Source organism: Girardinichthys multiradiatus, chromosome Y (assembly GCF_021462225.1).
Source record: "Girardinichthys multiradiatus isolate DD_20200921_A chromosome Y, DD_fGirMul_XY1, whole genome shotgun sequence".
NCBI lineage: Eukaryota > Metazoa > Chordata > Actinopteri > Cyprinodontiformes > Goodeidae > Girardinichthys > Girardinichthys multiradiatus.
In genome coordinates this window covers 28,933,704-29,077,882 of record NC_061818.1, presented here as the reverse complement: position 1 = coordinate 29,077,882, position 144,179 = coordinate 28,933,704, and the positions used below count along the sequence as shown (strand labels likewise).

The 144,179-nt window shown below is 39.1% G+C and overlaps 5 protein-coding genes across 9 annotated transcripts; 3 read left to right on the top strand and 2 right to left on the bottom strand.

Annotated features, from left to right (window-relative positions):
• Positions 1 to 20,537: 20,537 nt before the first annotated feature.
• Positions 20,538 to 30,367, top strand: LOC124863836 (probable G-protein coupled receptor 146). Of its 2 annotated transcripts, none has more exons than XM_047358349.1 (2): positions 20,538 to 20,898; positions 27,577 to 30,367. In XM_047358349.1, the coding sequence occupies exon 2, from the start codon at positions 27,618 to 27,620 to the stop codon at positions 28,617 to 28,619; it is 1,002 nt and encodes a 333-aa protein (XP_047214305.1). In that variant the 5' UTR covers positions 20,538 to 20,898; positions 27,577 to 27,617; the 3' UTR covers positions 28,620 to 30,367. The 2 variants fall into 2 exon arrangements, with proteins under 2 accessions (XP_047214305.1, XP_047214304.1); XM_047358348.1 differs by lacking the exon at positions 20,538 to 20,898 and adding an exon at positions 21,252 to 21,508.
• A 10,615-nt stretch (positions 30,368 to 40,982) lies between these two features.
• LOC124864798 (G-protein coupled estrogen receptor 1) lies at positions 40,983 to 42,847 on the top strand. Its single transcript, XM_047359709.1, has one exon. It carries the CDS (start codon positions 41,238 to 41,240, stop codon positions 42,294 to 42,296), a length of 1,059 nt encoding a protein of 352 aa, XP_047215665.1. The 5' UTR covers positions 40,983 to 41,237; the 3' UTR covers positions 42,297 to 42,847.
• Positions 42,848 to 47,489: 4,642 nt separating this feature from the next.
• On the top strand, positions 47,490 to 137,941 carry LOC124864299 (putative E3 ubiquitin-protein ligase UNKL). 4 transcript variants are annotated; one of them, XR_007037286.1, is made up of 18 exons: positions 47,490 to 47,643; positions 48,290 to 48,499; positions 51,057 to 51,233; positions 51,454 to 51,587; positions 51,725 to 51,860; positions 51,940 to 52,057; positions 52,264 to 52,348; positions 53,260 to 53,426; positions 53,693 to 53,881; positions 54,420 to 54,470; positions 54,563 to 54,740; positions 54,834 to 54,923; positions 55,004 to 55,240; positions 55,375 to 55,562; positions 55,645 to 55,902; positions 66,485 to 66,593; positions 67,441 to 67,532; positions 137,714 to 137,941. XR_007037286.1 is itself a non-coding variant. In XM_047359031.1 (16 exons), exons 1-16 carry the CDS (start codon positions 47,579 to 47,581, stop codon positions 66,530 to 66,532), a joined length of 2,331 nt encoding a protein of 776 aa, XP_047214987.1. In that variant the 5' UTR covers positions 47,490 to 47,578; the 3' UTR covers positions 66,533 to 66,609. The 4 variants fall into 4 exon arrangements, 3 of the variants coding, with proteins under 3 accessions (XP_047214987.1, XP_047214986.1, XP_047214988.1); XM_047359031.1 differs by lacking the exons at positions 67,441 to 67,532; positions 137,714 to 137,941 and having other exon boundaries at positions 66,485 to 66,609; XM_047359030.1 differs by lacking the exons at positions 66,485 to 66,593; positions 67,441 to 67,532; positions 137,714 to 137,941 and adding an exon at positions 56,078 to 57,736.
• LOC124864300 (insulin-like growth factor-binding protein complex acid labile subunit) lies at positions 69,531 to 71,746 on the bottom strand. The gene is made up of 2 exons (XM_047359033.1): positions 71,695 to 71,746; positions 69,531 to 71,568 (listed from the first exon to the last, which is right to left on the bottom strand). The coding sequence occupies exon 2, from the start codon at positions 71,561 to 71,563 to the stop codon at positions 69,830 to 69,832; it is 1,734 nt and encodes a 577-aa protein (XP_047214989.1). The 5' UTR covers positions 71,564 to 71,568; positions 71,695 to 71,746; the 3' UTR covers positions 69,531 to 69,829.
• Positions 80,610 to 104,851, bottom strand: LOC124864301 (protein shisa-9B-like). Its single transcript, XM_047359034.1, has 4 exons — positions 104,062 to 104,851; positions 101,519 to 101,625; positions 83,712 to 83,852; positions 80,610 to 81,654 (listed from the first exon to the last, which is right to left on the bottom strand). The coding sequence occupies exons 1-4, from the start codon at positions 104,565 to 104,567 to the stop codon at positions 81,272 to 81,274; spliced, it is 1,137 nt and encodes a 378-aa protein (XP_047214990.1). The 5' UTR covers positions 104,568 to 104,851; the 3' UTR covers positions 80,610 to 81,271.
• Positions 137,942 to 144,179: the final 6,238 nt, after the last annotated feature.

Genomic DNA, 144,179 nt, shown 5'->3' with positions numbered 1-144,179 from the left:
AAATGTTATAAAGATTAGCAGTGAAAGTGCACCTTGAAATAACGGTTTTATATGGTAAATAAATGGAGTCTGCACACAAGGAAAGACCTCAAACAAAGCATTAAACAGCAGAACAATAGATTAGAAGATCTCTGGAGAAGAAGGGGGCCCAGAGTGGGGCAGGTCAAGACCCAGAGTGTAGCTGCACAAAGAGAGGAAAGGCCCTGTACACCACCCAGCCAGAAACTTACTCAAAAAAACAGGTCAGTAAAATGTGTTGTACAGCAAGTTCTCACTTGCTGATAGATCTGTCAGATCTATCAGTTATTCAGACAAATTTTATCAACATGGTCTACATAGTTCACCACTGTGTAAAAATATGATCAAAAGTTTTATTTGTGTCTTATTTCAAATGATTGGAATTTAGGTTCCCAGTTCTGTCCCGAACATGTTTCACATATACTGGTAATATTATATTCCTTTAAGTCCTGTCCTCCAGCATTTTACTTGTTCATAGAGGTTATGTTTATGATTAAGACTGTCAGGGAATGCTTCCTAAACAGTACCACATGTCTTGCTCTCTCCCCTTTGTGTCCTTATTTGTACTGAGAGACTCTTCCACAGCTGTATCAGTTCCAGTGAGATCTGAACATTCCTGTTAGCAACCATGGAGTAAACTGTTAACTGTAACATTAACAAACATTTTTTAATGTTGTCTAGAAATCAGAACTCAGCCTCAAGATTACAAATAAAACTTTAGGTTGAAGCAGAAAAGGAATTCGGTAACTTGAGACAAAACATGGTTATTTACAATGGCTTGCAAAAGCATTCCTTGAACTTTTCACATTTTGTCACAGTAGAAAGTTGAATTTCAAGGTGTGTTATTGAGATCTTTTGTAACAGACCAACATTATGCAGTGCATAATTGTAAAGTAGAAGGAAAATTATACTTGGTTTTCAAACATCAATTGAACATCAATTTGCAAGCCTGTTTTTATCTGGATGTCTGGAAATTGAATCTCCTCTGAGCCAGTTTTCAAGTCTAGAGTCAAGAGTGTGAAAGAGAACACCTACAGTTAGTCACAGTAGAAGCTCAGCCACTAGCTATGTCAACGAGAGAAACAGGATTACACACTGAAAGACAGGGCCAAGTATATCATCTGTAGAAGGTGAGTATTAAGTTGTTGGCAGCAGTACACTGCCCCCTCCACATAGCCAGGCCAGATGTAGCTTTCAGGAAGAGAAACAAACAGAGAAAGAACATAAAGTTAAAAGCTGAACAGCAAATAATGGGTAATTGGAGAGTAGTATGAGAATGTAGCAAAGTGAGGGGAGGTGGTCATTATGTCCTCCAGCAGCCTAAGCCTATAGCAGCATAGCTACAGATAGCTCAGGATAACCTAAGTCACTCTAACTATAAGCTTTATCTAAAAGGAAGGTTTTAAGCCTAGTCTTAAAATATAATAATAATAATAATGTCTAAAGAACATAAAAGCACACAAAAAGCACAAATGTAATACTAAACTACAGAAATACAGTAGACAAAACAATAAAATACACTCTCAAGATGGGTTAAAAGCCAATGAAAAGAGGTGGGTTTTAAGAAGAGATTTAAAATGAGAAAGAGAAATGACCTGTTTGACACTGAGTGGCACTGTGCTCCACAGCTTAGGGGGGTTGCAACTCCAAAAGCCATGGCCCCTCTGAGCTTCTGCAGCACGTTTACAGTTTGTCCAGAAAATAATAAATGTTTTAATATAGGTGTAAGTCAAAAAAATCTTTAGAATTATACTTTTAAATCAAGACAACAGGATTTATTCAAGATTGGGAAAAGACTGCTGAGACTACTCTCATGTTGTTTTGCTCACTGACTGCTGGTTTCTGTTGAACAATGGTGTAAAAAGCAGTTGACATGGTCTTGTTAAAAAAAAAACAAGATCTGCCTGTTATCATCTTTAAATTTCAGCATATCATGTCACGTCTTGTTTGTTTTTGCTTGTACAGTAAGTCTTTAATGGTAATAAGTGAAGGAAGTGGAGAATCTTTATAATTATTGTGAAGGCACCAGTCAGGTAAGTTTGGAGTGGAATATTTCCTTCAATATTATTATCTGATGAGAAGGCCCCACAGCCATGTCATTACCCATATGGGTGGTAAACAAAAAGTTGATGTGAGTTGAGGAAGAAAAACAAAAAAAGATGTGGGTGTTCTGCTCCAATTAGATCTGCAGCAGGAAGTATGGATACAAAACTACTGCCAACCTTTCTTCTCCTTAAAGAATACCCACATTTTATTGTAGTATATATGTCTCACCACATGATAATGTGCTCAGGTCAATAACAGGGAGATAACAGAAAGGTCAATACCATTCCTGCAGGAGATCCAGGTACATTAATGCTAATTATACAACACAAAAACATCAAAGTAAGTCATTAAGAATCTGAAAAAGGATATTAGCTCTAAAAATGTTTTTCATTGGTAATATTTTTTGTAAATCAAGTCTAGATTGTTTACTTTAAACTCTGCTTTCTACGTCCTTCAATATCTTTTGGGTTTCAGCCCTCCCTGGACAATAACACAGTGTCATTAAAGCCCTCCGAAGGTCACATACATCTACCAACCTTACGCTATATGTCCTTTTTATTTCCCACAAAGATCATTAGCAATTCCTCCCCTGCCGTCTTCCATTTACTTATACAAACATCCTTACTAATTCAATTCTTCACAATGAAAGAGAAGCTGCATGGCCTGATTCACAGCCAGAGGCACAAACAGACAAGCAGGAATGACAAACTCCATGCACTGATCAAGGGTCAAAAGCACAGAGGTCCATGGGTTCTTTGTTCTGTATCCAAAAAGATTTTGACAGTGTTCCCTTTCTTTCTCTTTCTTCTTGTCAGCCCTTGCTCAGTTCCTGCTTCACTTACTCAAAAAATGGTCTGGCGGGAAAAACATTCTCTAAAAGTAAACACAGAACTTTATTTAATTTTTTTCAGAAAAAATTGATGCTGTAACTAAACCAAAACTCATTCTGGCAAATAATGTTTGTTTATCACTTGCACACATCTTTACAGTTTTTTGATTCAGGAGGATATTGAAAGCAAAACCAAAGATGTTTTTGATAATCTGCATATTTTGTCAGAACAATTACGTTACACTGTGTGTAGTCGTGTCTTAGAGCTATACTGGCTTTCAATTACTAATGATGCAAAATAAGATGAGTTTAACTTGCTGTTTTTCTCTCACCTTGATGTCTACAGGTCCTTCTCAAAATATTAGCATATTGTGATAAAGTTCATTATTTTCCATAATGTCATGATGAAAATTTAACATTCATATATTTTAGATTCATTGCACACTAACTGAAATATTTCAGGTCTTTTATTGTCTTAATACGGATGATTGTGGCATACAGCTCATGAAAACCCAAAATTCCTATCTCACAAAATTAGCATATTTCATCCAACCAATAAAAGAAAAGTGTTTTTAATACAAAAAACGTCAACCTTCAAATAATCATGTACAGTTATGCACTCAATACTTGGTCGGGAATCCTTTTGCAGAAATGACTGCTTCAATGCGGCGTGGCATGGAGGCAATCAGCCTGTGGCACTGCTGAGGTCTTATGGAGGCCCAGGATGCTTCGATAGCAGCCTTTAGTTCATCCAGAGTGTTGGGTCTTGAGTCTCTCAACGTTCTCTTCACAATATCCCACAGATTCTCTATGGGGTTCAGGTCAGGAGAGTTGGCAGGCCAATTGAGCACAGTGATACCATGGTCAGTAAACCATTTACCAGTGGTTTTGGCACTGTGAGCAGGTGCCAGGTCGTTCTGAAAAATGAAATCTTCATCTCCATAAAGTTTTTCAGCAGATGGAAGCATGAAGTGCTCCAAAATCTCCTGATAGCTAGCTGCATTGACCCTGCCCTTGATAAAACACAGTGGACCAACACCAGCAGCTGACACGGCACCCCAGACCATCACTGACTGTGGGTACTTGACACTGGACTTCTGGCATTTTGGCATTTCCTTCTCCCCAGTCTTCCTCCAGTCTCTGGCACCTTGATTTCCGAATGACATGCAGAATTTGCTTTCATCCGAAAAAAGTACTTTGGACCACTGAGCAACAGTCCAGTGCTGCTTCTCTGTAGCCCAGGTCAGGCGCTTCTGCCGCTGTTTCTGGTTCAAAAGTGGCTTGACCTGGGGAATGCGGCACCTGTAGCCCATTTCCTGCACACGCCTGTGCACGGTGGCTCTGGATGTTTCTACTCCAGACTCAGTCCACTGCTTCCGCAGGTCCCCCAAGGTCTGGAATCGGCCCTTCTCCACAATCTTCCTCAGGGTCCGGTCACCTCTTCTCGTTGTGCAGCGTTTTCTGCCACACTTTTTCCTTCCCACAGACTTCCCACTGAGGTGCCTTGATACAGCACTCTGGGAACAGCCTATTCGTTCAGAAATTTCTTTCTGTTTCTTATCCTCTTGCTTGAGGGTGTCAATAGTGGCCTTCTGGACAGCAGTCAGGTCGGCAGTCTTACCCATGATTGGGGTTTTGAGTGATGAACCAGGTTGGGAGTTTTAAAGGCCTCAGGAATCTTTTGCAGGTGTTTAGAGTTAACTCGTTGATTCAGATGATTAGGTTCATAGCTCGTTTAGAGACCCTTTTAATGATATGCTAATTTTGTGAGATAGGAATTTTGAGTTTTCATGAGCTGTATGCCAAAATCATCCGTATTAAGACAATAAAAGACCTGAAATATTTCAGTTAGTGTGCAATGAATCTAAAATATATGAATGTTAAATTTTCATCAGGACATTATGGAAAATAATGAACTTTATCACAATATGCTAATATTTTGAGAAGGACTTGTATATGTGAAAGCACAGTGTGAGATACCTACTTCATGCTCAACACTTAACAGGTTGTTAAAAATAAAAAGACATTTTTCAAACAAAAATAATAAACCTGTGATTGTGGCACATTAAGGTTTTTATTTGACAGAAATTAAGTCAGAAAACGTGAGGTGTCAGTGCTGATAAAAATCTAATAAGAGGAAATTAATTTCATTTAGCATAGATTTCCTGAATATGTGCCTTTTAAATGATTTTTTTAATTTAGTGATCTTAAATCTTGATTACTGAAAGAGGCAAATACTAGTAAAACCTGCTGGTACAGGAAGTGGTGAAAATGATAAGGGTGTTGTCTGGGGGACAGATGAGGACCAGCATGAAATATCCACCTTTTACAGAACTGCAGACATATCTTTCATGTAGTAAACTGTTGCAATACCCTAGATGTAATGATCTAACAAGGATATACTGTGTAGAAATGTTGAAACTAAACTGTTGATGCAATCTCAGGAGATTTCCTGTCTCATCTCCTGAGACAGGAAAGTTGCTTTCTCAGTCTTAACCACAACAGAAGTTCAGGTCGACACATTAAAGCGATCTCGGAGTACTAAAGTAAGAAACATGATTCGCAATTAAAATTTTTGTAAAGAAGAAGCTTAAGAAATAAACAGTTTGATTCTGTTTTCCTCATAGTTGCAGTTTTCTGTTTTAGTAATGAAAAAAAAGATGTCTAGAGCATAAATCTAACTACTCCAATTCTCATTTATGAATGCATTCAAGGCTTTTTTCATTTCTTATTCCTACTCCAATCTATTGTATAAAGGTAGAAACTGTTAACAAGAACATTTATTACAAATGATGGTTCAGAATAGATGAACTAGAGGTTGATTTGTTGTTGGTTGGGAGACAGAGAGCCTTCTGTATGTTACACCTTTAGCTGCAGACTAAACAAGTCTATTTTCCCTGTAGAACATAGATTTACATTACTGGTAGACAGGAAGGACTTCTCTACCTACACACAGACAAATATGCACACACACAAACACACAGACCCCCACAAATACAAGCAGTTGTAGTGGATGGTACACCACAGCAAGAAGGCAGAGAGCCAGTGAGTCCAATTCAGGCCCCAAGTAACCACTTTGAAATGAACACTTTAGAGGACAGCCAAACCACGACATCAAACTAGGCAGACACACACAAAGGAAGAGCAGAGAGACTCTGCAGCCAGAGCATTGTTAGCAATGCTGTGTGTTGACCAAGGCCTTCTAGAAAAAGTTTAGAATAAGAGCAATTTCTTCTGACCGCCTGAATTTGTAGCACACTGGGAAAGTCTTTGAAGAAAATTTGTTTTCGTGAAAACAAAACTGCTTATGTCAAAAACACAACTCTGAATAACAAAAGAACATAGGTCAGCTAACACTGAACTTTTTTCAGAACTAAATGCGTGTAAAATGAATGTGAGTATGTTACTGAGAGGAGAGCCTTCGACGTGCACCTAAATCTGCTCCTGTTTAACAACCAAGGATGCTTCAAGATTCGATCAACAGTTTAGTTTCAACATTTTTATACAGACAGTATATCTATGTTTATAGATGGCATATATTTTGAACATGTTTTAGAGAAAAAAGATCTTGTGCCATGGTCTTCGAAGGTGATTTTGTGGGTTGACATGTTGCATCTATCTTATTCCCATTGCTCCATTGGGTGTGTGTTTTTAGAGATGGTTGCATACATACTTTTCAACCTAACCTTTAAAGAGACAATTCAACCTGAGAAATTAAAAAATGCCTGAAGCAAGTTCCTTTCAGATTAGCCCTCAGCATATTGTTTGAAAAACAGTTTTAGTCTGAAATGGAACAAAATGTCCAAACCGGAAAAAAATTTGTCCAAACCGGAAAAAACATTTGTCTTTGTAAAACTCCGAAAAAAACAGCAACAAATGTCAGTTTTGCCAAAACATTTGACATACAAAGTACTTATAAAGGACTATTAGAATATTTCTTAATAAAGTAACACATGTACAGTCTAATTATTAATTGTAGTTAATTGTAGTTGTAGCAAGATTAAGTATCAACAGAAAAAAATTGACCTTTCACTAGTGAGGTAAAACGTATGCAAAATAATTGTTCTCATACATTTGTTCCACAAATAAAATATGCTTACACTGGGGGTGAGATAAGTGACAGAAAATGAGGCATTTTAATACCGTATTCCCTTTAAAACGTTTTGAAAAGGTTAGATGAACACCTTTCAAACACATTAATACAATACTACAAATGCTTTTTTTTGTCCTGCATAATTTGAGGCTTTACTTTTAAAACTGACAAGTTTTTCACTACTTTTCCACAATGATGTGACGTATTTGGAATATACTGGTTTCCAACACAAGCAAGGCCAGTGATAAATGTGGAACTGTTTAATGTTAAGGATTTCCCCAGCTAGAGCAGGCTTTAAAACTGATTTTTTTCATGAGACATTTATCATCTAATACTTTCCACCAGCTCTTTGTACTATTTGTACAATGACAATTGTTTTCTGTAAATAGAGACTCTCACCAGCAAACGATGGCTGCTATGGGGATGTGAAACATGACTACAGTTACTGGGGGGGCAAAAATATGACTTGGCGTGTTGAGCAGAGAAACAATGATTGGTGCCAGGGGGACTAAAATCCGTCCATGATGGGTTTTTTTCATTAAAAGATCGATCTTTTATGTGCTTTTTTGTTTGCATGTTGCCTGGAACACTTTACTAACACAACATGACTTATAGTGTATGCAGTGATATCCCATTACAAATATTTTAATGTCAAATAATTGACAGTCATGCAAAAAAGTGGAAATCCTCATCTGATGTGGCCCCAAAAGGCAAAGATTGCAGATGACACTTCTCTGTAATTCTTCAAATAGTGTCATATTTCCTTAAAGGCTTTCATGCTGTAACAAATAATTAGGAGATTCTTCAGTTCAAAAACTCTGTGAGATGTTTGGCTAATAGGAGGAAAAGATGGCTTGAGGCTGGAACCAAACACAAAGACAGACCAGAGGCCAGAGTGTTGTAAAACACACAAACATACAGCTGTGAGTGGACAGCCGCCAACTGTTCTTGCAAATCCACCACAACAGCCCATTAATCTTGCTTAGATCTGCTCATCAGAGCCAGACAGTGGGCATCCTGTGCTGCAGCCGCTGCTGCATCTGGGGGACCAAACAACTGAATAATCTGGGCTTTCAAGCACAGCAGAATGCAGCAGGGGGGCCATCACATGATCCCTCACTGATCACTCCACTCATCCTGTTGAGAAACCTAGAAAAAAGGAAAGTTTTCCAAAAATAAATTTCCCACATTTTGTTACACACATAACTGTTACAATACAATACATTACAATTAAAAAGCACAAAACCACACAACAGTAGTGTTTAAACCCTATAGATTCATGAGTAGATTAGGTACATGAGATCTGCTTAGACTTGCCAGCTTTGATGAAAGCACAATAGTTATGACAAATGTTCAATGTTTAATAATATGATGTGATTACATGCCCTCATTAGCTGACTTTATGCTGTTATGCATAAGTATTGGTTTATGTTTCCTTGACATACTTTTTACCCTAACAACCAATCCAATTAAAGTTTTCTTGTCAGACGAAGCGATTGCCAATGTTTGCACTGAAGTTAAAATTTTCAAAAATATATTTAGTTTATGTTGATTTTCACTTGTTTTATTTTATAGTGGCATTTTCAAGACGTGTTTAACAGTAAGCAGCTTTAAAATAATGCATATTACTTCACACAGGGATGATGATAAGCTTGTGGCAAGGACCAGATAGATGCTTATTTTTCAGACAGAGTATAGAACGTGGTGGTTAATCACTCAAATTCCAAATGGAGGTCACAGTGATCTAAATTTTATTTGCACTCGACACTTACTTCAAGCCAACCCGATCTCGACTGAAAAAAAGCCAACAGATGAATTTCCCTCGAGAGCCAAAGATAAACCAAGGAACGTGCCATAAAACTACTGCTAAGGCATATGGCTGAGGTGAATGTTATTGAAAAGGATACATTACAATGCTGACTTGAGGTCAGTGCACATTCTGTCACAAGGGACAACCTAGTGGGAGAGAAATGGGTAGATGAGCAGCTGCCTGCTTTCTTTTCTCTCTGCCTGCAGCTTAGCATCGCCTTGGTTATCCTGCATTGTTTTTTCAAAAACATGCCTACCATTAAAGCATTTGTTCTCTTCATTGACCTTAGTAATGTTATTAGGCCATGTGGGCCTCTTCGTAGCTCAGTCCTCGAGTCTCATGGACATGTTTTAGACAATACGTATAATTTTTAGGAGATGTTAACTTAAAATATTATGTACAATTTTCCAAAAACCAAAATGTGTTGTTATCACAAATGCGTGAATAATGTCCTGTGAAATATTCTTGTCATACATTAGTTTGTTAAACTGTCAATGAGACAGACTTTCTTTTGATTTTATATGCTTTTAAAAGTTACTTCAACAATTAGTTTTTTTTTTAATATTTTGCCTGACTTTTGACAAATGTTTTGTTCACTTTGTACTTGTACTGTTGTTTTTCTACTTTCTGTACAGCACTTTTGGTCAATGTTTCTTTTGTTCTTAAATGTGCTTCTAAATAAACTTGAACTTGAACACTACCTGATCTTGATCACATGTTCTTTTTTGTTGTGAAACCACCTGAAACCTCCAAAACTCAATGAATGAACCAGTGCCTACAAAAAACTTATTTAACCTAAGTTAATAAAATATATCTTTCTCGTGACTTGTAGGACTTTGAGTTTAGTTCTATGTTCAGATTCTTATATCTGTGCTCTGCATTTCCCTGCTGCCATTTTGCTCATTTATTTTTTTGTTTTTTTAGTTACCAGTTGTCTTAAGCGCCGAGTACCTCTCACAGCTGTTCTACATCAGGGTAATCACACTCACCTGTTCCTTGTCCTAGTCTGAATTTATATTTCTTGTTTGCTTTCAGTCCTTGTCAGATCCAGATGTTAAACATCCTCCACTCCATGTCTCTTGCTGGTTTGGTCCGCATTGATCAGTGACTGTATTTTGTTGCTGTTTCCTTTTGGTTTATGTCATTAAATTCATATCCATCACAATCCTGCCTGCCGCCAGTTGTGTTACAATTGTTTGAATCGATCAAAAAAACAAAAAATACCAAATTTTGATACATATTGGTGCCAACAAGTAGACAGTAGATGATTGAGGAGGATGGTACATCACTTATGTCCTGTGTCAGATCTTTTTTCAATTGAATTAGCTTTATCATGGGTTCAAGGTCATCTAATACATTTGAAACAGACAGTGTCAAAATGCTGAAAAGAGCGAATCATGCAAATCATAACAGTCAGTGTTAGGAGTAAAGAAAGGATATAAGCATACATTTCCAACTAGGTTTTATTTTCCATCTCTTATAAACTGCTTAATGTTTCCCTGAAAACAAGTCATGCCTTGCAAGTAAAAAAAGTACAGGCCAATTGGTACTTCTTCTTTCCTCTTTGTGTCATTGAGTTCCTAGTAAAGTAAAGTGAAGTAAAATGAAATGAGCACACAACTGTGTTGGCTGTAATTACCTGGAAACACTACTATGCCTGCAGGTCTACTTCCAGTAGGTATGGATTATTTTCTCCACACGACCTTACAAAATGTGTGTATGAGCATGCAAGCTCTTTCATCAAAGTACCTCTAAACTTCTGCTTTACTATTATGGCTGAATTGTATAGGTTTTTAATAATGATTGATTATTTAGCGTAATTCTTCCACTAGTGCCTGGGGTAAAACAGTTTAGCAGATGCGTTATTTTCTATTCGTGGCCAATTCGTACTTCTCGTTTCAACATAAATATTGTAGAAAGCCAAGACAAATGACAAAAAGTTAACAGATCTTTGGGGGGAAAAACCATCAGACACTGACAGATGGAGGAAGACTCCCAAAAATATAATGAAACAAGAAAAATATACCCAGCATAATTAATCTCCGCAGGAAAACACACTGAGGGACATCAGCCAAATATATTGGTTTATGTCACCAATCCTGAATTTCATTTTCAGCAACACTGTCATAGGTATTCATCTAGAAGTTCCCCTGTTCAAGCATTTTATTACTGTATTCTTAGAGATGTGACACAAAGCACCAATATACACATGTACACACCCATCCATCCTGCTGACAGAAACATATTCTGTCACATGGGAAGGCCATGTCATTGTTACAATGACAAAACAAACAGCTCCAATGTCTACAATATGACATTGTTTTGGATTATCATAAAGGCTTGATGTGTCTAAGCTCCAATTCCTAGATGTACATGTCAGCATTAGGTAAAATGTTCTATTTCTGTGTTTGGAGGGTGCAATATCATGCTATTTTGGAGTATTTCTGGAGTATTTTAGCTTCCTTTCCATCATTAAATAAATCATCTTTTCTATGGGAGTAGTGAGTTATATATTGATGTTGTCTTTTTTTATATATTACTACAAGGTTTCAGCCAGCCATCTGTCTGATTAGAAAATGTCAACTGGGTAGTGAGTCAGAGGAGCTCTTCTGCAATAATCTATCCACTTCCTCCCTGCAATGTGAAAATGATGAGACGCCCAAGCCACTGGATGCTGGTGCCTGGACTGAAACACCATAATCTCCACCACAGACTTAATGAGCTTAATGTGCACTCCCAGGCCACTGAGCTTAGAGGCATGAGCACACTGTGCACTGTGACTCAATGCTGTACAGTTTGCCTCTGTGTGTGAGCATACAAATACCCAACAAGATAAACAAATTATTACTGCTGCTGTGCCTGACCGATTATCAGACGCCGTTCAGTAAACGTCCCAGTAAGGTGGCGGTTATTCGTTAAATATAAACGTATTCCATAAATAACAAGAGCCCATGGAGGCTCTCATTGTTGTTAAACTGGTATTAGATACCTGGTGCCTAAGTGCGCATACAGATGACAGGCATTTAAATCTGAGAAGTACCTTTTGAAAACAAACCAGACATTGTTATGCAGTCTAAAGTCCTCAGGCGACAACAAATGCAGAACAGAGCATTAATGTGGAAATGCAGCTTCCAAGAATAGGACCAGATTTCTGAGCTTGATTGGGGATAAATTCTGATTTCATTCTCACATCAAACACCCGCTCAGTCCCTGGCTCTACCTAACACACGCATTTCTGTCCATGCTGCAGTAAGTGTCTACATCACATATGCCGTCACATGCATTCCAGCATTGATTAGCATTTGTCTCTCTTTAAACCTCTAATTAGGAATTAAAGAAACGTTGATCTGTTAAGAAGACAGGAATCCGTCTAGAATGCATAAAACGGTTTACAAAATAACCATAAAATAAAATAAATTGAAGCATCATCAGCAGGACGGCCAACATATTCGGTTATGTGCAGGCTTATTTCATTAATCTTAGTTGTTTGCTGTGTATTCATTTCACATTATATAACTAAACCTACATTCAGGATTTCATACTGTAGCTTTACAAAGCAATAAAAGGCTGGGAGTGGGATCTAAATTCCTGAGTAAGTTAATAAATCTCCTAAAGTCATTTTTTTATTTTACATCACAATAGCCAGGTCAGAAAACTGTTCATCATGGATCAGTTTGTGATGTCTCAGTCTGTCAAAGTTATATAGATGAAAGGTTACTAGTAAAAGCAGCATAGATTGAAAATAAATTAAAACAGGCCACTTAAAAAGGAAGTATTAAATTTTTTCTGCTCATTTAGAATATAAATGTGTGTTTTTTTTTTTTTACTCAGGCTTCCTAAACTTCCTCTATTATCTTTGCAAGTAAATTATCTTATGTGCAACAGTGGAATGGGACACTGTAACTCTTGGTGCAGAATTTCCCAGGACAAAGAGATCTTTTTATTTGACTGTGTTTGCTTTTCAGAAAAGGCACTCAGAATTTGTCATGTAATGATAGATTACAATTTTATTATTCACAGTGCATCACTTCTTACTGCTTTGGAAAACTGAAAAAATGTTCTTATAACCATAAAACAACTAATTTGGATCTTATTGCCACAAGTTTTTTTCAACTCACTAAACTTGCAGGATAAACATATATAGCCCAAATTCTATGGGGGATTTTTGGGGCTTTTCAAAAGATCAGGCCAAATAAATTTATTCATTCATTTATTCTTTCATCAATCTCACTGCTCATATCTTCAAATACATGTCTTCAACCGATAAACAGCGGTTTTACTGTTGAACAATCAGGCTAATAAGCACCAGGAAGAGAAATGTTGGACTTTGAAGTGATTGTTAAGTTTTTCCAAAGAGCTGATACTTGAAAATAGAAAAGAACTAATTAAAACAAAATATTTTAGGAAACATCTAAACAGCGATAACATTTTTAAAAAGAGAGAAATGGAAATAGTACAAAGAGAAGAACAAACCTTCCCTTAGTTTACATGTGACTTGTCTTATAGGTATTGAAAGCAATGACAGGCATAACTAATTTATTTCCCATTTTGCACCAACAGCAGTGCCTTGAAAAAGTATTGAAATCTTAGTTTTCCTCCATACATCCTCCTCCATTTTGCAAGAACAATGATCCATGAGATGACCAAGGCTTGAAATACTGTTTCACAACATAACTACTTTAAACTACTGAACAACTCTATCCCTGACATGTCGGTGTGCTTTTGTTCAAAGGAGGCTAAATTCAAAATATTCCGAAACTTTTTAGATTTTACTTTGTAAAAAAATGTGAAAACAATGCATTATTTTCCTTCCAGATCACAATCATGTTATAATTGTGTTGGTCTATCAGATAAATTCCCTAAACTTTGAAGTATATGGTTGTAACATGACAAAATGTGAAACATTTAGAAAGGTATGAATATTTTCAACAGACACTGTAGTTTTTTTCCCTAGATATTTCCCACCAGCAATAGAAACAGGCATTTTCAAAGGCTAGTTCCGCAATACGTTTTGTACCATTGACCTTCATGTAGTGCATCCCTGGGTTGAAATACAGTGAAGGACCAGCATTTACATTAATGTGAAAACATGTAAGAGGTCTTGTTTATGTAACAGAGACGCCATCTTTCCAGATTTTACATTTACAGTCCATTAAACACAACATTGAACGAGAGTTTTTTTTAACAACTTTACAACGATCTGTGATAACAAATATGTTTTAAGCTACATAAAATGGCTTTCGTAAAAATATCCATGTTTGTGGGGACAAAATCTCTGGTTACCAATGAAAACAGCATTAGAATTTTTTGACAGTATTTTTCTGGTACTTGACAAAGTGGTCCCTCCCTCATACAACTACAGCAACATTTAACATGGCAAGATGTAGTCATCATTGTTGCGACTAGATTAGTAAAATAATAACTGACAGAATAATAACAGGACAATATGTGGTTTGTATTTGGTTACAGGCAAACAAAGTCCGCCAAGTTATTGCACCAACATGCAGAACATGCAAATAAATCCAAACATGTTATGCTAAATGCATCTTTATAAAAAGGCATATTTGCAACTGTGGTGGTTCTAGACTTACCAGGAGGGCAAGGGTGGGGCCAGTGTTTATTCATGGCTACACAAAACAAAAGAATGAAGCAAAAAACAGGGCAAAACTTCATTGTTTAATATACTAAGTGAGTCACTTGCGGCTCTTGAGCTGCAAGTTGCAGACCTCTAATCTAGCAGATGGACATCCAGTATTATATCTCCAGTACAGGGGCCATAACAGGGGCCAGGACCAGTTCTACAAGGGCACTGGCCCCTGTTGGCCCCTATGTAGAACTGCCCATGATGTCATGTACATTGAAGGACCAATGTATATAATACCACTTTTTCAACTGATGAGGTTTTAAATAATGTATAAAAGGATTAACTTCAGTTTGGCCTATTGATAAAGCACCAACTCACAACAAATGTCATCTAGTGCCACTTTTCAAGACAAACAGGTCCACTCAAATCAAGTCCAAATTTATTCACTTGTGTGGTTTTTTCCTGATGTGCAATTTCTGTAGCTGAATTTAGCTCAATAAATTGATGCCCTTTTAACAGGGAAAATAGTGGAAGGGGAAAATAGTGATAGAGTGAAAATATATTTCCTAAATGTTCATTAAAATATCCACTTTCTTTCCTTTTTATTAGTAAGGACATTCAGCCCTTCACTTCAGTGCTTTGCTGTTGTATCTCTCCTTTCGTTCAGGTAAAGAGCAGGAAATTAGGAAGTATTTTTACACATTGAATAATTAGGATCTCATGTCATCAAACTGCATACATCACTCTTATAACTGGCCAATAGGTGAAGCTCAGAGATATAATTTAAGGCTTTTAGTTGCACCTGCAATGATGTTAAACACATTTACTTATTACATATAACTCTGGAGCAATAAAAAAGTTTAGCTGCTTCTCAACTTTTTATTCATGGCTTTGTTTTTTTTAAATGTACATTTCAGATTGTAAACTTGTGTTACCTATGGCATCGCATACAAGGGGATGATGTCATCTATCATCAGGATAGTCAATGGCATAATTAACTTCTGTTAAGAGAAGGAAGGCATGACCAGATCTCATGCTGTGCAACATGATTTTCTATATCACATTTGTGAGAGGTGCTATTGCAGAAAGACTTTAAATCGTAATCCTTAAGCTTCTTACTTCCTCTGTGTCAAAGCCTCATTAAACAAAGCAGCACCTTTTGGTGTTTCATTTTTTAATAGGCTGTTTATGAAACTAAAACTTTTTTCATTAAACCTTTTACTAAATAGAAAAGTAGAACACTTTATGCACTCTGCTTAATGGTATCTAAAAATGACACAAAATATTCTGTAATTTTACTTGTACTCGTACTCATCGTCTTCCGCTTATCCGGGACCGGGTTGCGGGGGCAGCCGACTCAGCAGAGACGCCCAGACGTCCCTCTCTCCAGACACCTCCTCCAGCTCCTCCAGGGGGAGCCCAAGGCGTTCCTAGGCCAGCCGAGAGACATAGTCCCTCCAGCGTGTCCTGGGCTGTCCCCTGGGCCTCCTCCCGGTGGGACGTGCCTGGAAAACCTCCCGAGGAAGGCGTCCAGGAGGCATCCGGTATAGATGCCCGAGCCACCTCAAATGGCTCCTCTCGATGTGGAGGAGCAGCGGCTCTACTCCGAGCCCCTCCCGGATGGCCGAGCTCCTCACCCTATCTCTAAGGGAGTGCCCGTCCACCCTACGGAGGAAGCTCATTTCAGCCGCTTGTATCCGGGATCTCGTTCTTTCGGTCATGACCCAAAGTTCATGGCCATAGGTGAGGGTAGGAACGTAGACTGACCGGTAAATTGAGACCTTTGCTTTTCGGCTCAGCTCTCTCTTCACCACAACGGACCGGCACAGCGCCCCCATTACTGTGGCAGCCGCACCGATCCGTCTGTTGATCTCCCTCTCCATTCTTCCCTCACTCGTGAACAAGACCCCGAGATACTTAAACTCCTCCATGGCCTCGGACATGGAGGAGCTGATCCTCATCCCAGCCGCTTCACACTCCTTGCACCGCCACCTTAACGTGGTGGAGGGGTTGGAGTGCTCAAATGATCCTAGAGGCTATGTTGTCTGGGGCCTAAATGCCCCTGGTAGGGTCTCCCATGGCAAACAGGCTCTAGGTGATGGGTCAGACAAAGAGTGGTTCAAGAATCCCTCATGAGGACCAACATATCGAGGTACGTGACGTCGCCCGGTACGGCGGAGCCGGGGTCCCACCCTGGTTCCAGGCCTGGGGTCGGGACTCGTCAGAGAGCGCCTGGTGGCCGGGTTGCTCCTCGCGGGACCCGTCCGGGCCAAGCCCGAACGAGAGACGCGAGGCCATCCCCCAGTGGGCCCACCACCTGCAGGGGGAACCGTGAGGGACCGGTGCAAAGAGGATTGGGTGGTGGACGAAGGTGGAGACCTCAGCGGCCCGATCCCCGGATGCTTAGGCTGGCTCTAGGGACGTGGAATGTCACCTCGCTGGGGGGGAAGGAGCCTGAACTTGTGCGGGAGGTCAAGAGATATCGACTAGAAATAGTCGGGTTCGCCTCCACGCACAGCGTGGGCTCTGGAACCCATCTCCTTGAGAGGGGTTGGACTCTCTTCTACTCTGGAGTGGCCCACGGGGAGAGGTGGCGGGCTGGTGTGGGTTTGCTTGTTGCCCCCCAGCTCAGCCGTCTCGTGTTGGGGTTTACCCCAGTGGATGAGAGGGTCGTATCCCTGCGCCTTCAAGTTGGGGAGAGGTCTCTGACTATCATTTCAGCCTACGGGCCGAGTGGTAGTGCAGAGTAGCCGGCCTTCTTGGCGTCCCTGTCGGGAGTGCTGGATAGTGCCCCTCCCAGGGACTCCATTATTCTGCTGGGGGACTTCAACGCCCACGTGGGGAACGACAGTGACAACTGGAGAGGCGTGATCGGGAGGAATGGCCTCCCCGATCTCAATCCGAGCGGTGTTTTGTTATTGGACTTCTGTGCTAGTCACGGATTGTCCATAATGAACACCATGTTCAAACATAAGGGTGTCCATCAGTGCACTTGGCACCAGGACACCCTAGGCAGGAGGTCGATGATCGACTTTGTTGTCGTATCATCAGACCTTCGGCCGCATGTTTTGGACACTTGGGTGAAGAGAGGGGCTGAGCTGTCCACTGATCACCACCTGGTGGTGAGTTGGATCCGCTGGAGGAGGAGAAAGCCGGACAGACTTGGCAGGCCCAAGCGCATAGTGAGGGTCTGCTGGGAACGCCTGGTGGAGGCCTCGGCTAGGGATGTATTGAACTCCCACCTCCGGGAGAGCTTCGACCAGATCCCGGGGGATGTTGGAGACATAGAGTCCGAGTGGACCATGTTCTCCGCATCTATCGTCGATGCTGCTGCCCGTAGCTGCGGCCGTAAGGTCTGCGGTGCCTGTCGCGGCAGCAATCCCAGAACCCAGTGGTGGACACCGGCAGTAAGGGATGCTGTCAAGCTGAAGAAGGAGTCCTATCGGCTGTGGTTGGCTTGTGGGACTCCTGAGGCGGCTGACGGGTACCGTGAGGCCAAGCGTGCTGCGGCCCGGGCTGTGGCAGGGGCAAAAACTCGGGCCTGGGAGGAGTTCGGTGAGGCCATGGAAAAGGACTAACGGTTGGCCTCCAAGCGATTCTGGCAAACCGTCCGGCACCTCAGGAGGGGGAAGCAGCGCTTCGCCAACACTGTTTATATTGGGGGTGGGAGCCTGCTGACCTCAACTGAGGACATTATCGGGCGGTGGAAGGAGTACTTCGAGGATCTCCTCAATCCTGCCATCACGCATTCCGTGGTGGAAACAGAGGCTGGGGACTCGGGGTTGGACTCTTTCATCACCCAGGCTGAAGTCACCGAGGTGGTTAAAAAGGCTTCGGGGGTGGATGAGATCCGCCCTGAGTACTTCAAGTCTCTGTAATTTTTAGAAAACAAAAATTTTGTTTTGTTTGGGTTAAAGAACAGCAGGCATTTACCCTTAGTTTTAAACCAATGATGGTTTCTCCTTCTCCCAAGCATCCTCTTTCCTACTTTAAAAAAAGACAATTTGTTGCTCACACTACAGTATGGCAATGTTTTTATAAGCTCATTTGTTTAACTGATCACATGTTTGTCTCCAGCCAGTTTTCTTTTTTTAAGTAAATAATTATTTATCTTTTAGTCAGTGCTGGAATGAAGAAAACTGTATTTGTTGTCTTTCAAGACAACACAGAACAACAAATACAAATCAATGTTAGTAACCTTTAATATTTGAGTTCGCAAGCTTTTGTCAGTTATTTAGGTTCATTGAAATAAAGAAAAAAAAACAAATAAAATTAACTTTGAGTAACAACTTTATAATTTTATGCTATAAAAAATACAGCTCTGAAACTGCATGCACTCTGCTTCATCCTGTCACCAAGGATATTGTTTTTTTTTTGTATCATGTCACTTAAACGAGACAGACACGAACATTTAGCTATTGTTATTCGAGTAGGGTTAGGATTAGACACAGATGGGAACTGGTTTCTGGCAATTACTCATAATTAAATTTATAGTTATGACTTTGGATTCTTATGACTAAGAAAACAACAGAATTAGGATAAAGAAAACCCTACATTCCCTTTTCTCTGGTTTTGTCTTAAAAAGCATAATTTTCCGCACAAGTTTAAAACAAATGCCAAAAACACAAGGTGTTTCCTATAACATTTTGTTTGTCCATTTAGTTAGTTGTTTTGTCATAAATTCAGTTTAAACCAAGCCAAGTTTCCAGAAAAGAGAGTGTTTGGAAGACATGTTCTTTGCTTATTAAAAGTGTGTGATCTAGTACCAAGTTATGTTTACTGCCACAGCAAATCAACAAATCAGTTTACAAAAGTTTTATAGCTTCTTCAATGAGAATATATGTAGATTTGTTGGTCCAGGCTGCTGAAGCTCATGACTACTTTGAAATGGGCCAAGACCAAAGCGTCATGGCAGTTTACGCAAGCCCTATTTTGTGAACCTTAAAACCAGAAACTGATGATTATTTACATGCCAAATGGGGGTAGCAGGTGTGTTGTTGCTGCTAAGGCAACAGGTAAAGCATTTCTGGTCAAAATAATGATAGAAGTGTTTATATAATAAAAATAACATTCATTTAAATCAATTTAAGATTTTAGCTTATACAACACTTCACTTTTGTTTCGAACACTTGGCACTGCCTCCTATATCCATTTTTCCCTATCGATGATCATCAGCTGCCGAGAAGCTGTGCAATTGTGCCAGGCAAAGAGGATAATAGTTTAAAGGTTTATAATTAATGTTTGCATAAACCTTTATAATGTTTTTGAGATTGGTGTTCCAAGCCAACGGTTAAAAGTCCCTATATGTTTAAGAAATGGGGTGAAAAGTGGTTACATAATGACCAAATTTTACAAATACTTTTGGCAATATATTGTAGATTCGATGCAGAAAAACTTTAGGTAACAATGGAAACCATATGGGACGTAGTAAAAAGTGGGAGCCACATAGGTGGTAGACATGTGCAATTTGAAATTATTTTCTTAACACCCATTCAAAACCAGGCTTAAACCAACATGGGATGCCCAACTGGTAACGCTGATATGGGTTATATTTAGCCCACCCAAGAGGGTTTTATACACTTTGTACCCATCCAGCCTAAGCAAAATCTATACGTAGCCCACATACGTTAGCTGTATTGTTTTGATACATCACATGTTTTCCCCGTTTAGCTTCATCCTCCAGGACTCACTAATCTGGCTTTTTACCTATTAAGACACAAATAGTTATTTATGCAGATAATTTCTTACTTTTTAATATGACCCCACTTAAAAAAAATGTAACCATCCCTATAAGACAGACAGCAACAAAAATACAAACTATACTATATCACTTGTTTTCTATGTGCACAAAAAAGATACTGTATTTACATACTGTATATACATGTATATGTATTCACTGCCATATTTACACAATTTCCCTCATGACATTTGATGTACTTGACTTTGAATGCATAAAAATAAAATATGGTCTATAATGAACGAGCAAAAGAAGGGTGTAGCCAGCTACTGTGCTCATCATTTCTTGGGACACTATACTTTTTATGTTTGTTGTGTAGTGTCCATTGTTAAAGACGTGTGTTTTAGATTTGTTTGTGCACACTGTGTTCCTCTCAAACCCCGCCCCCTCTGGGTTCTGTCCAATCAGAGAAGAGAACAACCGTTGAGCAGCGGCGGCAAAGAACGACAGGCCTAGACAATGGGGGTAGGGGGCTGAGTGTGTGTAAACCGTAGGACTCAGCAGCTGCAGCAACTCTCCAGGCGTAGTAGAGTTTCTAACGGTCGGCCCCCTTTTCTGACCGAAAGCCTGCTACGAAAAGTTGATAAATGACGGGGGACCTAACGAAAATCGGGTGAAGCAGCTCTTGCTCGCTCTGAAATACTCTCGCGGAGGAAAATGAGAGACATTTAATTCGTCCGCTTGTTTTCAAATGAAGCAACCGAGAAATGTCAGTGGAAATGCTACATCCGAATCCAATGCCTCCCTAGGTTTGTCGCCAATCCAAACCCATACGTTTGTGGTAAGTTATCTTCTTTTTTTTATCTCTCACACCCCCGTCTCTTTATACAGAACAAATCGTTTTAAGTGTTTCTCCTCAAAGTAAGTTGAGGTGAATTTAATCAACGAATAAGTTTTAGACGCTTTAGTAATGTCAACATCGAGATGGAGTAAAAAAGTGACACTCATTAATTTACGTAATTTGCGTAATGAAGTTTGGTAACTTGGTTACCACACTTACAGAGTTAGTGTAGTTTAGTTTGTTCGTAAAGCCTTCATAGATTAAAGGACGCGTTTGTATTCAGAAAACAACACCTGGCGATGTTTCCTAGGAGTAATTAGCGCTCAAGTGCGTTAAAACATTCCCCAAGGCCAATAGAGATGTTGTTTATACGAATGCTACACCGAACTCTTGTTGAAATAGCATCTACTGTAGGGTTTGTTGAGCACCATAAAATCAAAACAGCCTTAAAAAAATATTAGTAGATCTGGTACATTTTTGAAAAACAAGGAAGAAAGTTTTCTCCTCTTTCATATTTGTGAATTGTTTTAATGGTAAGCCCTTACCGATAGCATAACCTAAAGAGAACTTGAACAAAATCTGCTTAATAACTCATATTTCATGAATAAAGGTAGGTAAATATCGGTTTTCAAATCATATTTAATGTTTAAGGGATGAACTGTAATTATAATAATGCTAGTGGCAACATTGTGTTACTTTTATTTTGAGTATTACCATTAGGATAGCATATGCAGCTTTTTCTAAATGAAAGTAAATAGCCCTTAAGAATAAGGTTTTGCACTTGTTGATTTCATCTACTTGACCAAAGGGAACATAGGCTTGTAAGAGGGCCCATTTTAGAGGCAGTAAGCCTGCTTTGTGCTGACCGTTGAACTCTCACTCTGTTGATGCCTGTCACAGTCAAACCCATTCCCAGAAAGCACACCAGGGAGGCTGATCATGACCTGTTTTTGACCAGAATTAATTAGTTCCTGATAAGGTAAGCATTGCCTCTGCAAATTGCAGTCTGACGTTGTTCAGCACTCTCTGTGTGGGATAGTACTTCAAAAACACCACAATAGTTTATACGGCTTCAGCTGTTTTTGTGGGTGGGTAGTAACTGGCAAGTTAATAATTGATGTATATCAGTAGCTTTAAGCAAAGTCTGTATCTTGCAGTGAATCAAATGAAGGGTCCTTTCCTAGCTAGAGTCACATATGCAAATGCAAATGTCTCTTACTAAGACCAGGTCATGTTTTCTTATTTTCTGTGTTATGCTTCTTTGGCTGCTCTTCTGCAGGCACAAATAGGAAATCATGTGACATCATGCAGGACTTTCTGTGAATAGGTTGCAAGTTCCTGTAAGCGTATATGAGGGGTGCGGGCTGAGTATGTCACACTGCTCTCATCAGCTTGCGAGATTCTGGCTTCAAAATGCTGAGAAGTCAGGCACACGGGCGTCACTATTAGGAGATCATGTTTTGGTGGGTCCAGCGCATGTTGGAACAGGGCCTCCCCCTCTGGGACTATTTAACTTAAATAATTTTCACATGGAGTCATTTACAAAGTTCAGATGAAGCTAATCCAAGTCTTGTTTGACAGGAACTGAATGGAGACTTTTCAGCAGATGCCTTTAGGGCTTTGTTTTGGTTTGTTCATTTCTGTAAGTGTTGGGTTAAAGACTTAAATCTACACATACCTATGGTAATCTTTATGATAATGCAGCTTTAATAAAAAAAAAAGTAAAGTCATTAAAAAGAAAAACAGGAAAATTCTTGATTGTTCATCTTGTCTTCATGGTTTTTGCTGAGCCCCAGAATAGGCTTGGATAGGAATGATTCTCATGACACCAAATTAAAGCAGACAGCCCATACAGCGTGAACTTGCACCTCACTTGTTTTCCCCCCAGCTTAGTGGAAAACTAGAGCTCTCATTGTCATGGGCTGCTGGTGAAATGTGCATACCTGAAGGGCAATGGCACTGACAACACACTGGTAGACATGGCTCGGATAGAAAATATCAAAACAGTCCAGTACAGCCATGCAACTTGGCAGCAAAAACCTTGTTCAGTGTGCATTTACAATGTATTTTTAGATTTGTTCTGTGATGTAGGCTCAGCTTACTTGAAACAAATTCATGTAGACTAAAGTATTGTGGAATTATTTAACATGCACATTCATGATGTGAATCTCCGTGTTATACCTCATTATAAAGGTGCTCTGTTGGATTGAAATTTGGTAACTGTGTACTATGCATTATGCTGCTTGAAACAGCAATCAGAAGATGGGTACACAGTGGTCATAAGGTGATGGAGATGGTCAGCAACAAAACTCAGGTCGATTGTGGAGTTGAAAGGGTTGTTCAGTACCAAAGAGCATACCAAAGTGTACCAACAGAATATCCCCAAGACTACTACACCGCCACCAATTTGTTGAATTGCTAATAAAAGGTAGGATGGTAAAATGAAGGTAATTTGGGACAAAGTGGTGATGAGTGTTGGTGATTTTGCTCCTTCACTATCCTGTTTTGGTTGCTCTATACCCATACAAACAAAATGTCAAAGTTTAGGTATGAAATGGAGGTTCATAGGGGAAGGAGCTACTGTTTTGTGAGTGCAAAATGAGGGTATGAATTGGCAAATTGGCATTAAAACCTTGATGAAACCAGTTTCTTATGTATTTGGTTTGTTTGTTTTGGCTGCTGGTCATTTCACTCCTTTGCTATTTCACGACTTTTTTTCGACCAGTTTTGGTTCTGTCATACCAGATGTTTTCAAGTATAAAACAATGCAGTCTACTGCAGAACGTTTCGGAACCGACCAGGAGTCGATTTCTACCTACCAGGAGGATGTGTCTTGACCGCTTTCACAACTGACAGTTTAAAATAAGTTTCTATAATCAGGTTATAGTCTAGTCTTGTTTGATCAAAGGTCATAAATTGTAATATATTTTTAGAAGTCAGAAGAGGCGGGTAGGGGCTAGTGCCTAGCTAGCTTTGAGCCTTTTAATGGGCAAAATTCCTGAAAAATACACCCATATGCCATGGTTTTAAGTACATGAGCATTAAATGATTTTACAGGTATTAAGTAGAAGCAGGTAAGTGGTAAAATGCTGAGTAGGTGGGGGTACAAAAGGTCAAATTGACCCAATGAGTTTTTTTTTGTTGTTGTTGTTTTTGTTTGAACCAGTATTGATAGAAAACCATTTTGGCTTAATCAATAAAAATATACAGCCTGATCTTAGTTATCTAAGATTCTGGAAAAGGTTGTATCTATGCAGCTGATAGCCTTCATGGACAAACACAATATCCTTGACAAATATCAGTCTGGTTTTCGTAAGTTTCATTCCACAGAAACAGCTCTTGTTAGAGTTTCTAGCGATATCTTGTTGCGTAGTGATGCAGGAGAGTGTTCTGTTGTGCTGATGTTGGACCTTACTTCTGCCTTCGATACTGTTGACCATCAAATCTTGCTTGATAGGCTGAGACATTGGGTGGGTGTATCTGGTTTTGCTTTAGAGTGGTTCACTTCATATCTATCTGAACGATGCTTCTGTGTGGCTGCCTCTAGGTACAGGTCCTCTCCAGCCTCCCTTTCTTGTGGTGTTCCCCAAGGTTCTGTCCTAGGGCCCTTGTTATTTTTATTGTAATTGCTTCCTTTACAGCATATCCTGAGCACTTTTGAGGGCATTTCTTATCACTGTTATGCTGACGATATTCAGCTGTATATTTCCTTTAAGCCTGAACATGTTTTTAAGTTACAGTTGCTGATTGTATGTTTTCAATCTATCAAAAGTTGGATGGCTGATAACTTTCTCCAACTTAATGATGAAAAAACTGAAGTCCTTGTTTGTGCCCCTGATAGATTTATACCCAGGATAATGGAAGCTCTTGGTCCTCTTGGCAAATTTGCTAAATCTTCCATCAGGAACCTTGGTGTAACCTTTGACTCTGCTTTCTCCTTAGATACCCACATCAAATCTCTGGTTCACTCTTGTTTTTATCATTTACGTAACCTTGCTAAGTTAAGTCCCATTGTGTCACGTTCTGAACTTGAGATTACTATCCATGCATTCATTTCCTCACGTTTGGATTACTGTAATGCTTTATTTACCTGTCTTAGCAAAAACTCCCTGGAACGTCTCCAGGTTGTTCAGAACGCTGCTGCTAGACTTTTGACAAAATCTTCTAAGTATTCCCACTCCACACCGTTACTCATCCAGCTGCACTGGCTCCCCATTAAATTCAGAGCTCAGTTTAAGATTCTGGTCCTGACTTATAGAGGTCTTCATGGTCAAGCCCCAACTTATATCAGTGAACTCTTATATCCGTACAATCCCCCCAGGTCTCTGAGGTCATGCGATAAAGTCCTACTGGCAGTACATCACACAAGGCTGAAAACTAAGGGTGATAGAGCTTTTGCAACAGTAGCTCCCCGACTCTGGAACTCTATCCCCTTGTGTATAAGGACTGCGGATTCGGTGGTGTCTTTTAAAAAACAGCTAAAAACTCATCTTTTTAGGCTTGCGTTTGGTTAGTTTATTTTTGATTTTATCTTCTATTTTACATTTATAAATATATTATTCCAATTGTGCTTTGTATTAGTGTTGTGAAGCACTTTGTGATCTGTGTCTTGAGAGGTGCTATATAAATAAAATTTTACTTACTTACTTACTTACTTAGTTACGGTTGCTACCAGCATGGCTTCCTTACAGTAGACCTTCTCTTAACATCATCTGTTTTTTTTTAGGTCCACATTCTTTGCTCTGTCTGATTTAAATCTTCTCTCTTTTTTAAATAATTTTTGCTTACTTTACTAGAGAAAATAAACCTGACCAACTCTCTTCCGAAAGCTGCATGTGGAACATCTCATCCTCTCTGCTTGTACACTGTGTGCCTCCAGTCTAGTGTGAGATAATGAGGCAATTGTTTTACATATTGTGTGTACATTCATGGAAAACAGGAACCATGTCTTGTCATCTGTGATGTTTAAATGAGTTCATTCAGAACTTATGGAGAAGTTTTTGAAGGACCTGAAAAATGACACCATTTTAGGAGCAGTTTGAAGGAAGTGCATGAGCCAATGTGTTAATAAAAGGCAGTGGCATAAATGTCTTCATAAAGCAGTGCTAATGAATAAGGGCAAGCTGTGGCCCCTCTTTAATAAGCACCAACTTCCAATGAAGTCATCTTTTTCTTGAAGTAATTAAAGAGTATGGAAGAGGTTGAAGGAGCCACTGATAATATGGAACATGTTCAAGGTATAGCTCGTAATCAGTGGTCCTGGATCATCGCTAGATGTGAGCCATTATCAGTCTGTTTTAGTCAATGAGTCACTTAGCTGCTGGAGTCAGAGAGATGTGTTTACAAAAGGGCTGCCCAGTGCTTCTGTGCCTGTGATGAGGGTTTTTTTTTCTTTTCTTTTTTGTAAAGGGTAACTCTACCCTTTCCTCCCCCTGATCCACCTCTAGTTTAACTGAGCTCCAGCCTCCTCTATGGTCTCATTACAGAGCAGGGAGTAGGCCGTAGTGTGCATGTGTGTCTCAGGCTGCAGGCCAGAAACGGCCCCTCTGTAGTGGTGTTATGTAAGTGAACGGAAGAATGTTTCCCTTTTACTGGCATACTTACTCATCGCCCTGAAAACAAAGCTCTCTTCACTGCTCTTTGAGCCAGTGAGAGGTTTCCTGAGAATTCTGTCCAACCCAGCGCACATATTTTTATCGCAAGACATATTTACATGACTTCAGAAACATTCTTTTTAAAAGTGGCTTTTTGGAAGAAGGTATATGTCGTCCAAAGGAAATGAAATTGAGAGGATGCTGGGATCCTGCCATTGCTACCTATGCAGTGTAATTTCTCATGTTCCTTGAGCGAACCTTGTTAAATAATTTATTTTAAATTACTTGAGTGCATTATGAAAGCTTTTTACCTATTTGCAGCCACGTCAAGTTTGAGTCCAGTAGCCGCTGACATGTGCATGCCTTTCTTTTTTTAAGTTTTGTTTTTAACCTTTCCCTGAACTCCAGCCTAAAATGCTTTCGTCCACTGACCCTTCGACTTAGCCTGACTCACATTTCACTTGTTATAAATCCACCCATCGCCACACTCTCAGCCGAGTGAACTTAGCAGTAACCTGAACATCGAAGATGAGTGCGGTAAACTCTGAAAGCAGCACTTCACCTCAGTTCTTGGCCACACGAAAAGTTTGCAAGGTTGTTCCTGCATGTGACTGCTACAGTAGGACAAAGAGACAAGGAGCCAGAGGAGGACAGAAAAAGCTCGCCAAGGTGTCAGAAAAACTGCGGCTTTGTGTTTGTGCACCAGAACAAGGCCTTCATTTGCTCTGGCCAGTAATGGTGAAATAGTGTGAGTTTGGAAGCTGAGCTGCAAACATTGTGAGGCGTTTGTATTCAGCCAGTCAGATGCAGTGAAGTGAAATTAACAGTGTTTCCCGCAGCACAATAGCTGTCTCGTTGCTTTTGTGTCGAGGCCTTGTCTGGTCCTCTTTCCAGCACAGAAAGCAATAACAGAGATGGTTGAAATCTGCTCATTAAGTGACAAAAAAGCAGCTGACTGTATGTTTGACAGAGCAATGTTTGTTCTTATAAATACATCAGTAGTACAAAGCCCAAGCTCACAGCTACTTAGTGTTTATTTCCTCTTATGACTGTAATTCCTTAACTTGTGTCTTCTGTGTTACAGTGGATCTGTTGAGGGTCCTTTGCCAGCATCAGAGCCCAGCGATGTGGATCTGCATGCGTTACAATGAAACGGACACCGTCGTGGACTTCCAGCTCTGCCACGATTTGGGCCTCATCCTGTCGGTCCTCTCCCTCATCTACCTCCTGGTCTGTTTCCCTTTGGGGGTGTGCTATAACGTGCTGCTGGTTGTGGTGAACCTCTCCAACAAAGTCTCCATGACCATGCCAGACGTCTATTTTGTGAACATGGCCATCGCGGGACTTGTCCTCAACCTGGTGGCGCCCGTGGAACTCCTGGGCTCTACGTTCACTCGCTGGCATGCATGGGAGTACAACGACGAGGTCCACATCACTCTGCTTATCCTCTTCAACGTCTCATCCCTGGTCATCATGTATTCCACCACACTGCTTAGCCTTGACTACTACATAGAGCGGGCGCTCCCTCGAACGTACATGTCCAGTGTTTACAACACCAAGCACGTGTGCGGGTTCATTTGGGGCGGCGCGGTGTTGACTAGCTTCTCCTCACTGCTCTTCTATGTGTGCAACCACATCTCCACTAAGATGGTCGAGTGCTCCAAGATGCAGAACAAAGAGGCAGCCGACACCATCATGATGTTCATCGGTTACGCCGTTCCAACCGTGGCCGTGTTTTACGCTTTTGTGTTGATTTTACGCATCAGGAAGGAGTCCACTCCTCTGGATCAGGACTCCGCTCGCTTGGATCCATCTATACACCGGCTGCTGCTGGCCTCGGTCTGTGTGCAGTTTGTCCTGTGGACCCCGTACTACATGACCCTTTTGGTGCACACTATAGCTGGTGCGCTGGGTTATATTAACAACGGGCATTACTTGCCTACCTATAACTTCGTGAGGTGCGTGTCTAAGCTGCTGGCATTCTCCAGCAGCTTTACAATACCTCTCATGTACAGACAGATGAACAAAAACTTCTCTGGCAAGCTTCAGCGGCTGCTCAGGAGGCTGCATTGCAGGGACCGGTCTTGCCCTCATGAACACTCAGCAGTGCAGCAAGTGGTGACGTGAAACTATCCCCACCTCTTGGCCCAGCCAGCACTTATCTCCCCCCTCCCGTGACTGCTCCACCCATGCAGAACCAGTGAGCGACTGAGCTTCCTCAAGAATCTGGACTATATGTGGAGTGTCATTGCTAACTGTGGAATTTCCTGTCCCTTCCTATAACTTGATCTGATCCATCTTTCTCTGCAGCAACAGGACAAATCAAGGAAGTAAAAAAACATTAAGTGCTGCTTTTTTGTCAAAGACTTGTGGTAGTTAAAGGTGTTAAAGTTTATACAATCATTGATCAGTGAAGTTAGAGTTTAACATCAAGTTATAATTGTGAAGCTATCTTCAAGCAGCATATCATAGTGGAGATAGGTTTGTTTCTATGTATCAGTTTGGATAATTGGCTATTTCAAGACGGCCCAAATTCATATGAATCATATATATATATATATATATATATATATATATATATATATAAATAATTTTTTGTAGCATTAAAGCTTTCTTCTTTTCTAACCCTGAAGCTTAACTAATAAGCTACAAACACAGAAATGGAATAATAGAAATGCACCGATCAGGCTTTTCCTGGCCGATATGATTTACGGTTTTATTTGAGGTCTGATTTAGTGATTCCAATTTATTTCTTCCCAGAAATATAACATGTTCTGCAGGTTCTTTGGTAGAGGTTCTAGGTTACAGTATACATCAAAACAAATGGCACTGACTTACATGCGAGTTTCATTAAACTCAAAAAAAAAAGTGCATCAAAAATCAAAACATTCTATCCTGCATTGAAAATATTTGAGTTCATAATCTTGATGTATTTAATGTATTAGAAAAAAAATCTGATTCTTCAGTTCTTGATCTGCCAATGAAAATAATAGTTTGATTTGGGGGCGACTGATTAATGCATCTCTATTAAATCATGTATCTTAGTGCTTCATACAAACGTAACTTTGGCAGTCAATATAGCTGCCCTCTAAACTAAAATCCATCTGAATTAGAGGGAGGCTTATTTTGTTTGGGAATCCTGCACAGTAACACTAAACTGAACCAATCACAATATTAACTTATCTGTACATTTCTTTTAAGGGAAAGAACCATATTCTCTTCTAGAGTTTATCGAATCTGTTTACCAGCAGCAGATCATCCCTGCAGCTATGAGTGCTGGCAAGAAGATACAGTATGTTCTCTTTGACTTTAATTCACAGGCAGAGATTATTCTCACATGTGCCTAGCTCCTCAGCTACTGTAGATTTATTCACTTTCACCACATTAGAATCGCACTTGACAAATAGAAGTGAAGCTTGTATTCAGGGCTCAACATAACCAGCATACCTCTTACTTCTCTGCTGAAACATTATTACCTGTTAGACATAAGCAGCTCGAATGAGCCCATTAACCTGAGCTGGACAGCCCTGTCCCTGACCTTTCGTTTGAGTTGTTTCTCACCTCCGCAGGTATGCAGAGTTTCACACAGGGTCTGTGACGTCCATGCAGAGTCTTGTAAGCAAACACAAGCAGTTTGGAGGTTTTGGCCAGTGGAAACATTCGCACTCTCTGGATCACAGGAGAAAGAAAATCTAGAAATCATGAAAAAAAACGTGCATATCGGACACTTGTTTGTTATGCGAGTTTGACACATGAACCATAATGCTGCTCAGATGCATTTAAGCTACTTTGCTTTTTTGTCTGCCAGTTATTTAAAAGAGTATATATTATTGAGCTCTTTCTATCAAATGCTAAATAAAAAGGTTACAATTGTACAGTGTTTGTTGTGTCTTTATTTACTGTCTTGCTGAGCAGGTGGACCTGTTAAATTGAGAATTCGCTTACTAGATCCCCGTCCCAGACTAAATCGTAAACACTTCAACATTAGTCATGAGAACATTTTTAGATGGCTTCCCAAAAGTGACATAACATACAAACAATAATCAGATTTCTTTCATTTTAGATCATAACTTGGTCTCATGTTCATTCTCCATGTTTTTTCAAACATTTTGTCTACCAGGAATAGTTTGTTTCCAGCTTTTACATAAATCGCTCACAGGCATCTCATTTTTGCAGCATATGAGAAGCACCACCAACCTGAACCATGTGTTTGCAAGCAAAAACATACTGTGGCTCCAAATGCAAACATCTTGCACAAATGGTTACACAGTGGTAGGACTTTGTCCTGTAACCGGTGGGTTTCCGGTTCGAACCCCCGCTCTTTCTGTCTCAGTGGTTTTCACCTTGAGCAAGACACTTCACTCGCCTTGCCTGCTGAAGGTGGTCAGAGGGCCCAGTGTCGCCGATTGTATGGAAGCCGCGCCTCTCAGTCTGCCCCAGGGCAACTGTGGCTACATTGTGGCTTACTACTGTTAGTGTGTGAATGGGTGGATGACTAAATGTACTGTAAAGTGTTTTGGGCTCTCTGGGGACTTGGTAAAGTTCTATACAAGTGCAAGGCCATATACAATTTTACCGTTTTAAAATTTGGCAGTTGTGGCAATTTTTTATTTTTCTCCCCAATCCTGATAATACTCTGCCTGAAATAATAATTAAAAAAGCTATATAAAAGCAATTAAACATGTCTCTGTTGATCAGGTCATGATAAAACCATCATTAGGGAATCAAACTGAAAGGCTGTCATAAAAATTCAGCATGTTTTAAAAAAAACATTTTTTTTAGACGCTTACATTTCATTTTGGATCCTTAGACATATTAAGCATTACAAAGTGACTGTTAATCATGAATTCTTGCTGAATATTGAACTACAATGTTGCAACAAACACATTTGAATATATACTTTATTAAGTGTAATTTGGAGCCATCTTCCTTCCATGCCTGGAGCAGTAATTAGGAATCACCATGTGGGCTTACTGTGTACTCCCTCATAAATGAAAAAGAAACCATGATCAGACCTCAAACTCACTCGGAGGCAAGCCAGCTGCCCAAATATCACAGAGGTTTATTATTCATCTGCACAGATAAATCCAAATCACCTACTTCACCAAAACAGTCGCCTTAAATCTTTCTCTGTGTGATGAACGCATGCAGATGTACGTGTCCTGTTTGGACAGTGAAGCCTCAGCCGTGCAAAACATTCTGCCTTTAAAGTGCTTTAAAAGCAAAAGTAAAGCAATGCTCTTTTTACTGTGTATATGTATAAAATATGCATATTTTGTATGTAAACAGTTTGCAAGAAGATGCCATCTTTTATACAAATTACAGTATTATTTTTTTAAAGAAAAATTAGATTCCTTAAATATTTTCCTGTTAGCTGAGCCAAAGACTGAATAAAAAAATAATTATTAATTATTATGAACATTTGTTTTAACAAATCATGACATAATAATGAAAACATATCGTATGTTAAAATATTTGCAGAGGAAACTGTTTTGCATACTTCACAAGTACAATTTCTGTATAAATTGCGTTTTCATTGAAACTGTCTTTTCTTATTTTAAATTACGTATTAAGTACTGACCTGCTGTTTGGTACAAAGGTGTGCATCAGATCAGAGTAATGTAAGCTCTCTTTCCTTTAACCCTGATCGGGTCATGGCTGTGTCGGTTGTCATTTCCCTCGGACATGCAGCCACAGTGGGTGTCAACATTAATATCACAGTTTATTTAAGGATCCCTTACCCAGAGCAAACAGACTGGTGGAAAATAGACGCATTCCATTTATTGTGGTAATTGTTTTGTCTTTCCTGGGTAAGACAGAAACACCATGGCTGCATCTTGTAAATAGTGCTGCAGACTGAGAGTTGTGCCACTGCCGGGCTGAGAAAAGTGCCGCTACAGGGAGCCTATAGGGTTGAGATGATTAGGTGATCAGGAACACTCAGCAGGAGTCTGAATATAGAATTAAAGGTGTCACACTGAAAGGTGTGGAGATTGAGTTAAGTGCTACACTAAAGGAAAATAAAAGTTAGTGCATTTCCTATGATATCATTGTCAGACTAAACAAATTAACAAGCTTTTGTTGCCTCAGCCTTTTTTGCATTAATAACCTCTTAGGAGCCACAAGAAGATAGTCATAATTGCACCAAATGGAGCATATAGAAGGCTTGAATTGTACATTTTACAATTGAAAATGATATAACAGTTTGAAATATTTCTTTGCATAGGTTTCAGGAGCCAAACATTTTAGTCCAAATTGCATTCAAAGAAAAATAAAAGCAACTGAGCTATTTACATTTGACTTTCTCCATATTATTTCTTTATATTTAATTGTACATCAAAAATACAATTTTCTTATTACTTTCCTCTTGTAAAGGGTGCATCAGAAAAAAATCCCCATGCAAGTTCAGTCTGAAAATGGAGTTATTCTGACAAATCCCACAGTTTTTAATGTGATGCATTAGTCCTAATGTTGTTTTTCCTTCTTAAGAGGTTCAGCTAGACCAAAAATATGATGGTCAAGTTGAACACTGAACAGCATAAGGCCACCGAAGAAGACAGAACATTTGGTCCTCAGCTTTTATGTTTTATTTGGCTGTCAAACACATTTCACACGCAACCTCAAGCCACTGATGTTTTTCTTAATACGGGTGAAATTGGAATGCACAGAGTATGAGGACAAGAACATGACTGGACAGGGCACAGTTAGAATTATAAAGTATGAGAGATGGGAACAAAGAAAGCTATTCAGTGCATAAAATAAACATGTGTGGGGGGTTTAAAAAAGAACAACAAAGCAAGACAAAACATGCACAGACCGTCTGAAGTGATAAATATTTAAAACACGATGATGGGGAAAAGAATAACATATTAAATCCAACAGATTCCTCTTCGAGGAAAAACCTCCTCTGACCCAACACACCACTTCAGCTCAAGAGAAAACAAGTAGATCAGAGCAGATGCTTGAAAAACAATCCACCCTTCCTTTCTTGCTAGTGCTATTGACTGCTTTTCCTCTTAAGACACAAAGCAGAGCATTAAAAAAACTAGATAGGTCACCATTAAAATCCAAGCATCAGCTGAAAAAATTGTCCTGGAAGAAGAGCAAACAGGGCTGGACTTGGCAAAATGTTCCATTCACAGTTTGTGGTTGTAGCTTTTACAGATGCTGCATGGAGCCAGCAGCACACAAGACTGGTAAGTGGAGGCAGATGATAGTGTTTTACCTTCCCTCCTGTAGACCTCCCACTTTGTCCCCTACAACGGTACCCCCCACCCACCCCAAACCACAAACAGTTGAACTCCACTGTTTCCTATCCAAAACACTGTAGATGTCCATTTAAATGGGTGGAGTACTGTTATTGTATGTATATATACAGGGGTTGGACAATGAAACTGAAACACCTGTCATTTTAGTGTGGGAGGTTTCATGGCTAAATTGGACCAGCCTGGTAGCCAGTCTTCATTGACTGCACATTGAACCAGTAAGAGCAGAGTGTGAAGGTTCAATTAGCAGGGTAAGAGCACAGTTTTGCTCAAAATATTGAAATGCACACAACATTATGGGTGACATACCAGAGTTAGGGTGTTCGGGTGCTAACCCGGATTGTATCCAAAAAACATAAAACCACGGCTGCCCAAATCACGGCAGAATTAAATGTGCACCTCAACTCTCCTGTTTCCACCAGAACTGTCCGTCGGGAGCTCCACAGGGTCAATATACACGGCTGGGCTGCTATAGCCAAACCTTTGGTCACTCATGCCAATGCCAAACTTCGGTTTCAATGGTGCAAGGACATGTATTGTTCTCTGATGAGTCCACCTTCACTGTTTTCCCCACATCCGGGAGTTACGGTGTGGAGAAGCCCCAAAGAAGCGTACCACCCAGACTGTTGCATGCCCAGAGTGAAGCATGGGGGTGGATCAGTGATGGTTTGGGCTGCCATATCATGGCATTCTCTTGGCCCAATACTTGTGCTAGATGGGCGCATCACTGCCAAGGACTACCGAACCATTCTTGAGGACCTTGTGCATCCAATGGTTCAAACATTGTATCCTGAAGGCGGTGCCGTGTATCAGGATGACAATGCACCAATACACACAGCAAGACTGGTGAAAGATTGATTTGATGAACATGAAAGTGAAGTTGAACATCTCCCATGGCCTGCACAGTCACCAGATCTAAATATTATTGAGCCACTTTGGGGTGTTTTGGAGGAGCGAGTCAGGAAACGTTTTCCTCCACCAGTATCACGTAGTGACCTGGCCACTATCCTGCAAGAAGAATGGCTTAAAATCCCTCTGACCACTGTGCAGGACTTGTATATGTCATTCCCAAGACGACTTGACGCTGTATTGGTCGCAAAAGGAGGCCCTACACCATACTAATAAATTGTTGTGGTCTAAAACCAGGTGTTTCAGTTTCATTGTCCAACCACTGTATATCTACAACTACCAAAAGATGTCTCAGTCTTCTTGCTGTGCCCAATATTATTTCATATTTTTCACTGTGCTTGTTTGGAAAACATATTTGTATATTTCTGTACTTTATATGGGTGGTTCCAAACAACCAAGGACTCAGGTTCCAGTCGTTTCAGCAAAAATATTCACTTTTTATGCCAGCGAGCCATCTTGTGGACATAAAGAGGCAGTGCAACAATTGCAACAAATAAAAATGTTTTAATTCATGTTAAAGCACAGCGCAAAAGAGCACACCCCCTGTTAAAATACAAGGTTTTTGTGCTTTAAACATGTTTTGCCAATGTCAATTATTTCAAAACTTCTTCTAATCCTGTACAGTTGAATTAAAAAGCAACAAAAACAAATCTGTTATAGTTCAGAGATGTATAAAATTAAAATCTGCAGTTGTCTGATTGCACCAGGTCATGGTGCATATCCTTGAAATAATAGTCTGCTGACGCATCTTCTGATTCTTTTTCAGCAGCCAGCAGTCTTTAGTTCACACCATCAATTATATTGAATATGATTAACCTAAAATAAAGTTCAGCTCTCTTTCCTGACTTTTTCACATCTGCGTCTTTGAGCTAAAGCCATAATTTGCAGAGAGCTCACAAAGGATCAGAGGGAACTAGTTATACAAAGGTACTGGTCCAGAGAAGAGTACAGAAATTCCTCAGCCTTATTTACACGCCATGGCACAATAACGATGGTTACCAATAACTGGGGAAACTGTGGGTCAACAGTGATATTACTAAAACTGGATATTTCTTGAAAATTATTGAAAAAAACAAGAGAGATACTGGCCATGGAGGCTACCAAGAGGCCGACAGCAACACCAAAGAAAAGGGAGGATTTTCCAACAATGACTGGCTGTGTTTTAGGTGTAAAATCTCCTGACCTGGCTAAGATCTCCCAAAACCATGTTGGGATTATGGTATCATCTGATAAAACCAAGCTTAAAGGTTGGGCTATGATTCTAAAAAACGCTGAGCATAACCAAAGGACCATCCTGACCTCAATGAAACATGGTGGTAGCTGCATCATGCTCTGGGTTACTTTTCTTTAGACAAAACTAAAAATCTGGGGGCTTCTGCCAGTAAACTGAGTATGGGTCATTCTTGTGTCTTTTTACTACTTATCTAGGCTTAGCATACAAATGAACACATAAATGATTCACTGACAATATTATGTGTGTAATTAATCTATAAATCAGTTTCACTTTTTGAATTGAATTCCTGAAATAAATAAACGTTTTGATGACATATTAATTATTGAGATGCATCTGTATGTAAGAGATCTGACATGTTCTTAAAAACAACTTTATATGAAGCAATATAGACAAAATTGTCAGTTAGTCTCATAACTTCAAAGAAGAATTGATGTTTCCTTCAGTTCTTTGTCTGGTTCTTCAACATGCTAACACATTGTTTCACTAGAATGAACATTACATCCCCACTTTCTGCGTATCTGTGTGAAGTCATGCAGACTGAATAGCTCTGGATTTAGAAAGAGGGGAAAATGCAAATGTTTCAGACAATTTACACTCCTCACTTTTCAATTTAGCTACAAAAACATATTTAATCCTTGTCTTCTTAGATACCAAATCTTGTCCATTCCCCTGGTAAAAGCTTTAACTTGTTTATCCCATCAGGTGTTTTACTGTGCTGTTATTGTCTAGTTCTGCAGCTTCATATTGTGAGGATTAAAATCTGCCTCTGTAGACAATAGAAAAATAACAAAACAATCTAAATATAGGTGTTGCTGCCACTCCACAAGCTGATCTTGAGGAAATGTTCAAGGTTCAGTCTTGATTTCTGTTTTGGATAAAATGGCTTAATCACCTGTGAGGATAGCAGCATTTCTTTCCAGATATATTTTTAACGGTAAAACAAAACACTTCTTCCCTGCTATCCTTAACCTTTAATTTTTTCTAAAACCTGCATGATTAATGCATGGAATATATTAGATTATGACCATCGTAGTAAATTTATTTTTTAAAAACTTTAAGACGTGGCACATTTAGAAGGTATTCACGGTGCTTTAGTTTGTGCTCATTTTGTCATGTTACAGCTTTGCTCCAAAAATGATTCAATCTTTTTCCCCCTTAAAATTGTACATACAATATCCCACAATGACAAAGACACAAAGCTTTGTTTGACTTTTTTTCTCATCTAAAACAATAAAATTAAATAAACAAAATCACATGTACGTGAGTGTTCACAGCTTTGTCTAAATATTTTGTTGAAGTACCTTTGGCCGCCATGACAATTTTAAGTCTTTTGTTGTTGGGTGTTTCTCTACAATCTTTGCAAACCTTCCTTTTGGGGCATTTACTACCATTCTTTTCTGCAAACCAACTCAAGCCCTTTCAGATGTCATGGGCAATGTTGGTAGACAGCAATTTTCAGGTATTTCTAGAGATGTTCACTTGGATTTCCGTCCGTCTATGCTATACTCAAGGAAATTCACAGATTGCTCTTCAGTATTTTTGCAGTGTGCTTCGGGTCATTGTCCTACTTACAGATGAATCATTGCTTTAGTTCCAGTGCAGCCTGAAGGTGTTCTTGAATAATCTCTCCATATTTTGCTGATACTGTCTTACTTCCTATGAGGACTACTTTTGCTACAGAGAAAAAAATATCCCCATAGCATGATGCTGCCACCACTATGCATCACAGTTGGGAGGTTGTTAGTCAGTTTATCCCCAGACTTGATACTTCACATGGCAATCTACTTTCTGGGAAAGTTTAAGCTGCCACACGCATCTGGCCACTCTACTATGAGGGCCTGATTGGTAGAGTCCCTTAGTTATGGCTTACCTTCTAAATACACAGACTACCGCTCAAAAGTTTTAGATACACTTTCTCACTTAATGGGTCTCTTTATTTTCATGACTGTTTACATTGTAGATTCTCACCAAGGGCATCAAAACTGTGAAAAACACACATGGAGTAATATAGTAAACAAAAAGTGTGAAATAACTCTAAACATTTTTATGTTTTAGATTCAAAATAGCCACCCTTTGGTTTGATGACTGCTTTGCTGTCCGAGCATTCGTTCCATGAGCTTCATGAGGTGGTCACCTGAAATGGTTTTCCAAAGAGTCTTTCTTGAAATAACTTCCTAGAGGTTAATTGATAGATGGCCAAAGGTTAATATTTCAGTCATCACAGAAAAGGGTGGCTACTATAAGGAATGTAAAATAAAAAACATATTTAAAGTTGTTTTACTGTTTTTCATGAGCTACATAATTCCATATGTGTTCATTCACAGTTTTGATGCCTTCATTGAGAATCTACATGCAACGTAAGTAGTCATTAACATAAACAAAACCATTAAAGAGAATGTGTGTCTAAAACTTTTGACTGGTAGTGTATCTCTATCTCAAAATAGGACCACTGGAGCTCCACCTACATGACCACTGACATGGCCACCTCTCTGATCAAAGCACTTCTTCCCTGATTACTCAGTTTGGTTGGGGAGCAAGATTTAGGGAGGGTCGTGTTGGTTCTAAAGTTCTTCTGTTTACAAATAATGGAGACCACAGTATTTTTCGGAATGTTTAATGTTGCTAAAATATTTTTTGAATCCTTCCTCAAATTCGTGCCTTAACACAACTGGTTTCTGCTCTGGTATGCAGTGTCAGTCATAAGACATTATAAAGTGTTTCCCATTCTGAATCCTGTTCAATCAACTGAACTTAGCAGAGGCGGTCTCCAATCAAGTTACTGAAACATGTGAAGGATGCTCAGTAAAAACAAGATGCACCCATCTGAGATATGAGTGGCATGGCATAGGCTATGAGAACTTATGTGTTTTTCTTTTTTTTTTTTTTTGGGAGGGGGGTACATTTGTACAAAATGTCATTATCTGCGATTGTGTGTAGAAATGGGAGGGAAATTTTATTTAATCCATTTTGGAGTAAAGCTGTGACATAAACTGTAGAAACATTAGGCTCTGGGAATACTTTCTGGAGGCTCTTTACTTCTGCTTGACATTGTTATAAATATCTCGGTTAAAGCAGATTATTGTTTGTCTGTAATCAATGCATCTATCCTTATCAATCCCTCCCAGCTGTTAAAAAAACACCACACATACTGACTGCACAACAACTGAGTCTCAGTCAGGACACATAGTTAGAATTATGATAGTGCTAGTCCTGGCCAGGAGCAAAGAGCCTGCTATATTTTGCTCTGATTGCAGGTGAAAGCTCACAGTCTTTCCCCAAATCTAAACATAATTGTTGCACCTAACATCATATTTAAATAAACATTAAATATTAATTTTCCATCAGTGTACAATGATGTACATCTTGTCAACATTTGATTTATCATTCTAGCATATGGCTGCAAAAACAAGGTCATGAGGTGTGTGTTTGCATGGCCTTTACACTCAAAGCTGGGCTACCCAGGTGAACAAATACAACAAAAAATGTAAGTGGTTGCCACAGCAACCTTCAAAGGAAATCTCCCATAGCACCTACATACTGATCAGATTTCATATTGTGTTATAATCAGCAGGCTGAGTTTTAAGATTTGTGCTTTTCTCTGTCCAACCTCTGTGATGAGACAGTAAAATCACAAACAGACGTAAGCAGGCAGCGAATCTGATGAAGCATGATGGCAAAACATGGAAGTCAGATCATCTCCTGCTTTCCCGCCTCTCTCCGCCCTCCTCTCATCCCCAGACAGGGCTGGGCCAAACGGTAGATGGTGCAGAAGAGAAGCCTGTGGGATTTCCAAATCTCTGGCTTTCTGACTTTGCACTGGACAAGCATGGGGAAGCAATACATCACAAATACAAAGTAAGTCCGGTTATTAACAGTCTCATATTTAAATCCTCTGTGAATACTTATGCACTGAATATAGATGGAGTTTTTTTTCTGTCTTGAGAGTACTGGTCACTCAAGTTTTAGATTATTTCATCATCAAGCTCTCATTTTCTTTAATACATCTCTGAAGTACTTAATTGCAGTTTATCTCAGAGCCTTTACGTAATTCTTGGCTTTCTCTTGGTGGGAAACAATTGAAAATTACAAAGAAAACTTTCCTTACAAAGTGTTATTAGAGTATTTGTGTTAGAAATAGATGTCGAAGTCATTCTAATAATATAGAAGTTTAGAATCTTGTTTTTTATAGGTTATGTGGGGTCTGTATTGTTTGTACCTGACCAACAAGAGAAAATCATATAAAGTGCACATTTTATTATTGAGTTTTAAAAAGATTTCCACCAAGAATTTGAAAAATTAGCTAAATAAATATTTTATTTCCTACAACTTCCAACCAATTCATGCTTTTATTTATTGTTCCGTTCTTAAATTACTGCCGTGAGGAGTAAATAAATCCCAGAAGACTGTAAATATCAAAGGTCATGTTTACCAAACAGAAGATGGTATTATGGGAAGAGTCTGTGATTTCGGGCCTAAAATGATCCAGTGTAATTTTCAATAGACAACTGATTTGATTTAAATTGTGTGTGTGCATGTGTTGAATGCTGATCTCAAGGAGCAAGGATTATTAAAAGTAAATATACGTTTTGTTTTCATTCAATCTACAAATGAATGGTCATCAAGTCTGCACAGACAGGTTGGAGGGGGCTTGAACTGTCTGTGGATTTTAAAGCAGGATTTCAATGCATCTGTTTAAGTCCAAAACATGAATGTTAATCTGTTTATAGAGTTGCACATTACCTTTTTTTTTTTACCATATCAAGGCTGCCATCAAACCAATTCTGATTAACTTTTTTTTTTTTTTTTTTATGTTGAATAATAATAAACATTCCATTCAATGCTTTATAACTGCTGATTTTTAAGGTTTTGTCCTTTAATTACTTTCCTTCTGGTATTGTTTCCACAGCTCAGGTGTTACAGCAATAGCATCTCAAGGCTTTTTTTGTTGAATAAGAATACCATGTGTATTTGAAAGGACAAAGCAGCACTCCAATTAAATGATTCAAAAGAGAAGAAAAAAAGCCAGTTTCTAATCTCCGGATCACATGTTCATCAACCAGAATGATGCGCCTCATCCAAAGATCAAAGCTGATTTCAAGACATGGAAGTGCTTCTGTTTTTCATCAAACATTTACTTGCAGATGAAACTTGATGTCAATATGGGATCAAACATCCCATAAATGTTTTACTAACTTGACTTCTGCCAGTATGTCAACACAGCATAGATGAATTTCCCTTCAAGGAGAGAAAACTGGGAACTGGTGTGGTGTAATGATGTAGCTGCTGGATGTGACTTACATGTGGCTTATGATTTAAAACAGGTTGACCAAAATCAGCATGGAAGGGAGGTCATCCGTTTTGATCTGGATATATAATAACACTACAGAAGAACTGAACACTTCATTCAGAAACAGCACTACAAGTGAAATCTCTGAAAAGTACCAGTTTTACATTATCGGCCTCTTTCTCTCCTGCCTGTACACTATCCTTCTTTTTCCTATTGGATTTATCGGGAACATCCTAATCTTGGTGGTAAACCTGACCCACAGAGAGAAGATGACCATTCCTGATCTCTACTTTGTGAATTTGGCTGTGGCCGACCTCATCCTCGTGGCAGATTCACTCATTGAGGTTTTCAACCTGAATGAAAGGTACTACGACTACGCCATCCTCTGCACCTTCATGTCCCTCTTCCTGCAGATCAACATGCATAGCAGCATCTTCTTCCTGACGTGGATGAGCTTCGACAGATACATCGCCTTGGCCAGCTCCATGAGCAGCTGCCCGTTAAGGACTATGCAGCATGCCAAGCTGAGCTGTGGCCTCATCTGGATGGCCTCCATCCTGGCCACCCTCCTACCCTTCACTATAGTACAGACCCAACACAGGGGTGAGGTGCACTTCTGCTTCGCTAACGTCGTTGAAATTCAGTGGTTGGAGGTGACCATCGGTTTTTTGGTCCCCTTCTCCATCATTGGTATATGTTACTCCCTGATTGTTCGAATCCTCATGAGGGCCCAGAAGCACCGTGGGTTGTGGCCCAGGCGTCAGAAAGCCCTCCGCATGATTGTGGTGGTGGTTCTGGTGTTCTTCATCTGCTGGCTGCCGGAAAATGTTTTCATAAGCATCCAGCTGCTCCAGGGCACAACCAACCCATCAAAGAAGACTGCTACCACCCTATGGCATGACTACCCGCTCACAGGGCACATTGTTAACCTGGCAGCATTCTCCAACAGCTGTCTTAACCCCATCATCTACAGCTTTCTGGGGGAAACTTTCAGGGACAAGCTGCGTCTCTTTGTCAAGCAGAAAGCCGGCTGGTCAGTAGTGAATCGCTTCTGCCACCATGGCATTGATTTACACCTCCCGGTCAGGGGCAAAGTTTCAGAGGTGTGACTGCAATAAGTAGAACAGCTTTTAGAAAACTTACCCCATAAAGTTTTTCATGTTCAAGTTAGATATTAATTTGTTTTTAGGGTCATTCAGCTTCGTTCGATTGCGCCTCCGATTATTTGCTCGTTTTATGAACAAAAAAACCCCTCAAATAGGTATAAAAAGACAAGTTTATTTGTGTGTTCTTGAGAAGATAGGTTGTGAGAATATTTAAGTATTTCTTTTCTTGGCTAAAAGGATCACCTGTAAGAAATCAAATGCTCCTTTAAAGCCAAAGCCATCTCATAGAGGAAGTGCTCCATCACACTGAATCTAATCAGGTTATCTATTTCAGCTACTGGAGCTAAAAGGGTCATTTCAATTACAAAAATCACATAACCTTTCCAAAAAGAAAAGTAAAAATGGCCTTTATCAAGAAGCTCACAAGGGTGCACCATCCATATTATTCATGAATAATGAGTACATGGCTTTGCAAATGCAGAACAGTCAAGGACACAGCAAATAGTCTGTATTTTCTATGCATCTGTATAACACAATGCTCTAACTCTGCTTTGTTTAGCAGAAGATGTCATCAGATTGAGTCAAAGCATGAAGGATGCTAAATATTCATATCCTTGTTCCTTTTCCAGAAGTATCAGGCCAAACACCTTAAAAACACTATGTTTTGTATATAATGCCAGTCATCACTTTTATTTTTATTACTATTTATGGACATAAGAAAATTTTTATCACAGTGTTGTTTTAAGATAACTTAACCCTTGAGGCACTTAATACATTTTGACCATATTGGTTCTTTTTTCTGTGGCCTTAAACTTAAACATGTTTAAACATATTGCAGAAAATGTTAGAATTTTTGCAAGTGATTAAAAGCTGGATGTTGATCTGTTTTGTCAGATCTTTTGAGGTCAAGGGTGGTCAAAAGATGCCAGTGTTGTTTTGCGTGGGGAGATAAAGACCATATTCGTCAGTGCTGGCAACATGGGGCTGCTTTATTCTGTAATAATGCATTTTAAAAAAGGATCAGCATTCAGTATGTTTTTGATAAGCACTGTTAGCATTTATTTTATAATTTATTTGCACATTTGTGACCAATGTCCCTGTTATGTCTATTTATGAACTGAATCTACTCTTTTTCTTTTCTTCTTATACCGAAAATAAAACAACTTGAACTGCTGTAATATCTTTGGGTAAGTTGAGCGGTTTTGGACTGCTCTGATCCTGCTATCATTTATTAAAAACTCTTCAAATGCTGGCTGCAGAGCACTTTGCTTACTGGTAGGAAGCGTGTTTTCAGACATACCCTCCCACAAGCTCAGAAGTTCCTTTGAAGCTGCAAGGTCTAGAAAAAGCAAAGTATCTTTATTTTGTAAAATAAGTAAATGTTCTTTTTTTCCTTTACCGCTTTCTATAATTTAATAGTAGTATGTAGTGTATCTACAATGCAATAATAAGGGGGAAAAAATACTTTGTTGTCTATATATTTTTTTCTGTTACTGGGAAAAAAAACAGTAGTCCAACCCACAAACTGTTATTCCAGCTGTAAGTGTCCTGGGAACGCCGTGAACAGGATTCTTTCAGTGATTACAAAATTGCAAAACTCACTGCAGTGCATGAGACTAATGGTGATTATTATTGTAAATCTTTCTGACACAAAACAATTTTACTACCTTAATTAGATCATGAAATTGTTCTCTTTTATTTTATTAAGATTTTCAAAAATGGATTTGTGTAACCGACATTTGCTCATATTAAACCACATTTAAAGCCCATGGTAGGCGCCACTGAGGGCATCTAAGCAAGAAGTCATTCAACAAATAATGCAAAGCAGGCTGTAAAGGTCATTAATATTAACAGGACCCTCTGTGTTCACGTGTTCAATGTCTGAGGAGTGGCAAAATAACACCTTCGCATCAACCAAACACACGGATTTGCACACTTAAAAACATTGTTGTCTGACAGGTTGTGAGAAGAGCTTGACTGTGGAATCTGTGAACAGCTGAGACTACTGAGCAAGGGGAAGGGTTTGTGGTGGCTGACGTCACAGGAATAAAAAAGGGTGTGACTTTCCCTCTGCCATACCTCCTCTGGATGATGCTGTAGCAAAACTGAATAAACAAAAATGCTTTTAGTTTTTTTTTTAGTCACTCAAGACTTAAAGCAGATAATGTCTATTAAATGTTTTCAGATTGTTTTCAGAATATTTTGCATTGAGCTGATTTAAATATACACCTTAATATTGTTTTATAGATAAAGGTCACCTTTAGATGATTGTCTGGTGTATGAAAAAGTGCTGGACATTGTTGAACTGTAAACTGAGCTTGGATGGGGTTTGTCAAAGTAATTACAACAGGGTAAGCCAGGGCTTATGTATGATTGCAAGAATGTGAACTCAGTGGACTTCAAAAACTGAATAATAGATTAGACACATAATTGCATTTGTATATTTAAGTCACTCAGAAGAAGTGCTGGACAGATTAGCCTTCCAGATTCAGAGGGAAAACATAAATCAGAAGTTTGGAGGAGGAGGAGGCAAATCATCACTCTTAATTTTTTTCTAATATAGACCCTTTGGTCTCATCTAAAATACCTTGTTTTTATGATACAAAAAAAGTTGATATTGATAAATTATTTTTCAGGTTTTTTCACACATGTGACATACATATCCTGCTAAATTCAATTGAAAAACAAACATTCAACTAAGAAAAATCATCAAAGATAAGAAGCTGCAATAACCGTTTTACATAAATGTACTCACCCTTAGACCAATGCTTTTTTGATTTAAGTTCACCATTCAGTCATTATGACTACCTGGCATCAATTATATTGATTCAGGTGAACCAGGAATAAAGTCCAGCTGTCCTGAGAGGACTTGTTTGACATTTGCTCTCTTTCAGCCTTTTTCTGAAGCCATAGTTTACAGAGAGTTTACAAAAGTAAAAAATTGTATCAGTGTACAAAGGTTTCAGTCAGATGAGTACAGACAAAATTCCACAGCATTTAACACCATGGCACTATGAAAGCATTCTTATTTGTAATGCACTTTATTTTTGAGCAAATCTCAAAATGCTACATGATAAAAGAAATGCTAAAAAATGACAAAGAGAGCATAGAAACAAGATGAGGCAAAAGGAAATGAGCAAGAGTTCAATCAAAAGCTTTCCTAAAAAGGTGGTTTTAAGGCCATGTTTAAAATCATCCATAGTCTGTGGTGTCAGGTGATCAGGGAGAGCACTCCACAGACTGGGAGCAGCTGAACAGAAAGGTTGATCTCCCATTGTACAAAGCTTTGTCCTGGGAAGTTTCAGGAGATACCCTGATGCAGAACGGAGGGTTCGTGTGGAGGTAAATGGGGTGAGGAGATCCTTGAAATAGGGGGGTATCTTCACCATGGATGCCCTGGTGCGTAAGGAGGGAAATCTTACGCTCAATCCTGAGTGAGACAGAGTCTATTTTAACACCCAGGCTGGTGACTAATGTGGAAAATGAAATATCTTGAGAAATACCTGAGAAGGTGATGCTGGTGATGTCAGATGACCGAACCTGATGTGGAGTGCCGACTAAGATGGCTTCGGTCTTGAAGCTGTTTAGCTGTAGAAATTTGTGCCTCATCCATGTGTTAAAAAGGTGGTATTAAGGTGGCTGCAGTAATTTCCTACAAGTTCTGGTTGTGTTTCACATGTGACAGCAACCTAATGTATTCTTGATGGGTGGTGGCAGCATCGAGCTCTGGGACTACTTTTCTTCAGGTTAAAATTTGTTTTATTTTTGTCAAGGTGGATGGAAGTATGAATAGTTCCAAATACCAGTCAATTTTGGCCTAATGTTCTCTGGTGTCTACTAAAAGGCAGAAGACTAAAAAAGATTAGATTTTTTAGTACTCTACAGCTTATGAAGGTTTTTTTTTTTTTTTACATTCAGTCCTGCTGTGATTGCTTACTTTCTATTCATGGGAATAACTTAAACATTGCAACAGAATTGCAAAAGAAGAAATAAATAGAAGCAATCCGAATACAAATTTAAATGATTTATTCAGGATTAATTCGGGATAAAGAACTAAATACATTGAATGGACTGTGTATGTGTATATCCCAAATATGAAGTAACGTTGGATATATTGACAATATAGTGTGAGACCGCAAGAAGGATCCCTGCAAACACAAACTAACATCCATCCATGAATATGTCACTGTAAAATTAAATCCTTAATTTAGGATGTGATTAGGTGTGATTCTCTAGCACCATCATACTTAAAGGCAATTTAGAGCAACCAAATAATCTAACCATAATCTGATGTGTTTGGAGTGTAGGAGTACCTGGTGAATACCTACACATGCACAGGGAGAACATGCAAACTCCAAACAGAGAAACCCCAGATTGGGATTGGAACCCCAGACCTTCTTGCTGCGAGGCAGAAGTGCTGCCAACTGTGTCACCATGCAGCCCTTTAATGTAGGATATAAAACTTTTTATTATTATTCATTTTCTAATTAAGTTGTACAATACTTTGGAGTCCAATCGAAAAATGTTATGTGATAAACTGAAAAATAACAATGTAGACATGAAAATTTATGAGGTCATGTGCTTTTACAATAAATACTTAAAATGTAATAGTTGGCAACTAATTTAGATAACCAAACCAGCGTTCTATAAATAAATAAATGAATAAATAAAGTTTTTTTAAATATTTCCACTCTTAAAAAAGTTGTTGAGAGTAAAACTGAGTAACTTTTTATAAAGAAAATTATGTTTTCTTTTCAAAATATTGTTGTCCTTAGAGACAAAAAAATAAAATAAAAATTGTTCTTAAAAGCACTTTTGAAACAAACTAACTTTACATTTTCTCATATGACTTATTAGGTTAACTAACCAGGTAGAAGAGTCATTTCCAAATAAAAATAATTTTCAACTAAATGTCCCATCCAATATGAAAGGTAAAATCAAGAAGCTATATGAAACTTTATGTATCTGGCATCACACATGCAACACAAAATTTGGTTTGATTAAATATCAATGATATGATCATCTCAAATATTCTTCTCATTTTTGAGTTTTCCGCTCAGTATCTCCATTTTAATCTTGTCTTAATCCTAAACAATTTTTCTATACATTTATATTAATTTCCCCATCATTCCGTGGTAATAAAAAAGTAGGCAGCTTTTTAATGTTTTTCTACGTTCCCTAACATCCATAGTATGGCCGTTTGCAGAATGTTGTCGTGCAGGCGGACGTGCCTGCAGACGAGCAACAGATCCGAGCGCATGCGCAATTCATTGTTTTGACTGAAAATGCCGTCGGTTTCGAAAACGGCGGCCAATGCGTCTCCTCAAACCGAGAAACCTACCCACTATACGTGAGTAACGCTGCAACGAAGTATTAGGAAAATTAATTGTTGACAAAAATGCCAGTTGAGCATGCACCTTTATGCGTTTGCACGTCTAGTATTTCTCAACTCTCGTGTGTGCGTTAAAAACATGGTGCTTTTCCTGGCTTTGTGACTGCCTTACGTTACATGGCAAACAACGACTGCTAACAACACTAGCGCCAAGGCAGAGAAGACGGACGTCTTCTTTCGCCTTGCTGCCTAACAGTCCGTTGTCGGGTCGTTGGCATTTGTTCCACAACAATGTGGAATGATTTTGAATCGTGTATTTAACATTATACAGACTTCTTGGTTCCCTAAGTGATTAGCAAGGAACTCGCTAACCATTCTGCTTGTAAATAGCTCGGCCTTATTTTAAGTTCCTTCTTTCTACGCACAGTTATAGACGTACGCTTGGATGTTGTGAACAACTGTTACGTGAAAAAGGATGCGTAGTTATCGTTCGGAATAGCGGAGCCAACGTTGACGACCCAACATACTCTATAGTAGTATTTTACAACACGACGCATCTCTGTCCTTTCCCTTTTGCTTTTGTCCGCTCGGGATTTACCGGGAAGCCGTTTTTAAGCTCGGCTCACGACGCCGCGTTGTTTTTTTGTTCCTCTCGCTGTTGCAGATACTTGAAGGAGTTCAGGACGGAACAGTGTCCCTTGTTCCTCCAGCACAAGTGTACGCAGCACAGACCCTTTACTTGCTTTCACTGGCATTTTCTGAACCAGCGACGAAGGCGACCCATCAGAAGAAGAGACGGGACCTTTAACTACAGCCCCGACGTGTACTGCACGAAATACGACGAGACCACAGGGATCTGCCCCGATGGAGATGAGTAAGTACCCGTTACCATAAACAAGCACGTTGCAGGGTGAGTGACATGTTTGGAACAACAATCGTTTTTAATCATATCATCGATAAATTAAGAATTTCAATCATTTGGTGGATTTATTCTGTGGTCATAGCTTCTATTTGTTGCTTCAAAGAGTGAGTTTTACAAGGTAGGTTATTAAAGTTTTCAGCTCAGGTGGATGTTAAAACAAACAATTTCTTCTGAAAGGGCATTATAAAAACGTTATTTTGATATGAATATGATATATGTTGGTAGAAAATGAAGAATATCTGGTGTAATGCATGTTCTTACACATTGAAACAATGAAATCTTTGAAACATTGCGACCCAAAGTCACGGAAATACAAAAAAAAAAAAAAAAGATTTTGCCATGGAACTTTCAATTAATGATATTTAATAAATGTTTTTAGAGGAATGAATGTTGTTTAATGTAATGTTCCTTACTGTATAACTTCATATTTTTCCTATTTAAGACAGTGACTGAGAACTCTTTTCCAAAGCACCTTTTAACAGAACTACTTTCTCCTTAAATAATTTTTTTAAACTAAATGTTATAGTTTCATTTTTAAATTCAGATATGTTTAACTTTTAATGGAATCTGGACTCTGTGAAGACTAATTAAGGATGGGCTTATGTATCATTTCAGCAGGTACTGTAACAGACTGGTTGGATGATTTTAAAAAATTCTACTCTGTTTTGGGTAAATGAAATACAGTTTTGTGAGAACAAAACTTTTAGCAATAAGATTATGTTAAATTGCAAACAGAAAAAAAGTTAACGCATGATGTTCTGGGTTTCCTCCAAATAATTAATTGTATATATTATTTACAATAATACAAAAAGATTTTCTATTCACTTTATGTAATCATGGGTCATTCTCCCACAATAGCAATTAAAAGGCTTATTTTAAAGGAATGGCAAAGCCAAAAGTGTAAACCAATTGCTGAATGTAATATGCCTAGTTTTACCATGTCTGAAACAACCTCCGTTTTTGCAAATTAGGACAAAACAGATGCTTTTCTATTGATTATGCATATGCAGGTACTAAATAAAAACTCTGTGTCATGTGTCAAGTTATCGTAATGTGTTATAAGGTATTTTAGTCAAATCCTCTGTTATTTGATAGCATTGTAATGATTAATGCACAAAGGAATATTTTAATTGCTGTTAGTTTCCTGGGCAAATAAATATAATATTAATTAAAAGTGCCTTGATCTGAACACGTTTTGCATCCTAAGTTTTGCTCGAGCTAAAAAAAATACGTGTGTGTTTTTGTTGTACAGGCACTTAAAAACATGAACAGAATTAGCGAATTAGTGAATTAGTTTAGACATTCTTTAGGAGGATCAAGCTGTTTTTGTCTGAATTTTGAAGGTCTCAGACATCCAGTCATTGTGAATCTGCCACTCCCCCTTTAAAGCAGACCTTATGATGGAAAGTATGATAATCGAACACCTAAAACAGTAAGTTTTAGGTGTTCGATTATTATTGTTTGATTATTTCAAGCTTTTATTGCACTGAGCTGCCCAGCAGTTGCATTGAGTCTTAATCAAACTGTAGTGTCCCCCCCCACCCACACACACACACACACACACACAAACACAAAAAAAAGGAAGTGTGTCTTTTTATAAGGAAGTGAAGTGACATTAAATCCATCTATAGTGGCGTTCCTACATATATTTGCTGCATTCATCAACATTGCCCACAATGTAAAATTGATGAATTTATCCTTTATGTTGCATGACTGGTTTATATTTTCTTCTGATTGGCTCCTTGTTTGACTAGCTGGCTCTTCTTTTCTAGCTTACATTTATGCAGCTTTTATATTGTTTTTAAACCAAAGGTGATGGTATTTTTCTCAAAACGTGACATCTTTAAAAGTACTAGATTCTCACAATGTTTAGAGTAAGTTGTATGTTTATCTCCATACATTTCCTTACATATTTATTTTTTTTTGCCATTTGCCAAAAACTTTTTTAAGGGTGTTGAAAATGTTTTACTGTCTGATTAAAAATAAATTTTAATTAATTAAAAATACATATTAGAATAAATAAAAAAAGGGCTGACAGTGCCTCTCCAATTAATGCAGCTTTGCTCCGTGACAGCTAATTAACAGTAATAACAGTTTAATTAACTGAATGCTTAACAATTTTCTAGACTAATGAAACATGTATAGTATACTGCAAACCTCACAGTTCCTCCTCTGTAATAAAAGCTATTTTTGTATGACCTTGTGTGTTGCTATAGCAACTATAGCTCATGAAAAGAAAATTTGGTTTATTCAAGAGGCTTGCTGGTCACACATTTCTTAAAGCATTAAAGGGTTTTCTGTAAAAAGGTATGCAGGTAGAATAAGTTATTGCTTTTATGAAGACGTGTAATCTCTGTGCGTTTTAAAACGACCCATAGATTAGGCTTTCCTAAAGTTGCAGGCTTATTTTTTGCCCTTCAAATATGGTGATGATGTAATCTTAAAACCTGCTATATTTGAAATCAAATTTGATTAGATATCTGCATTTTCTGTGTGCTTGTTTTCTTAGTTGCCCGTATTTACACCGCACCACTGGTGACACAGAGCGCAAGTACCATCTACGATATTACAAGACTGGCACTTGTATCCATGAGACTGACGCTCGAGGGCATTGTGTGAAGAATGGCCTCCACTGTGCTTTTGCTCACGGGCCACATGATCTCCGACCTCCAGTCTATGATATCAGGTAATGTGCAAAGCAAATGGGGAAGAAACCCCATTTTATACACTTTTAAGAGTGAGGACACAGAATAATTTTAAAGGTCATTGCAAAGATTTCTAAGACAAAAAAGAAGCCCAGTTTTTTAACATAATTTCCCTTCACAGTTTACTTGTGTATGGGTTATTTTTAGTTCTTTTTTTCTTAAGAAATGAGTGAAATAATTTTATTTTCTCTATGTTCATAGAGAAATACAAGCACAAGAGGCCCTCCAGAATGGCCAGTTGGGATCTGGGGAAGGTATCCCAGACTTGCAACCTGGTGTACTCGCCAGCCAAGCTATGATTGAGAAAACTCTGACTGAAGATCCCTGGTGGAAAGGTGAGTATTCACCTCTTAAATGGAGCAAGGTTTGCATTCAAGGAACACTTTAGTTGTAAAGAAGCAAACTAGTTGCTATTTTTGCAAAACAAAAGGAAGAAATATGACATTAAAAGGTATTTTTTCTCATTTTGCAGACACCAACTTCGTGTTAGCCAATTATAAAACAGATCAGTGTACTAAACCGCCAAGATTATGCAGACAGGGCTACGCGTGTCCCCACTACCACAACAGCAGGGATCGAAGGCGAAATCCACGGAAGTTCAAGTACAGGTGAGCTATTGTTTAGTACTAAGGAAAATATTATGGTGTGTCCCTGCATTAGCATGTTAAAGGTATTGACTGCATGCAGGTCAACTCCTTGCCCTAATGTGAAACATGGTGACGAATGGGGTGAGCCATCAAAGTGTGACAGTGGAGACAGTTGCCAGTATTGTCACTCTCGTACTGAACAGCAGTTTCACCCAGAGGTGAGTGAGATGTGTTTTAAAGCAATAACTAGAAAATTATTTATTTCATTAAAATATTAGTGAAATGAAGATTTTAAGGTTAAATTCTGTCAGAAATTGTTCTTAAACCAAGTTTGTGAAACACAGTTTAGATTTTTGTCTCTTCTAATCAAAGGTGTTTAAGTGTTGCATAGTGTTAACATATGATTGGTTTTTCTTTGTTTCAGATCTACAAATCCACTAAATGCAATGATAAACGACAAACAGGTTATTGTCCCAGAGGACCATTTTGTGCATTTGCACATGTGGAAAGTAAGTCTAATGTTAAAAAACTACAATTGTTGTGTCATTTTAAAATGGGAATAGTGAACCTTCTAATTTGCACCACTCGCCACTAGGCATTGGCCAGTTACCAGTTGCAAGAAATACCAAGGTTTTAAGTAGTTACATTTTTTAAGACCATCCACATTTTCTGTGGTTTGAACTCCTTTTTAATAAGGTTCTACAGAAAGCGGTGAAGTAATCAGAGTTGTTTCCGACTGTATAAAGTTTAGAGTAATACACTACTGTCCATTTCACCCTTGGTGTTGCACACTTATGCTCAGCTGATTGAAAGAAGGCCACTACACTTTTTCCATAAACATGAAAGGCAAATTTGGTTATTTAGAATTATTCCCATTCACAAAAAACACAGACAGCCAAGTTGTGGAAACTACTGGAGCACTAATCACCTTTTTTATTAAGGTAATGCTGCTTTAGAGTCACAGTTGGAAATCTGGCAATCTTTAAATTAAAGCGGTTAGATAATTTATTTTCATTATATGTTTTAAGTTATTGCGTTAAAACTGTGGTACAGTGGTATTTAACTCACCACGAGAAGGGCACCGTGACTCATGTCTACTAGCCACTTCTAAAGTAAGCCTAACATATGTGTTTAAATGGGTCTCATATTGATTCCAGGTAGGGTTTGTAAGATGTGCACAATAAACATCTTTTCCAGCACCGGGGATAGCCACAAAACCAAATTAAGAGAAAAAAAGAATGAAACCTCTTGCTCCTTGCTGACTATGATTCTGAGTAGCTATTTGTAAGCAAACTAAGGCTCCACCAGGAGGGGCTTTGTTTTCTTCTTTTCCAAACAAAAGCTGCAAACCATGTGTGAAAAGAGCTAAAGCATATTTCACTGAAAGTTTAGATGAATGGATTTATTTGAATCTTTGTAGGAATTCCTTCTACAGAGGAGACCATGAACTCATTGCTTTCAGCAATACATTCAAGTTCGCAGTCCCAGCTGGGCTCCCAGCAGTTTTCTGAGTGTCCAATCTCTGAGTGGAACAGTGGAGCCAACCTTAGCACCAACGCAACCAGTAGCAACGGACAAGTAGGACATGTATGTTTTTCTCTGTTTTTCCGTTCAATGATAGCAAATTGACCAGAGCCCAACTAAGGTTGTTTACTGCACTTGCTATCCTTGTTTTTCTTACATTTATCATACATGTATTTTTCTTTTACTTTGACATTTCACTGTTTTTCTATCAGTCTTTATAGATTTTCATTTCATCAACTTTGTAGTCTATCTGAAATGGCAGTTTTGATTTCATTTGTTATTTTTTTGATCATTATTTTGTTCAAGTCATGTGCGCTTCTCTTTCTCAGGTTTCATGTTCTAGTAACTCCACTGTAACACCAAGCTCAGGAAGCGACAGTTTGTTATCCCCAGTGGGGTCCATCAGCAGGCCAATACCCCTAACTAATACTAGTTTATGTTCAGAGTCCGCCACATCCCGTGTCTCACCTCTGACGTCTAACTATCCCAAAGCTCCCGGCTTTGAACGTGAGGATCAGGTACACAGAATCGCTCTGTTCAGATCTAGAAAGGATAAAACTCTGCCAATTTTTACAACTGGAATTTATTTTGCATTATTTTTTTTCCCCTGTCATTTTCATCTCATCACTTATGCCATTTCATCTCGACTATTATAGCTTGTTGGTCATTCTGGGTTCAGAATATCAGTAGAAGAAGTGGTGATTTTGTTTAGTCTAACACAGAGCATTTCTGAATTCCAATCAAAGCTGTAGTTGTTGGTGATATTTCTGTTTCTGTGAGAGCTGAAAAGTCTTGGTTTTGTTATAAAATTTGGCTAAAAGGGTCTACTTACTCATTTATATGAGAATGTAAGCTGCAGAAAAAAAGAAAAAAGAATTGTTAATATTATTTGTTATCTGTTTCATGATACAAACTAACAAAAGCCAGAATAAAGAGATACAAATATTTTTAACCTGTTGCTTCAGTTTTACAATGTCTCTTAATGAGCTCTAAATATGTGAGTGACATTCTTTGTTGCTGAAATTTGCTGCTTTTGTGTCTCTTGTTAATTTGTAGATTAAGAGCAAAGGGCAAATGGATCACAAATCGATGGACCAAGAAAAGCAGGTTTGTACGTCTATTAGTTTCTATATTTTGAACAGTTTTACAGAACAGTTCTACTTAAGAACATGATGATAACATCTGTGCTTGACTTGTAGACACAAAACACGATGTTCTCTGTTGGGAACCCTTTGGCATCAAGCTTTACCTCCAGCATAACATCCAGCTTGGCCTCTAGTGTTGGTTCAGATAGCTCTTCACCCACCACCTTATCAACAATGAATGCAAAAGCTACTCCGTTCTATCCAGGGAGCAACACAGTGGAGTCCGTCATTGGTAAGTCCGTGTGCAACTAATAGATAAAAAGGCTGAGAACTCTTCCTGTTTTTTTGTTGTAAAATGTCAGATTTATGTCGTTTCCCCCATCAGGGTCAGCGTTGGATCTCAAGTTTAGTGACATTAACGTTGCCTCTCTTGAAAAAGAATTAGAGGAGCAAGAGGGCAATATAGGACTGGCAAGTAAGGCGCGTCTATATAAGCAATCTGTCGGTTTTTGGCTCAAATGGCTGTAAATTCTCTGCTTCTTCGTTTTCCTTCAGGTCACAGGGTGCTTGGTGGATCTGCTCCTGTCAACATTCCAGGATCTCTGGCGCGTTCGTCCTCGTTTAATTCCTCATCATCACTTTCCACCTCCCCGCTAAGCTCCCTTTCCCAGTCCTTGTCACAGTCTCTGCTTTCTGGGACAGTTTCCCAGCAAAATCAGCCTTCAAACATGCTGGCCAAACAAGAACATAGCTTACTGGGAACGCCCACCTCTTCCTCCCAGAACTCTCTGGGTAAGCTGGTTGCATTAGATATTTTGTCTCAAGTGAACTTAAAAACATTTCATTATATTAGAAACTTCCGTAGGTTGCAATGGCTTTCCTAAATGATAAAACCTAACCGTAGTCTTTTTGCTTTGTGCATTTAGGCTTAAATGGAGGAGCAAACAGCATTTGGGACTTTGTAAGTGGCAGCTTTTCACCAAGCCCATCCCCAGTTTTTAGCACCCTAACCTCCACAACCAGCAGTGCAGATGTGGCACGTCTTTTTAGAGAGCTGGATGAAGCCAAGAGGAAGATCAAGCAATGGGAGGAGGCCTGGCACCAGGTTAAACAAGTAAGGGGAGTTCACTTTCATCAGGACATTTAAAAAAAAAGGGTTCTTTTGTTTCCAAACAAAACACCTACCTCTGTTCCAGGCCTGTGAAGCTTGTCAGAAGGATGCTCTCGAAGCAAAGGAACAAGCGAAGACCGCTGAGGCGGAGCGGCAGCTGGCAGAGCAGAATTGGGAAGAAACGGAGCGCAAGTTGAAGGAGCTCCAGCGGGACTTTGATATGCTTTGCCGCACCCCCGGAACACCTCTTCTCCGTAGCTATGGAGAGCTGGAGCAGCTCCCCTTGTCAAAGCTTCACTCAATCCAGAGTCAGCTACGTAATGACCTAGATCTTATAGATGGGGTAAGAAAGCCTAGATCTCACACATTTCATTTGTAGCAACTGCATAGTTTTAAAACATCTTATTCAGTTGTTCCACACATCCACGTCTGTTATCACGCATGCTTCTTTTTAAAGTCTGCATGAGTTGGAATTTCCTAAGCTGTAGCTGATCCTGGTTCTTTTCTTCCCCCAACAGGTAATATATCAGCTTCAGTCAAAGAAATGTATAGTTTGCCAAAAGCATGATCGTTGCGTTGTTCTGCAACCTTGCCAACATTATGTACTATGTGAGACCTGTGCGCCTAGTAAAACAGAATGTCCTTATTGTAGAACAAAAATATTAAAGTGGTGATGTACTGTAATTGAAGGTACTATTTAAAGAATTAGCCCTTTGGAAAACTACTAATATAGATAATACATTTTCTAAACAACAAATTTTCTTGTAGTTGTTGAAATATATTCAAATAAAAATGGTGTTTGACTGACAGAACCAATAGTATTATAACTAAGGTTACATATATGGCATTCATTTGTTTTTGCTCACGTTATGTAAATGTTATTTTAGTTCCCAGATTGCATTTAGATTAAAACGACTATGCTTTTAAGCAGGACGTCTTTTCTCCAGACACATGCATTATGCCGGCGTTTCGGCTAATTACAAATTATGAGGTTTCTTAAAGCAAATAAAAGCACAATTGTGAATCGCAAACCTGACAGATTTTACAGTGAATGCACAATGGAGGTCAAACTAGTTTAACCAGCAAACACACATCAGTGTGGGTTTGTGTTGGTGGGAATAGATTTTTAGTATTTTTGGCAGCATTCTCACAGGTGGAAGAATATTTTAGCTCCCTGATTATATATTTGAAGGGACTGTAACTGAAGCTTTTCAGTGAATATTTTAGAAACATGTATAAAGCTAATTTAAGTGTTTAATTGGTTTGGTGCATTCTTGTAATCAGAATTATTTTATAAAAGAAAAAAAAATAAAACCAACTGGTAAATAGTGATCTCTACACAGAAACTAGCATAAAATGGGCAAAACTCTTAATGTTTCTTTACCTACAGAGGAACACGTGTAAATTTAATAAATGTCTGGGATTGAGTTGAGCAAAAAGATATTCCTGCATCTAAACGTGACTGACACCCTTATATTTCACTTAATTAGTCCCGTATTTACCGTTTAACAGAACAAAGCACTGATGTTGAAATGACCGTGGCATAAGTACACAGCTTACCCACAGTAAGTATTTCATTTGAATGATAAAATTATTTTTATTCTGCACTAGTAAAAGAAAACAAATCAAACAAATTCTGTAGTGTTTTAGTACTACATTTAAATAAGCCGTGACAAAGATTAAAAGTGTTCCTCTTCAAATAACCCTGTTTTAAAAAACCATAAATATGTTTTTAACCATACCTTTTATATGCAACCAGTCAAACATCATTATTTTGACCAAGTTTCAAAAGAAGTTTGATTTCTTATTAAGAGCACTTTGTTAACCTGGGACTTTATTAATGGGTATGTAGTTGTTTGCTTTAAGCTGTTTTGTAGGTATTCTATTGTCTTGTTTTAGATTTATTCTTTGTTTTTCTACATAAGCTAATGTCTGAAGCTTCTGTGTGTACTGTGAAACATTTGAATATTCCTTGTTTCATATTGTTAAATCACAGCATGGTTCTGCATATTAAGACTTCATAGAAAAGTACTTAATAGTTTCTACTGTAGTCAGATTTATAAAATTTTAATCAATTAAATGCAAATGGGAACTGCATTGTAGGCATAACCAGCAGCTGTAATATCAGAGAGGCACATGCTACATGTTAAAGGCTGTTTTTCAATCAGTAAGTTTTATGTAGAAATAAAAAACAACTATTCAGTAGAAAAGCATGCATTGTATTTGGTATAGGCCTAAAGTGGTGATATTTTTTGTTTCTTTTTGTAGGAATCTCTAGCCTCTGACTCTGTCTAGAACATATCAGCCTCTGACTCTAAAGTGCCTTGTCTTAGTTGAAAAGGTTATGTATAGAATTGTCAAAACCAAGACGAGTAGTTGAAGCTTGTGCACAGGTTTCCGCGTGTTTAACTTTGCAAAAGTATCAACATGTGTATGACTAGATGTGCATATGAATATATTCCATTGTTTTTGGCCAAATTCCAGTAAGTATTTCTGCAGAGTGAAAAAAAACATTTCGAACTTAAACTGTCAGTGCCTGTGTCCTGACTTCATACCTAAAAAGAATCAAACCTCCAAACTCTCCTCCAACCTAACCAGCCAGCAGCTCATTCCTTGGTTGTGGTGCTCTATTGGTGCAGCTTCACTCTTTGAAATTAGGTATTACAATTTTTTACATTTGGGAGTATGCAAAACTTAGGATGCATGGAATTTGTACGGAAACTTGCAAAATGCTTTTTTTGAGCAGTTGAGTTACTTGTTTTTCTGAAAGATTTCTGCAGTACATGAACAATTTATAGTTTGATCATGGGGTGGATTTTGCATAGGATTTGTGCTTGAGTTCCTCTAACTGAAATGACCTTCTACTGTGTAAAAAAAAAAAAAAAAGACAAAAACTTTTTATTCTTGCTTTAAATTAAGTAGAAAATCATGTATCTCAAAGTATACCTTTTGCTACTTATGGATATGGGATAACGCATTGTTTACATTCTCACAAATGACAATTAAGCAACTCAGAGGAAAAATATCATAAACTTTATCGCATTTGAGCATTTTTATGATCACCTTACAGCATGTAAAGCGGGCTAAACACTTCTAGTATTGCATGTTATGCGATATAGCTACCACCTATAAAAAAGTACTAAAAATGTCTGCACTGTGTGACACTGCCAGGATATTTGTACTGACTTATAATAATGTAAGTAAGGCTTAATTACTTCTGCAAGCTTCGCTGCTACTCGAAAAGATATTAATGTAGTTTCTTCTTATACATGTTTGAATAGATGTTTGAATGTTGTACATCCACTCAGATTTCATCACCTATAAAAAAATCTCTTATGCATCTTCATTTTTTGAGTGACTTATTAATTTGTAAACCCATTTGAGAAAACGGTTGTAGTACTTTTGTAAGTCACATAAAATGATGTCATTGACATGTACTACTATAGATTGTGGTTCTTTTGTTTTTTTTTCTATTAATTGATTAAATTCTATCAGGTTTTTTTTTTTTGGCTTTGTTAAAATCTGTGTACTGGATAGGGGTGTACAGTGCAGCTAATTCACAAAGTCCTTTGGTCTATTTTGTTTTGTTTGTGAAGCCAACAATGCTAAAGATGTCTTGTGTAAAAATGTCAAAATAAACCAGTGGTGTTTTAGTAGCTGTCAGAATAGCGTGCACTGTAAAGGGGAAAACCAACCCTTGAACAGAATAATGCTCTGGCTTTGGCCAGATTAGCTCTTTCTAAATCAAAGTTGAAAGCACAAAGGTTATTTGGATGAAACTGAGATGAGGTCCAACCTTTAAGAACAGCTGAAATTCTGTTTTGGATGCATTTTTGCTTTAATGTTGATTTAATAGGATATAAATTCTCTAGAAGTCGGTAACAAGACTTGTTTAGCTTAGACGTCTAATGGACTCTGTTGTTTTTTGGTTTTACCAAAGACTTGTATTAGTTTCTTTTCTTTCTTTTTTTTAATCCACTACTCCTTTTTTTTTTACTTCTATAAAAAGGCTAAATTGGTTAAAGTAAAAGAGGTAAATCACCTAGTACCTTAATAGATAAAATTCTTTGGTTACTTACACGTTTATACACAGATGTTCAGAAATGAGTCCAATCCTTACAAAATCTGTTTGTTTTATGCCACATTTTTCTCGGCTGGCTGACTTTAAGCTCAATCTTGGTGTTGGTTTCATTGTTGTCTGCAGCGAAGAAATGTCTTGGTAAATGGTCTTTGTGCTTCTGAAGTGGCCATATAAACTTCACTACAGTACTGTGTTAATTAAATCTCCTTTGACTTTGCTTTATCTAAATAGCTACTAAATCGGTAGGTGTGCATTGTAATTGTTATGGCAGGCCTACAATGACTGTAAGGTGCTTTCTGTGTAAAACTTAATATTTTTTTGTTTTTAATTTCTTGAAGTGATGGTCAAATTTACTTTTTCTCAGGACAGAAAATGATTGTGAAGCATCAATGACAAATACAGACAAAAGTTTAACTGATTCGCTTCGGCGATTTGCCGTATTTCAAGAAATCCACTAGGCCTATTTAAAGTTTTCTTAAAAAAATGTCAAATAAATTCAGATAAATAGTTACTCATTTGGTTTGTGCAGCTCGTGTTTGTGCATCCCACCGCCCTTATTTTATCTCCTTAATGGAACAATTAGTTTCAAATAAATCTGTGCCTTTTAATAATCACATAGTGTTGATTTGACATAAGAAAAAAAAAACCTGAATCAAAATCAAAATTTTAGTGCCTTACAGTCATTTTTGAGAACCACAATGTGATTGCTTACAGTCCTGACCATTTAAGCCATGTGAGCTGAAAGGTAAATTGCTAAGCTAATGTGACTCAGCGGTTTGACGATATAAAACTAAATATTTAATTTTCTTTGCCAATCTTTGTCTGTATTTGCCGTACAGAATCAACAACTCCAGCTATACATAACCACTGAATTTACCTGAATTATTTGTTCTGAATGAACTATTTGATGCCAAAATGTCTTTTATTTTTGTTGTAATGAAAAGCACCAAATAGGAAAACTTGTAAATGAATATTAATACATGTATCATGATGCTCTGCTCTACATTGGAATAGTTTGTTGTGTGTTGCGTTAATGTTACTTGTGGTGTCTTTTTTTATTATTATTATTTTCTTAACCTTTTTGAAAATGGAGCCAGAAGATTTATGCAATCTTGTACATTTATATGAGTGTGATGTATGGAGCTGTTCAAATTAAGCAAAATTATTAGTAGGAAGTCAAATTAATCTAAACATGGAACTTATGTACTTTAGAAATTTAAAACATGTTATTTTAACATAAAACCCAAGAATTAATGAATGTATTGTTAAAAATTAGATATTCAACTAATAGACTAGATATTCTGAAGCACAGTTAATTGATTATGATGTAGCATTTAGTTGTGAACTGCTATTCAATAAAATATATTAGAACTTTAAAAATGCAAGTTTTCAAGTTTCTATTTGTCAGAATTGAATAATTTAAGGAAATATGCTTTTTTTCAGGGTAACATGGAAATTTTAATGAAGAATGTGTTAAATCTAAGAACCGCATCTCAGTTTAGTCATTATTTATAGATTATAATATGTCCCGTCTTTGTGACAAGCTATATGGGTATGTAGGAAAATCTATTGATATTTGTAGAAATTATTCTGTTTGTATATTGATATTTTTTGTGTTGTGAACACAAAAGCAGGTCCAAGTCTTAGAATACTAGATGTTTGTTTTGGTTTTTTTTTACATTGAAGATTGTGTATCACATTTACTGTAGTGTATTACTAGTTTGTTAACACTTGTTAAATTGTTACACTACAGTTATGCAATGGTTTACAGAGTTAACAAATTATTTTTATCATCTTGAGAATTAAAATAATTTTTCATCCGAATCGTGTGAATATTTTTGTCCTGAGAAATTTCCAGTTCAGGATCTTAAAAATCCCACAGAATGGAACTTTTTTTTTTCTAGGAAAAATACAAGTGACTCGAATGACATGAAGATTGTCTAAAAATAGATATTTTTATGGGTCCAGACAAAGCAGGGAAGGTAAAAATCATATGTAAAAAGAATATTTAAATCACTGCAGTTTCAAAGAACTCATCAGACAAGGCATCAAACAGGTAACATGGTATCATGTTGACTGACCTAAAGAAAAAGGGATGTAAAAATATAAAAAAAATGTACTTTCTTACCACTTAAATAATGCAAAAACTGATTTTGTCAGCATAAAATGTAAATTTTAAAGAGTAATTTAAAAACCTAAAGAGATTAATTTGATGTCTGAAACTTGAAACTGAATTCTTTATAACATTGAGATATACACATATATATATATATATATACATTGGGAGTCCACTCACCGGCCACAATATTAGGTACACCTGTCCAACTGCTCGTTAACGCAAATTTCTAATCAGCCAATCACATGGCAGCAACTCAATGCATTTAAGCATGTAGACATGGTCAAGACAATCTGCTCCAGTTCAAACCGAGCATCAGAATGGGGAAGAAAGGTGATTTAAGTGACTTTGAATGTGGCATGGTTGTTGGTGCCAGACGGGCTGGTCTGAGTATTTCAGAAACTGCTGATCTACTGGGATTTACATGCAGTATTATCTCTAGGGTTTACAGAAAATGGTCCAAAAAAGAGAAAATATCCAGTGAGCAGCAGTTCTGTGGGCGCAAATGCCTTGTTGATGCCAGAGGAGAACGGCCAGACTGGTTTGAGCTGATAGAAAGGCAACAGTAACTCAAATAACCACTCATTACAACCAAGGCATGCAGAAGAGCATCTCTGAACGCACAACACGTCAAACCTTGAGGCAGATGGGCTACAGCAGCAGAAGACCACACCGGGTACCACTCCTGTCAGCTAAGAACATAAAAATGAGGCTACAATTCGCACAGGCTCACCAAAATTAGACAATAGAAGATTGAAAAAACGCTGCCTGGTCTGATGAGTCTCGATTTCTGCTGCAACATTCAGATGGTAGGGTCAGAACTTGTCATCAGCAACATGAAAGCATGGATCCATCCAGCCTTATATCAACGGTTCAGGCTGGTGGTGGTGGTGTAATGGTGTGGGGGATATTTTCTTGGCACACTTTGGGTCCCTTAGTACCAGTTGAGCGTCAGTACATGAGTATGTTACTGACCATGTCCATCCCTTTATGACCACAGTGTACCCATTTTCTGATGGTTACTTCCAGCAGGATAAAGCGCCATGTCATAAAGCACGAATCATCTCAGACTGGTTTCTTGAACATGACAATGAGTTCACTGAACTCAAATGGCCTCCACAGTCACCAGATCTCAATCCAATAGAGCACCTTTGGGATGTGGTGGAACGGAAGATTCTCATCATGGATGTGCAGCCGACAAATCTGCAGCATCTGTGTGATGCTATCATGTCAATATGGACCAAACTCTCTGAGGAATGTTTCCAGTACCTTGTTGAATCTATGCCACGAAGGATTAAGGCAGTTCTGAAGGCAAAACAGGGTCCAACCCGGTACTAGCAAGGTGTACCTAATAAAGTGGCCGGTGAGTGTATCTATACATACATACAATTTTACTGCTTGTGTTCTGGGTAAGCAATTGATTGTGCAACAATGAGACAATAGCCCCTGATAACATAAGTCATCTGTTGTGGACACAAGATAAGTGACAATCAGAAATCTAAACTCGGTGTAAAACGTTGAGTCAGCATTTTAAAAGCCACTTCCATTTCTTTCCTACTTGGTGATACTGAAAGCCTTCCTGTAAGGTGTTTCCTCTGTGAATTGTCCAGGTCTCTCATTCTGCCCGCCACAAGGTGGCAGTCTGACCCCAGCAGCTGCTCCACCATCTCCAGCTGGGAAAGCTTAACAAGCAAATAACATTTGTGTACAGTTTACAAAGGTCACCTGGAGCAGATCATATTTCAACATCACTTCCCGGAGAGTCCCTGCCAAATATGGAAGCAAATCGTTACCATATTTCAAATGAAAAAGCATTTTCAGAAATACTTTTTTCATTTTAAGAATGTGGCTGCATTGTTTGACTCATAAATGAAATTAGTAATAAATAATCCTCTTTGCATTTTAATTTTCTTCTTCAAGACTGCTCATTCGTTCACTTAATTAAAATGAAAAAGACATTTGAGATTTATTTTTCAAAATGTACCCCAGCAAATAGATACCAAAATTCAATTTGAAATGTAAAATTTGAAAATGAAAAAGCATTTACAGAAATGCTTTTTCATTTTAAGAATGTGGCTGCATTATTTGACCCATAAATAAAATTAGTAATCAATCATCCTATTTGCATTTGTATTTTCTTCTTCACAACTGCCCATTTTATCCCATAATCAAAAAGAAAACAAAGCAGACATTGCTTTTTCGTTTTCATGGTCTGCCCGCAAAGTACTGCCCAGAACTCGAAAACGAAAAAGCATTCCGAGCTGCGGGCGCAGCAGAGTGACGTCAGCAGCCGCTCTTCCTCAGCTCCCTGCTGACCGAGCTACCCATCTTGTTCGGTAGGGGGCGCTGTGCACGTCTGCATTGCATTACATTGCAAACGTGCCGAGAAATTGATTGAATTGCAGCAGGGTCGAGCTCAATTTGTGGCAGTGGCAGGCAGAACTGGTAGTTCCGGTGGCAGGCTGTGGCATCCTTATGGCCTGGGACATCCAGCGTGTTTTTAAGCATTTATTTATAATTTTCTGTGAGTGACAATTCAGAATAGCCGCTCGTGCTCTATAATAAACCGTCTGTTTGTGCAATAAATCTTCGTCATCCTTTCAACACGTCACACATACACATAGTGCTATTTATTTTCCATGTCAAGTAAATACAATCACCTTATGTTATGGGTCTAAAGCTGTTTATTAAATAATAATCAATAATGAAATCATTATTTAAAGGTAACAGGCTATAACAACTATGACATCCCGTTTGCGGATAATCAGCATCAGCTGCCACTCTGCTGCGCCCGCAGCTCGGAATGCTTTTTCGTTTTCGAGTTCTGGGCAGTACTTTGCGGGCAGACCACGAAAACGAAAAAGCAATGTCTGCTTTGTTTTCTTTTTGATTATGGGATAAAATGTGCAGTTGTGAAGAAGAAAATACAAATGCAAATAGGATGATTGATTACTAATTTTATTTATGGGTCAAATAATGCAGTCACATTCTTAAAATGAAAAAGCATTTCTGTAAATGCTTTTTCATTTTCAAATTTTACATTTCAAATTGAATTTTGGTATCTATTTGTTGGGGTACATTTTGAAAAATAAATCTCAAATGTCTTTTTCATTTTAATTAAGTGAAAGAATGAGCAGTCTTGAAGAAGAAAATAAAAATGCAAATAGGATTATTGATTACTAATTTAATTTATGAGTCAAACAATGCAGCCACATTCTTAAAATGAAAAAGCATTTCTGAAAATGCTTTTTCATTTGAAATATGGTAACGATTTGCTTCCATAGGCCAAAAGCCTATAAATATTTAATTTAAAGATGCCCGCAATGTGAAGATGCTTTGGTTTTAAATGGAGTTGTAATGTCATAACTGAAGAATTTGCATGAGTTTGTAGAGCACTGATGCAGCCTAAATAAGGTCATTTATTAGGACATTTATCTCCCCATCAAAAATATTAAACAAAATGATCTGCAAATCTTATACAGCTTTGATTAAAAGTAGAAAAGTGGACACACCTCCATTTGATTCTAATATTGACACAGCTGACATACTGTTCTGGGCCAGATTCAGTGTCCTGCTTTGTTTTTGCTCCGCTGAGGCCTGAGGTTCTGAGGACAAAGTGAGTGTCTGCAAAGACAACAACAGAAACTATTTTATTTAGTCAGAAGTACAACCAAGTACAAAAAACACTGTATCATTCAGGTTTTGTCACTAACCGTGGAGCTGGTCTCAGCACAGCAGGACCCTTTGGGGAAAAGTACCTTAACATCATGAATCACTTGATGTGATACTGATCGTATAAAAACTGCTAGCAATCTTTTTTTTTTTTAAATGCAGTATAAACAACCTTGTTATATAAAATAATGAATATGCATAAATTCATCCAGGTTCTTCTACTGGAGCTTATGATGTATTTTACCAGTATGTGATTCCAGACTCTTGGCTTGATCAGATAAACAGTAAATGACACCTGTCTATCTGAATGGAAAGGTTCCTGCTTTACAATATCATTAAGTGAACACAATCCTTTAAGAGACTGAAGAGAATCTGATTGCACACATTTGCACAGCACAGGAAACCTACTAGGAAACCTTTCATGCTCAAAGATGAAGAGAGAGGCTTGTCTGTGAGCGACCTCTGGGTGTTAATGATAATAGAATAGAATACTGCTTCAGAGAATAGTGAGGAGATCAGAAAGGTGGAACTCCGAACACTGGAAATAAAACACCCTCACACCCTTTACATGAATTTTCTGAACTGGTTCCATCAGGTAAAGCGTATCACAACATTCTGACCCAAGCTGGTAAAATGCTAGATCAAAATAGCCACCTGCTCCATGTCAGACTGGAATGGACTTATTTGACATGATAATCCCACAGAAGAATGATTGGGCAATGTTCACATGTGTAATGCAGTAATATAAATATTACAAGTATTACAAGTTTAAAGAGGAAAATATTTAATTAAAAGAGACCTGATGGTAGAGTAATGCTGTGATGCAAAATGTTTTCTTTCCGTAGTAACACCAGACAGTTAGAGGCCAGATCTGCCAAGGAAGTAGGTAGGCTGTAGAAAAGTCATCATAACAGTTGAAATAATACATAAAACAGGGTGGAGAAGTTAATAAACCCATACTCCAACAAGTGTCAAAGTTAACACATTTAGGTATGGTTTATCTCATATTTTTCTTTGAACATGAAGAAATATCTAAATTGTTTTACCTACTGACAGGTGAGTCCCTGGAGAGAGACTGCATTGCTCTGCAGCCCAGAACACTGAAACCACTGCGTTTACAGACAACCAGTAGCAACACGGCCGTAGCAACACGGAGGAGCAACAGGTGAGACTATGAGGAGTCCACTGTCCAACAGGAGAGAAGAATTAACTGACAATCCCTTTTCCCTAAAGCAGACTAAGAAGTTTACTCATAAAGGTTACAATAAAATTTATAATTTATTAACAAAAGAAGCTACTTTTGTGTCCCAAGTACAGTTTTGTACTAGTATACCTTTGGTTGTTGCACACAGCCAAGAAGATAAACCTCTGCAATAAAACATATTCCCTCTGATTCTGTCATCTAATAGTACAGTTCTACAGGAAACATCCAAAAATTCAGATTATAAAGTAGTTAGATAAATAAATGAGTCACAGTACGGCTGAGCAAGTCTCACAGCTGATCAGAGGGTTCAGACAGATAAACATTTCTCGATTTATGAGATCTTTAGAGGCAAAACATCCCCTTCAACAAACATTACTTTTTTATTGCCATACATGTTACTTTATACATAATCTGGTCAAATCAGTGCAATGTTTGGAAATTTCTGAAATGAAAAAGGCAACAGTCAATATGTCTGAGCTACATTGGAAAAGCAGGGTTTGATTAAAAGAATCAATGAGCGATAATAATGTGGGTCAAAACTTGGGCCTTACAGAACTTCTGTGTTATGTTGCATTTAGTAGCTAAGAAAACTGTACAGATAGATGGATCATAACATACCTCTAGAAATATGTTTAAAATATTTGTAAGCAAAAGTTTCATTTGATATCTGGAGCTCTGAAATATTTCAATCCATTTTTTATTTAAAAACCTCAAATATATGACCTGACTTCAACTAAGTTTGAACAGAGCTGTGCAAAAAAAAATGTTTACATAGTTAAGTGTTTTTTTTTTTCCTTTATTTTGACAGGAGACCTGTTTAGATGCTGGTAGATGCTCTGTGCACATTCTGCTTCAAGTCTTCCTGAAAACCACACGCACAGCTCCCAGTGAATTTGACAGGTCAGTTGAGGTCAGGGTGTTCTTGAATTCTGCCCTGCAGACACTTGATAGGAGTAGTAGCCTTGTTGGGTAGCAGATGTAAAGAACCAATTAATAATTGGATCACTGAATGTTTATGAGAACCCCAAACATTTCCACAGTTCAAGTGGAAGAATCTATTGACAGGACAACAATAATTGTGCACTCCACAAATCTGGCTTTTATAGAAACATGGTTACATTGTTGAAAGAAAGTCAAAAGTTATCCTCTCTGCAGTTTGCCACAAATCTTGTAGAGCAAATAGCAAACGTGGAAAAAGTGATCTGGTCAAATGAGACTAAAATGTAACTTTTTGGCCTACATGCTAAATGCTGTGTGTGGCAATAAATAAACACTTTGAACACACCATGAAAAAAGGTGGTAGCAGTATCATGCTGATGGGATGGTTTTTTTCAGCAAGGAAAGGAAAGCTGGTCCGAGTTGATGGGAAAATTTATGGAGCCAAATACAAGGTAATCATGAAAGAAAACTTGTTTAAAGCTGCAAAAGACTTACGATTGGAGTTGAGGTTCACCTTCCAGTTGGAAAAGGATCCTAAACATACAGCCAGAGCTACAATTAATTGGTTAATATCAAAGTATATTCATGTTTTAGAATGAGCTGGACCTAAACCTCAACATCAACGTTAGAATCCTAAACAGCACTGTTTTTTTTCTGTTTTATCATCATCCAGTGTCTCTTATTATTATCTGACCAAACTAATCAGTCGCTTTTTAAAAAACGCACGCAAATGGCCACATCTATTAGCAAGTGTTTTTTATATCAACACCGGGTTTAAGGAATTCACTAACCTCTGAAAAGCTTGAGTATTCAGCAACTTCCAGCGAATAACCAACTGGTCTTTTATATAATGATAATATTTTCCAGGTCTGAACTTTGCAATTTACCTTTTATCAGATATTGGAAAACTTAAAATATGACTTAGTCCAGCATAATCAACCTCTGTGGTTGGTGTTTGTGGTTTAACATCCATGAAAAAGCTTTGAGTCACTGTAAAGAATTGTTGATAACAGCTGGCAACTGGACGTACCACAGCTGGCATGCAGAGTTAAAGGAGTTGGTGGCACTTTCACAAAGCATTTACACCGCTGCCCATAAATTTGGAATGAAACTATTATTTTACATCTTCTCTTAAAATGTTTGTGACAATGTGATTTATTTTTTAAATTAAATTGTATAACTGTACTGATAAACGTCTTCCAAACAGAACAGATTGAAAAATAAAGCACAATTTAAAGAGTAATGAAGGCAGAATTATTCCAACCTTTGTTTTGGGCAACACTGTACATTATAGGCTAGCTGTATTAATTTACAATGACACAGGTAGAATTTCTGGTGTTTGATAACACCCATGTTAAAACATTAAACTGCACACAATCACAGTAAGGGTCCTTGTCTCTTCTACCTTTAGGCGAGCTTTACTGAATCTGTGTTTTGACCAAACAGTCTGTCAAAGTTTGTTTCATAAGGCAAAAGCATTATTATATTATTTTACTTTAAAACAAGGGATTTACAGATAAATGCTTTTCTTTCCTCCTGATATAAAAACATAGACATATCTGTACATAGTTCTCCTTTATCCTTATCTTGTCTAAAGTTTCCATATTTATAACTAATGTCAGTACGATGTAAGTGCTGGAAACCAAAGTCAAATTCATTGCACCGCATTGCACTTCATTGTATAAATTTATTCATCGTGCGCACAAATCTGGCCAATAAAGATGATTTTGAATCTGATTCATGTAAACCTAGTTACTATATAATGTGTAGTTGTCTTGTACATAAGGTAAAATTTGGCTTAGGTTGTTTCAAGGCTATTAAAGAGTATAGGAATATCTACTCACGTATTTTTCTGTCATTGTAGTGCGTTCTGCTTTTCTTTTCTAGAAAGGCAAAGACCTGCTTTCCCCCTTATGTTTATTAATTATCAGTTATAAAAGGCAAAAAGGGCACAGTACGTGACATTTTGACATATTTTATTAAATATCTTCAGCAAATTTATCTCCACATAAGTAGTAAAACTTAAAATCATTACAGTTCCTTCAGATAATAATATAAACTGAACTGACAGAGAATTTACTATATAAAACACATATTGTTAGGATGCCTTAGAAGTGTTTTTTTTAATAATATCTTTTTTCTTCAAATAAAGGTATATCAAAAATGTGATATTGTTAAATTGAATCTACTGAAAAATGTAATCTAAGCCAGAAACACAAAGTCAGCTATTTTGTATCAATCAACAAGTCTGTGTATCCTCAGCAGCTTCTGAAGTGTTCACTGTCCACATCCCGTAGGTCCTGACCAGCCGCATGTGGTGGGCTGGTGCATGTAATATTGTTATATATGGTGATTGTACTGTCAGGTTCTTCACTCTCCGCATGGGTCTCTACCTGCCGGGGGATGACTTGTGGTTTTTCCAAGCTGTAGTTTCTGAGTGGGAGTGTGCTACAGTCACATTTCCACTGGTTTCCAGACAGCAGGAGTTTCTCCATGTTCTCTGAGAAATTGGTAGCTATGCTTGTCAAGGCATTGACCCGGAGGTCCAGGTAGCACAGTCGTGGAAGTACCTGCTTTGTTCCATTCTGCAAAAACTGACTACACTTATTATTAGACAACAAAAGGTACTCCAGATTAGTAAGGCCAGAGAAAGTGTGATCTGTGAGAACTTCCAGTTTATTGAAGCTTAAGTCTAGTCCTAGGAGTCCCACCAGATCTACAAAACTATTATCTTCCACCACAGTGATGTTGTTTTGTTGAAGGAAAAGCCTCCGTAAACCAGAGAGACCACTGAAAGCTAGAGCTGTGATCCTCATAAGGCAACCTCTGTCCAGGTGTAGGCTATGAAGTTTTGACAGACCTTTGAACATTTGGTCAGGCAAACTTTGAAAGCAACTTCCAGATAGGTTGATGACAGCCACATGAGACAGACCACTGAAACTTCCCATCTGTGCCTCTTGCACTTGGTTATAATCTAGTTCTAGAACCTCCAGATGGCCAAGTCCTTCGAAGATCCTCTCCCCCAGAGTTCGAATCCTGTTGTAACTGAGTCTTAGTTCTTCCAAGTACTGCAGGTCACGGAAAGTCCTGGGCCTTAAGCCAGCGATAGAGTTGTTGGAAAGGCGCAATACATGAAGACTGTGCAGGCCTAAGAATGTGTCTTCATGTAGAGAAGTCAGTTTGTTGTTTCTCAAATCTAGCCATCTGAGCGACTTCATGCCTGCAAACGCCCTGGGCGCCACAGTCCCAATCTGATTCTGAGCCAGGTAAAGCTTTTGCAGTTTAGTCAGTTTAACAAACACATTAGCTTTAATAACCTTTAGGTAATTTCCTGTCAGATCCAGTTCTTTCAGCTCACCAAGATTTTGGAATAGCTGCGGCTGCAAGTAAGCAAGTCTGTTCCCTGCAAGGTTCAGCTCTCGCAAACCTACTAGGTCATGAAAAACTGTCTCTGGCAAGACTGTAAGTAAGTTCCATCCTAGATTGAGAAACCACATGTGCGAGAGCCCAGCAAACAGTCTTTCGTCAGTGCGGCTGATCTGATTATTATGCAGACTAAGTGTAGCAAGGTTAGGTGTGTTCTGGAAGATTGGACCTGGTAACGTACGGATGCGGTTTCTCTCAAGGTGCATGTGGGCTATGGATCTGAGGCCTCTGAAAGCCTGAGGGTCAAGGGTCAACAGCTGGCCACTCTGTAGATTCAAAAAGTCCAGATTTATTAGATCCCTAAAAGACGCCGCTGGGAGGGAAGTAAACAAGTTTCCATCTAGCCAGAGACAATGAGTGGACAGTGGTATGTCAGCTGGTACTTGAGTCAAGTTTCGAGCGCTGCAGTAGGCGTTGAGCTCCAAGCTGTAGTCATCATGCATACAGCTACAGCCTTTTGCACAGGGAACTGGATCCTGAGCTACCTTCTCTCCAGCTGTGTCTGGGTCTGGCAACACCACTGATGCTCCCAGTACCAACACCCCAAGCAGTATAATGGTTTGCATTCCAGCTATGGACAGAGGATTGATATCAAATCAAACGTTTACTGTGGACAGTGTGGTTAAAATCTGTTAATTTTAAATTAGATTCAGTTACAATAATTTTCTTGCCTAAATGTCTAATTTATCCTGCTTACCTTCAGTTGCTGAATCACTTTAAAGTGGACAGACTGTGAAACACTGAATGACTGATTCTTGTGCAATTGTTTGTACACTGAATGGAAAGAATGCCAAGCCCTCAAACTTTTTTTGAAGTCAGCTGCACTGAATGTTCACCATTAACCCATTCATTTCCATTTTCAATTTCTAGTAGTTCCTTAATATACTTTATGTAGATATGTTTTTAAAATTATAACTCACGTAAATTGCAAACAAGATATAATACTGTGATCATAACTAATCCTAATTTTGAAAGACAGTTTAATCAATAAAAACTTTAACCTAAATAGTGTTTGGGTGTTAACTAACATCAATACCCTGTTGCAGGACACAAACCATAGTGGATTTCAACTAGTGACTCACATTTTAAGTGCAATATGAAACTTTTAAATATATCTGTTTGCAGAACCCTTCAACAATAATATTAGCAGTTGGCAAAACGAATAGTGTGTTGGTGCTTTTACTGCTTTATTTACTCATCTATCCTGAGTCTGAGGTCCGAAGGTCCCAGAGGTCCAGTTCCTAATCACATAGATGATTGTAATGGATAACGTTCTGTTTACTCTTCTACATGGTGTCAGGGTTCTTTATACAGTCATGACCCAGTCATTGTTCGAGGAACAAGCAAATCTAGAAAATAATGTCTCTTTGCACATAAATTGTATTGATCTGGTCCAATACTTTGGGAAATTAAGTACATCCTTGAATGTGGTGAATGCTAACAAGCTAGTCAGACACGTGTGTATCAAACGGCCAGTTTGGGAAATGAGCTGACTGTGAGTCAGTCAAGATACATTTCAAACAAATATGAGCCCTTAAAAGGCAAGGAAACATCCTCGATGCTGACTCACAGTTGTAAAGTTTATTCCATTCTTCACAGAGCTAGAGTAATCTTATGAGTCAGAGTAAATCTGGCAGATTGACATAGCTGCCTGAAATGTTGCAACAGGAGACATGGAAAAAAAAGATTGATAGAGTTGGCAGCTTGACTAATGCTCCACATAGACACATGAACGCCATTCGGCTGGACAAAACAGGACCATACATATTGTTGTAACTGTCTGTTGTAACGTTGGGCACTGTTAATGGCCACTGACCTAGCATTGTATCTTGACAATATGAACAATTTTATTTTAAGTTGTTTTCAATTGCTAAAGTGAGCTAAAACAGATATTGTATGTCTGACTAGCTTTCACCCCTCCACCACTCCGAGGATTTATTTAATTTCCAAAAAACTTATGGTGATATGATGTCTTTCTACAACAGGTTATTAACTATTACAATATATAAATTCACAGAACCTCATTTAAAAAAAAACCCAGAACCAACCGACTGAGACAATTGAGCCATGGAGTGCTTATATGTTGTGCTGGGTTTCTTTCTGACCTCTTGGATGAGTTGTTGAGGTGGACAGAAAGTAGGGTGGAGAAAGGGGAAAGGACATGCAGCACAGGGCTTTGGAGTCGGGACTCGAACCTCGGACAGCTCTGTCGAGGACTGAGGCCTAAATAATATGGGTCGCATGCTCTACTGCCAATTTTGAGATTGACTTTGTTTTCCTTTTGTGTTAATTTTAAGATTTTTGGGATGTCTTTGCATTAAAATAGTACATTTTCACAAAATATTTGATGAGGTTCTAATAAACCAACCATTTAAACGGTGTTGTCTGTAGAGAGCATTGCATGAATGCACATTAATAGCTTATCAAAAATGATAAGAATTCCAGGTTAGGCTCATTAATTATATATTAGGCTTTTTGCAGAGATCTTTATTTCTCGGACAATTTAATAATTAAACTCCTTTTCAACATCAGAAACATTGCTTAGAAATATATGTCACAGGTTAACAATCAAATAATTTTGCCAACAGAAGAACAATAACTGAAACTACAATTTTTCTCAGAAAATTGCCTTGTGCCATGGCTGGCACAGTGAGTGCTCGATGAGTGTTGCTCTCCTGACAAACACCTCTAATTGGTTCATTTTGTGGCACTCAGCCACACACAAAGGCATTCTTTCAAGGGTTCCCTGACTGGAGACGAAGAGTCTTAGTAGTGAGTGGCAGAACCTGCTGGCAAGGCTGTGAATTTTGACCGGTCTTTGAATTCTTTAAGGAAAAATTATTTTCTCAATTTATCCATGATTGTTGGGTCCATCTATTTGAAGGATCAATGACTGAACTACACACAGAGAGCAAACAAGACTTTGAATCCTAGACTGCACAGTATTTGCCCATTCTCATGCCCACCTCCCATTAAGGACACATTCCAAGCAGCTGTTTCACCTGTGACTTCATAGAGCTACAAACCTATGCTTGGGGCAGCATTTCTTTGTCTGTAGCTTTCCACAGGCTGCATTTGGGAGGACGTGTGTGAGCATCTCAATCTCGCTGGCTGAGTAAAAGACTGCATCTTTGAAGACACCTTGGATCCAAAGTACAGCATCTTGTTTATGTATCTGGTGATTGTAACACCCAGTCGTAGAAAGAATTCTGGAAGAATGATAGATTCCCCAAGAAGAGACGGTGTCTCTAATAATGTTAGAGAAATGTTTTTTCTTGCTACTGCCCTCAGCGAGGCCAACATGGGAACTGTAGCTTTGCACGCTACCTGAGAGAGACCGCCACGTCTTCTCTGTTTATCGCACCTGCTAACCTCAATATGCTCTTTATGTCATCATAAAGGTTGTGTCTGGGCAGATAAAATTGGTTTCAGATAAAACTATAGTGTTCACTTCATTTTATTTTGCTTTGCTTGTGGTGCTTAAGTGTTCGAGTGAATTTGGTTACTCAGCCTCAGGCTGCAAAATTGATTTTAAGTTGTGCTTTAACGATGTGACAAACAATTTCAATGAGTGGATTGAACACTCACTAACGTGAGCTTGTGTCATTTTATCTGTGAGTCATCTTTCTCACTAACCTGCATACAATATATCCGTATAGTCCTTTTAAGATATTTGATTTATGATTTTTTCAACACTAGTGGCCTTTATTTATTTATTTATTTTTGACAATAGGCAGACTTGAAAGAGGGGTAGAGAGAGGGGGAGACATTCGGCAAATGTCGCCGGGTCCGGGACTCAAACCCAAGATAGCCACTTCGAGGACTGGAGCCTCTGTATATGGTCGCGCGCTTAACCCCTACACCATCAGCGCCGCGCCCCCGTATAGTCCTTTTAAACTTGCACAATTGCAATCAAAGCTGAAAGCTCTGCTAATGGAGCATGGTATGGTGCAGGGTTCAAACACACAACCTATATTCAGAGGCTTCAGTCCTCGACACAGCTAGGTGACCTTTGCTGCATGTCTTTCCCCTCTCTCCACCCCTTTCCCGTCAGCTTACTGTTGAAATAATTAGAAAAATAAATGCCACAGCAAACACAGAAAAACGTTAAAAGCTCTTCTAATGCTAAGACGGTAGCCACCATTAGTTCTGCCAGCTCGCTCTGTTTGCACTGCGATTGGCCATAGAACTCCACCAGTTTGGTAGCTTTTCAGCAAAAGATTTTTGAAACATTATTTTATTAAAATAAAGCTTTATTTTCCCTTCTGCTTTGCATTGTAAATTGAGTGTTTGAACACATAGCCACTGTTGTTCTTTGTTAGCTTTTAAGGCTAATTTGGCCTCTTTCCAAATTCCTCAAAACAAACCTTGGTTCTTAAACATATATATTCACATTGAACTGGGATATCACTGCATTGTTTTATTGGTTATTGGATTCAGTTTTATTCTTAAATGTTCCTTTTTACATTTTTTCTGTTGTCATTAGTTTTCTTTATTCTTTAAATTTTTACTTAGTAGTTTAGTTAAGTGTTGCTAGCCTAGTTAAAGAATTTCTTGGCTAAAGTATTTTAACTTGAACTTTAAGTATTTTGTAAATACATTCTTATGTCCTGGAGAGAAGTTGATAGTGTTTATGTTGTATATGTGTGCAGTGCTTGCTGTTTGAGAACTCTAGTGGGTGAATTCATTCCTTCACTCCCATTGTTCTGTAATACCACCTCACCAGACATTCACTGTCAGAGATTGACAGTTGTTTGGCTATTAATTCCTGATAATCAGGTGGTGCCCGACTTGGTAATTTTGATTAAATTACTAACGTTATGATAAATAATTAATATTAATTATTAATTATTAATAGTTATTTATAGCCGAACCAAACCTATTGTTGGACAAAATAACATGTACTATTGTTCTTCAGCAGTAGAGGGGCCTACAAATCACAATGTCATCCTAATTTAGATTCCTGTCCTTTGGAATTGTTAAAGGTCCTTTCCTTTCAAACTTGGGAAAATAAAGTCAAGGAATGCTATCAGTGGTACAGTATGTATAAACTATTGTAACTGCATAATGACCTCAAATGTAACCTCATAGTAATCTTAATGATATTATCAATATGTTTTAACACAACAATTTCAAAATCTTTTATAAGCTACTGTTAAAGAACTGGTGGACATCTTTCTTTCACAGCCCAGCCACCTTTTAAACATAAAACAATTCATGTGGTAAATATAATCCAGAGCTGGTTACACCAATGCATTAATAACAGAACTACACTTTTATAAGGCCTGGACAGCCAGACAGAACCATGCTATCTAAAGTTGGATATATAAAATCCAACTGCAGGCAGTAAAACCTAAACTCTACATTTGAAAACCCATTCAGTAAAGTCATGATTGTTCCTCTTGTGCTGGTTAGTGGCCCCTTGGATGTGCATAATGCTATGCCCTCCCTCTTTGTCTAATCTGTTGTACATAGCCCAGTTTTTAGACTCTAAAAATTAGGCTCCTGTACTCATGTAAGAGCTTTTCTGTTTTAATTCAACACTGCCATCCACTGGCGGGTTGTTGGACAGCTTTCTCTTCATGACTAATTTAGAAACATATCTAAGAAAATATCTTTATAACCAAGTTGTTCTGTGGCCTTTCACCTATGAAGGTGCTACTGTTTAGTGCAGCTCTCTACCTCAGTGCAGCCTCATCCATTGACAGCCAAGGAACCTCAACACCCCTGCAGTGGCTATTTATAACAGTTGGAGCTCACAGTCAATTGCTGCTTTCTAGGAGGAGAGAGAGTAAAATGGCTTTGTCTTGACATCTGTAAGATACTGGAAGTTGGCCACAGTTTGGTAATCAACTAAGATCAGAGCAGATAATGAGCCAGTTCAAACTATTGTTTATAACAAATTTTATTTCGGTGGTAAGGCTCTCAGATTATATTTTTTTTCCATAACCATAAAGCAAAAATATACATGTGAGGATATTTTTTTATTTGGTTGCAATATATAATTCGTAAAAATGACTAAAAGTGATAGGTTGTTATTTCAAGAGTTTGAATGAACAGGTATGTTTTTACTCAGATCTATTGGCCAATATTCAGCTTCATATTCAGCTTGGTGTTGATGTCCTTTGTCCTTGTAAGCAAAAACAATAATAACATAGCATACATTTACATGTATTTTACTAGGAATGATAGACCAACGCAAAGTCATGCATTTGTGAGGCTCCAAAATTAAAAAATGGAAAACTGTTCAACAGGTATGAATGACTTTGGAAGGTACTGTGATAACTACAGTAAATTTGTTGTGTCGTATTTATATTATATTCCTTAGGTTGCTGATAAGTGTGTGAGGTTTTTTTTAATTATTATTTCTACTTCAAACTCCTTGTGGTCTGCTGTTATATTTTGCTGATCCAATTTTGTTCAGTTTCATAGCTTGTAACTGTGAATTTTACAAAAATATTTCCTGTAGAAGACAAATACAAACATATAACTATTCACAGTGTTTAACTACATTTATTTGATGATTGTGTTAAATTTGTTTATCGTGTAAAGCAAGTGGGAAAATGATTTCTGAATAACATATTTTTCTACAGTATTATTGTGCCACTTATGTACTACAGAGCAGTAATGTTGAGTGTATGAGAATGTTGAGGTGTAAAACTCCCAACGTTACAATAGCATAAAAAGCTGACAGGGAGTAATGAACAAGAGAAAATATACTGAGTACATTCTATTCATGTTTATATTTATTCATTCATGTTAGTATGCCATATGGTATTATTGCAAGCAACCACTTATTATGGGAAAGAAAACTTGAGGTTTATTTATTTTGTCCTCGACTTGTACTTTACAGTTTCATTCTGACCCATTTAAGAAGCCTGACCTGAAAAATTCAATTAAAGCACACTACTGTGCACAAAGTTGACATGCTCAAACTTTTCCAAAACTGGTAGCAGTGCACAATCTTTCTATTCGCTTGAGTTAATATACACCTATTGTGCCCACAATAAAAAGTCTAGCTTACATAGAATTTGGCAAGCCAACAGAAAGTTTGTGCTGCTATATTTTTTGTGTGGAAAAACAATAACCTTAGCAAAACCAGAATAATTCTCAAACCTTAAATAAGCCTCTAAAGCTCATAAAAAAAGGCTTTAGCAGTCCCTTCATATTATAGCAAGAGAACTTGACAGCTCACCACTCATAGCCTCTTACTGTTTTTTCTGTTTTTATATTAGGAACATAAAGTGAGCTTGCCACTGTGCTCTGTTTATTGGGCGATTAACAAACTGTATATAAACAAGAAGATTGTGACATAATTACAAACCATATGTGACTGTATTTATATTTAGATCAACAAATATGACACCATAATGTACATTTAATAAACCCTTGAGTTTCCTGTTTGTGTCCCCGTTAGCAGAGATGACCTGCAGTGTAGAACCCATTAATGGGGTCATATCAGTCAGACATTTAAGTCTTTTGTTTGCTGTAAAATGGATTTCCGCTGAGCACTTACCACATGTGTTTCTCACCTCTAAAATCAACCCATTAACCCATTTGCCTGTTTTTTCTAAAACTGAAAATTTTATACATGTTGTCGACGAGGATTGCAGTCTTACTGAGAACAATGTTAATGCACGGTGAAGATGTATGTTCATGTGACCATAGCTGAGGGGAGATACAACATTAATCATAGCGTTTGTTTTCTTGTTATGTTATTGCAAATAAAATTTGTTGTAGTTTGAAATATTAAAATATTTTTCAGGGAAGGAACCTATAATTCTTTACATGACATTAGAGCTCAAACACCTGGAGCTGATTATAATGATTCATGCTGCGACTATTAAAAATGTCTTTTATCAACCCAATGGGCTATTATTTGCACTTTTTCCTTCATTCTCCTCACTACTAATTACTTTGCTGTGGCTTTAACTGAGGCCACCTGACAACAAGAGTTAGCAGTTAAACTTTAGCACAGCTTAACTAGGATTGAGTCTGGAGATGTGTGCATTTCTTTAGAGCTCTTCTATGGAAAGAATCCTAACCATCCACTCATTGTCTATACCTGCTTGTCCTTATAGGGTGGGGGTGGGGTGCTGGTCATTTGTTGATACACAGGACCAGCAACCATGCACACACATATTCATACCTAAGGGCAATTTAGAGTAACCAGTTAATCTACCAGTTATGTTTTTGGACTGTTGGAGGAAGCCAGAGTACCGAGAGAGAACCCACATGTACACAGGGAGAACAGGCATGAGAAGCCCTGCACATACTAATTTGTATGGCACGGGGGGCTAAACATGGAGTGTTTTTTTTGTGCTGTAAAGAACATGGATTGTTTTCTGAAAATGCTTGGCAGTATCATTCTGGTTGAAGCCAGAGCAGCGACTAAAAACTACGTACTTAGCAGCCATAATGTCAAAGAGTGTTACAAGGATTTACTTAGAGCGCTGCCATTTTGGTGTGGACATGATGAAGCTGCAGCTTTGGCATGAGGATAATATGACAAGCCCTGCTTAAATTCTTTTACAACTGATGGTAGATGGACACATTGTCACGGACTCTGCAAAGAAAATACTATTTGTCCAGCAAAAGTATCTGACTGGCATAGATAAGAATAAGTTGCAATGTTTTGTGCAGCTTTCGTTAACAGGCAAGAATTATTGTAGCTTTTTAATGATTCTGGAGATTTAAATCTTTGTATTTGGAAACAGAGCAAAATCAGAAAATGTTAATTAAGCTAGGAGCTTTGTTTTTGTTTCAACTCAAAGACAATTTCACACTTTTGCCTGTGTGACTTTGATATGTTAAATATACTAAAGAAAATGAATGTATAAAACATTCAATCAAGTTTTTCCCATTACCTTGACACAACAGGGATGTTGACATAATGAATTCATTATTTAGTGTCCATTAAGTTTCATAGTCCTGCTTCCTATGTTCTGTAAATCAAATAAACAGTGCAGTCCTGTTTAATTTGACTTTTTAAAAGCTTTTTTTAAGTGATGGCTGTAGTGCGAAGACTTTCCCAACCGTGCGCACAGCTGTTGCACACCGTCTGACTGAACTGGGTTACTGTGCTAATTTAATTTCCAAAGGGAACAACCCTGTTGGTAGGAAACATGATTTGCTAATTAACAAAAATGTCTCCTGGCATCTTAAGAAAATGACGGAGCTCCCAGAGGGCTGATAAAACTTCAATTATGATTGAAAACCAGGGTGTAAACAGAAGAAAATGGCAGTTAAAGTCCATTTTAAATTATCTGATAACAACAGAACTAGAGTGATAAACAAAGCGAAAGTCCTCGATCTCACTATTATACTCTCTATCTAACACATAACACATATTCACTTAATTTAAAAATTTCCTTTTGTTTAATGCATTTTTCTTTATTGTTAAACAAACCTAACCTGTTGAACTGCCTTACAATCCTAAACCAAAAATATACATCTTTTTAAGCGACACAAGAATCACAAGTTTTAAATAGACGTTTTAATGTGTCTTGAGCCATTTAAATCAACAGTAGCACATATACAGATTGTGTTCATTATATTTTAAGAACACTATGATAAACCTGGAACAAACATAAGAACTTTAGAGTCAGATTTGTGCCACTATTTAAATAAAAAAAATTACAACAGGCGTTTCCTTAAATGTGTACAGTTCCTGCATGGGGTGGTGGTATAAGAAATTGTGAATTGCAATACAAATTGAGGTAATACTTCAGAGGGCTTATAATTAACATGAAAGATTTACGATATGTGAAAAAAAATAATCCTGCATAATGAGCATCATTTTATACCTGTACTATCGATGGAATAACTAATACTATTTTTAGTTTAGGATTAGTTTCTAAGTCTTTTTGAAGTACATGTGATTCATTTGATCAATACACAACCACAGGCTAGTTCAGTTTGATTGGATTATCTTTCAACTATACATTAAAAAAACACAGATCAGTCTCCTTAAATATCTCAGTAGATATTTGTGACAGTAATAAGTGTCTCACATCCCAACATTGTGATAGGTAATTTATGCATCTTTAGTAGTGAGATTATATGAGCATCAAAGACGACATTTTGATTACAGTGCCCCCGAGAGGCTCAATGACAGACTCAGGGCCCCATCACAGCTTTAGATGGCATCTTGCTGCTCGCTCCAAAAACAGATGCACTTAGTACAGTCCATGTTGCCCCACTCATTGGCAGCACTTACAGTTTTTTTAAATATATAAATTCGGTCTTATTTTCAGCCTGAAGATGACAGATGCTCATACTGTCACTTCTGTCTTACTGTTGGTGACAAAGTAAGGTTGTGGAGGCATGTAGCGGGAGCTGTGTAGCTCTTTCTCTGTGATGCCGGGTTTCTTTTGGCCATAGCTCTGTCGGAGTCCCAGCATGTCTTTGCTTTGCCAGGATCTCAGCGCCCCTGGGCTGACTGCTATGTTGGAGATGTGGAACAGTGACTGGGAGCTGTGGCTCCTGTGGCTTTTGTACTTGTGTTCGTTGTGCTTCATAGAGTGCTGTCTTGGTGGGCTGTAAGGATTTGGAGGTTCTGACTCCATATCTACACTTTCCATGGGAAGGCTGCCCTTGGCTGTCATCTCAATCGCTTGCCTGCGGTTGGTTTGGTACTTGTCATTTGCTTTCTCTGCTAAAAATGGGGAAATAATAAGATGAGATTGTTATTGTTCAGCTGTCATTCTTCAATAATTGAACCATGCATCACATCTAACAGTGCCTTCCAAAAAAATGAATGCTCCTAGAACATTTTCACATTTTGTTGCACAACAGTCACAAGCTTTTAGTTTTATATATTGGGATGTTATGTAATTAACATTTATTACTAATAAAAGGCTAAAGGCTTTTGTATGCATTTGGTCCCTTTTACTCCCACCTGTGTTTATTATAATCTCAGAATAAATCCAGCTGTTCTGTGAAAGCCTTTAAAAGTTTGTCATAGAACATTAGTGAACAAACAGCATAATGAAGAACAAGGAACACAGCAGAAATTAAAGAGATTAACTTTGTGAAGACGTTTAATGCAGGGTTAGGTTATAAAATAATATCCCAAGCCTTGAACATCTCACAGAGCTGTGTTCAATTCATCATCTGAACACGGAAAACTTATTGTACAAATTTGGCCCATATTGGAAGATCAGCAAGAATGGTGAATTGCTAAAAATTTAAATGGTGCTCAGGTCAGATGAGAAAAAAAAACAAAAACATGTTCTGTCTACATGCACAACACTATGCGTGGCAGAAAACTTACAACATGAACACAGCATCTGCAAAAAGAAACAGGATAATCCTAGAAGAAAATCTGTAATAGGCTGCAAAAGACTTGAAGCTGGGTGAAAGTTCACCTTCCAGTGAGACTAAAACCCTACAGTCAAAGCTACAATAGAATGGTTTAGTTCAAGCATTTTGGTTGTCTGAATGGCCAATGTCCAGACCTAAATCCAATTCAGAATCTGTGGCACAATTAAAAAAAAGTGATCATCCTAAATGCTCTCCTTCCAGTCCAACTGAACTTACGCTATTTTGCAAAGAATAATAAGTAAAAAATATTTTCTATATGTGCAAAACTGAGACACATCTACAAATGGCTTGCAGCTATAACTGCTGTAAAATGTATTGACTTGAGAAGGACTAAATACTTTCACGGCACACTGTTCAAATTTCTATTATTACAAATGTTGAAAAACTATGTATAATATTCCTTTCACTTCACAATTAAGCACTACTTTGTGTTGGTTTACACAATGAAATCCCAGTAAACTACCTTGATGTTTGTGGATGTAACATGACAACATGTGGAAAATGCGACACCATGTGAGCAAAACCTTAGGAATTATTTAATTGAATTTAATTATTTAATTCTTTAAAGCTTAAATTATCCCAAATGCTTACACTGTTTTGCATCCTGACATATGCTTATCTGATAGAATCAGGACTTTTAACATTTTCCTTTCTAATCAGTTTGCATGATGGTACTGTGGTGGATTGACAACAAGGATAAATGAGATGCTTGTGTGAACTTATTAAAGCTTGCAAAATGTGATTAAATTTACAGAAAGAATTATGATGACTGTAATCAGTGTATTAGATTTGATAAAAACAGGGTTTATATTCAGGTAGAATCCATAAAAAGACTATCATTTTGCTTTAATGGTGTCCAAAATCCATTCCCGGCATACTTTGATACTGTTTTTCTTAGCTTATAATGGTAGTTGAAACAAGTGTGTTCTGTAAAGTTATTTTATTATATATGAATCTCATTGATATTTTAATTTCTGCATCTTTGTGTATATAGCTCGAAATGTACAATATGAAAAGGAAAAGAAACTGTAATTTAGTGCCATGTTGTGATATGGAGATAGATGATCTTTTGTTCAAATGCTTCTTGACAACAGACTTTTTAATTTTAGCACAAACCTGCTACTATAAATAAGCTCTCTGTTTCTTTCCATGCTGACATTGATGGACTCTGCATTCATTTACAAGAACTGCTGCAAAGGAAAGACACAACTCCAAGGCTTAAAATAAACTGTGTTTGTACTTACAGTTTACTTGTTTAACTCAATATGTAATGCAGATAATTATATTAATTAGGTCAAATGTTCTTAGGAAGCCTTTAACTTCTCCTTAATTATATCAAATGATAAATCACAACTGCTGTTTTTGTTCTCATAAAAAACTACTTCTTACCCACAGCCTTCAGAGTGTTGTACGTGTTGAGATCCTTGAGGGGTGTCTGTTGTTCATATGGACTGGTGATCTGTCCCACTGCTGGATATGGCTGACATACTAAAGTTGGAGATTGGGCCACATTGTTCATCTGATTGTGGTCTAAAATAAGAAAAGAATAAGTCATTAGCACAACAACCGCTAACATTTCTGGTGTTTGTAGAACTAAAACTGATTATACCACAAATTTTGCATTCAAGGTTTACATTTTTCTAACTTGACGGTGTCACATTTCTCTAAAGAAGGCTTCTTTTGAGACGCAGCTGGAGAATCTTGACTGGTCTTTATTGCACTGAACTAATCCTATAGTAGACATCTGGTAAATTAAGGGGTATACAGCAAATGGGCTGGTTTCCTGCCTCCTTGGCGTGAAAGAAGGAACAGATGTTCGGAGTGTCCTCTCGTTGCTCAGTTTAATGAAGATTAGTGGAACATTTCAAATTGCAAAAAGCACAATACCAGGTAAAATATTTGATTTGCAATAAAATTTTTCAACATTGCAATGATGATAAGACTTATAATGCAAATAATAATTTCTTTCTACTATGGGCTTGCTGCAGAGGTAGACACCAGACATTGAAAACAAACATTTGTACAGCAACAGTTGTATTTTTCCATTAAAAACTGCATCTGGCCATCAATGCAGTAGTAGGAGCTAAACAACTTATTTGCATGGCAATACAGTTTCTTCATGATATAGGGAAAACGTCTTGATGACCCCAAAAAACATTTCTTAGTGGACTAAACATCAAGCTTGATCAACAGTTAAGCAACAGCCCAGGTGGAATCCAATCTGCACTGATTTTATACAAAAGATGTGGATACAGCTCTTGCTTTTGTTGTACCAGTACTAGATAGGTCATAAAAACAACTCCAGTACCATATTCTCCCTTAACACCCCACAAAATGTGAGGGACACAATCCTAATCCTTCTCCAGATCCACTAAACATGTGTGGACTGGACGAACAAGCTCCTATGACCCTTCTTGTAGTTCCACTAGGGTAAAGATCTGATCCACTGTTCCACAACCAGAACAAAAGCCATACTCCTCTTCCTAAATCAGTGGTTAAAAGATTGTCTGGAACCTCCTTTCCAACCTCCTAGAGCAGTGGTGTCAAACTCCAGTCCTTGAGGGCCAGTGTCCTGCAAGTTGTGTCTTTTTCAAGACATAAGTCACATGAATAATTATTCCAAAATTTATCATAAACTTTTTTGTGCAAGGTGGACTGGTACCAGTTACACTTATGGACCACCTTGTACACAAACATGGTGTTTGTCATGGACTAATAGACAATGTGGTAATGTATAAAAAAGGAACTGTTAAACTTTTTCTCTAAAAAAGCAAAATGTGTTCAGGGTTTTTTTTAGCAAATGGTATTGTATGGTGTCGCTTAGGCAACCTGTAGTATAAGAAGAGGTCCCACTTAGTTAATTTACAGCAACCATCAGTGTCTCACTATTATTGTTGATAGCTTCCATTTACAAAGTTTTAAAGAAGCCGAGTCCAAAAATCTTTGGTCTAAAAAGTGTTCTGATTAAAAACAGATTGTTAATAAAAAAAAATAGGTTAATTAGGCTCTTATTCCCCTTTGGTCAGCAAGAAACTTTAATAATGTGCTAATTAAACTGGAAAGTCTCAAATTATCAATGCAGTTTTACAAAATAATGTAGGGACATTTTTAACAAATCTTTCTCACTACACCTTGACAAAGGCTGTCTGTTATACTGTTGTATCAGAGAAGCTGATACAACTGACCTACGACTAACGAACAATTTTAGCCTCTTTCCATCATTATCCAAAGCTTACAATGGCATACAGTACATAGGGAATGCCCATCTCAGCTTGCCTTCCTTTTTCAAAACACAGTCTCTGTATCACATTTGTGGGGTTTTTTGTATTCTAAATGCATCACACAACTTAAATTAACTTTAGATGGTGTTAGCTTTGGTGCAAAAAGAGCAACTCTAGGTTGTAAAGCCATTCCAGTTCTGAAGTGGCATGACCAGCAATGCAGTATAAACAGTTGTTTGATATCTGATCAATAAAATCAACATCTCCCAAACTTAAGATTTTGCTACAAAGAATCCAGCGACTGTGACCTTTTTATTTAAAAACCGACATCCTGTCTATCTGTGTTAAATTTTCAGGTTATATTTTGAGTTTACTGACCTGTTTCCATTTAATTACTAAGTGGGCCATGAACACAGGCTGTCGTTTGGTGTGATCTCTTCAAGATGACAGTTTAAATTCTCTTTAGGATACAATACTCAATTTTAATTTGATTTACCCAGTGTGTTATTCTGTAATTACATATTTGCCAAAATGTTTGGATGCATGATTTTAAAATAAAATTAGTAGTGCATGTAGATCTAAATAGGCTCCATCCAGCTTCACTCTATGCAAGTTATTTGTTTGGAAAACTATTTTTGGGTCATCTCCAGAAAACCTCATTTGTAAACTATGCAGTTTATTTCCAGTTACAGTCAGAATTACTGTATACATTTCTAAACTAAATTACCTAAATAACTATCATCTACCAAACACTTTAGACAAGATGTTTATTATATTTTCTGTCACATCTGACCTTTTTGTAGCCTGACTTGTCCTGGTGTATGAATTATTTTAATATTTATCCGACAGTGTCGTCAGCGTGACATCTGTACCAGTGCAGCTTTTGTATCAGCTGCTGGGTGGAAAAAAAGTAGGCCACTCTTGGAGACTTGTAAGGTTAAAGACTCCATGGGTGATGGAGAAAATAAGCAAGTTAACACTCGGAACTGTTATTTAAAGGAAGCTACTTTCAAGTTAGTGATGAAGATGTTCCATTTTCTTCCTGTCAATATTGTTTGAGTTTAGAACTTCTTCACTTGAAAGAGTAGATTTATGTTCAAGGTTTATATTGTATACATATGTACCATATATATAGGTTACTTACTTAATCAATTGTTTAACAATTTAGATATATTGTTAAAATATTATATGGAATGGATATTTTTGTGCAGGCATTTGTTAAAAAAAGTTTGTTGCATAGTATATACAAATGGTAAACAGTCCACACTTAAGCTCCTTTAAGAATACACAGTGGTACTGTAATACACCCAACCATGACATACCTTTACGGATCACTTTGGCATTTGCATGGAGCTGCCATCATGGAACCAGAGAGAACTCACCAACATTCATCTGAGCATTGTGCATAAGATGTATCTTGGCCATTTTGCTGTTTCCCAATAAAATTTGCTCAAGCTCTATGTCAGGATCCTCATGCTGATTGCTATTTTGATTCATTGCTTCAAATACTGCCCCTTATTCTACTTGAATCTTTTCCAAATACTAAAATCAAAACCTTTATATTTTTATTTTCATTATTTTCTGATAAACCAACTCAAAGAAGTGGAAGAAAAATAATACATGGTTTTCAAACTTTTCTACAAAAAAAAAAACAAATTTGAAAGTTTGGCGTGCATATACAGTAAATCCAGCCCACCTTACTGTGATACCCCCCAAAAAAGTGCAATCAGTTGCCTCTAAAGTTGATTTGATAACTACATAAAGTCCACCTGAGTGTAATGTAATCTCAACATAAATATAACTGTTCTGAGAAGGCTTTAAAGGTTTCTTGGAAAATATTAAAGGCAAGTCAGAGATAAAGTTGTGGAGAATTTTGAAAACAGCTTTAGGTTATAAAACAATTCCCTGGGTTTGACCATCTCCCAGAACACTGTTTAATCCATCTTCCAAAAATGGAGTATTGCACTACTGGAAACCTATCAAGATATGGCAATCCACAAAAACTGACAGGCTGAGCAAGGAAAACATTAATCAAATAAGAGATCCACAGTTCAAGTGAGAGAATCTGTTGACAGGACAGCTATCACTTGAACTCCACAAACCTAGCTTTTATGAAATACTTTGTCAGGAAAGCTATTGGTGAAAAAGATGTCTTGTTTGCAGTTTTCTACAGGCTATCTATGCGACACTGCATACAGGTAGAACAAAGTTGTCTAGTCAGATATGACCAAAACTGAACTTATTGGCCAACATGCAGAACATTTTCTGCTATATGTTTCAGAAACTTAACATTGCAGATCACCCTAAGCGCCCAACGTGAACTGTGGTGGCAGTGTCTTCCTGTGGGGAAACTATAAGAGGCTAAAAACCTTTAGACTGGTTGGAGGTTCACTTTCACACAGGACAACAAGCCCACACATATAGACAGATCTACAATAGAATGGTTTAGATCAAAGCTTATGCATGTGGTAGAATGGCCCAATCAAAGTCAAAACCTAAATCCAACAAAGAATCATGACTTGAAATCTGATGTTCACAGATGCTCTGCATCCAGTCTCACAGGGTTTCAGCTATTTTGCATAGAAGAATGGGCAACATTTCTATCTTTAGACATGCAAAGCTGGTAGGGACATGACCCCAAAATAATTTCAGTTGCAAGTGCAGTGAAAGGTGGTTCTGCAGAGTACACAAACGGAAAGTGTAAGATTATCCAATGGCTTGGCTCATATTGTACCCACAGATTCATGCTTTCCTGCTGTCTGTGATGCCAGTTTACCTTTACATCCCATGACCATTGCTGTTCTTATTTTCATAGGTGGATTAGAGCAGTGGTGAGTAAGCTTTAACACAGTTCCTCTTTAAATTCAATTAAAGTGTACTTGAATCAACAGTTCCCCTTTTGATTTAGCAGACCGAAAGGGGAACCTCGGTAAAGTCGGAACAAGAATGTGCTCAAATGTTTAAAAGAGAGCTCTCATGAAGAATTTGAATTTAGTATGCTAACTTTTTGATTGCACTTTGTATAAATTTTACAAGAAAAGGCTACAGCTACTATTTTTATTACAATGGCTAAAAGGAATGTTTCGCTTCATTAAGTAATTTTGGGACTCAAGACAAAATTCTAATTTAAAGCAAAAAAAAAAAACATGAGAAGTTTCAAATGTCATTTGTTCACGGCATACATTCTTGGTTTGCATTTTTTTTGTGTGTGTGTTAATACACTGAAACTAGTATTTTTCAAGGTGAAAAATATTGTGAAATTGTGAAAGTTCACTGGCCCATGCATAGCTCAGATTTAACAAAAAATCATTTATCTGCCATAGATATACTGGCACATCTTTACATTATTTTTCTAAATTCAGTGTGAGTTAATGCACAAATCACAGGCAGTATCAGTGTTTACACTACTATGAAGATTAAGTTTCTTTGTACTTCAATGGTGGCAAGTAATTAGTCAGCTGTCATTGTAATGATAGCTTAGCTTAAACCTTTTTTTTTTTTAATCACAAACCATCAAGAAGGGAGCCACAAATCAACTATATATCAATGGACCCTGAAGCGGGCAGGGAAGATTCTGGCTGATCCCTCCCACCCTGGTCACAGACTCTTTGAGACTCCCCTCTGGCAGGAGGCTGCGGTCCATCCGGACCAAAACCTCACGCCACAAGAACAGTTTTTTCCCATCTGCCACCAGCCTGGTTAACAAAGCCCGGAAACCACCCTGACACTCTCCCTTTCCCCCACACCCCCCCTGTTTTTGCTGACAGGACACCCGTAACCTGTAACTCTATGCGTTACATTAACGTTCAGCATGGACTCCTGCTTTACTTGCATTGCCATGCTTGCACAATGATCACCTGCACTGTTGTATTGCTCTTGCATCTTATACTGCTCTATATTTACTCTCACTCACTTAAAACTGTGCATATATATTTATATTATATTGTAGATATGTTTATACTGTTTAATTTGTATTGTATTGCACCGACTACGCCAAAACAAATTCCTTGTATTTCCAAAAACGTACTTGGCAATAAAGCTTTTCTGATTCTGATTCTGATGTTCAAATAGCCTATTTTGAACTTTATCCATCGGCGAAATGCAATTATCTTCTCTAGAGATGGAGTCATATGTAGACTTTTTATTCAGTATTCTTTTCTCAGTTGTTATCTGAGGTTATGCAGCAGTAATACATCTCTATTTAGAGGTGAGAAAATGGGTTGTCATACATCTGTGAACTTATGGCAATGAAGGAACACTTTGTTCTCTCTGGATGACTCCCAGGACTCCCAGGGCAAAAAGAGAACCCGCTTCACAACTGCTCCATGTAAGCAGGTATCCTGTAAGATTTAAGTATGATGGAACTGGAAAGGCTCATAAAACCTGAATTACTGGTGTTCCAAGGACAGTTGCCCATTCTAGAAGGATTTAAACAAAGCCTTTCAGTCACTGCTTTAAAGCATCTGGAAAAAAAAATTACTACTTACTACTTTATCTTTAGAAAGCACACCTGTACAGCAGAGATTAATGTGTGAAAAAAATATCATCTTACCTTGTAACCTTCGTAGGATTGCTGTCAAAAGAACACCTGTACCACTGAAGCCCATTTAAACCAAATTCTCTTCTTCAATAGTTCCTGGCTCTCAAAGTCAAGATCACAAAGGTCTCTATTTCTTAACTCTTCTAAATTTTTAAATGTGGGTGAATATTGTTTGTGTTTACCATAGTCAGTACTTTTGTCTTTAGGTCATTTTATTGATCATTTGTAAATGGAAAACTTGACTCACATCTCGTCTGTACAGTTTATTATTGTCCATCCATCCATTTTCTATGCCTGCTGGCACCTACCTCCAGCAGTCATTGGACAAGAGGTGGAGTACACTTTGGACAGGTCGCTAGTCCATCCCTGTGTGTGTGTGTTTGTGTTGCCCTAACGGATGCACACAGTACAAACACCCATGCAAACACACACTCACTCCTGAGGGATGTTTAGAGAGACCAGTTGACCTAACAAGCATATTTTTGAACTGTGGGTGGAAGAGAACACAGAGAGAACCTACACATGCTTAAGGAGCACATTTAAACTGGTTGCAGAAAGACCCTTGGCCGGGATTCAAACCCAGGACCTTCTTGCTGCAAGGCAAGAGCAGCAACTGCACCACTGTTTCCAACGATTATCATGTATTATTATTATCATTAAAAATAGCAGCAAATTTTTTTTTCCAGTTGCCACTTGACACTGAACCTAACAATTAGCAGAACATTTCAAAGATCCTTTATTTTTGAATGATGTTCATACGGGCTTTTATTGTTTTAAATAATGTCAAAAACAAAATGCTGCTTGACTATGCATAAAAAAAACAGTTTTTCAGTGTAATGTTATTATAGGACAGATGGGATTTGTCACATGTGAGACTCTTCAGAAGATTGGCAGGGCAGATTAGGAAAAAAAGAAACGCTGCATGTGTACATCACTGTAGGTGTGTGTAGGCGTTCATGCTGATGAATGAAAGAACAAGGCTGAGCTAAAAGGCATGAGGCCGTAGTCTTTGGCATTGACCGAGAAAGAGCTCTAGGCTGTCACTCGTAATTAGAGTCTGTGCTTGGTGATTTCTGATGGCATGACTAATGCGTTCACCAGCCTGCAGGATTTTTGATTGGGTGTTTTTGTTTTTCCATTACTGAATTCAATAAAAAAATTCAGAAGAGGAAATCAGGTGTTCACATTCTAATATTTTCAGTTAAAGATTTCATGACTGTTGACTGCTTAAAATACATAAACAAATTATTAGTATGGTAGTGCAGAATTATAATATCTAATACAAGTGTTAAATCTCTAAGGGAGTGCCCGGCCACCCTACGGAGGAAGCTCATTTCAGCTACTTGTATCCGGGATCTCGTTCTTTCGGTCATGACCCATAGACCGACCGGTAAATTGAGAGCTTTGCTTTTCGGCTCAGCTCTCTCTTCACCACAACGGACCGGCACAGTGCCCCCATTACTGTGGCAGCCGCACCGATCCGTCTGTCGATCTCCCGCTCCATTTTTCCCCCACTCATGAACAAGACCCCGAGATACTTAAACTCCTCCACTTGAGGCAGGAACTCCCCTTCAACCTGAAGAGGACAAGCCAGCCTTTTCCGGTCGAGTACCATGGCCTCGGACTTGGAGGAGCTGATCTTCATCCTAGCAGCTTCACACTCGGCTGCTGTAGTTCTTGGCTAGAGGGGGCCAGCAGGACCACGTCATCTGCAAAAGGAAGAGACGAAATCCACTGGTCCCCTAACCAGACCCCCTCCGGCCCTTGGCTGCGTCTAGAAATCCTGTCCATAAAAGTTATGAACAGGACCGGAGTCCAACATGCACCAGGAACAGGTCCGACTTAGTGCCGGCAATGCGGACCAAACTCCTGCTCCGCTCGTACAAGGACCGGATGGCCCCTAATAAAGGGCCCCCGATTCCATACTCCTGGAGCACCCCCCACAGGGCATCACGAGGGACACAGTCGAATGCCTTCTCCAGGTCCACAAAACACATCTGAACCGGTTGGGCAAACTCCCATGAACCCTCAAGCACCCTGTAGAGGGTATAGAGTTGGTCCACTGTTCCACGGCCGAGACGAAAACCACGCTGCTCCTCCTGAAGCCAAGGTTCGACTATTGGCCGGACTCTCCTCTCCAATACCCTGGCGTAGGCCTTACCAGGGAGGCTGAGGAGTGTGATCCCCCTGTAGTTGGAACACACCCTCCGGTCCCCTGGGACCACCACCCCAGTCTGCCAGTCCAGAGGCACTGTCCCCGACCGCCACGCAATGTTGAAGAGGCGTGTCAACCATGACAGCCCAACAACATCCAGAGATTTGAGGTACTCAGGGCGGATCTCATCCACCCCGAAGCCTTGCCACCGCGGCGCTTTTAAACCACCTCGGTGACTTCAGCCTGGGTGATGAAAGACTCCAACCCCGAGTCCCCAGCCTCTGTTTCCACCATGAAATGTGTGATGGCAGGATTGAGGAGATCCTCGAAGTACTCCTTCCACCGCCCGATAATGTCCTCAGTCGAGGTCAGCAGCCTCCCACTATAAACAGTGTTGGCGAAGCACTGCTCCCCCCTCCTGAGGCGCCGGACAGTTTGCCAGAATCGCTTCGAGGCCAACCGTTAGTCCTTCTCCATGGCCTCACCGAACTCCTCCCAGGCCCGGGTTTTGCCTCTGCCACAGCCCGGGCTGCAGCACGCTTGGCCTCACGGTACCTGTCAGCCGCCTCAGGAGTCCCACAAGCCAACCACAGCCGATAGGACTCCTTCTTCAGCTTGACAGCATCCCTTACTGCCGGTGTCCACCACCGGGTTCTGGGATTACTGCTGTGACAGGCACCGCAGACCTTACAGCCGCAGCTACGGGCAGCAGCATCGACAATAGATGCAGAGAACATGGTCCACTCGGACTCTATGTCTCCAACATCCCCCGGGATCTGGTCAAAGTTCTCCCGGCGGTGGGATTTGAATACATCCCTGGCCGAGGGCTCCGCCAGGCGTTCCCAGCAGACCCTCACTATGCGCTTGGGCCTGCCAAGTCTGTCCGGCTTTCTTCTCCTCCAGCGGATCCAACTCCCCACCAGGTGGTGATCAGTGGATAGCTCAGCCCCTCTCTTCACCCGAAGGTCTGATGATACAACAACAAAGTCGATTGCCGACCTCCCGCGAGGAGCAACCCGGCCACCAGGCACTCTCCGGCGAGTCCCGACCCCAAGCATGGCTCCAGGGTGGGACCCCGGCTCCGCCATACCAGGCGACGTCACGTGCCTCGATATTTTCATCCTCATGAGGGATTCTCATAGATAGGGTGAGGAGCTCGGCCATCCGGGAGGGGCTCTGAGTAGAGCCGCTGCTCCTCCACATCGAGAGGAGCTATTTGAGGTGACTCGGGCATCTATACCGGATGCCTCCTGGACGCCTTCCTCGGGAGGTGTTCCAGGCACATCCCACCGGAAGGAGGTCCAGGGGACGGCCCAATTTAAGTTGAAAGTTGAAGTTATTGATCATTCATTACCACATTTGGATAAAATTTAAGAGTTTTGCTGGGTTTTATTGTGTGAAGCATGTTTGATCTGACTCATAAAACGAACTTAGTTGTCTAACTTTGTAGACCAACTAGAAGGTAAGTGATCCATATTAGGCAGCACTAACATTTATTTGAAACTAAGAACAGCATTGAATGTTTTAGTTTTGTTTTTCCCACTTTTAAAATTTCATTTTGAAGTTGGTTTTGGGCTACTTCAAGAAATTTTTTTTTTTCTTTTGTTTGTTTTTCTCTTTCCTCCCTTGTGTGTTTGCTTAATTATTTCCACTAAAGCATACGGTAAGCCACAGTGAATACTCAAACCTGTGCACCCATTTTAAGTACATCATTAATCACTGAACAGCTGTCAGTTTGTGTTGCTCCTAATTAATTTAGCTATCATTCATTCACTGAACAGCTTAGTCTGTTTGTGTAGCTGCTAATTAATTTAGCTATCATTCAATCACTGAACAGCTTAGTCTGTTTGTGTTGCTGCTAATTAATTTAGCCATCATTTAATCACTGAACAGCTTAGATTGTTTGTATCACTGCTAATTGATTTTAGCAATTATACATAACTGAGCAGTCCAATTTGTTTGTACTACTGCTAATTGTTTAGTGGTCGTCAGAGCTGAACAGCTTTGTTGTTGTGCATTTTAGCCAAAGATGGTGGAAACATCCCAGTCTGCAGCTGGAGATGTGGGTATGTCGCAGGACCCCATTGGATTGCAGGCACAAGAGGCGATTGGGTCATTGATTCTGTTATCCCCAGAGGAGCGTAAAGGTCTCAATGATTATGGCATTGAGCAATGTGAAGCCACGATTCAGGAGTTGCTCCAAGTCATTAAAAAGCTACCAAAAGACAGACGGGTCTCAGATGTGTTAGGACAGCTCACTCCTTTTGTATCAGCGAAGGTTATTGTTGGAGGTTGACCAGCGTGTTAAACTGCAGTTCGAGCTGAATGATACTTTGCAGATGGTGGATGTCTTTAGAGGAGAACTAACAGAAGTTGGAAATAGGTTGGAGACAATTGAGTGTAACCAGGCCACTCCCCCATCCCTGGAGGAATGGGGGCGAAAAGAAACCCACCTCACAGGTTGAAACCTTTGAAGGTGAGCCATACCTGCAATACCCTAAGAGAACCTGCAGGTCAGATCTGGGGGATGTAAAAGCTGCTCTCCAGAGATTACCTTTCCAGGCTCATGGGGTTCCCCATTCATCCACCGAGGCCAGAACAGGTGTAAATAGTCAGAATAGGTTGAGTGGTGAGATGCCCCACCCCACTGTAATCAGCAGCCATGAACAATACCTGGCTGTGGATCCAGCAGGAGTAAATAGTTCAAGGTTTAGAGGCGAGCAACCTTCAAACTTGACTCGCAGTACGGTCTTCTACGATCCCTCACCTACACCAAGGCGACAGGAGAGGCGCCCCTGGGATTCCGGTGGTTCCTACTGCCCTCAACCGCGGCCCAGGACCTGAGTCCGGGGAGCACAGGGCCCACCGTTGTACCCTGAGCAGCCTCCACTGCCTCCCCCAAGGATGAAGCGGGATGCACTGACACACCCTGAGTGCAGCCGGAGTGAACTCTCAGATGATGACTCAGATGGGCCGGCACCAATCCCTGAGAGTGGATTGCGCACCCGCCAGCTTGAGTCTCTGGCCAAAGACATAGAGCGTTTCGATCCTAATAATGCAGAATCAAACATTGATGATTATCTTAGGGAAGTTGAACGCTGTCTTTTAGATTTGTACTGTCCATCAGCACGGGAAAAACTGAAGCTCATCTGGAAGACAACATCCAGGAGCGTCCATGTTTTCATGGAGAGCCTGACCCCTGGAGTCCGAGACCGTTATTCAATTCAGTTCAATTCAATTCAATTCAATTCAAAAATACTTTATTAATCCCAAAGGGAAATTAAATGTTGTTGTAGCTCATTATGAGGGTTTCTTCAAAGAGCCATTGTAAATGCTGATAGCTGTGGGCAGGAAGGATCTCCTATAGCGCTCTGTCTTACAGCAGATCTGAAGAAGCCTCTGACTGAAGACACTCTGTTGTTGTAGGACAGTCTCATGAAGAGGATGCTCAGGGTTCTCCATAATGTTCTTCATTTTATGAAGAATCCGTCTTTCCACAATGATCTCCAGAGGTTCCAGAGGAGTCCCCAGAACAGAGCCAGCCTTCTTTATCAGCTTGTGGAGCTTTTTTAAGTCCCTGGCTCTGATGCTGCTTCCCCAGTAGATGACGGCAGAAGAGATCACACTTTCCACAACAGACTTATAGAAGATCTGCAGCATCTTGCTGCAAACACCAAAGGACCTAACGTCTTCTCCCATGATAGAAATTGTTTTTGACTTATTCCTGTTTCTCTTAAAATCTACAATCATCTCCTTTGTTTTAGTCACGTTCAAAATGAGATGATTGTTTCCACACCATGCCACAAAGCGGTCCACCATCTTCCTGTACTCTTGTCCATCTCTGATCCACCCCACGACTGCAGAATCATCCGAGTATTTCTGCAGATCACAGGAGTCTGTCTTGTACTGGAAGTCTGAGGTGTACAGAGTGAAAAGTAATGGTGAGAGTACAGTCCCCTGTGGTGCTCCTGTGCTGCTGACTACCTGGTTAGACTCATAACCCTTCAGTCTCACAAACTGTGGTCTGTTTGTCAGGTAGTCTTTGATCCAGGAGATTGTTGAGGCCTCCACCTGAGTCTTCTGGAGTTTCTGACAAAGCAAATTAGGTTGGATTGTATTAAATGCACTGGAGAAATCAAAGAACATGATCCTCACAGTGCTGCTGGCTTTGTCCAGATGACAGTGGGTTTGTTGAAGCAGGTGTATGATGGCATCTTCAACTCCAACTCCACAGCGATAAGCAAACTGAAGGGGGTCCTGATGGTTTACTGTTTGCTTACTCAGGTGGGCCAACAGGAGTCTCTCTAGGACCTTCATGATGTGGGATGTCAGAGCAACAGGTCTATAGTCATTGAGGACTGATGGGTGAGTTTTCTTTGGTACTGGAACAAGACAGGTTGTGTTCCACAACACTGGAACCTTCTTCTGGGCCAGGCTAAGGTTGAAGAGGTGCTGCAGAATCCCACAGTGCTGCTCTGCACAGGCCTTCAGGACTCTAGGGCTGACATGATCTGGACCTGCAGCCTTATTCCGATTCAGTCTCTCCAGTTGCATCTTCACTTGACTTCTTGAGACACACAGGTGGAACCAAAGGAAGCATCAGCATCTTCTGATATGGTTGAAGGCAAACATGTAGAAGCAGAAGGGTCTAGGGCTGAGGTGGAAGATAAAAAAACCCTTTGCGAAGCTTTAAGGGAAGAATATTCTGTGTACACGGACCGGACCTCCGCCACACTTGGTGCTTTTGCTATCCAGCAAAAGAAAAGCGAAGCACCCGGGGAGTATTACCGGCGCTTGAGAGCTGCTTACATCTGAGGACGCAATGCTCCCGGCATTGAGGAGGAACATGCTTTTAAATCCCTGTTCCTCCACAACCTTCATGAAAGTGTGCGATACGATGTTACTATGTATTGCAGAACAAAGACCATGAGCATGCAAGAGATCCAGAAATCTGCTCAGATGGCGTGGGAAACACGTGCTCGCCCAACCAAGGGATCAGAGGGCGAGGCTAGGGTTTTACAGATACAGACAGAAAGGAACAGCCTTGCATTGGAAGATCAGGAAATGCCTTCAACCAGGACCCATGTTAAGAACAGGTTCAGGGAACAACGTAGGTTTGGTCAGCTGGACCAGAGGGGTGGTACTGAATACCAACCACAGTTAAAGTTGCCGGACCACTTCCTGTCGAACAGACGACCTGACCATCACGTGGAGCCTAAAGGTAAACCTGATGGTAAAGGATGGAACCGACACGCAGAAGGGATTATGGGGAAAGAGATGGAGGAGGCCTTACGTAAGATGGTGACAGAAGCGGTGCATCAGGCCACCATGACACCACAGCCCTGGAAACAGGAACCCGACCCTCCAGTTAAACCAGACCCAAAATCCCCGTCAGCATGACTAGGCGTGGACCCAGTCTCCACAGCCATCAGAGTCTACCTGATCGGATTGGGAGACCAACCTGGGAAACTCCAAGTACCCCTTGGGACCTCTCCAGGAGAAACACCACAAACCATCTTTCTAAGGTTCTCAGGTAAACTAAACCAAAATGGACATGCACGTCATCTATACTGTCTGATCATTATAGGAGGACGTTTCCAACTGAGTTTCTATTTTAAAAAGGGATCAGAGATCAGCCTGATGTTCTCGGTCTTGTTTTAGGAGCTGAGTAGAGCCATGCTCTCGCTCAATGAACCATTTCAGGCTGAAGCTTGTGATGTAAGCATCACTAGCCACACCCAAGACAGATTATGCATCACTAGTTGGGTGGAGCTGGAAATCACACTCAAAGACATGACTCTGGTGCACCCCATCTATATGTGCACATTGAACACAGAGCTTTTTCTCGGTGGCCAGGACCTGCTGGACAGGCTGGCCCCACTCATTGACTGCCACCAGGACCAACTCTGGGTCCAGGCGGAAGTGCCAAATCCACTGGGTGCAAGCAGTACACCAACCTGTGTGACCAACCAAGTCACCAGCTTAGAGGAGCCCAAAGAACCTCTCAGGCCCTCGTCAGAGCCAGTCATGGGCACCTCTGAGACACAGCTGCACCCAGCCATCCAGAAAACTCCTCCCAGATGCAGTCATGCATTGCTTTGCTCTTTAAAGAACCCAGGTGTGAACACTTACAACCCCAAAGTGATGGAAGGTGTACACCTGGAAACCCTGTTCATACCAGAAGTGCTACTAGCATTCTGCCTGGAGAATTCATCAACCAGTAGAGATCTGTATGACCGCTTGTGCCAAAAAGATCCCCTCTTAACTGAGGCACAACACAGGCACACACTCCTTTTAGCAGACGGGCTCCACCCTCTCCTTAAGACAAACAGAGTGTGCACCTCCAGTGTGCAGATTGGCATCAAACAGCTCTCCCATGCTTTCACCATGGTTACAACAGACCAAAGGGGGTCACATTAACCTACGCCCATTACTCTCCTGTAGGGAGCCATAGGAGCTACAAAGCCACACTCAACACCCTCCAACAGATGGCGTACTGGCCTCCAATGTCTCATGACACCCGGGTCTACATCCAAGGATGTTTAACCTGCTGCACTTAGTAGAGAAAATCCTAAGTCCAGCACAGCAGACACCTTGCAACCTCCACAAACACACCTGGCTTATAGCCTAGGTACTGCAATTCAATTATTCTTTTCTCTCTCTTTTTGCATCTAGATAGTTTAGAGACAAGAGTTATATTAAACCCCATCATCATTTGGAAGAGCTAATGGTTTAACCCTAAATCGGTGTAAACGTTGGTTTGGTTAAAGATAACACACCGCATACAAGCAGGTTAAGCGATTACAGGCCAGGATTGATTCCCTCACATTCATTCCCCCACTGTTCATAGCACCGCCTTTGCCAATGACACAGTCAGGTTCCAGTGCCTAATAGAAGTTGGACGAATAAGCTATGAACCATAATTTTGTTTTTTTATATATATATATACATATATATGTACTGTATCTTTTTGTTGTTGTTTCACTTTGTCTCAGGGTTACCAAAGCTGATGATCAAAAGAATGTAATGATGATATGAATGTATTGTCTTGTATTTTCTCATTGAACAACATAGAAAGGTATGAGTTAGTCAGAGTTTAGCCCTGCCCAGGCTAACTTCTATCCTGCCCAATCATAGGCTTTTGAGGAACTAACTGAATGGTGAACCTCCGTTTCTGCCAACAGGAACACAGAGACGGTTTCCTGTTGTTTTGCTTCGCCACAGATCACTGATTGTTGAGCTAAAAACAGAATGGTCCCAGTAGCTTCAAAGACCGCAATTCATCTCACCCTTTGAACCTAGGGGGGAATGTTGGACCACTTGTTTGCTGAATATTGGACCATTTGCACGTTGCTCAATGCCATTATGCCTTTCCAACGTCATCGGCCATTTTGTACTGCAGGATAGTCTGTTCCTACAAGTCCCGGGGGGCACCACGGCTGATAGGACGAGGGCGTCGCAGCCCTGAGGCCACCGTCAACTATATAACAGAATATGAGATGGCCCACCATGCTTTCAGCTTGGGACCTAGACGCGGTTACCACGCAACTGAAGCAGCATTCTGAAGAAGAGGTCCCAAGTGGATTTCATTCATTTTCCTTTGTTGGCCAATGAGAAAACTAAGCGAATTAAGCTTACAGGAATAAGAAGGCTTGTAAGTTTTCAACTTTATCAATCGAAGACTTGAGTTTAACACGTAACCAAAAAAACCACGGAGTTTTCAAGGAGACGCAATTTTTCCTCCTCCTTTTTGTACCAGTCGACTAGTGACAGTCCGTCATAATTTTTCTACCTTTCTGCCACAGAGACCACCAAGGAAGAAAACGGACTGCTTTGCTGAGTATCCGCGGACGCGTGGAACACTTCACCCCCCCCCCTCTCCATTTGCTCAGAGGAGACGACAAGTAAAATTTACCTATTATTAGGAATAGCATGGGCAGGGTAGAGGAGGTTTTAGTGCGATGTAGAATCGCCACTTATAGTCTAATGTGTTCTGAATTGTATGTGCATGCAACATCTTATTGAAACTTGACTGCTGTTGAATTTCGGAGGCTGCCGAGTCTCGCAAGTTGTGTTTTTACTGTGCGAACACCTGAGCGCAGGTGCGGTGTGAAGCTGGACTGCTATAATAACCTTATGGTGAAAATCAACCATTTTCTTTGTCTTCAACTTCATGTTTTACTGGTTTGCCGCCAAAAAGGTTTATGATCCTTTTTGTGCACTGAGCTTACAACTTTGTTTCGGGGTTTTATGACCACCCATGTCCCGCTGAGCTGCACCTTCTGGCGGGCCGCTTCCCAAAACTCCACTCCGCGTCACATTTTCATTTGTTTGCCATAACTGCTGGTTTGATTCCATACACACCCACTGCTGTTTTGTTTTATCTGTTTAGTTAGATATTTTTTTACCCTTCTGTGTAGAACTTTGCATGTTTGATTAGGTGAAGATTATTGAATCGGAATAGCGAGGTATATCAGGCTGTTGATTTAATAAATTTCACATAGATAAAGAGAAGGCGTTTGTGTTTATTTTGTGCAAGAGTGATTTGTCAGTCAAAATAAGGTTAAAGTTCCCAACGTTTCAGCAGAAACAGTCGATTAAACAGTGACATCTAGTAATAGTTATCAATTATTACAGAGTATTTAACGGTTGTAATTATCAAAGGCGTTGAGCCACAGTTACAACACCAGAAGACGTCTCTGGTTTCGATTCATAAATGAGGATTTTTGGTTAAGAAATTGATTTTCTCAAATTATGATTTTTAATTATAATTCTTGATGAATATTAATTAATCAATAATCATAACCCTAACAATTCAAACGGAATTAAACAAAAATGAAGTAGCACATTAAACCAGCCTGTTACCATTTTTTGGCTGCCTAGTTTAATTTTGTTGAGGAAACCTGGCTTTATATTTACAAAACTTGTACAAAGTAAGTTGAGTTTATGTTTCCTGTGTTTAGCTTTACTTACCTAAATCTGCATTTCGAATTACAAACACTTGTTTCACATATTTTAGCATTTGTTTAGCTGCTGAGATTAAACTAAACTACAGGTTATGGATTCATTTTTATAAAACAAGAAATTTCTTGCTCGTTTTGCTAAAAAAGTCTACTTTTTGATGCAAACACACTTAGCCTAAATTGATTTTTTTTTTAAATAAAGTATCAGAAGCAACTACATGTCAACAGCCCCAATAGCATGAACATTCCCAAACAAATATATTTAGTGGAGCTCAATGTTGTTTTATAATCTTTGTGAGGGGTGGGGGGCTACTTACGGAAATTGTCAAGTGTCAGTCTCGTTTGTAGGTTCTCATAGAGTTGGCTCAGTCCGATGTCATCTGTATCTTCTGAAGCAGGATGGCGGATCACGTGTGCAAGAGCTCTGAAAAGATAAAGAATACTTTGAGAGAGGTTATCATTCTGTAAAAACACGCACAAACAATGTTTGTGCTGCCCAGCACAAAAACAATAAAAATGAAGACCATCAAATTTCTATTGGAAATGGCCTCCCTTTTGAAACTCTAGTATTTGGTACACAGAAAGTTCATGGTTGATTCAAGGACTGCAAAGTGCTGAGACCCGGTGGCTGCAAAACAAGCCCAATTAGCATTCCATGACCATGGTTGACAGTTGATATAAGGTGATTGTGCTGTTATGCAGTGTTATGGTTTTCAGCACATGTCTAAAAAACATTGTTCCATTGATTTGTTTCAGATTACTCTTAGCAAACCTAGGTCATGCTGCCATATTCTTTTTGTAGAAAAGCATCTCTCAAGGAAACCTTTCCAAACTATCCATACATTAAAATTTAACATGCTAACTGTAACCTTCAGAGACTTTTGGGCTTTTGCAGTTTCTCTGAGCATTGCACAGTATGATGTTTAGGTGAGTTTGCTGGGACGTCCAATCCTGGGAAGACTGGCAATTGTACTTAATATTTTATGTTGTGAATAATATTTTTCATTGTAAATGCTGGACTTCAAATGGGTTCATAACCTATCCAAGATAGATGCACAGCAACAGTTGTTCCTTTAAGGTTATTGCTGTTGTCTTTCCCACTTGGCACATTGTATTAACACAAACCTGTATGTTCCAGACCAGCATGCTGCCAAAAGTCTTGCTTTTATTGAACTGATCTCACAAGTTGATCATTACTTTTTTAAATGCATGTGATTAGCACCACTGGCTGCTACATTCCTAATTATATCCTATGGAAAAAGGTCTATGTTTTCCATGACCTTTATTTTATATAATGCAACTCAACTGTACGTTTCTTTTGACCCTCTTTGTTCCTAATAAAGCTTCATACCAGACAAGTCTGTCACTTGGGGTAAGTCAACTTATAAATATCAGGTGTTTTGACATAAGTATGAAATAATCAGTGGTCGCAAATGTGTTATTTTATGAAAGCTGTTTCACAGCATTAATATTGCCAGTACCGTCTGTCAGATTGCTGAAGCGCTTTAGATATATGTTACCCATCATATTTATAACATGGGTTCATATTTAAACATGATGCTCAAACAGTCTAGTTGCCTGGAAGTAAATGAAGATGCCAACCATCCCAAACTGTGATTTGAAAGGATTCAAAAATTTGTTTTTCCACCTCACTGATGGTAATGTTGTTGGGCATCCCGACTACTTTAGAATAATGACAACTAAAAACATTTAGGTTGGAACTATTGTTCCTTCCTTATAACAAATAGTGTTCTTACATAAACTGCATCATGCCTGGGGAGTTACTCAAGTATCCGCCCAGGGCCTGCCCATCAAATTTTACTTTTTAGACCATTTAATAACCTGACTGGTCCTGTCATAAGTAATTATAATGTTTTTATTCCAATTTCTAGAATCCTATAAAGAATTCTGATTCTTTTGAATTTGCCTCATCAAGGATATTATTTTGTTGCAGTCTGCATCAACAACGTGAATTTCTATGATGCAATTTGTTTTTATAGATTTGCAGTGTCAATTATAGTAATATTCAGTCATCATATCCATTGACAGCTTCCATGAGCTAAATAATAAGTCACTGTTTATGTGTGCAGTTAAAAAAATAAATGCTTGCATGTGTCATAAACAAGCCTTTTCTTAACAAACTGGTATGACAAAAACAATCTATAAATGTATCTCATCATTGTAGGTATGCAACATTTTCCCTCTCTTGAGAAATCTGTTTTTAAATAAGTTTGGCGTGTTAAAAAAAAAAAATGCCTGGTGAGTATTGTTGACTGAACACCAGAAAAGTAGAAAAGTATTTTTATTTTTATTTTTTTTGTTTTAGGAGACATTAAAGCTTCAAATTTACAACTTGTTTCCAAAATGACACTATTGCCCACTCAAAAACCTGTTTTTTTGTTGCTTTAAATGATAATATTTTCTCTCGCAAAGACGTAGTTTCATGTGGCGCTACAGATAAAATCAGCTTTAAAACAGTCTAGTGTGGTGGCTCTTGAAGCTCTGACTCCAGCTGCAAGCTGCTTTTTGAATCACCCTCAAACCCTTGAATGGCCATTGCTCCACAATCTTCTCAGTGGCTATCCCTGTTCCTTTTTGTACAACACGTTTTCCTTTCTTTTTAACTTTCCATTAATGTGCTTGGAAACAGCACTATGAACTGTCAGCTTCTATAGCAATGACCTTGGTGGATCGCCCTCTGTTAATGTCTGTCTGTTGGACAACTGTCAATTAAGCAGCCTTTTCAAATATTGCACAGGCCAAAACATGGCCATAAGATTTCTGCATAAAAAATTTTGTTTTGGTAAATTTGATAATAATCAAATTTATTTACACACACCTCAAGCTGCGAGTTACATACCTTGTCATATCTCTGTTAGGACGGTGCGTCTTTTCCAAACCGAGCTTGGTGAAAATCCCTATAAGTGCCATGATGGCCACGACCCCGCAGATGACATAGACGATGAGGTTGGTTTTATCCTTGGCTGACTCCAGCGCCACGTCCACTTTTGGTGGAGGTCTGCCGGTCATCATCCACGGCGGGGTATCGTAGTTCTTACAAGTGGTCTGGTCCAGCCGGGAGCTTTTAAACGCGCAACAGAACCTGAAGCCACAGGTGCCGCAGCAGTACAGGTAGTTGCCCGTCCTGCACACGAACGGCGGGTCCCACTGTCCCATTACGTCGTAATAGCCGCGGCACTTGTCCTCCGTGTGAGGGCTTTCTGTGGCTGCGCTCTCCCCCTCTGCTGACTCGTTAAACCCCGTTATTATCATAAAGTGATCTGCGGTTTGATCCAGTTCGCCCTCCGCGTCACACACCAGAACTTTCACCAGAAAGTAACCGAGCAGCAACTCAGTGCCTCGCATCGTTGCTCTCCTTTTAAGCCCTTCTTCAAGCCCTTAAAAGGTCTCATGTACTCGGTTGCATCTTGAAAGGCAGTTCTGCGTTGATGTCAGACTGATTCCAACCTCCATGCGTAAAAGCACAGTGCCGCTTTGTGCTTAACGTTCTCACCTTAAGGTAAAAAAATTAAATCTGATGTTCGGAAGCAGTTCAGACATCTGGAGGGAAGCGGACTGAAGCAAGTTGCAATTAAGCGTCTTCTAAAGCTCTGCTCAAAGATGTGCTGGAGGGTGTCAAATACCTCTGAGGCAGCCTCACTCCACCAAACGCGTTAAAAACAGACAGGAGGTGAGAAAGACAAAGCAGACACTGTGATCGACATTGGGGGAGAGAGAGGAACAGAGGCAGTATAGAGAAAGAGAGAGAGGGCTGTGCAATAGCTCTAATTACAACCCCTTACAGCCCATTATTATTGCGCTGTGGCAAAAATGCACAGCACAGAGACGATCTGAAATCCAAATCTACCCAAAACAAACTAAATATCTTGAGCATCTTTGAGAATTATCGTGTTTCATGATAAGGCTGCAAGTGACAATTACTGACTCGATGGTGAAAGTTAATAAATGATTTATTGTATAATATGTACACAAATGATGTTCTGCAGGTTTCAGGACCAAGTTCCAGGAGGGCACTAGGAGAAGTAGATGACTGTGGAGATTAAAAGTAATGGGTTGATATTAAGCGAGTAGGGTTTACTGATTGAGAGTTAGTTGGAGTTCCTGGAGAAGGTGAGTCTATTCACAGAGCTGAGGTTGACAGGAGCTTCAATGTATGGGGGGTGGGGTCAAGTGATGTTTAGTCCTTCTTTAGTGGCCCAACGTCCATTTCCTTCCAGGTAGGAGCTGATGAGTACAGGTCCTTCTCAAAATATTAGCATATTGTGATAAAGTTCATTATTTTCCATAATGTAATGATGAAAATTTAACATTCATATATTTTAGATTCATTGCACACTAACTGAAATATTTCAGGTCTGTTATTGTCTTAATACGGATGATTTTGGCATACAGCTCATGAAAACCCAAAATTCCTCTCTCACAAAATTAGCATATCATTAAAAGGGTCTCTAAACGAGCTATGAACCTAATCATCTGAATCAACGAGTTAACTCTAAACACCTGCAAAATATTCCTGAGGCCTTTAAAACTCCCAGCCTGGTTCATCACTCAAAACCCCAATCATGGGTAAGACTGCCGACCTGACTGCTGTCCAGAAGGCCACTATTGACACCCTCAAGCAAGAGGGTAAGACACAGAAAGAAATTTCTGAACGAATAGGCTGTTCCCAGAGTGCTGTATCAAGGCACCTCAGTGGGAAGTCTGTGGGAAGGAAAAAGTGTGGCAGAAAACGCTGCACAATGAGAAGAGGTGACCGGACCCTGAGGAAGATTGTGGAGAAGGGCCGATTCCAGACCTTGGGGGACCTGCGGAAGCAGTGGACTGAGTCTGGAGTAGAAACATCCAGAGCCACCGTGCACAGGCGTGTGCAGGAAATGGGCTACAGGTACCGCATTCCCCAGACCTGGGCTGCAGAGAAGCAGCACTGGACTGTTGCTCAGTGGTCCAAAGTACTTTTTTCGGATGAAAGCAAATTCTGCATGTCATTCGGAAATCAAGGTGTCTGGAGGAAGACTGGGGAGAAGGAAATGCCAAAATGCCAGAAGTCCAGTGTCAAGTACCCACAGTCAGTGATGGTCTGGGGTGCCGTGTCAGCTGCTGGTGTTGGTTCACTGTGTTTTATCAAGGGCAGGGTCAATGCAGCTAGCTATCAGGAGATTTTGGAGCACTTCATGCTTCCATCTGCTGAAAAGCTTTATGGAAATTAAGATTTCATTTTTCAGCACGACCTGGCACCTGCTCACAGTGCCAAAACCACTGGTAAATGGTTTACTGACCATGGTATCACTGTGCTCAATTGGCCTGCCAACTCTCCTGACCTGAACCCCATAGAGAATCTGTGGGATATTGTGAAGAAAACGTTGAGAGACTCAAGACCCGACACTCTGGATGAGCTAAAGGCCGCTATCGAAGCATCCTGGGCCTCCATAAGACCTCAGTGCCACAGGCTGATTGCCTCCATGCCACGCCGCATTGAAGCAGTCATTTCTACAAAAGGATTCCCGACCAAGTATTGAGTGCATAACTGTACATGATTATTTGAAGGTTGACGTTTTTTGTATTAAAAACAATTTTCTTTTATTGGTCGGATGAAATATGCTAATTTTCTGAGATAGGAATTTTGGGTTTTCATGAGCTGTATGCCAAAATCATCCGTATTAAGACAATAAAAGACCTGAAATATTTCAGTTAGTGTGCAATGAATCTTAAATATATGAATGTTAAATTTTCATCATGACATTATGGAAAATAATTAACTTTATCACAATATGCTAATATTTTGAGAAGGACCTGTACAAAGAAATGAAAGCCTGATTACCAACTATGAGCAAAACAAGTTTGGTGTGTATGAATCAAAGCTAATAAAAAAAAAAAATGTGGTGTATCAGAAAATTGTTTTTTGACAAAACCAATAAATTAAAACAAATACAGAAATGTCCGCCAACTAAAAATAATGCCCATGTACTGTACTTTGTCAGGCTTCCTCTTGCTTGAATTACTGCATCAATTTAAGGCAACATGGAAGTAATCAGCCTGTGCCTATGGCTTTGCTGAGATGTCAAGGAACCCCTGGTTGGTTTACTAGTGGCATTTACAGTCAGGTCCATAAATATTAGGACATCGAATCAAGTCTAATCTTTTTTGGCTCTATAAACCACCACAATAGATTTGAAATGAAACAACCAAGATGTGCTTAAACTGCAGACTTTCAATTTTAATTTGAGGGTATTTACACCCAAATCAGGTGAATGGTGTAGGAATTACAACCATTTGAATGTGTGCTTCCCACTTTTCAAGAGGCCAGAAGTAATGGGACAATTGGCTGCTCTGCTGTTCTATGGCCAGGTGTGTGCTCTTCCGTCATTATCCAATTCATAAGGAGCAGATGAGATGTCCAGAGTTCATTTCAAGTATGATATTTGCATTTTGCATACTGTTGCTGTTAATTCTCAAATCGAAATCCACAGAGCTGTCATCATCAGTGAAGTAAGCCGTCATTAGGCTGAGAAATCAAAACAAACCCATTAGAGAGATAGCAGAAGTATTAGGCGTTGCAAAATCAACAGTTCGAAACATCATCAAAAAGAAAGAACACACCGGTGAGCTCAGCAACATCATAAGACCCGGAAGACCACAGAAGACAAATGTGGTGACCGAAGAATTATTTTCCTGATGAAGAAAAATCCCTTTACAACAATAGGCCAGATCAAGAACACTCTCCAGGAGGTAGGAGTATGTGTGTCAAAGTCAACAATCAAGAGAAGACTTCACCAGAGAGAATACAGAGGATTCACCACAAGATGTTAACCGTTGGTGAGCCTCAAAAAACAGGAAGGCCAGGTTAGAGTTAGCCAAAAAACATCTAAAAAAACCTTTACAGTTCTGGAACAACATCCAATGGACAGATAAGACGAAGACCAACATGTACCAGAGTGATGGGAAGAGAAGAATATGGAGAAAGAAAGGAACTACTCATGAGTAGAAACATACCATCTCATCAGTGAAGCATAGTGGTAACAATGTGGGCTTGTATTGCTGCCAATGGAACTGGTTCTCTTGTATTTATTGATGATGTGACTGTTGACATAAGCAGCAGGATGAATTATGAAGTGTTCCAATATTATCTGCTTATATTCAGCCAAATGCCTCCGAACTCAATGGACGCCGCTTCACAGTGCAGATGGACAACGACCATACGAGCATACTGTAAAAGCCACCAGAAAGAAAACTGAAGGGAAAATACCCCAAGAACAAGCAGGAACTGAAGACATTTGCAGTAGAGGCCTGGCAAAGCATCACCAGGGATGAAACCCAGTGTCTGGTGACGTATATGCCTTCTAGTCTTCAGGCTGTGATTGACTGCAAATGATTTGCAATCAAGTATTGAAAAGGGAAACTTTGATTTATAATTGTTACTTTGTCTCATAACTTTTGATCCCTTGAAAAGTGGGGGCAAACATTCAAACAGTTGTAATTCCTACACTGTTCACCTGATTTGGATGTAAATACCTCAAATTAAACCTGAAAGTCTGCAGTTTAAGCACATCTTGGATGTTTTATTTCAAATCTATTGTGGTGGTTTATAGAACCAAAAAGATGAGAATTGAGTCGATGTCCCAATATTTATGGACCTGACCGTAGATTGTCTACATTATTGCATCTGGTGATGTCACTCATCTTCCTCAGGACAACACTCCATAAAGTGCTCTAAAACAATGCTGACTTTGGACTTGATAAATCACAGTGGACCAGATGCAGATGGCATGACCCTCTGACTTTGCTTCTGTTTATAGAAGCAGAAATGATGCATACCAGTACCTCACTGTTTGGCTTTGAGTTTAAGTTGAAGATTGGACGTCAATAAGAAAGCAGATAAATTGCTCTATTTTCTTCTTTAATTAATGTATTTTATGTGTTCATTTCATACAACAGACTTCAGCTTTAGATTACTGATTATCTAAAGAAAGAAACAAATAATGACAGAGCTTCGACAAGGATGGATGTGCTGAAGAAGTAGCTGGCAAATTATTTTTAGAAGGACTTTTTCATCTAAAATTATATTTCTTAGAAGTCCCAAGAGAAATCTCACTCTTTCCCTGTTTTATGTTGAATTATCTTTGGTATAAGAGGCTACTTTTATTTACAAATTGCTGTCAGGGAAGCTGTTGCTTGTCTTGTGTTTTTATCGTCTTTAAAGTTCCCTATAAATAGTTTTCACAGTCTAACCAAGGATGGAACATCAGAGAATTTTTGTAAAAACTGTTTAGTTGCACAAGCAGATTTGTTTTGATAATGCTCTTTTTCCTGGAGATAAAAAAATATGCTTTTTTAATGTTTTGTTGTCTACTCAATCCCTCCATCAGTGGGATTTTACAACATATGGATGATTAATCACTTTTTAACAACCATATTTAATAATGTTAAATTGTACAATTAAGAAAAACATATTGTTCCCTACATACCAAGGATGATAATTTGGTAATTTGGTAAAAAAACGTTTTCTTGGCTTGTCCTTTAATTCCCCCTATTGGTTAAATACTGACATTAGGCTAGAATCAAAAACTATGACCACATTTTTTGGTCATAGTTTTTTATTCTAGCTTATTTTTCTAATTTATGGTGTTATTTCTGAAGCAGAACAAGTGATTTATACCTGCACGACTTCTCTGCAGAAATCAGTTACGACTATGTGACAACTAGATGACTCCCTCAGGTAAATCTTTTCCTAAAAGTTTGTCATTCTATGCCACGCTTGTGACGGGAGCAGGTGGTCAGATGGGAGGGTTGTATTTCAATTTAGACAGAAACTGAGCCAAACTGCGTGTTCACACAGTGGGAAATTTTATTATAATCCTGTTTTTTTTTTTCTTTACAAATGAGTATTGCAGCAGACATGTGCATCATCTCAGTGCTGAGATTAAAGAGTTTGTTGTACCAATATGCTGGAAGAGTTTAGCTCATAAAGGTACAGTGGAGATTTTCTTTTTCATATAAAGAGTATCTTAGTAAATAATATCGTTGAAAGAAGAATTTATTTCAGCAATTTAATGAAAAAATAAGATGATCATTACATAGGAAATTACATATTCCAAGTATTTATATCTGTCTGTTAATTTTGATGTTTAACAAAACTCTGAAATTATTTTTTAAAAAAAGTTTCAAAATACAAAAATGTTACATTATGAATGTGACAGTTGTCCAGCTAACAATTGTTGATGCCCACCACAAAAAGGATATGCCACAGTAAAATTTGCTGAGAAAGAGAATAAAAACAAACAAAGCACCAGAACAATATTAATTAAAAACATATGATGCTTGTGTGAATAAATTCTTCTCTCTTGATAGAGAAAATATTTATATTTCTAGGAGTATTTGGTAGCAAAGTACACACTTGTCTTTAGTATGCACATAAGAGATCTTTAATTGAAAGGCCAAGTAGTTCTAAACCTTCACATTATTCACAAAATAACAGGAACTAAAAATATTGCCGTGAGACAGTCTGAAACCATTTGTTTTCAGTAAACAGCATTTTATTGATACACTGATTTGCTATTCAATAAATTAAAATATATCTAAAAAGTGTTTAACGTAACCTAATGCGCAATATGAAAACACAATATGTAGATTAATTTCACACAGGCTAATGTTATTAAGCCTTTATATCTGTAGATTTTGATGTTTTTCCAGTTACAGCTCATGATATATAGGATTAGAATATTACAACAGACCAATAAAAAACATTTTTAATACAGAAATGTGTTCTTAATAAAAGTGTGTTTAATATCTACATAAAGATTATTATTTTCAAAAGGTACTTTGAATCTCACTAACAAGCTTAATCAGAATGCATATTCAAATTTATTTTAAATAATTGTATATGGGGCTGCATGGTAGCATTGTTGTCTTACAGTAAGAAGGGTTCTAGGTTCGACTGCTGGCCTGGGGTCTTTCTGCATGGAGTTTGCATGTGTTCCCCACGCATGTGTGTGTTCTCTCCGGCTTCACCGGCTCCCTCCTCCAAAAACATGACTTAGGTTTATTGGTCTCTCTAAATTGCCCTTAGGTAATGATGGGTGTAATGGATGGATGGATCTGTTTGTCTGTCCCGTCTTTTTGTTCAAACTTTATGAAACTGTCTAAATTTACAGTTCTATGAATGCAAAACTCCTTTTATTCTTAAATTTTAAAATATGCCACGACTGGAGTTTCTTCTAGGATGTACGGATTTGCATAATACCCTGGCTGATGCAATTAATAAAGCTATAGTAAATATTGACCACAAAATTGTGGTCCTCTAAAGGACAAAGTTTTGAATTTAAAAGTCTGACACCCCTGTGCTAAATGGGTATAATTGTATCATTGGTTGATTAAACTTTCTCTAAGAGGCCGGGTAGAGAAGACTGCACTTCATTTTTTACTCCTCTACTGAGAAACCAAGACTTTGCTCCAGGAACGTCTGGCAGTCTGTTTGATATGTGGCATGGCAACAGGTTACGGATGATTGGCAACTTGTATTAAAATAAGATTAATGATTTTTCAACAACTGCAGTCACATGTTAATATTCCTAGAGAACATTTTTTGGCTTTCTACAGGTTTGTCATTTTGTTTTAAAGTTTTACAATTTACAGAACTAGCAAAATGATCTGGAGACATTCCTTATGAACCGAAAAGACAAAACTCATTTTAATTCAGCTTTTTATTCATTATTATACACTCATTCAGAAATGGGAGGGAGATCTTAATAATAAATATATCAAGGATAATAGGAAAGAAGCCATGAGCATTGTTAGGTCTACATTTACCTCCAACTGCCTGCAAGAAATTCAGTACAAATTTCTGTTCCATCTACACATAACTCCTAATGTTTTACAAAGCATTGGATTTTACTTCATGTCTCCCCTTTATGTATCAAATGTCAAAAAGAAATTGATACCTTTTACCATTATTTCTGGGAATGTAAGTTAATTAAAAGGTTTTGGAGTTTGTCCATATCTTGAGAACTGAGTAACATTTTTAGGAACCGGGTCAAAAGAGACACTGGATTTTTAATTCTTGGCATCAACCCATTTACAGTGTAAACTATGTGATAAATTGTCAGAAAGTGATTTGTGGAGTAGACCTCAGAATGCAGACAGGCAGGCAGAAACAGCTTGGTGAGTAGAAAAGGTTTAATAATAAAAAGGCGAAACTTGGCATGAGTAAAGAAGGAGGCATGGATATGGACAGGCGTGGCTTTATAAATCAGTATGTATCCGTGAGGAGCAAGCTTAACTGCACAGTGTATAAAGGGCATAACAGATAAAAACAAGGAGACGGATGGGCATGACACAGGTGGAATAAATAATGCTCATTGCAATGACAGTGGCAGAGAGTGAAATCAAAACATGACGCGGACTAAATAGAAATACAAGGACTAAACGCACCATAAAAAAAAATAAGTAAGAAACTAATCCAAAAAGAATGAAATTATAGCGCACCACCTGGGGAGCATAAACAATGACAATCAGGGGCCCAAAATAAAACTCAAACATTTACAAATCATGACATAAATTATTGGCTCTGAAAAGTATTCTTATAAACTGGATCAAGTATAACCCCCACCCCCAGACTTCCATCTCCCCAGGCACCTCCTCCAGCTTCTCCGGGGAGAGCCCAAGGCCCCCAGGAGGCATCCGATACAGATGCCCGAGCCACCTCAACTGACCCTACCAATTTGGAGGAGCAGTGGCTCTACTCCAAGCTCTTCACCCTGTCTCTAAAGGAGTGCCCAGCCACTCTGCGGAGGAAGCTCATTTCAGGCATTTGTATCTGGGATCTTGTTCTTTTGGTCATGATGCAAAGTTCATGCCCATAGGTGAGGTAGAACGACCGGTAAATTGAGAGCTTTGCTTTTCGGCTTCTCGGCACAGCGCGTTCATTACTGCAGCAGCCGTACCAATCCATCTGTTGATTTCCCACTCCATTCTCCCCTCAATCATTAACAAGACCCCGAGATACTTGAACTCCTCCACTTGAGGCAGAAACTCCCCTTCAACCTGAAGAGGGTAAGCCATCCTTTTCCAGTCGAGAACTGTTGCCTCAAACTTCAAGGAGCTCATTCTCATCCCAGCTGCGGGTGTAGAGGGTGAAGCTTTATTGTACATTTATGGTTTTTAACCATTAGGTACATCTGCAACAAGGGAAGGTGTTACCAAGTAAGGGAAGGTGTGATCTAAGTAAAGCTAAACATGTGATTGGATGTCATAATGGGAGAAACTTTCTTCACTCGTACTCGTCATCTTCTGCTTTATCTGGGACCGGGTCGCGGGGGCAGCAGACTCAGCAGAGACGCCCAGATGTCCCTCTCCCCAGACACCTCCTCTAACTCCTCCGGGGGGAGCCCAAGGCATTCCCAGGCCAGCCAAGAGACATAGTCCATCCAGCGTGTCCTGGGTTGTCCCCTGGGCCTCCTCCCGGTGGGACGTGCCTGGAACACCTCCCGAGTCCAGGAGGCATCCAATATAGATACCCGAGCCACCTCAACTGGCTCTTCTCGATGTGGAGGAGCAGCGACTCTACTCCGAGCCCCTCCCAGCTGGCCAAGCTCCTCAACCTTTCTCTAAGGGAGTGCCCGGCCACCCTATGGAGGAAGCTCATTTCAGCCGCTTGTCATAACCCAAAGTTCATGGCCATAGGTGAGGGTAGGAATGTAGACCGACCGGTAAATTGAGAGCTTCACTTTTCAGCTCAGCTCTCTCTTCACCACAACGGACCGGCACATTGCCCCCATTACTGTGGCAGCCGCACCGATCCGTCTGTCGATCTCCAACTCCATTCTTCCCTCACTCGTGAACAAGACCCTGAGATACTTGAACTCCTCCACTTGAGGCAGGAACTCCCCTCCAACCTGAAGAGGACAAGCCACCCTTTGCCGGTCGAGAACCATGACCTCGGACTTGGAGTAGCTGATTGTCATCCCAGCCGCTTCACACTCTGCTGCGAACCACCCCGGTGCATGCTGTAGGTCTTGGCTAGAGGGGGTCAGCCAGCAGGACCATGTCCTGTCCCCAAACCAGACCCCTCCAGCCCCTGGCTGCACCTAGAAATCCTGTCCATAAAAGTTATGAACAGGACCGGTGACTAGGGGCAGCTCTGCCGGAGTCCAACATGCACCGGGAACAGGTCCAACTTAGTGCCGTCAATGCAGACCAAACTCCTACTCCGCTTGTACAGAGACCGAATGGCCCCTAATAAACGGCCCCCGATCTCATACTCCTGGAGCACCCCCCACAGGGCACCACGAGGGACAGTCGAAAACCTTCTCCAGGTCAACAAAACACATGTGGACCGTTTGGGCAAACTCCCATGAACCCTCGAGTACCCAGTAGAGGGTATAGAGCTGGTCCCCAGTCAAGGTCAGCAGCCTCCCACCCCCACTGTAAACAGTGCTGGCGAAGCACTGCTTCCCCCTCCTGAGGCGCCGGACGGTTTGCCAGAATCGCTTCGAGCCCAACTGCTAGTCCTTCTCCATGTCCTCACTGAACTCCTCCCAGGCCCGGGTTTTTGCCTCTACCATAGCCTGGGCAGCGGCACGCTTGGCCTCACAGTACCCTTCAGCCGCCTCAGGAGTTCCACAAGCCAACCACAGCCGATAGGACTCCTTCTTCAGCTTGACAGTGTAATGGAAATTATTTTATTAAGTGTTCCAAAGTGTATGACGTTTAGGTTACCTGAATCCTCAGAACATCTGTGTTAGAGGAGGAAGCTGTAAAAGCCATTATCAGAAGTTTAGTGGTTAAGACCCATCATTTAGGGTGATGCCTTTGAAAGAGCAGTTAGGTCTGTTCCTAGATAACTTTGTCACCTCTGAACCCAAGGAGGGTCTGGGCCATAAAACACAGACTCTTTGAAGTTGAGATAACACTGTCATGTTTGGTATAAATACTGTGTGTAACTGTTGATCGGGGCTCTGCTTAACTGACTTGCTCGGTGACAGAGTCATTCAAACGCAGAATGACTTTGAATAAAACTTATAAAGACAAAGTCCGGATTTTCTCTTGTTATGAGTCAACTTCTACCCACTTTGATAAGAAAATTCCACTGCAATTTTAGCATCACGAACAGGATCTAACGTGCCAGAGGAGACCGCAGGATGGGACACGGACGCCTGGCCAGCCTGAGAGTTGTTCTCAGTCCATTTCCATATTACGGAGGGGAGTCCGGGTGCCCGCCTGCGGCTTCTGGCCGATTGGATCCGAACTATTTGACTTCAAATATATCTGGGTGAGAAGTTGCTCTGTATGATATAATGTATATTATTATTTTTATTACACATTAACCATCATCTCCTAACTAATTAATTAGGTTCCGGAGTTGTAATTGAGAGGACATCAGCTGAGTGCCAGGTCACCATGTTAAGGAATGACAGGGAGGTTCTCATTGGTAACAATGAGATAAAGCAGAACAAATGGTTTTGCGGGTGGTTTTTAGCAATTTTCTACACCTCATAAAGGAGAAAAGCCAGACGGCAGACGTGCCGCTGAACGGGTAAAAAGAAAAAAAAAATGGTTCCGGAACCTTGAGGCATCAGGGGTGTCTCCTTCTTCATACTCTGATTTATAAAATAATGAAAGGAAAAAGTAGGGATGATTGTGTTAAATGTGCTTTAATTTGGAAGATAACATTGGTTTTTCACAGTGTGGAAGTTTGAGTGTAAATAAGTTAAAAAAAAAGTTAAAACTTTCCTGAAGGAAGTTTCGTTTGTCTTAAATATTGCGATCAGTCGGAAAAGAAGGTAAAAGTGAAAAGGGACATTAGAGAGTCGAAAAGAAAGTTGTTTTAGAAAGGAGTATAGTTCATGTTATGAAAGGAAGTGACAGGCAGGTGGACAACTGACTGACTGACTGATAATATTTCTTTGTGCAAAATCTGAACCTATACTAAACTTTTTCTTCTGCCTCTCTCACACACAAATACACACATATATGGGATTTGAGTTCAACATCTGCGTTTTTGAGTCTGGATTTTAGAAACCCGCCCTTCTCCATGGCTACTCCACCAGAGACGCTTCTTCAGCACGGCCTAAAAGAGAGAGATCTGCCTTCCTGCCTGCCTGCTTGTTGCAAATCGCAGTGTGAGTTTCCACCAAAACTAAACTCAGAAGAAGTCTGGACCCACTGAGATGGACAACGATCCATGCTGTTTGCAAGAGCCAGAAGAGCGATACGCTGGATTTATATTGAAAGCATCTTATGCAGGCAGAAGAGAAACCGGAGCAAAGTTTCTTCTTTCTCCCTCCTGGAGAAGTTAAAGTGGACAAAGAATGATTGAATGTCTCACCAACAGACCTGGGAAGGGCCTGGTTGTTTTTTGGACTGATAGAGGACTGTGTGACAATCTGACTCTGGAGCGATTTAGAAACTGATGGGGGTAACGTACAAACACACACACATTTGCATAAATCTTTTCCTATTTTCTGTAATGAAGAACGCTTATTAACCGCTGCTCATGTGACGCTTGCTTGACGTTGACAGATAAAGCGGGTTAAAATATTATTTTAGGGTTAGAAAAGTATCTTCAAAAGGGTGATAACTTAGCTCATTTGATACTTTCCAGTTAATTCTTTTAGAGAAACAAGTTATCTTTTGTTGTGGAATATTCAGGGTCAATTATTCTAGTTATTAAAAGTTATTAAAAAGCAGAGGAAGTTACAACATCTCCAAAACTCAGCAGTAACCATGTGTTTCTATGTTATTCTCAGGACAGATCTCATGAAGGAGCATTTCTAAAACCCAGCGCATGCGTAAAACCTGATGGGTTTCTCTTTCAGATATTATTTTCTGTTGTCAGACTTTGTATCCCATAAATCTAATGGGTAGAGACCTCAATAAAACAGGCTTAGTTCTACTGCAGATGGTCTTCATACAGTCTCTGACACAGTACTTACAGTTTGGTGCAGTTTTTGTCCGCAAGTGCTAACTTACACTTATGGAAAATACAAATTCATTGTTTTTCACAGCAGCTGCTAGGAAGATGTTATATTAGGTTTTTTTTTTTTCCTCTTCTGATTCATGCAGCGTGTTAATTTACACTGTACCTTATATCAGGTCCTGACAAAAACTATGAGAGGCTTGGTTCTGCAGTTTCCTTTTTTCTCCCTTTGGAGAAGGAAAGAGAAACCTAATCAGTTCTGTGTTGCATAGAAATCTTAAAACACTTGTTGTTTTCTAAGATATCACCAGCTAAAACTTTTAAAACTTTTGAGAGTAATTGGTTTTGTTAAACATATTTTCCTTGGTAAAACAAACCTTTAAAATGAGAATGGGAAAAATTGGGTTATTTTTGAAGGTAAGAAAGATTCTGATTGGACAGTGGTACCACAAAAAATTAAACTAATCTCATGTTCCCTAAAAGACTGCATAGAAAGGCCTTTAGAACCGTGGTACCAAGTTTTTTAAGCATGCTTTTTCTTTATTTTAAAACAGATCTGTATTTTTGTTTTGTTTTGGCTTTTTAGCATAATGTTTGTCTGAAGCTTATTATGAACTGGGTTAGTAGCAAATATGATCTGAGGTAAATTAGGAGCTGTGAACTAGTGATTTTTAAATCTGATTATTGTCCAACCAGAAATAATATATTTAGCCAATCCTTCAATCTCTGCAGAAAGTTAACACCATTGTTCAATGCAGTAGTACTCAACTTGTGGTTCCTGGACTCCTGAAGCCCATAAGCCATAGATTTTGGGTCCATAATATTATAATATTTAATTAAAAGTAGACCGATTATTTATTAAAACAGATCTAAGCCAATGATGAGTTCCAGTCATTTGGTGGCTTTAAAATGCAATAATACTCAAAATTTCTACTCTGGGGAACACAGATTGGGGTTGAAGAGTTTTGTTTTGGAACCAAGGTTAGGATTTTTATAACAGAATCAAGACAAGTAAAATCCTTCATTTTAGGAAAAGAAAAGAAATAAAGGCCCTCTTAACAGTAAGAGGATGGTCGGCTCAAACTCCAGTCTCCTTGTTTGATTTCTTAGGGTTTAAAGATTAAAAGAATACCTAGGAGTACAAAGGTACACAAGGTGATTTCAGATTACTAAGAGATAAAATATTGGAACATTTATCAGCATTTGGATTGTAAAAGAGGGGTTCTAGTAATAAGTTTTCCCCAACTCTCAAAATTTAAATAGCCCAAATTAAAGAAAATGATGTTTGTTCTTTTTGAAACACTATGTGGGAAAAAGTCCAGTTTGGAGTCAAGCTTCTTATCTTAATTTCTGATTAAGTCAAACACTGCAGTTTTTGTTTAGTTTGGGTATACCATAAAAATGTCAATGCCGACTTTTCTAATTTCCCCTCGGGGATCAATAAAATATCTTTGAATTTGAATTGAATTAAAATACTTCTTTGCATTTAAGCTGAGCAGAGAAATTCTTGAATGCAGCTGCGATCAAAATTTCTTTAAATTCTTGAAGCTTCAAATTTGGCTATTAGTTTGTCTTTGATGTTTTGTCTTTGTTTTGATGGAATTAATGTTTGTTTATATGTTGCATGACACAATAATCTATGTTTAGAATAATGTTTCTAAATCCCAGATTGATTAAACTTTGAGTTTTCAGGAGAGTTAAGAAGCAGCTTGTTTCTGAGGTAGGTGCATGTTAACAGTTTTGCAGTTTAAGGATCATTAAGATGGGTTGGAATGAAGAAACTGTGGGTCCGCCCATAGACTGCCAATCAGAGGTTAGTTCTGCCTGACAGTTCAAGATATGCCAAAAGTAAGGAATATATTTTTGATAAAGAATCTGAGTCATGACTTTATACTTGGTGGGAATTATTTATTAGATTCAAATTTGTAGGGTTTATGCATCTGAATTACATTAGATGTCCATTAATCTAATACTCATCTTCATACAAGACAAATCAGGATGATATGTGACTTATTTCTAAGTGAGACATTGATGAACTGAATAATTAAAGTTTGTGTTTTGTTGTTAATGGAAATGAATTGCAGTTAAAAACATCTGGATTTTCTTTATGTTGCTTTCGTTAAATTCATAGTGACACATAGTTATGTCAGAATTCATTTCTTTGGTGCTAGGTAATGTGATCTTGGTTACTAGAACATTTTTGTACAAACTTTTTGCAGGATTGTCGCATGGGTTGGACCCTGCGCCAGGAGAGGGGAATGTCAGAATAAAGTAACATGGGGTTCCAAAAGTTTTAGCACTCATGGGAAAAAGGGTAGCTCATACCTCCAGTGAGGACTTAGTGACAATGCGAGAGAGACATTGTACTTTGTTTATATAAATGGTGCATAGCTCCCTAAGACCACATTCTGAAAACCTCTCTGAAATTATGGTGTTGATTCTTTTGTGAAAATTTACATCTCTACAGATTAGACTATTTTTGAAATTCTTTTTGGGTTTTCTGAAACTATGAAATGTTGACCTGTAATCAGACCTTCCTCAAACATCATGTCACATTTTTGATATTCAGAATATTTAGCTGATGGTCACTGCTAGTATATCAGGTGAAGTCAGAAGATCAATTCTTTTGATTTTGTTGGATGTTTTGATGAAGTTCATGTAGTTAAGCACTTAGGTTTGAGAATGGGACTTTGAATTGCAAATTAGCCAAGTGTTGTGAAGGCCCTGTTCTCACTTATATAAGATTGAGACAAAGGACACAGGCAAATCTCAGTCCTTTTGAAGTGCTGTGTGGCAGGTCTCCTAATTTGGACATGGGGATATTGCCAAGATAATTTTCTTCCACATCTTTGTGTGAAGATAGGATGTTGTTTTACTGTCAAAACCTGTCCACTGTGTTTTCTCAAGTTTCACAGACGGTGAAGGCTGCATTACCAGAAACAGCCACTTCCACCCTCCAGTCCTTTATTCCTGGCGACTGGATTCTGCTCAGAGAATTTAGGAGAAAACACAGGAAGTCCAGGGCTGGAATGGCCCATATCAGATCCTACTAGACACCCAGGAAAGCTGCAGGAAAGCTCCAGCTCCTCCTGCTTCATCTGGCTTCCAGGACACAAGTCATCTTCCAACTGGATCATCCACGGCCTGAAAGGTGTGAGGACAGCGGACCACCACAAGACAAAGAACTGTAAGCTGATCACTGGCGAGTGATTGAAGAGGTGGTTGAAGAACACTGTTCTTACAAGGGCACAATAATCCCTTGGGCAGTGCAACGTTATTTCAGAATCTACTTAAGGCCATCGCATTGCCTGAAAGTTAGAAATCATAAGGTCATTTGCCTCACTGCACACACACCACAGTGAGAGACATATAGGAAACATACAGGGAAGACCTCTGCACATTGCACATAACCTTTCTCTGGAATGATGGACTGGCGACGTCTGCAACAGAGAGACAGTCAAACATGCGCCATGATGCTTATTCTCCTTAATTTCTTAACATTTGGTGGCTACTAGGCTCCTTTGCCTGAACAGCGAGGGTCAGCCAAATTCTTTCTCCCACTTTGACAGCGAAACTGACTCTGAGGAGGAAATCTCGGATGCTTTTATCTAACTTTCATGGTTATTGCTTGATATCTATCATTATGGTATTATTACAAATTTGAATGTGTTCATTTCCACCGTTGTTTAGTTGGACTATGGAAGCCTAACTTCCAGCAGGTTAGAGTTCCTGTTTCTAAATATATTTCTAGAGGAGCTTCCTACGACCGCCCACCTGTATCAGACTGGTAACAGGGCAGCTTGAAGCCACTCAGGAGAGACAGCAGGATTTATGTTTTTTTTGTTTTTTAAGTGTGTTTATAATTTGTTTTCTTTGGAAAAAACTGTTTGCTTTCAGTACCAGAAGAAAGGACATTCCACTTCAAGGTCACAATCCAGCTATGGAAGATGGTCTGTTCTGATGCTAATGATTGGTATTGCAAGTCTTTTTATAACTCTTGTGTTCATTTGGGAAAAGGTACAGCAAAGATAATGTAAGGCTGATCTGAGGAATTATGCTAATAATACTCATCAGCGGATTTGAAGAGAGATTCATCACTTTTCTGACTACCGTGATCATACTGATAATGTCTGGTGGCAACTGATGCATCAAACTGTGAGGAAAATTAGAAATGACAGTTGCTATGTTTGTTGTTTGATTCCACGTGTTATTAATGATCAACCATTTTTAGTACCTGTTCCTATTGATGCTACTTTCTTTCCAGATAGGCAACATAACCAGCTGGTGGAGGTCATTTTCCTTGGGTGAGGAATTATACTGTTAGGGAAAGCAGAAATGTTAGTAGATTTTCTGGTGAGACTAATTTAACATGTGCTTCTACAGGAACTTTTTATAGAATTTGGGGTAATAGAAATCCGATTAAAGATCCAGATATTTGTATTACACAGGAGGAAAGTAGGCCTTATTTCCTTGGGAAGACAGTAGGTTGCAAAGCTATTATATGTGTTTTATGTGCTTTAATCAACAGACATAAATTTGAGTCATGTCCTATCAGAACTGATCCTTATACTATTTCAGGATCTTTGGTCCCAGATCCCTTTGTGCTAACTCTTAATCTTACAGCCTTACCGGATGGAGGTAAGTTGCATGGCAGGTAAATTAACCAGGGTTTTTGTTACTTTTCCTTTATGAGAAACGGACAAATGGACACTATTTTAAACATGATTTTGACACACCAACTTCATTGCTGAACAGCTATCTTCATTCTTTTTTTCCCGCCTTAACTGCTGAAAGTATGGAAAAAGAGGGAAAACGGGAAAAAAAAACTGAGGGAAACGGGACTGATTTAATGACAAAACGCCTAAACGTCTTTCTTCTTACAGTATGGAGAACAGACACAAACATTTTGGGGTTTTGTGAAAGGGGAAGTAGTCATTTTTAGTAAAAACAACTGTCAGCCTCAGTGAGATACCAAAAGCAGTCTATAAATAAAAGTAAATAATGAGCATTTTAACATGCATTATCTTTGCAGCCCACACCTTTCCAATTTTGCAAAAGGGGAACTGCCCCCATTTCCCGCCTGCCTACTTTGAAAAAAAAAATACCGTAAAAGTAAAGGCCACTAGCACTGCAAAAAAATATTTAAAAAAAGAGGTATGCTGGAATTCATTGCTGCATCACAAACGCTATCACAACAGAAAAGGTAAACAGAGCTTATTTAAAAAAAAGGTTTTGACTATTAAAAAAATAAAACACCACCAATAACAACAGGGGTCATGTGATCTCAGTGTCATGGCCTCCACTCACAGCTGTATGTGTCTTTTTGTGTGTGTGTGTGTGTGTGTGTGTGTGTGTGTGGGATAAAACAATCCACTTCAGAGAGAGACACTCAAACAAAACGCACATGAACTCCTGCTTTAACTTTCTCCGCCATGTGGTTTCTTTTCATCCTCACATGCTCTTGAAACTGGCTGAACCACTTATTGTTACTGGTTTCTCTGCATTCTGATTTCAAGCTACAGTGTTGGTGTTAAGGTTTTACCATTATAAATCAAGGTATTTTTTTATCTGTCCGTGACATTTTTTTTTTAACATCCAGAAATTGTTTTAATCTTTCCTTGCTGTTTTTAATTATATCTCTACTTAGTAAATGTGGAAACAACAGGAGGCTAATAACTTGTCTGAAATTTAAAGGTCGCACAATGAAGTACAGCTGACAATAGGCTTTCAAGGGTTTTCGGGATCTCCACATCAACCTTCATCAAATGCCATGGTGATGCCTCTGCTATGGGGCTAAAGAACCAAGCAACACATTTCAACCACTCTTAGGTATTTCTACACAGACTGAACCCTGTTAGATATGCAATATCTCAAACAGCCCAATCTGAACCTTGTTAAATAACCTGTGGCCATTCATTGTGGGACTATTCACCCGTCTCTCCCTCTAAGCTCCTGACATTTTTCCCCTTGTCTTTTTATTCATTTTGCACACAATCAAGATGGAGAGCAGTGCAAAAAAAGTTGTCATGGCAACAGAAAAAAGCCTGAATGGCCATGGGCGAGACAAACGTGGTGGCGCATAGCACTGTGTGAAATATTCTATGACTTAAGTACAAAGAGATTTACAAGACAGGAAACATGATGGGGATAGTGGTGTACTTTGAGCCTGAGGGTCAAAACTCTGTTGGAAATTAGTGGGATTATCATCACAGTGAGACAGTGGTGATAATGCAAGTTTTGTTCAAGTTGTCATATGACATTTGGCAAAGCAGCATAATTCTGAGCTCGGCAATCTTGATGGAAGCAGAGTCTAAATAGCTCCTTTATTTTTGTTCTTAAAATGTCCTCTTACATTGATTAAGCCATTAAATTCTCTAGCAAAGCCTGACTTTCAAACATATCTCTGATAGCCTGTGTTGTTAAGAAAAAGTTTAATTGAGCATTTCAAGCAGTTTTTTTAATTATTCTCTGTTATGATTTGGGGTTGTTTGGTTTTTGCATCTCCGCCCATGGCGTCTGCGCTCGCTCCAGCCCGGTGTTCTGAGGTAACACCTGACAAGCTGGAGCAGCGCTTGAAGTTCTATGCACACCATATAAAGAGCTTAAGAAAGACCAGCCTCATGTATTCCTCTCCGGAGTTGATGGAGAGAATCAGGCAGGTCGAAAGGGACTATGAGACTGCAGTAAGGCTGGTTTACTGCCGCCCACCTTTGTCCACGCCAGGACTCCAGGGAGCTGCTGCTGCAGAGCAGCCCACGTCAGGTCTCCAGAGCGGTGCTGTAGAGCAGCCTGACTCCAGGCTAGACACACCACAGCCTGACATGACGCCTGACCCTAAGTTAGCCTCTGCTCACGCCACTGAGGGTCCGGCCAACGCCTCAGCTCCTGCGCACGCCACTGAGGGTCCGGCCGACGCCTCAGCTCCTGCTCACGTCACTGAGGGTCCGGCCGACGCCTCAGCTCTTGCTCACGTCACTGAGGGTCAGGCCGACGCCTCAGCTCCTGCTCACGTCACTGAGGGTCCGGCCGACGCCTCAGCTCCTGCTCACGTCACTGAGGGTCTCGGCGAAGCCTCAGCCTCTGCTCACGCCACTAAGGGTCCGGCCGACGCCTCAGCCTCTGCGCACGCCACTGAGGGTCTGGCCGACGCCTCAGCTCCTGCTCACGTCACTGAGGGTCCGGCCGACGCCTCAGCTCCTGCTCACGTCACTGAGGGTCCGGCCGACGCCTCAGCTCCTGCTCACGTCACTGAGGGTCCGGCCGACGCCTCAGCGCCTGCTCACATCACTGAGGGTCTCGGCAACGCCTCAGCTCCTCCTCACGTCACTGAGGGTCCGGCCGACGCCTCAACTCCTGCTCACGTCACTGAGGGTCTCGCCGACGCCTCAGCTCCTGCTCACGTCACTGAGGGTCAGGCCGACGCCTCAGCTCCTGCTCACGTCACTGAGGGTCTCGGCGATGCCTCAGCCTCTGCTCACGCCACTGAGGGTCCGGCCGACGCCTCAGCGTCTGCTCACGCCACTGAGGGTCCGGCCTCAGCCTCAGCCTCTGCGCACGCCACTGAGGGTCTGGCCGACGCCTCAGCTCCTGCTCACGTCACAGAGGGTCCGGCCGACGCCTCAGCTCCTGCTCACGTCACTGAGGGTCTCAGCGACACCTCAGCTCCTGCTCAAGTCATTGAGGGTCCGGCCGACGCCTCAGCTCCTGCTCACATTACTGAGGGTCCGGCCGACGCCTCAGCTCCTGCTCACGTCAGTGAGGGTCCGGCCGACGCCTCAGCTCTTGCTCACGTCACTGAGCCGACGCCTCAGCCTCTGCTCACGCCACTGAGGGTCCGCCAGGCTCTGCTTCAGCCTCTGAGGGTTCACCAGGCTCTGCTTCAGCCTCTGAGGGTTCGCCAGGCTCTGCTTCAGCCTCTGAGGGTTCGCCAGGCTCCACGCCTCTGGGGTTCCACAGTGTTTTTTGGGGGGGTCCTCTACTCTCCTCTGTCGGCCTCCTGACCTACCTGCAGGTTCCCGTCGCAGGCCGCCACGGCTTTGCCGTCGACCGCAAGGAACTCTGTGGTGCAGATTTGGTCACCCGCCGGAACTCTGTGCCTGCTGGGGACGACCTCCTGGTCGCCCGCCTGAACTCTGTGCCTGCTGGGGACGACCTCCTGGTCGCCCGCCTGAACTCTGTTTTTGTTTCTGGTCCTCCTGCCAAGGCCCCCTCTGCCCACCCTGTGTGGGTTTTTTTTTGTTTATATTATAATAGATCTTTATCAGACAATGCTGTGACAACCTTTAAAGAATTTGTTCCACTTTTAATTTCCTCAGTATCATAGAAAAACACAGTGGAGGGTAATAATTATCTTTCTTCCCCTTCACAAATTGATTCTCTTGTTCATAGTGTTACTTCATCATTGTGTGGTGCATTAGACAATACAGCCCCCTTGAAAAAGAAGGTAATTATTCATTGGAGGCTAGCTCCCTAGTTTAATTCAGAGCTGCGTACTTTAAAGCACAATGTCAGAAAATTGGAGACAAAATGGTGCTCTACACTAGAGGGTGACACGGGAGTGGATTTTCTCTCCTGTCCCATCCCGCTCCTACAGAAAAATGTCTTGTCCCATCCCAATCCCAGGCCAGCATAACAAAAAAATCCTGTCCCGTCCCACTCCTGGTAAATTGACTCCCACTCCAATCCCGCTCCCATTCAGAACGACTCCCACTCCTGTGCCACTCCCATTTTTGTTTTCTTCATTTAGTCTTTTGGCAATTTCTTTCTTTGAAGGAAGGACCAGTTAGGTCCCTGTTTTTAGCTGTAGTAAAGGCCAGTTAAAGTAAAAAGAATAATAATGAAGAAATAATAAAATATCAAACAAGGAAACAGACCATGCCTATATTAGCTGAATAAACAAAATGTACATAGTTGTATTTTACTTATTTATTAAGTGACTGTTTCCTTTGAACAATGACATCACTTTTATGTTTCAAGTTGCTGAAACGAAAGAAAAATGCACCTAGCAAGAGAACTGTACTTGTTGAACAAAAGGCCAAAAAGGCATTACCTTCATAATTTAGAAACTGTACCTCAATGGTTCACAGCCCTGGTCCTCAGGGACCCCTTCCCTGCAAGTTTTAGATGTGTGTCTGCTCCAGAACACCTGATTCAAATTCTGACATGACCTCCTATACAGGCATCAAGAATGGAGGGTCAAACTGGACAAAATTAATACAATAAAATCATCATTAAATAAATAAATGTTGTGAATGTCCCATAAGTGAAGTAAATGTAACATGAAAGAAATGTAACATTAAATGTGCCTTTAAATTAAAGGTACCATTTATTTATTTAATACATCATTAGAAACAATAAATGTACCATTATATCATGAAATGGACTATAATGCAATTAAATGTGCCACTGAATAATTAAGTATAATTTTAAAGACGACATGACGTAATTAGTGGTACACTTAATATTTAATGATGTATTAAATAAATTGTACATTTAATGGTACATTCAATTTTTTTCTATTTCACAACATATTTATTTAATATCTTCCCATGATGAAGCCTTTCTATACGGAGTCCGCGAGGGGACATGGGGGGGTTTTTTCTCTTTTGTGTCCCCACACAATAGTCTTTGCGTTATTTTGCAATACGTTGTGGGATAGTTTCCAAACCAGATAACTGCAAAAATGAAACAAACACTACACCCGTTTTGAGATTTATTGAGTTTTATTTTGAAATCAGCCTTAAATAAAATGATCTTCAATCAGACTAAAAGACAATTTTTATCCACAAGCTGTCAAACTCCTGAACTCTGGACAATAATGCTGCACGAAACCACATCTGTGACACTTTATTTCCTTATTACTGCTGCATGATGTGTACTTTTTTTTTTGTACGCCATTAGTGTTTTTGTTTTTATCGTGATTTGAAAGGTTCTTCTTATCCTAAGCATTTCATCGCATTGTTGACTGCGTGTTAACCTGCATACGACAAATAATCCATATCAATGACATATCAGTGTTTGTTTTATGAGCAGTTTGTCATCTGTGCTGTTGTTCCAAAATGCTGAACGTAAAAGTATTGCGTGGGGACGCAAAATAAATAAATTTCCCCATGTCCCCTCACGGGCTTCCGTACCTTACCTCTTAAATCTTTAGCGCACATGCAGCAATTCTGTTGGTCAGATGAGACTTGACACATGTTGGTACTTTTGGTTTGATGAATGAAGAGATGCAGGGCTGATTTAATCCAGAATCTGTCTTACAAGTGTCCCTTAATCACTGGTGAACTTGATTACAACTAAACACGTTTTATAAGCAGCAGACTGCGTGTTAACACCGCTACATTCAACTCTCCTGAAGTTCGGTAATATTTGCGACTTTCCTGTCAGCTCTATGAGTTTAATAGATAAGTTCTTACTTCTGACTTTACGTTACAAATCCAATTTTACCACGTCCAGTTCTCCACCTGCGTTTGCTCCCTCCATTCTGAACGCAGGTGGAAAACACCGAGCAGAAGCACTGTTGGCTTGTGGGTCTTGTAGTTCGTTTGACTCGCATTATAGTATAGGCTTCTTGGAAAAAAACTACACAATGGCGGCGTCGATCCAAGTTTTTTTTTCTTAAAGTTTATAACAAAGTCTCAGTTTTACATTTCCAAAGACAATTGATCCTAGTTTATTTTCCCTCCTATTGATTAGCTCCCGCTCCCGTCTGCTCCCGTTCATTTTGTATCCTGTACCGTCCCAATCACGTGATCTTTACTGATGCTGTCTCCCGTCCCGCGGGTTTCCCGTGGGAATCCCGTGACCCGTGGGACTCCCGAAAAAATGTCAGCCTCTACTCTACACACCTAGAGGATTCCTACTTAATCTGGAAAAATAGCCTACTGTGGTATAAAAAAAGACAGTTCGCCAGAACAGCTTATTTCTCATCATTAATAGAAGAGAACAAGAATAATCCGAGGTTTCTCTTTAGTACAGTTGTTAAACTTACACAGAGTCATAGCTCTGTTGAGCCATCCATTCCCTTAGCTCTCAGGAGTCATGACTTTACGGGATTCTTCTTAAATAAAATTGATTCTATTAAAAATAAAATCTTTGACAAACTCCCAAAGCTGATTACTTCATCCTTAGCAAGTGAGACAACATTGGAAATAACTGCAGAACCTGATTTGTGTTTGGACTGTTTTGATCCTGTGGAGCTTCCTGAGTTATCAGAAATATTAGCTTCATCTAAACGTTCAACTTCTATGTTAGACCCAATCCCAACCAAATTATTCAAGGAAGTGTTCCCTCTGATTACCAGCCCCATTTTAGATATGATTAATGTATCTCTAGTAAATGGATATGTACCACAAGCTTTTAAGGTAGCTGTCATTAAACCTTTACTTAAGAAACCTTCGCTTGATCGAGATGACTTGAAAAATTACAGACCTATATCCAATCTTCCATTCTTATCTAAAATTCTTGAGAAAATAGTTGCTAATCAAATGTGTGAGCATTTACACAACAATGACCTGTTCGAAGAGTTTCAGTCAAGCTTCAGAGCTCATCAAAGCACTGAAACAGCTCTGCTGAAAGTCACTAATGATATTCTTATGGCCTCAGATAATACACTTGTGTCTGTACTTGTCCTGTTAGATCTCGGTGCTGCATTTGATACAGTCAATCACAATATTCTCTTAGAAAGGCTGGAATATGCTGTAGGGATCAGGGGAACAGCGCTAGGCTGGTTTAAATCTTATTTGTCTGACAGATTCCAGTATTTTCATGTAAATGATAAATCATCTTTAAACTCCATGGTTAATTGTGGAGTACCACAGGGTTCAGTACTTGGGCCAATTCTCCTTACTATTTATATGCTTCCAATAGGTAAAATTATCAGGCAGCATAGGATAAATTTTCACTGATACGCTGATGATACTCAGCTTTATTTATCCATGAATCCTGATGAGCCCAACCAGTTGGGTAGACTACAAGCATCTCTTGAAGACATAAAAACTTGGATGACTTTAAATTTTCTGATTCTAAATTCAAACAAGACAGAAGTTGTCGCCTTTGGACCGGAGTCTTTCAAAAAGAAACTGCTTAGTCAATCATTTAACCTGGATGGCATTAAATTGACCTCCGATAATAAAGTAAAAAACCTTGGTGTTATTTTTGACCAGGACATGTCATTTAAATCCCATATTAAACAGGTTTCTAGGATTTCCTTCTTTCACCTCTGGAACATTGCCAAAATTAGAAATATCGTATCCAGGAGTGATGCTGAAAAACTAGTCCATGCATTTGTTACTTCAAGGCTGGACTATTGTAATTCTTTACTATCAGGATGTCCACAAACTGTAGTTAAAAGCCTTCAGCTGATTCAAAATGCTGCAGCAAGAGTTCTGATGAACATTAAAAAGAGAGATCATATTTCTCCTATTTTAGCTTCCCTTCATTGGCTCCCTGTTAAATCCAGAATATAATTTAAAATTCTCCTCCTCACATATAAAGCCCTTAATGATCTAGCTCCATCATACATCAGAGATCTGATTGTTCCATATGTTCCTAACAGAGCACTTGGTTCTCAGACTGCAGGTTTACTGGTGGTTCCTAGAGTCTCTAGAAATAGAATGGGAGGCAGATCCTTTAGTTATCGAGATCCTCTCCTGTGGAACCAGCTCCCAGCTTTAGTTCTTGAGGCAGACACCCTGTCTACTTTTAAGGCTAGGCTTAAAACTTTCCTTTTTGATAAAGCTTATAGTTAGAGTGGCTTAGGTTATCCTGAGCTATCTCTGTAGTTATACTGCCATAGGCTTAGGCTGCTGGAGGATATACTGACCACTTTCACCCTCTTCGCTACATTCTCACACTACTCTCCAATTTTGCATTATTTGCTGTTATTTCAGCTTTTAACTTTGTTCTCTCTCTCTTTTCTCTTCCTAGAAGCTTCACCTGGCCTGGCTCTGTGTCTACCTGTGACACCTTTCTGGAGAGGGGCATCGTCCAAGCCTCTGCTTGCAACAACTTAATGCTCACCTTCTACCGATGATCCAAATGGCCCTGTCTTTCAGTGTTTAACCCTTTCTCTCTCCTAGACATTGCAATTTACTGAGCTTTTACTATAACTAATTATATGTGCTCTCTTTCAAACACTAACCTTGAGAACTGGCTCAAAGTTTATCTGTTTTTTCTTTCTAGATGAAACGACTAAAGGAGCTACATCCATTAACATTTACTTTTCCTTCCAACAGAAAGTACTCCTGGATCAGTGCTTCTGTGTTCTTTTTGTGTCTCTGCTCTGTTCTCTCAAACCCCCAGTCAGTCGTGGCAGATGGCCGCTTACACTGAGCCTGGTTCTGGTGGAGGTTTCTTCCTGTTAAAAGGGAGTTTTTCCTCTCCACTGTCGCTACATGCATGCTCAATATGAGGGATTGCTGCAAAGTCAACGCCAGTGACTGTCCACTGTCTCTATATGCTCATCCAGGAGGAGCGAATGCTGCAAGTCACTGACTGGATGCAATCTGCTGGGATTCCTTAGATAGAAAAACTTTGTATCCAATTTGGATAAATAACTGAATCTGACTGCACTGTTCAATTGTTAGGATTAATTGGAATGTATGTACCTGACTGTTGTGAAGTGCCTTGAGACAACATGTGTTGTGAATTGGCGCTATATAAATAAACTGAATTGAATTAAGAGAAGGAGTATAGTGGGAGGGATGAAGGAGTAATCAGTTGAGAATGAGGGAGAAAGTGGTCTGAATGGATGTGAAACAGAATGCTGAACAAATGGTAATTAGTGGTGTGGTTGAGGCATGAAATAAAAGACTTTTAGACAAATTCGTAAAGCCATAAGGGGTTGCTAGAAGTTTGTACATTCTTTTTATTGTAAATCACCCTTATTCCAAAACAAGATGCAAAGGTAGATCTACCAAGCAAATTGTGTCTCTATGGTGACATAAGTCCTTCTCTGATCATAAACATGGAACAACGAACCCACCTTTACAGATCATTTTGCATTGTTTCAGTTTATGTCAAGCCTTGTATGCTTTAAGAGCATGCGGCTGGGATCGTGGAACCAAAGGATGTAGTATGCCCATATTTAAATAATCTATTTTGTAACTCCCTTAGGGGAACATTCACCCATATTTATGTAGCATGGCCTTCTCAAAGACAAGAGCAGTTTGATTTACATAGATTGTGTGAAAAAATACAGCCTGGTGGGTGTCCAAAAAAGTTTAGGGATGTCACAGAAGAGAGAAATTATCCTCTATTCCACTAAGATTTAGCTGATATTTTTGTAAATAACTTCCCTCATCAAATAAATTGTCAAACTGTTTTTAAAAACCTCTTTTTAATACACAGAAGATCATGCTTAATGGTATTAAACATTCAAGCAGATTCATAAAAATAACTTAGGTAAATTACTCATTGCTCTATAATCATTTATTTGGTTAACAGGGTGTAATTTTGCACAAGCTTCTTTCTTATTCTAGCAACATATTACAAATTTGTACCGTATATATTTTTATTGACTGTAAGCAGTTTTACAAGTTGATACTTTTTCAACTTCAATTGATTCTTTCTATGCACTGGATCTTCATGTCCATTATGGACAAATAATTTCACAGTCATTTACAATCTACACATGTGCATTCTTTATCAATTTAAAAATGCCATTAATGTGATTCCTCCCTGATACAATCAGATGTTTATTTCTCATGGTAAGATCAGGATCTGGAGTTCCTATGTCAATGAAACTAACTATGAAGAAGTAAAATGTTTTTCTTTGTCTCTTAGTTTCATTTAGCACCTGCTATGATTGTTTATGACAGCTGCGGCATGATTCAAAAACGTGCATATAGCTTGAATCTGTATGTTTGATTACAGTCTGCAATTCTAGGGCAAAAATAGATGTGTAAAAAACAATTGCTGTTTGTGAATCTGTGATTGCTCTCTCCCTTTTTATTCATTGCTGTAATGTTAATGAAGGCATTCTGTCATATTGTTTTTAACAGATTTGACCCACATGCAGAAAGCAATTCAGGAGACTGAGTTTAACGGTAAGGAGTTTATTTACAGTGTACTGGAAAGTGCAGGAAACTGGAACCGGGACACAAACTGTAAAATAAACAGAACGGTAAGCAAGGGAAAACTCAGGACCTATATTCTTAAATAATAATTCAGTCTTACTGGATAGATGGGGAGATCCGCCAGAGGGGGTGTGGAGAGACCAAAGGATTGTTTACCCGTGAGACTGGAGACTGTGAATACTGGAGTGCCAGGATGTTAATAGGTCCAAGAGTATCTGATGTTGGTGCAGTGGACAAAGGAGGGTGGACAGGGTTCGCAGAAGGAGGTCCAAGGAACGAAGGAACCAGGAGGCTGCCAGCCGGTTTAATCCAACGAAGTAACAGGAGGCTTGAGTCTTTATTCATGGATCACGATAGCTTCTTTCCAGAAGATGGTAATCCAAGCAGAGTTCGATGCTGAGGACAAAGTCAGGTTCAGGAAAACCACTAAGGGCAACACTCTGGCAATGAGTTGCTGGCAGCCTCCTCCTTAAATACTCCTCTGGTGATTATCAGGGAGAATAGAGAACACCTGTCACCTCTCCTCCAGGTTCCAACGCCATCTAGAGGCTAAACACAGTAAACAGCACCAAACAAACAGACATAGCAAGATCCTGACAAATTCTAGAAATGACATACACAAACAGAGCAACATCTTAACTATGGATGTTGATCTGTGTAAACATTCATGATCATAATATGCAGTAAGCACAACTACATGATATTTTACTTTCAGAAAATAGCAATTTACAATGTCGGAGTGAAATGACATAGTCTGAGATGTTGCTTTTGACAATGTTTTTTAATAAGTAAACTAGAGGTTGTTGGTTGCACAGGAGCACAGCCAGCTGATGGAACAGTACGAGCTATTTTAGGTTGGTCACTATTGTGGATTTTAAAAACATCGTATTGCAAGTATTAATGCTAAGTATTGATCCCCAGAGGTAGAGGAAGAACAGTGCATGAGTATAGTTAGTGAATGACAAAGAGAGCTTTGCTGTATAGACTGTGATGGTTAGTTGTCAGAAATTGTGACTTTCTGACAGTCATTAAGCACTTATAGAGAACACACTGGTTATGGTCTCATCACAGGTTATTGAGTTTTGATGTAACTCATTGGTATGTATTGGTCAGCTAGAGGTTGCCCTGTCAACTAATAAAAGATTCACTCCAGAGATAGATTAATTCATATGGAGTGCTCTTGTTCTGACAGACCTGCAGGTGAGTCTTCTTATTCTGACAAAGATGGGAAAGAAACACTTCATAACAGCCGACGACTCTATTGCTGGAAATAGAAACCGGAAAGACTTCAAACTCTCTGGGAGTTTAAAGCTGATGTTAAAAAAGAATGTCGAAAGAAACTTTAGACACTGTTTGTTATTTTTATATTAATGTGTGCTTCTCTCCTTGCTCTGCTCTTCTCTTCTAGAAGAAAGGGAATAAAAATAACCCAAAACTTGTCTTCCCAATCTGCCAATCATTATTTGTATTTATAATCTTTACCCATTGTTATTGCCTACAAGGAAAAACATACAGCTTGGAGGTATTAATGCATATTATTATGACATGCTATGGGAGAATATAAGAAACATCTTACTAGAGGTAAAATATGGGAAAAAGATGAGTACCCACACACTGATTCAGTTATTTAGCTAGTTTCTAATGTAAGGTTTATCTGTCAAACCTAAAAATGATGTATGCATAAATGAAGCACATTCAAACATCTATAGGCTTGTGAGAGAGGAATCTTTCAATCACTTTGACTAAGACAAAGAAAATGCAGGAGAAATGCTATTGGAAATCAAGCCCACCTTGCTCACCAACGACAGTCAAAGGTATGATTGCCAGTAGTAAATATGGTCCAATCATGCCATCACATACCCCTGTCATTTGCCTCAGCTTCAGAACAATAATGTGGCTGTTTCACTCTAAGTTCACTGGTTTCATTCAAGCCTCCAGTGGGATGCATGGCCCATTATAGCAGGAGGAACATTTACTTCTTTCACTATGTGAGCTTCTGGGGGGATAATGAGACTCCTGACCAGTGGGAGTTAAAGCGTGTCTGGCTGCTTCAGTCATCACGGATACAGCAGAGGCAGTTTTCCTTCTGAATGCAGTTGTCCTACTTTGTTGCACACAATCATTTAAAGCATGTGTCTTGTGTCTTTGCAATTTTATCTTTATTATACAAAAGACTGTCCCAGAATATAATATTTGATACAATCTGCCGAAGAGGATATTTTGAGCTTGTGAAAAATTCAAGCAGGGATTCTTTGGAGCCAGGTGACAAATTTGAAACCAACTCAAATTTATTTGGTCAAGATATTTGGGTAACTTAATCTTATATAAACACATAAAATAGAAGTAATGCAGCTTTGCTTCAGGACAAACTGGCTGTTTTCAATTTTAAGCTACACTCAGATCATGACAAGTTTGTTTCTCGACCACTGTTCTTATAAAGTTCTTATAAATTGCAGTGATAATATAAAAAAACGAAGAAAATCTGTAGCCCTTTTATTTATTTATTTCTCTTTTTAAATGATAACAGTCTTACCTACGTTCATGAGCATACCTTCAAACACTAGACTTTCATAGACCTATTTTTATGCCCACAGCTTCTGTCTAATTGTAAAGAAGTAAAACCATTCAAAGTCGACCTTGGCTAATTAATCTTTGTTTTTCCTCAGGCTAAGTGCTTTAGTATTTAACCGTGTCCTTTTAATAAGCAGAGCCATTGGTCCTTTGAGACCATCAGTACTTTCCCATTGAAGGTACTGCTGACTCCATCCTCCTTTTTCAACCATTAGTTGGTTAGGGCAGATGGTCGCTCATATTTATAATATTTCAACTGAAGTTTTCTTTCCACTGTTGCCACATGCTTGCTCAGGATGAGGGATGGATGCAAAGTCAACAATTCAATGCAACTGGCTAGAAATCCTTAAATAAATGATTTTTTACCCAATTGGCATTATCGATTGAATCTGACTGTATTGTAATATGTTGGAATTGGACTGCATGACTGATTGTATTGGAATGATTTGAACTTATTAACTGAACTGGAACCAAATTGGATTATTTACACTTGAATGTGAAATGGACCTGTTTTTTTGTGAAGTGCATTGAGATGTCACTTCTTCTGAATGAGACCTTTTGCAATAAGCATAATTTAATTTAATGATTAGTAAAATTTGTAACAACATTTAGAGATCATGGATGTCTATAATAGCTAGCTTTTAAGAATTCACTTCCCAACCACAGTTTTACTTTGTTTTTGTTGTTATATCTTTTTAATTAAAACCTTTTATCTACAAGGGCTGCTTTTCTCCAGGTTTCTTCAAAATCTCGTAAATGAACCATTTTGTTTGACATTTAATTAGTAGGTAAATAATAATTTTAATTCTGGGTTGTATTGGTGATTAGTTCTTGCTGATTTCTCTTACATTTAGCTGAAGTATTGATACATTTTTTCAATGATTTAGCATATTTTTTAATCCTACGAAATATGCGAAAACCCATTCATTCTTCTTCTGTAAAGGGATCTCTCAGTGGAAAGGTGAATAATACATCCTTCAAATTGATTTTGTAGATTATGTTACTGATAGATTTTGGTTCTTACTATTTTTATCTTATAATAATCTAAAATCAATCTATGATTTTATTCAGAAAAAGAAAACAAAACTTTGCACTCCCTCCGCTCATCTTTAGAGCACCATGGCAGGGGGGCAGGTACCTCAGCCAGGAACCTTTTGATTTTCATGTGAGTTCAGCAGAACAAAAAAGAAACACTGGTAGCCTTATTGTAGAGAATTGCTCTTCCATTTTAAGGATTACAGCTGGAAGTGGTTATTTTCAGATGTCATTGACTAGTCACCTTGTCTTTCAAAAACATTTTTGCTTTAGGCGATGCATTTTGTGTGAAGAGACCCAGACATGTAGGTCTTTGGAGGCAGGGAGAGGAGGTGGAAGGGGAGGCATATTGCTCTTTGGTGCTGGGAATGTTAGCTGCTTGAAGGAAAAAACTGAGGGCCTGTCACAGCAGAGATATCCAGAATTGGGCTGCCAATCTTGGCAGAGAGTTGTGCCTCAACTGTAGCATAATGTCTGAGTGTCATCCAACACATTCCCAGGTGAGTCCTCCACATGTCCATTATCTGCACAACGCTTCTGGGTTATTTGATTATTTAAGGGGCATTTCAGTGCTCAAGTGTAAGAGGCAAAGTGAACACAAACATGAAATCAAAACACAAACGAAAGATCACTAAAAAGAAAAAAACAAAAACGGACATTAATTTGAGAAAGACCCGTAATTTCACAGGGGATGTTTGAGCAGCAAGTTTTTCCATTTTACTATGATAATGATGTGACCTTGGCTTTGAGTCCGCTGTCCTCATGAGGGAATGGAGATATCCGTCTAGAAAACAGAAGAGGACATCAGTGAGAGCTTGAGCTGCATGCGTCTCCTGTGCAGTGTAACATGAAGCACTATTCTTCGATCAGGCCCTATTTTAAGCCCACACATTTTACTGGGGCAAAGCTGATCTCCCTAAAATACACACACACACACACACACACACATGGACACACTTAGAGAGAATTTGGCAGGGCAGCAAACACACACAAAGCAGGAACTTGGCTGGGTTACACACATCAAGTTGAAATTGAAAGTTCTGACCACCCCATTAGTGTTTTTTAAATATATAATAAAGTCACATTTGTGTGTCTGTTTAAACTTCTTTCCACATCTTCTAGAATGAAATTTCATCAATCAGACATTTTACTAAAAACTATTAAATATAAATAATTTATTGTTTGGCATACAGTGTACCTTCATTTAATGAAGCTTATTTTAATACATTTTTGTTGGTGTTGAATTAAGAGTTAATTTCTGGCTAAATTCAGAACTACAATTTGATGCAAATTATTTTTGTCTCATCAAAAAATTTAAAATAATTGCAGGTCAAGTCTGCAATCTTCTCTGAAATCCTTTATATGTATACATAAAATCATGAATTTGTTGCAATTATGTACCACTGCTGTTTTTATTAGCAAAACAAATAAAATATCGTTAATCATCGCTTCATGACAATAAAACTGTTAGGTCAAATTTTTTTTTTTTCAAAAAGTTTTTTTTTAACATGTTACGGTTATATAGTTGAACAACACATTTAGATTTTTATGGCAATAAGATAGACTTTGCAAAAGCAAATAACAGCATCTTCCGGAAAACTTGATTAACCCAATAATGCTCTTTTGTGTCAGTACCGGTTTTTTATTGCAGCCTAATGAATAGCTATGAGAAATATAAACCAAATGCACACATGGGCAAATATATTTGCAACAGGAAAAATGAGGCTGGATTTGCTTAAAAGAATTAGAAGTTAATGTTTGATTTTTGCTTTTGCCTGATGTTTTGTGCAAAAAAAAAACTATTTTAACCAAGCACCCAGGGTTTTTTTTTTCACATAAATGTCTCCATTGCAGTGTACTTTGTATTTAGTTGTGTTTATTTGCTTCTCTACTTGAAGGGCATCTCAAAAGCAACTTGATGGACGCACTTGAGAGATTATGTCCCACGGCTTGTGTGTCCCCTCAAAAAGTGTGAGGACATCCGCAAGGCTCTGCTTTCAACCACTGTCCTTGCAACTGCAGCCCTGAAGAGCAAGAGCAAATCTACTTGATGGATTGTGTTAAAATTTGATGAAATTATGTTGTTCTGGGCAAACAATTTCTGCAGTTTTGTTGTGTTACTTGGCCCAGTCCTACAACTTGAAGTATACCATGCCTAATTAGTTTTATAATTCCCTCAATGGAAATTTTTAAGCAGTAACATAACATTTAAACATCATATTTAAAGAAAACTAAATGGTCTGCAAGGGTGATGCCCCTTTATAATATTTAGATATGAGTAAAATTGGTATCAGTGTAAACATTTATTACAAGAAATATACAATTGTGTTCTGAAAGTGATATTTTATCTTAATTATGTAATTTATAGCAGACAACATCCTGCAGAAAAACAGCTAATTCCTCCACCCCCACCCCCACCCCCCAGGGAGAGAATTACTGACTAATATTATCACACTCTTGTAGCATTTTAGATGGCTCCATATTTGGAGCAGAGCTGATGGATGGCATATGGACTTCAAAGATGTCAAAATTATCACTGTGTGGTACAGAAGCAACACTTCAGATTTAATTTTAACCTGCTGGACTAAACAGAGCCAAGTAACAAGCTATTGCTCATAAACACTTTTGGATCTTGTGTCGGCTCCATTTTAAAGGAGGTGCTTTTATTTCCTTATTGTTTTATTTTCTCATCATGTTCTTTGGTTACAAAAACCTAGTTGGTTTGTCAGTTTTGTGGAAGATTATTTTTCAGATTTCAGCTTTTCAGAGCACATTTTTTTTAGATTAAGAAATGTGAGAAATTATTTTAGACAAACAGCTTCACTATGTTCATTTTAACTCAGGTTATTCAATGAACCATTTTTTGTCAATGTAGGGATAAATAATCAATTTGATCCTTCATATAGAAAACTACTGCTTTTTAGTTATGCCTTCTATTTTTTTAAACTACCATACACAGTTAATCTGCCCTGCTCTGTCTATTACCAAACAGCAGGTGAAATTAACGATTGGTCACACTTTTAGAACAGACTAATGAAAATTGTCTTTTCTACAAATCAGAATCACATCGTCTAATGCTTTTCCAGGGTTTTAATCCATATATTAGTCTCTCAAAAATATAATTTCTTCCTGCAGGGATTCTGGCGTCATTATGTGCATGAGAGGGACAGTTATGCCTCCTTAGTAAAAGAAAAAAAAAGGTCAACAATAATAGCTACCTTCCCCTTTATCCAGCCTGTCACTGATTGGATAGAAAAGAAGCCATTTGCAGTGCTGCAACATTACTTATTGTGTTTATTGCTGTATTATTTCTCTAGATGGCAGTGTGATTCAGATATCTGGGATTTGTGCCATGTGCCTACTCGTTTCCTGAATGCAGTTATGGCAAGACATTTTGATTATTTTGATTTTGAAAAATAGTTCTTATCTAACTTACAGCATTTAAAGCAGGTCATTTGTAATCAATAAAACATTGAAATCTGTTAGTCTACGATCTTTCTACTGTTTTCTTCAGCCACTTGCAAATATGTAAATGAACAGGCAAATGGAGAATTTTGCCTCTCTTTGCTGAGCAATTTCTTTCTGTATATTGCAGAAAGAGAATTTACTTTGAGTATGATACATTTAATAAATTAGTTTTCAGCAGGGGTCACTAAGTTTCTACATTAATGTCTGTAATGCGTTTGCAGTACGATGCTGTTTGTAGAAACTGTACACATGAGAAATTATTTTTCTTACATTCATTCAAAAAAATGAAACATGAGTCTTTAGTGCCCTCTTCTGGTTCCTATTGATGTTAAGCAGAAATCCAGTTTTGTTCTCCATTAAACAGTGTATTCCTTGTCTGATATTCGTTATAGTGGAGCTTAAAATCCTTGGTTAGGTTTAGTTTAGATAAGTAACTATCAAAATTAGAAGGGTATAAGCTTGAAAATACAGTGCATGGGAAAAGTATTAAATTATGTATGTAAAAGTATTTTAATTTTTTTCCAAATACAACTTCAGCATGTTTTAAATGAGCTCATTTGTGATAGTACAACACAAAAGTGTGTAGTGGATGAAAAATGATACTCAGATATTTTGACAAATAAATATCCGAAAAGTGTGGATTACATTTGTTGCCAGCCCCTTTCTCCTGACACTCCAAAATAAAATACAGTGCAACCGACTACCAGCAGAAATCTCCCAATTAGTAAAGCAGTACTGTTAAATCCATCATCTGAAATATCAAGGAGTATGGCACAACTGCAAACTATTGACACATGGCTGTCCACCTAAACTAAGAGGTCACAAAGGAGAGCATTAAGTAGAGAAGTAGGCAGTTCCATGGTAACTCTAGAGGAGCTGCAGAGATCCACAGCTCAGGTAGGAGAATATGCTGGCATGGCAACTATTAGTTGTGGATTCAATAAATCTGGACTTTATGGAAAAGTGGAAAGAAAAACCTATTGCTGAAAGAAAGTCCACTGTGCCACATGCAATGTAGGGGACCCAGCAAACATGTAGGAAAAGATACTATGGTCAGATGAAACCCAAATTAACCTTTATGGGTCACATTCAAAATACCATATGTGTCAGAAAACTAAGAATGCTCATCACCACCATCAGCATCCTGCTGTGGGGATGACTTTATTCAGGAGGGTCATAGAAGCTGGATGAGCAGGAAAATCCTTCAAAAGCTGTTTGAAGGTACAAAACCCTCGAGACTGGGGCAAAGGTTCACCTTAGAGCAGGAAAAAGACTCTAAACATACAGCCAGACATACAGTGGAATACTTTACATCAGAAGATACTTATGGACCCAGTCAAAGTCCAGACCTAAATCTAACTGAGAATGTGTTACAGAACTTGACAATTGATGCATCCAGATGTTCTCTATCCAATCTCACAGCAATTATTTTGGAAAGAAGAATGGACCAACATTTCACTCTGTAAATGAATAAAACTGGCAGATATAGACAACAACAGATTTGCAGCTATAATTGCAGCAAAAGTTGATCTTACAAAGGATTGACTTAGGGGGCTTGAATACAAACACACATCATACTTTCCCAGATTTGTAGTTGCGAGAAGAAAAATTGTAAACCATGTATCATTTTCTTTCCTCTCGTAATTAGACAGTAATTTATGTTAGTCTGTCCCAATAAAAATCCCAATAAATACATTGAAGTTTATTGTTCTAACCTGACAAAACATGTAGGTTTCAGGATGTTTTTGTGAGATTAAAACTACCAAAAATGGGGTGTTGGGAACTCTTGAGAGGAAATCTGTACACTTCAGCATTTGCTGACAGCGACAAGCAACACATGTAAAGATTAGTAAACTGAATCCACTCAACCATGGTTTTCCTGCCAAAACACAACCCAGTTAAATGCCACCAAAAACCTGGTCAGATTGTCTAACAACATAATGTCTCTTGTGTGGAATAACATTTTTATTTCTGTCTGGAATAAGAAGAACTCTCCCAGGAACCCATGACCTGTGTGACCCCTGATGCATACATGTACCATGTGGGTGTGGGATCCACAGTTTACTGCTCCAGGCCTGAGTAAATAGTGCAGTAATTCCAGGCATTGCTCTGAATGGCAGAGGAAGGAAATGTCCATAATCAGGGTAACCTCACTGTTTCCCATAGCACAGTCAGGAAGTAAATGGGTTGCAGGGAGATGGCACTAAATGAATAGAGGGAGCATATTGGACAGATGAGAAATACTCCCTTTTACAATAAATTCAGCTTTTGCCTAATATTTTGTGAGTTGTTGTTTTAGTCTGTATCTAAGGAGAAAAGACTGTTGTTTTTTTTGCTCATCTATCTTTTAATTTACTTTTTATTGCCTTATCATTTTGGGTGTAACAGACATTGCCCATTTGAAACCAGCACTGCAAGCTTTATGATTGTGGCATTTATAGAGTGCCTAAGGCCTTCCTGTGGTCTGGACTATATTCTTACAGCCTGTTGCTCTGCCAGGCTCTCTCAAGGGTTACAGTGTTATTTTTACCTGTTATTCCAATGAACAAATATTGTTCCTGATCTTTTTTTGAGGACAAAATTAAAAAAAATGGTTTGCATACCAATTGGTAGTGTTGATGGAGGGTACATGTTGGAGGGTTCAGGGGGAAAATCTTCAGAATTAGGCCTTACAAACAAAGCTTCTGGTGTTTGACAGAAAAACTCCTAGTTTTATGCTGCTGCATGTTTTGTTCATATGTTACAGAGTATAACTGCAAACATTAATGCAGCAATATTCATTATCTAGTGACTTGGAATCTAATAGATTGTCTGTCTGTTTGGTACAATGTGAAGCAGACGTCGTTGAATTTATAGGAAGTAGGCGATAGAAAACTTAAAATTCTTACTTTTATCAGTATGTCAACACTCACTGAAGGAGGGTAAATTTAGGGTTGTAAATTTTGTCACTGTATTGCCAGTCGTTAAGGTAATTGAATCCAATTTATTTAGCTGAAGCTGTATATCTTTGTACATGCATCTCCATGTCGCCCAGATTCTCTGTCAGGTCTTTGCCAAATTGTTTACTATATTTTAAAGACATATCCTAATTTGCTAAAAATGGCTTGTTTTCTCCTCACTCTTGTTTAGTCATCCACTTGTCCACTTGATTTAATTTCTGAAATTGCATGCTGCTCTGTATGTTGCAATGGTCAAGTACAAGAAGTGGACGTAAAATAAATAAAAATGTCCAAAGAATAGAATTTTTTTGATCCAGACAACTTTAAAAGACCGTTTATCTTCTTGAAAAGAAGGTATAATTAAATTATCTGTGGTTTATTACTTCTCTACAGTCCTATACATGAACTGTAATGCAAGCATTACTGTTTTCAGGAAGCTTTTCTCTCCACAGCATGTAGTTCCAGTGTTCCTTTCATATTTCAAGGAACCACAGAGACCTGGTCTGCTCTTACAACAACACGATGAGATACAGCAAGTCAGTCAGGAAACAACAGGTTATTTTTGTCTGTGTCTGACCCCCAACCTACCCCCTGCCACTTCTGGCTGGGTTGAATGAAGGGAAATAGAAGAGAGTCTATGTAATCTGAAACAACTCTGAGTAACAGCCACTTGAGGGTTAATTGCACTAATGTGAAAGTCATGGTTGTTGAAATCAGGGAATGTTGGCGGGGAAGTGTGACGGAGCTGCACACCCTTCTGTTAAGGAAATACCGTTTAAGCCCCAGACACAGACATTTTTTTTACCCTAATCTAGCAGCTTGCTTGGCTAATGGCTATACATTCAGCTATTTTTAGCAGCTAAATATGTGCCTGCTTTAAAGTGCACAGTTAAGGTGGTTTCCTTTTTTTTCTTCGATTTGAAGAATGGTAAATGGACAGAATTTATATAGCACCTTTCTAGTCATACAGACCACTCAAAGCACTTTACACTAGAGCCACATTCACCCAATTGCACTCACTAACTCACACATTCATACACCGATACGCAGATCGGTAGGCCCAGGGGCACATCGACATATGACAGGAGGAAGCTGGAATCAAACCCACAACCTTCTGATTACAAGATGACTACTCTTCCTACTGAGCCACAGTCGCCTCAGCTATTTAAATCCTGCACAGTTTTGCACATTATTCTTTAGGTATGTTTAAATCGGTGTGTTGAGTTCCAGTTCAGTCAGCTAATAATAAAAACCTAATTTACACTGCAATTCAGAGTATTCGAACCACTTGAACTATTTTATATTTTGTCTTTCAGCTATAAACTTTAATGTGTTTTACTGGAACAGTGTTTTACTGGGACAGTACAACATAAAGGAACACAAATGTGAAGTGGATGGAAAATTAAACATGTTTGTTTATTTTTTTAACAATAGAAATCTGAAAAGGTTGGATGGCTTATGTTTTAACCCCTTTTACTCTTACTCTCCTAAAAAAAAAATTCAGTGAAAGCCACCAATTTTAGTAGTAGGACTCCAGCTGTGTGTAATTTAAACTCAGTATGAGAGGTTTTATTAAAGAATCAAATTTTGGAAAAAAAAACCCTACTGTACAAAATCATTGTTTCGGTCAAATTAAAGAAGTATATTATTTATCTTCTCACGTTAGGGCAAAGAACAAGGCAAAACGTTTTTGTAAAGAACGAAGAAACAACAAAATTAATTAAATAAATAAGTAATCCACATCATATGCAGCCATATAAACCTGTACCATTGGTGCAAAACAGAAGAATTGATTAACCAAGCATTTGTTGTTATCTTTTTACGTGAAAACAAATTTGGCATATCGATCATCTACCACCCAGTAAAACATTGTTTGTGGCAGCATCCTCCCAACGCATTACTTTTCTTCAGACACACAGAAGAAAAGCTATTGGAGGTGACAGGACTTGAGACTTGG

Coding starts and splice junctions, on each gene's coding strand:
- LOC124864798 (XM_047359709.1), top strand. CDS start 41,238: ATGGAAGGGAGGTCATCCGTTTTGATCTGGATATATAATAACACTACA.
- LOC124864299 (XM_047359030.1), top strand. CDS start 47,579: ATGCCGTCGGTTTCGAAAACGGCGGCCAATGCGTCTCCTCAAACCGAG. Junction 48,500..51,056: donor ATCTGCCCCGATGGAGATGA/GTAAGTACCCGT, acceptor TTGTTTTCTTAG/TTGCCCGTATTTACACCGCA. Junction 53,882..54,419: donor GCTTTGAACGTGAGGATCAG/GTACACAGAATC, acceptor GTTAATTTGTAG/ATTAAGAGCAAAGGGCAAAT.
- LOC124864300 (XM_047359033.1), bottom strand. CDS start 71,563: ATGCAAACCATTATACTGCTTGGGGTGTTGGTACTGGGAGCATCAGTG.
- LOC124864301 (XM_047359034.1), bottom strand. CDS start 104,567: ATGCGAGGCACTGAGTTGCTGCTCGGTTACTTTCTGGTGAAAGTTCTG. Junction 101,626..104,061: donor CCTAACAGAGATATGACAAG/GTATGTAACTCG, acceptor TTATCTTTTCAG/AGCTCTTGCACACGTGATCC. Junction 81,655..83,711: donor CAACACTCTGAAGGCTGTGG/GTAAGAAGTAGT, acceptor CCCCATTTTTAG/CAGAGAAAGCAAATGACAAG.